The 125,708-nt window shown below is 59.8% G+C and overlaps 16 protein-coding genes across 44 annotated transcripts in view; 13 read left to right on the top strand and 3 right to left on the bottom strand.

Annotated features, from left to right (window-relative positions):
- The window catches only part of NUDT22 (nudix hydrolase 22), a 3,022-nt gene extending 1,423 nt beyond the window's left edge, over positions 1–1,599 (top strand). For 2 of the 3 annotated variants that reach the window (XM_045893414.3, XM_045893413.3), the window contains 3 exons: positions 790–887; positions 1,026–1,119; positions 1,436–1,599. In XM_045893414.3, the coding sequence (XP_045749370.1) occupies positions 790–887; positions 1,026–1,119; positions 1,436–1,537 (294 nt within the window). In that variant the 3' untranslated portion in view covers positions 1,538–1,599. Of the gene's footprint in view, positions 1–789; positions 888–1,025; positions 1,120–1,333 lie in introns of all 3 variants that reach the window. The other variant, XM_064576257.1, reaches the window with a different exon arrangement.
- Positions 1,519–5,412, top strand: DNAJC4 (DnaJ heat shock protein family (Hsp40) member C4). 5 transcript variants are annotated; one of them, XM_045893417.2, is made up of 7 exons: positions 1,519–1,656; positions 2,477–2,569; positions 3,336–3,429; positions 3,916–4,100; positions 4,187–4,351; positions 5,052–5,138; positions 5,232–5,412. In XM_045893417.2, the coding sequence occupies exons 1-7, from the start codon at positions 1,634–1,636 to the stop codon at positions 5,335–5,337; spliced, it is 753 nt and encodes a 250-aa protein (XP_045749373.1). In that variant the 5' UTR covers positions 1,519–1,633; the 3' UTR covers positions 5,338–5,412. The 5 variants fall into 5 exon arrangements, with proteins under 5 accessions (XP_045749373.1, XP_064432330.1, XP_045749372.1 ...); XM_045893416.3 differs by lacking the exon at positions 1,519–1,656 and adding an exon at positions 1,687–2,118; XM_054511866.1 differs by lacking the exon at positions 1,519–1,656 and adding an exon at positions 2,127–2,378.
- A 318-nt stretch (positions 5,413–5,730) lies between these two features.
- VEGFB (vascular endothelial growth factor B) lies at positions 5,731–9,201 on the top strand. Of its 4 annotated transcripts, none has more exons than XM_045893408.3 (7): positions 5,731–6,032; positions 6,574–6,634; positions 6,942–7,138; positions 7,355–7,428; positions 7,649–7,684; positions 7,937–8,172; positions 8,760–9,201. In XM_045893408.3, exons 1-6 carry the CDS (start codon positions 5,973–5,975, stop codon positions 8,148–8,150), a joined length of 642 nt encoding a protein of 213 aa, XP_045749364.1. In that variant the 5' UTR covers positions 5,731–5,972; the 3' UTR covers positions 8,151–8,172; positions 8,760–9,201. The 4 variants fall into 4 exon arrangements, with proteins under 4 accessions (XP_045749364.1, XP_045749366.1, XP_045749367.1 ...); XM_045893410.3 differs by having other exon boundaries at positions 5,732–6,032; positions 8,038–8,172; XM_045893411.3 differs by having other exon boundaries at positions 5,734–6,032; positions 6,592–6,634; positions 8,038–8,172.
- Positions 9,202–11,008: 1,807 nt separating this feature from the next.
- FKBP2 (FKBP prolyl isomerase 2) lies at positions 11,009–13,833 on the top strand. Of its 3 annotated transcripts, none has more exons than XM_045893405.3 (6): positions 11,009–11,167; positions 12,423–12,591; positions 12,921–13,033; positions 13,155–13,201; positions 13,562–13,597; positions 13,688–13,833. In XM_045893405.3, the coding sequence occupies exons 2-6, from the start codon at positions 12,427–12,429 to the stop codon at positions 13,747–13,749; spliced, it is 423 nt and encodes a 140-aa protein (XP_045749361.1). In that variant the 5' UTR covers positions 11,009–11,167; positions 12,423–12,426; the 3' UTR covers positions 13,750–13,833. The 3 variants fall into 3 exon arrangements, with proteins under 3 accessions (XP_045749361.1, XP_045749363.1, XP_045749362.1); XM_045893407.2 differs by lacking the exon at positions 11,009–11,167 and adding an exon at positions 11,586–11,697; XM_045893406.3 differs by lacking the exon at positions 11,009–11,167 and adding an exon at positions 12,111–12,249.
- On the top strand, positions 11,221–12,113 carry LOC123857014 (translation initiation factor IF-2). The gene has a single exon (XM_045893403.3). It carries the CDS (start codon positions 11,316–11,318, stop codon positions 12,111–12,113), a length of 798 nt encoding a protein of 265 aa, XP_045749359.1. The 5' UTR covers positions 11,221–11,315.
- A 435-nt stretch (positions 13,834–14,268) lies between the features above and the next one.
- Positions 14,269–16,606, bottom strand: PPP1R14B (protein phosphatase 1 regulatory inhibitor subunit 14B). The gene is given in 6 exon segments (XM_045893404.3): positions 14,269–14,542; positions 14,638–14,670; positions 14,988–15,071; positions 16,166–16,447; positions 16,449–16,555; positions 16,558–16,606. Coding segments are annotated over 6 exon segments (609 nt in total). The 5' UTR covers positions 16,592–16,606; the 3' UTR covers positions 14,269–14,473.
- A 4,872-nt stretch (positions 16,607–21,478) lies between these two features.
- PLCB3 (phospholipase C beta 3) lies at positions 21,479–36,729 on the top strand. 2 transcript variants are annotated; one of them, XM_064576234.1, is made up of 31 exons: positions 21,479–21,716; positions 24,174–24,251; positions 24,515–24,583; positions 24,672–24,812; positions 25,055–25,134; positions 25,216–25,269; positions 25,358–25,433; positions 25,540–25,640; positions 26,160–26,326; positions 26,416–26,562; positions 27,495–27,735; positions 27,919–28,003; positions 28,086–28,272; positions 29,062–29,267; positions 30,107–30,203; positions 30,291–30,375; positions 30,670–30,794; positions 31,245–31,399; positions 31,496–31,657; positions 32,280–32,379; positions 32,470–32,574; positions 32,768–32,859; positions 34,127–34,280; positions 34,396–34,431; positions 34,526–34,718; positions 35,184–35,325; positions 35,417–35,493; positions 35,609–35,698; positions 35,786–35,843; positions 36,182–36,308; positions 36,391–36,729. In XM_064576234.1, the coding sequence occupies exons 1-31, from the start codon at positions 21,618–21,620 to the stop codon at positions 36,558–36,560; spliced, it is 3,699 nt and encodes a 1,232-aa protein (XP_064432304.1). In that variant the 5' UTR covers positions 21,479–21,617; the 3' UTR covers positions 36,561–36,729. The 2 variants fall into 2 exon arrangements, with proteins under 2 accessions (XP_064432304.1, XP_045749358.2); XM_045893402.3 differs by having other exon boundaries at positions 21,480–21,716; positions 36,222–36,308.
- A 2,414-nt stretch (positions 36,730–39,143) lies between these two features.
- BAD (BCL2 associated agonist of cell death) lies at positions 39,144–50,105 on the bottom strand. Its single transcript, XM_045893399.3, has 4 exons — positions 49,936–50,105; positions 49,460–49,654; positions 40,200–40,393; positions 39,144–39,658 (listed from the first exon to the last, which is right to left on the bottom strand). The coding sequence occupies exons 2-4, from the start codon at positions 49,644–49,646 to the stop codon at positions 39,533–39,535; spliced, it is 507 nt and encodes a 168-aa protein (XP_045749355.1). The 5' UTR covers positions 49,647–49,654; positions 49,936–50,105; the 3' UTR covers positions 39,144–39,532.
- Positions 50,106–50,120: 15 nt separating this feature from the next.
- Positions 50,121–55,042, top strand: GPR137 (G protein-coupled receptor 137). Of its 5 annotated transcripts, XM_045893395.3 has the most exons (8): positions 50,121–50,718; positions 51,855–52,226; positions 52,309–52,358; positions 53,276–53,501; positions 53,621–53,770; positions 53,903–54,031; positions 54,146–54,264; positions 54,581–55,042. In XM_045893395.3, exons 2-8 carry the CDS (start codon positions 51,870–51,872, stop codon positions 54,738–54,740), a joined length of 1,191 nt encoding a protein of 396 aa, XP_045749351.1. In that variant the 5' UTR covers positions 50,121–50,718; positions 51,855–51,869; the 3' UTR covers positions 54,741–55,042. The 5 variants fall into 5 exon arrangements, with proteins under 5 accessions (XP_045749351.1, XP_045749350.1, XP_064432310.1 ...); XM_045893394.3 differs by lacking the exon at positions 50,121–50,718 and having other exon boundaries at positions 51,157–52,226; positions 54,173–54,264; XM_064576240.1 differs by lacking the exon at positions 50,121–50,718 and having other exon boundaries at positions 51,157–52,226; positions 54,687–55,042.
- A 148-nt stretch (positions 55,043–55,190) lies between these two features.
- Positions 55,191–64,147, top strand: KCNK4 (potassium two pore domain channel subfamily K member 4). Of its 2 annotated transcripts, XM_045893400.3 has the most exons (6): positions 55,191–58,437; positions 61,611–61,734; positions 61,862–62,022; positions 62,233–62,419; positions 62,940–63,079; positions 63,773–64,147. In XM_045893400.3, the coding sequence occupies exons 1-6, from the start codon at positions 58,249–58,251 to the stop codon at positions 64,145–64,147; spliced, it is 1,176 nt and encodes a 391-aa protein (XP_045749356.1). In that variant the 5' UTR covers positions 55,191–58,248. The 2 variants fall into 2 exon arrangements, with proteins under 2 accessions (XP_045749356.1, XP_064432312.1); XM_064576242.1 differs by having other exon boundaries at positions 58,296–61,734.
- Positions 64,148–64,159: 12 nt separating this feature from the next.
- On the top strand, positions 64,160–68,299 carry CATSPERZ (catsper channel auxiliary subunit zeta). Of its 2 annotated transcripts, XM_045893398.3 has the most exons (6): positions 64,160–64,861; positions 65,057–65,405; positions 66,267–66,346; positions 66,554–66,620; positions 67,378–67,627; positions 67,733–68,299. In XM_045893398.3, exons 1-5 carry the CDS (start codon positions 64,841–64,843, stop codon positions 67,485–67,487), a joined length of 627 nt encoding a protein of 208 aa, XP_045749354.1. In that variant the 5' UTR covers positions 64,160–64,840; the 3' UTR covers positions 67,488–67,627; positions 67,733–68,299. The 2 variants fall into 2 exon arrangements, with proteins under 2 accessions (XP_045749354.1, XP_045749353.1); XM_045893397.3 differs by having other exon boundaries at positions 66,554–67,627.
- A 25-nt stretch (positions 68,300–68,324) lies between these two features.
- On the top strand, positions 68,325–76,182 carry ESRRA (estrogen related receptor alpha). 8 transcript variants are annotated; one of them, XM_045893387.3, is made up of 8 exons: positions 68,420–68,559; positions 69,129–69,189; positions 70,049–70,385; positions 73,383–73,499; positions 73,642–73,770; positions 74,178–74,348; positions 74,443–74,712; positions 75,142–76,182. In XM_045893387.3, exons 3-8 carry the CDS (start codon positions 70,061–70,063, stop codon positions 75,399–75,401), a joined length of 1,272 nt encoding a protein of 423 aa, XP_045749343.1. In that variant the 5' UTR covers positions 68,420–68,559; positions 69,129–69,189; positions 70,049–70,060; the 3' UTR covers positions 75,402–76,182. The 8 variants fall into 8 exon arrangements, with proteins under 8 accessions (XP_064432306.1, XP_064432307.1, XP_045749344.1 ...); XM_045893388.3 differs by lacking the exon at positions 69,129–69,189 and having other exon boundaries at positions 68,328–68,559; XM_064576235.1 differs by lacking the exon at positions 69,129–69,189 and having other exon boundaries at positions 68,329–68,559; positions 74,181–74,348.
- On the bottom strand, positions 76,133–77,049 carry TRMT112 (tRNA methyltransferase activator subunit 11-2). Its single transcript, XM_045893393.3, has 4 exons — positions 76,917–77,049; positions 76,727–76,828; positions 76,502–76,591; positions 76,133–76,409 (listed from the first exon to the last, which is right to left on the bottom strand). The coding sequence occupies exons 1-4, from the start codon at positions 76,992–76,994 to the stop codon at positions 76,302–76,304; spliced, it is 378 nt and encodes a 125-aa protein (XP_045749349.1). The 5' UTR covers positions 76,995–77,049; the 3' UTR covers positions 76,133–76,301.
- Positions 77,050–77,623: 574 nt separating this feature from the next.
- PRDX5 (peroxiredoxin 5) lies at positions 77,624–81,454 on the top strand. Its single transcript, XM_045893392.2, has 6 exons — positions 77,624–77,889; positions 79,191–79,325; positions 80,252–80,383; positions 80,456–80,494; positions 80,650–80,711; positions 81,232–81,454. The coding sequence occupies exons 1-6, from the start codon at positions 77,704–77,706 to the stop codon at positions 81,335–81,337; spliced, it is 660 nt and encodes a 219-aa protein (XP_045749348.1). The 5' UTR covers positions 77,624–77,703; the 3' UTR covers positions 81,338–81,454.
- Positions 81,455–91,884: 10,430 nt separating this feature from the next.
- On the top strand, positions 91,885–109,530 carry CCDC88B (coiled-coil domain containing 88B). The gene is made up of 27 exons (XM_045893386.3): positions 91,885–92,483; positions 92,780–92,922; positions 93,069–93,180; positions 93,265–93,334; positions 93,411–93,469; positions 93,564–93,647; positions 93,745–93,888; positions 94,090–94,235; positions 94,361–94,442; positions 94,595–94,753; positions 95,310–95,456; positions 95,639–95,747; positions 95,944–96,080; positions 96,164–97,294; positions 100,793–100,920; positions 100,999–101,116; positions 101,902–101,997; positions 102,087–102,227; positions 102,775–103,031; positions 103,359–103,502; positions 103,701–103,887; positions 104,016–104,161; positions 104,421–104,519; positions 104,690–104,856; positions 105,483–105,689; positions 105,842–105,910; positions 107,300–109,530. The coding sequence occupies exons 1-27, from the start codon at positions 92,424–92,426 to the stop codon at positions 107,353–107,355; spliced, it is 4,398 nt and encodes a 1,465-aa protein (XP_045749342.1). The 5' UTR covers positions 91,885–92,423; the 3' UTR covers positions 107,356–109,530.
- A 240-nt stretch (positions 109,531–109,770) lies between these two features.
- Positions 109,771–120,957, top strand: RPS6KA4 (ribosomal protein S6 kinase A4). 4 transcript variants are annotated; one of them, XM_045893385.3, is made up of 17 exons: positions 109,771–109,926; positions 110,034–110,059; positions 110,774–110,992; positions 111,085–111,200; positions 111,747–111,854; positions 112,082–112,162; positions 112,249–112,352; positions 112,448–112,598; positions 114,864–115,028; positions 117,387–117,518; positions 117,667–117,800; positions 117,896–117,989; positions 118,459–118,632; positions 118,713–118,907; positions 119,272–119,431; positions 119,633–119,796; positions 120,061–120,957. In XM_045893385.3, the coding sequence occupies exons 3-17, from the start codon at positions 110,836–110,838 to the stop codon at positions 120,253–120,255; spliced, it is 2,130 nt and encodes a 709-aa protein (XP_045749341.1). In that variant the 5' UTR covers positions 109,771–109,926; positions 110,034–110,059; positions 110,774–110,835; the 3' UTR covers positions 120,256–120,957. The 4 variants fall into 4 exon arrangements, with proteins under 4 accessions (XP_045749341.1, XP_045749339.1, XP_064432302.1 ...); XM_045893383.3 differs by having other exon boundaries at positions 109,773–109,926; positions 110,034–110,105; XM_064576232.1 differs by lacking the exon at positions 110,034–110,059 and having other exon boundaries at positions 109,782–109,926.
- The last annotated feature ends 4,751 nt before the right edge of the window (positions 120,958–125,708 follow it).

Below are 125,708 nucleotides of genomic sequence, written 5' to 3'. Positions count from 1 at the left end.
GGCTTTGCAGTCAGGCCCAAGTGGAATGGAATTCTAGCCCTCGTATCTGTGTGCCTCAAGCTCTTCCTCTTTAAAATAGGAACAATAGGGGCACTTGGGTGGCTCAGTTGGTTAAGCATCTGCCTTGGGCTCAAGTCATGATCTTAGGGTCCTGGGATCAAGCCCCGTGTTGGGCTCCCTGCTTATCAGGGAGTCTGCTTCTCCCTCTGGCCCTCCCCCACACTTGTGCTCTCTCTCTCTCTCAAATAAATAAAACCTTAAAAAATTTTTTTAGGGTGCCTGGGTGGCTCAGATGGTTAAGCGTCTGCCTTCGGCTCAGGTCATGGTCCCGGGGTCCTGGAATCGAGTCCCGCATCGGGCTCCCTGCTCCTTGGGAGCCTGCTTCTCCCTCTGCCTCTGCGTCTCTCTCTCTCTCTCTGACTTTCATGAATAAATAAATAAAACATTTAAAAAAAAATTAAAAAAAAAAATTTTTTTTAAAACTAAAAAAAAAAAAGAGGAACGATGATAAATGTCTTGCCTACTCCCCTCCCGTCCCCCGTGTGTTGAAAAGAGGAGTAAATGAGAGTCCCAGTTACTACAGACTTCCCTTGGATGATCCTGGGCAAATTGTTCGGTCTCTTGGGTTCTGCTTTCCCATCTGTAATATGAACATGCCTAAGATCTGACATTTTGTGACTCTGGGCACTTGAACTACGAACAGTAAAATGCTGTACAAGGATAATGTTCTTCACTGAGAGGGGCAGGCATGTGGGCAGTGGGCACTGACAGGTGGACCTCCTGTCCCAGGTGAACGTGCCACTGTGCGCCCTGAGCCAGCCACTGCTATTGGGCATCGCCTGCAATGAGGCCAGTGCCGGCCGCGCCAGTGCCGAGTTCTACGTCCAGTGAGTGAGCTCTGGGGTACAGGGTCCTGGGTCCTGGGATAGGTGGGTGGTTGAGGGGAATGGCTGAGGCAGCTGGGGTTCCCCAAAGATCCTCCAGGGACTGAGCGCTCACCAAGCCACTGTCCTGTCCTTTTGCAGGTGCAGCCTGACTTCCGAGCAGGTGAAGAAGTCCTACTTGAGTGGGGGAGCCGAGGCCCACGAGTCTACCAGAATCATCTTCGTGGAGACACAGGTGTGAAGTGGCAAAGTGTGTCTTGCTTGGACAAGGAGCTGGTGTTGGGCTTTGCATAGGCCAGGTGATGCATGTCTGTCTCCCTGGGGTTGGGTCAGATGGGGCTGCTAAATCTCTTAGAGCTCTCCTCCGGAGCCACAAGGCCTCTTTGGGGATGCCCTCGGTCCAAGAGACGGCCAGGAACCTCTTCAGCCTCCTTATCGTGTCTCCCTAGGGACGGTGAAGTGCAGAGGGTTCTGAGGCTCAGGAACACTGGGTACAGCTCCCTCAAGAGACCTGAGGGCTGGATGTTGGGGGTCTTACTTTCTCCCCACAGAGGGTATGGAGGTTGCAGGAGACCGAAATGTGGGCTGAGCTCTGCCCCTCGGCTAAAGGCGCTATCTTCCTCTACAACCAAGTCCAGGGAAGTCCCACCTGAGTCGCCCTAGGGCCCTCAACCCTTGCACAACTTGGAAGACAATAAAGGACTTTATTCTTGGATTCCATTGGCATCTGCTGTTTCCGTGAGACAGAGATGGACCGCTGGGAGAGACCTGGGTGGGTGAGAGACAGGAGGAGTGTCTTGGGAAACAACAACAACAAAAACCCAGCCTCAGTTTTCCCCTCTGCAAACTGGGATGAGGACCGAGGCCCCCTTAGCAGGATGTGGTGAGGGTTCGGGCCTCCTACGGGGTGGAAGCTGCTTTATGAAAGATGTCTCGCTGCAGAGTAACAGCCGTGTTCCCGGGACAGAGCGACGGAAGCTGGGTCAAAAGCCTCAGTGAGGGCAGGCAACGTCCCTCCCGCTTTGCGGACGGGCGCCAGGAGTCTTTCCGCAGATCCGCGGGCCTCGACCTCGTTGGATGGGCCTGAGGCGCCAAAAGCCAATGGGTGTGCGGGGTGTGGCCTTCGGCGCACTTCCGGACCCGCCGGTTCGGTGGGCGTGGCCTGGGCGTCTAAGCCAATGAGGACGTGGGGGCGGGCCTGCATAGGCGCAGGCGTTTGGCGGCCGCGGAATCCGTGAGCGCAGCGGAGGCGGGGCTTGGCGAGCCCCTCCTTCACCCGCCCCCTACCCCTCCAAGCTCCCGGGTTGGGTAGGGGGTCCCGGCGTCCCGGCGTCCGGGACTTCTTGTCCCCGGACACCGAGAGCAGTGTGGGGAAGGGCTCCGGACGCCCTGGTCAGAGGCAGGGACAGGTCCAGGACACTGGGGTCTGGTCCTGAGTAAAGGAGGCCCCACCGCCCCTGGCTTCCCCAAGGCTGCTTCAGTTTCCCTTCGCAAGTAAACAGCGCCAGACCCTTCCCTTTGGCCCCGGAGTGCTTGAAGTGTGGTCCCCTCCTGGTCCCAATGCACAACTCTTTGTGGCCTCCTTTCACCAGCCGCCTGCCTGTCGCCATGCTGTCCCTGTGCCTCTGCGGGTTGTGGCGCCGCAGCCCTCCCATCCGGCTCTTCTCAGCGGCCACCGGGCAGCGGTGAGTCGGGGGCCGGGGGCAGGCCCCCATCATTCAGTGGGTTTTGTTGAGGAGGGCCTGCCCGGCTCCAGGCCTGGACCTAGGTGCCATAGTTGTGATCTGTCTACTCTGTGTCAAGTGCCTTACAGGCTTGTTTCAGGTAACTCTCACCTTCACGACTGAGGACACAAGATCAAAGATTAAGGGACGACCCCCAAGATCATACAGCGAGTTCAGTGGCAAAAGTGGAATTTGAGTCCGAGCCAAACTCTGCTCTTTTCGCGACTGTGGTGGTCGTCAAGCATCACTGAGCAACTCACTGGGTGGGTGGGGCTGGGGGTGGCTTACAAAAACGCAGATTCCTGGGCCCTGTTCTGGAGATTCCGATCTGTAGGAATGAACTGGGGCTCAGGAATCTGTTTTTTTTTAAACAAGCTTCCTGGGTGTTTCTGCCACAAGGGGTCTGAGGGCTACACATTGAGATGTTCTGATCTGCACCATACCTGAAATGCTCAAAAAGGGAGGGATGATTTGGAGATGGATCTCCCTTGGCACCAGCCTCAGCTTCCTCACCTCCTGGTTTCTTTTTCTTTCTTTTTTTCTTTCTTTCTCTTTCTTCCTTCCTCCCTCCCTCCCTTCCTTCCTTTCTCCTTTCCCTTTCTTTCTTTCTTTCCTTTCCCTCCTGGTTTCTGAGTTGAGGAATGTGGTCCAGGGGCTCTGGGAGGGGGAAGGGAGGAATATCCTCTGTGTTTCCGTAGCCCCTGCAGTTTCTGGCCTCTCTCCACAGGTCTGGCCCCAGGAACTACTATGAACTGTTAGGGGTGCATCCTGGTGCCAGCACTGAAGAAGTTAAACGAGCTTTCTTCTCCAAGTCCAAAGAGGTACCAGGTATCCTAGGTGGGGAGGGGGGGTCCGTCTGATTCAGATAGGGTACATTTCAGATTCCCAGGAGTGGAGTTGAGTGGCTCACTGTGGATGCCACATTCCCTCAGCATGTATAGAGAGTGGGAGGTGCCCCGAGGGCAGAGGTCTGGCCAGTTGGGAGGAAAGGTTGGGGGCAGGAGCCAGGGGTTCTGTGTGACGGGCTGCACGTTGTTCTTTTGACCTGCCTGCTCTTGAGAAGGCCTGGACCAGGGCATATAGTGAGAGCCAGGCAGCAGGTGGGGAGGGCTTGAACAAGGGGAGGGGGCAGGAGTCTGTGCTTCCTGACTCTCTGGCCTTCTAGAGGGGTGGGCACCCTGAGAGGGATGGTACTGTCCAGGCAGGGCCTCCGGGAATGACTTGAGCCTTTGTGGGTGGATGTCGTTGGGATGGGTTCTGTGAAGGGACATGCAAAAAGAGCTGAAGGGAGTCCTGCCCCACCCCAGCTGCACCCTGACCGGGACCCTGGGAATCCGGCCCTGCACAGCCGCTTTGTGGAGCTGAGCGAAGCATACCGAGTGCTCAGCCGAGAGCACAGCCGCCGCAACTATGATCTCGGGCTCTGCTCAGCACCTCCTCCGACGTCTGCAGGAACCGCAGCCTATGCCCGGTCTGCTCACCAGGCACACAGGTGGAGCCATCCTGCCCCTGGCATGCCCCGCGCCCCGAGTCTCCTGGGGAGCCTCATCCCCGCTCTTCCTTTCTCCTCCCTCCCAGCGGCTCCTGGGAGCCCCCCAGTGCACAGTACTGGGCCCAGTTTCATGGTGTGAGGCCTCAGGGACGAGAGTCGAGGCAGCAGCGGCAGCAGCACAACCAGCGGGTCCTGGGGTGCTGCCTCCTGGTCATGCTGGCGGGCATGGGCCTGCACTACGTGGCCTTCAGGTGCCTCCCTGCCTTCCCTGCCGGGGTGATGGGCGGAGGGGGGGAAGCCCGGTGTGGTCAGCTTACATCCACACCACCTCTGGGGCCTGTACTTCTGTGTCTCTCCAGCTAAGAATGGCATGAAATTGGCCTCCTGAGCATCATCTTACTTGGCCAAGGCAGCTCTGCACTCACTAAAGGCTAAGGTCATTTTCAGGTTTTTTGGCATTTGAATGTAAATCTCTGGTGCTGGATGGAGCCAACCAAGAGCATGCACAAGAAGGAAATATGTTGTAACTGGGCCTCACCAGCAACCATCCTCACTTGTTGGGCAACCAGCTGTCTCCCTGCCACCCTTTTATGCATGCCATGGATACTGAGGTTGTACGACAAAGATACCTAAGGGCTGGTGCCCACAGCTAGCAGCCTGCCTAGCTCAGCGATGGAGTTAGATCTATACCCTTTCTAGTCTCCTGCGAGGACGAACACCCTGATGTTCAGAACCGCTGTCACCACCTTCGACAGGGCAGCCAGGGACCTGGGTCACCAGTGGACCCTGGATAAGCCCCCTGGCCCTTCTGGGCCCCTCTCCCCACGTAGGACAGGCAGTTAGGCAGAGGTCCTCACAGATGTAAAGCTGTGAGACCCTAGAGTGGCATGGATGGCATGGGTTGGATTTGGGGGACCGCAGGGATCGGAGTTAATTGCAACCCCCTTGCAGGAAGCTGGAGCAGATGCACCGCAGCTTCATGGATGAAAAGGATCGGATCATCACAGCCATCTACAATGACACACGGGCCCGGGCCAGGTCTGTCCCTGCTCCGTCCTGCCCTCCCTTCAGTGTCCTGGCACCACCCTCCGGGATCCTCCGTCCTGACCACCCAGGTGCTCTCTCCTGCAGGGCCAACAGAGCCAGGCTCCAGGAGAAACTGCAGAGGCAGCAGCTGCAGCCACCCCCAGGAGGCCCGGGGGTCGCGCCGCCGCCGGACACAAGCACCCGCCCCTGAGCGGCTCACTTGGATGGGGGCTACCCCGCGGGACTTCCCACTCCCCAGAACGCGTGCAATAAAGTGCTTTTCAGAGCTCGTGTCCGGCTCCTTGCTTCAGGCCCAGCGGCCCCCTCCCGGGCCTCGCCGGGAGACGGCACCCCGCCCTCCGGGTCCTGGCGGCGGCGACCCGGGAGCCCGGCCCCCTGGGCGGCGCGTCCCCTTTCCCCTGCTGCGGCGGGAGGGTGTGGGGGGGGGGTGGAGGGGGCGGGCCCCGGCGGCGGCCTCGCCCCCCCTTCCCCCGCCCCTCCCCCGCCCCGCGGCCCGGTGGGGAGCGCGTGTCTGGGTCACATGAGCCGCCCGCCCGCCAGCCCGGGCCCGGCCCCCCGCCGCCCCCGCCGCCCCCGCCGTCCCCGCCGCCGCCGCCCGCCGCCACCGGCCGCCCGCCCGCCCGGCTCCTCCGGCCGCCGCTGCTGCGCTGCGCTGCGCTGCCTGCGCTCAGGGCTCGGGAGGGGGCCGCGGAGGAGCCGCCCCCCGCGCCCGGCCCCCGCCCGCCGCGCCCGGGCCCGCGCCATGGGGCTCTGGCTGCCGCCGCCCCCCGCGCCACCGGGCTAGGGCGATGCAGGCGCCCCCGGCGCGCGGCCCCCGCGGGCACCATGAGCCCCCTGCTCCGCCGCCTGCTGCTCGCCGCGCTCCTGCAGCTGGCCCCCGCCCAGGTACGTGCGTCCCCGACATCCCGCCCGCCGTGCCCTCTCTCAAGGTTGGCGGAAGTGGGGAGTCGCGGAGCGGCCTCTGCCTCGGGGATCCGCGGGGTCGGGCTGCGGACCGGGGCGTGGCGGGGATCCGGCCAGGGCATCCCCCGGGAGGAGTCCCTCCGCGTCTGCCCGCCAGCCCGCCAGCCCGCCAGCCCAGCCCCGGGCCACTCCCCTGCCCCACCCCGTCCCCTGGGTTTGGCCGGGGGCGGAGCCGCTTGGTGCCCGCAGGACTTGGTTCGGCGCCCACCGTGTCCCCTCCTGACCTGCGGCGTCCGAATCAGCCGGGCCCCCAGGCTTAGAGATTGGACGCCACCAACGCCGCCACTCTCGTGGCTGGGGCAGGTCTCCCGTGGCCAGGAGAGGACAGGTAAAGCTAGAGTGACCCCAGGAGCAGAGCAATCTGGAAAAATGTCATAGAGGAGTTGAAGCCTTTTGACGGCCAGGGCAGAGACCCAGGGACAGCGACAGGTCGAGCCCTTCCTTGAATGCACCTTGGGTCCAGGTCCCTTCTCTCCTACAGGGCCCCGTGTCCCAGCCTGATGCCCTCGGCCACCAGAAGAAAGGTAATAGTAACAATAACTGCGCTAACCAACACTGAGGAGGTTTGCCCGTCACCTTGTGTAATCCCAGCCACTCTCCAAGACTCGAACTCTTATTCTGCCCATTTCGCAGAAGAGGAAATCGAGGCAGTGGGGTTCCTGGGTTCCTGGGCAGGGGAAGGCAGGTTGTGAGGGCAGAGAGACGGCTAGTGGAGGGTGGCTGCGACACAGGAATTAGGGAGAACAGCGGTGGGGGGACAGGGGACAGGGGAACCAGGGAGGAGCTGCAGGAAACCCAGGGGGGACTTAACCCTTGTGCATCTGCCCCCAGTGGTGTCATGGATAGATGTCTATACCCGTGCCACCTGCCAGCCCCGGGAGGTGGTGGTGCCCCTGACTGTGGAGCTCATGGGCACCGTGGCCAAGCAACTGGTACCCAGCTGCGTGACGGTGCAGCGCTGCGGGGGCTGCTGCCCTGACGACGGCCTGGAGTGCGTGCCCACCGGGCAGCACCAAGTCCGAATGCAGGTGCCGGGGCAGGTGGGGTGTGCCCAGCTGGCGTGGATGCTGGGGCTCTGGGGGCGGTGGGACTGGGGGCGTGGGGGCAGTGGCCAGAGCCTTGGCTGGTGGGCGAGCGGTTCTCCCTCCAGCCCATGGAGATTCTCCGCCCCCACCCCCATCCCCACCCCCCCGCCTCTCCCTCTCTCTCTCTCTCATTGTCTCTCCTCCATCTCTGGAATACAGATCCTCATGATCCGTTACCCGAGCAGTCAGCTGGGCGAGATGTCCCTGGAAGAACACAGCCAGTGTGAATGCAGGTGCCAGCCAGACCCCCGCTTCTGAGCTCACAGAGACCAGGCTCCAGCGGGGGCGGGGGGCCAGGGGGCGGCGCCGGGCATGGTGGCACACCACAGTGGGGACAAGATTGCCAAGACTCGCACTGGGGTAGGCCTGGGATCTGGGGTAAGACAGTAGGAGGTTTGGCTTTTCTGATCCTCTTCCTCCTCCTTGTGTCTGTCTGTCTCTCTTACTTTTCAGACCAAAAAAGAGAGAGGGTGCTCTGAAGCCGGACAGGTGAGTCTCTTGGGCTCTTGCTGAAATGGGGTTGGAGCCCAGGCCCAGCAGCCAGGATGTAACGTGTGGATGGGGCGGAGGGGGTGGGGGTGTGAGTGTGTCAGGAAGCTGCAGTCCCGTCCCCTCTTTCTCCTCCCACTGTGTCCCCCTGTCCCCTTTTCCTCTGCTCCCCGAGTCTGTGCGCTCTGGCCCAACCCCAGCTCCTGGGAAGACTTTCCTTTCCCGCCCCAGACATGTTGCTTCTCCTCCTAGGGCTTCCACTCCCCACCACCGCCCCCAGCCCCGCTCCGTTCCGGGCTGGGACCCTGCCCCCGGAGCACCCTCCCCAGCTGACATCACCCATCCCACTCCAGCCCCAGGCCCCTCTGCCCACGCTGCACCCAGCGCCGCCAGCGCCCTGACCCCAGGACCTGTCGCTGTCGCTGCCGACGCCGCAGCTTCCTCCGTTGCCAAGGGCGGGGCCTAGAGCTCAACCCAGACACCTGCCGGTGAGGAGCTGCGGGCGGGCGGCATCTGTTTGGGAAGGCCTCGGGGCTCCGGGAGCGGGTCCGGGGTGAGCCTGTCAGGGAAGGGGAAGCTGCCGAATGTGCCGAACAAATATTTACCAGGCAGCCACCAGGATCAGTGTAAACAGAGTTCACATTCTCATGTGAGAGTCGGGCTTGAGGACACATGATGCCCGCAGAGGAGGTCAAGGGCTGAGGTCAGGGGCACCCAACATGGGTCCCTGAGAGGTCACAGAGGCCCCAAAGGTAACATCTGCCTGCAGTCAAGATGAGAGAGACGGCTCTCCAGTTTGTGAAGCTCTGGGCCTTCCTAAAGGCTCCTGTGGGAGACATCTGTCCCACCTTGGGGGCTCTGTGAGAGGCCAAGGGACACCATGGAATCCTTGTCCACCCTTGTCCAAGGTGCTTCTCACCCCTCCTCCCTTCCACAGCGAGGCCATGGGGTGGCATCACGTGGGCCAGGAGTGGTAGGAGAGAATGGGGTTCACAGAAGGTAACAAAGGGGTGAATCTAGAGGAGCACGGGCTGAGCCGTGCCCACATGACCAGACCCCTTCCTTCCTTCCTCAGGTGCCGGAAGCTGCGAAGGTGACACGTTGCTTTTCAGACTCAGTAGGGCCACTTGCCTCACAGGCCGCGCCCCCCCCACCCCCACCCCAGAGCGGGACATGTTGAGAAGAGCCCAGTCCCAAGATCTCCGCCTGGGCAGAAGCTGCTCCAGGACCTGGGCCTCTCAGAGGACTTCCCAGCTGTCTCGGGTCTCTCCAAGGCTGCCACCCAACAGGGTGGGCAGCTGGACGAGGAGATGTTAGGCAGCACCAGGGGTCGCGGACTAACCCGGGAGAGAAGGGGTCCCATCTCCGTTTTCACCCACCATGTACAAGTGAGCGTCTTACAGCTGGCTTCTCTGTCGCCTCCCTAAGAAGACACCGATCCTCCACACATACTGGGAGTTGGGCTTCGGTGTGAGAACTGTGAACCCCCGACCCTGATAAAAGAGATGGAAGGAGCTGTCCCTGCCTGTGTCACTGTTTGTCACTGTCCTGGCTGGGGGATTCAGGCATTCTGCGTCACAGTGCCTCCTCGAGCCAGAGCTGGTCTTACTCCTTCATTGTATCTGTGGAGGAAACAAGGCCCGAGGTCCCCTACCACGTCACAGACAGAGCCGGAACTGTGTCTTCTTAATAGTCCTGTTGTCACATCCAGGCCCTGTCCCCCCTGCTCATCACAAAGGCTCCTTTCTGGAAGGAGATGGCCTGCTGTGGCCAGTGAGCTTGAGGTGGGACCCAGATCTGCTGAATGATCTTGGTTGTCACTGCCCCCTCTCTGAGCCTCAGCTTCCACATGTGTACACAGAGGGAATGGATGAGCGCTATGGCCCCGGCCCTTAGGCTCCAGGAAAGTCACTATGTCTTCACTTGATAGAAAAACCCATCTTCTGTGGCGGGCAGCACTCTATATGTAAGCTACTTCCTCTAGCTTAACTCTGAAGGCACACCCCTGCCCTGTCCCCGCCTCCGCGTAAGGGAAGTACCCAAGGCTTGGTTTGGGAGATAGGTCCCCTCACCCCCAAGCACACAGTTTTCTCCACCTTCACCTCCCTTCACCTTGGGCTCCCCTCACCAGCCCATGCTTGAGACTCTTCTGACTTTTGTCTGACCCAGCCTAAGCTCTGCGCCCAGCCTTCTGCCTGCAGCCTCCAGTGGGGAGTGAGGGGCAGACCAAAGGCCAACCCTGGGGACCCAATGCTTACCTTGCTGAGACAGGACATTCAGGGGCAGAGGTTAACCCAAAGTGGCTACCCTAATGGAGGCCTCTGAGGTGGGAGATTGGAGGGCATGGTAGTGATCTTGTTGGGCCCAAGGCAGGAGTGGGGTTAAACCAGAAGAGACAATTCCTGTGATTACTGATTTCAAATCATTTTTCTCAGCTATGCTGTCACTGAAAATGCCATAGCTCAACTGAAGTGAGACAGATGAGGGCTGGGGACCCTAGAGCTGCCCCCTCCCCAGCCCACTCAGTGCTAGATACGCACAGTGCTTTATATGCACCCCCTCTCTTAGTCCTCGATGCTAAGGTCAGCACTGGTGATTATCTTCCTTTTCCAATTGAGGAAACAGGCTCAGAAAGGCTGATGGATCTGGGGATGTGACCCCCAGTTGGCCGTCTGTAACACTCAGTTTAGGTTTCGTGGCCTCCCAACTACAAGTTCATTACTTCAGCTGAGAGATGTTGACTGGGCACTGCTGGGTGCTGGGGCACCTGAAAATACCAGCCTGGTTGGGGGAACCGGCCCAGCCAGACCACTGCCGTCATGACTCAGTGGTCAGTGTGCGGCGGGTAGAGGCAGGCCTGGACGCCGGCGCGGAGCAAAGGGAGAGCATTAGCTCTGGGCCAGGGCCTGGGGGAGCACCTCATGGCCGCAATCCCACCGTGGCCCTGCCAGGTGGGTGTTGCCAAGCCCGCGGTACAGGGACTCCAGAGCCTACCAGGCCCAGGAACTTGCTCAAGGTCACATTGCCAGTCAATGAACGGCAGACCCCAAATTCAAACGCAAGTCTGAAGCCCAGGCTCTCTCCACTGCAACTAACTGGACACTGTGGATCCCGAAGAGGCCCAGGGACAAACGGGAACGCTGTGGGAGAGCCTGAGGATGAAATAAAATGGCGTCTCAAGACCCCCTCCGGGAACCCCTGTCCGCCTGACCTTAATTTCACCTCGACCGGAAGTGCCCAAGGCACTTTAGGAAGTCACTTTCACCTAACCTTATCGACTACCCAGCCACCGGAAGTAGCGCGTCGTCACGTGGTGGCGCGGGGGCGGGGCTGGGGGGAAAGGCCGCCCCAGCGGGCGTGTGGCAGCGGGTTTCGCACAGTCCAATGAGGGCGGGCGGCGTGGCCCGGCCTGGTAGCGACGGTGGCGCGCCTGCGCAGAGGCGGCAGCGCGACTGGGGTTGACTCCGGGGGCGCGGCGAGGAGGTGAGCGGGGGCCACAGCCCGGGCTGGGGGGAGCCGGGGTCCAAGGGGGCAGGCTGGATCAGGCCGGGCAGAAGCGGGCCGGGGCTCCGAGTGTCAACGAGGGATAGATTAGGAGGAAATTGGGGGTTGGGGTCGGAGCTGTCTGGGGATGCCGCAGGGGGAGGGTTCTCACGCCTCACGGGGCGGAGCCCTGGGAGTCGGGGCGGGACGTGGTACAGAGACGGGTGGAACCTCTGAGCTGGTTCCGGTAGAAGGCGGAGCTCCGGGGCTGGGGGCGGAGCCAGGACAGGTAGGGGGCGGAGCCTGGTCCTTGGAGGAGGAGCTGGAAAAGGCGGAAGGCGGAGCCTCGGGTTTGGAGACCGAAGGGGACGGAGCCCAGGCGCTGGGGGCGGGCCTTCAGCCGGAGAGTGGCGTGGCTACCGTTCAGGAAGAGGGGTCTGGTTCTGTTGAGGGCGGGGCTCCAGAGCAGGGGGCGGAACTACGTCCTCTAAAGGGTGGGGTCAAGGAATCAAGCGAAGGGGTAGGCCCAGGTAATGGCCCGGGGCGTCCACGCGGGGGCGGTCTCCGCGGGGGCCGGGCCTGGGGACGTGGTAGGCCGAGAACTCCCCCAGGGGAGGTGGTATGGGTGGAGCGGGCTCGGCGGCCACCCGACACGGGGCCAGTCTGGGTACCCCGCAGGCCCCCGAGGGCTCAGAGCTGGGGCGGCGCCCCGGGCGGAGGCACAGGCGCGGCCTGGGGGGTGCCTCCGGAGGCTCGGGGCTCCCCGGAGCCACCCAGCGGCGATGTATGGGTCCCTCGGGGCAGGCCCCCTGCAGCGGCCGCAGAAGTGTGGGTGTGCTGGGCGGGGGGCAACTGGGTGTGGCGTGAATGGGGTCGCCCGGTCGAGACAACTGCTGGGCAGCCAGATAGGGTCTGGACTTTGCGTAAAGGGACGGGTGGGAATTGAAGAGTGGAGCTGGGGACCGGGAGGGAAGGAAGGGCTGGGGGAGAGCAAAGGGGCGGGGCCCTGGCTGCTGTGGCCTCCCCTGACCCCCTCCCCCCGCTCCTGGGGTCCTCGGGCAAGCCCCCTTCTCACTGGACTGGTAAGTGTGGCCGCGGAGCCCGGGGGAGGGGGCGGTGACCCGGGACAAGGGGATTCCTAGGGGCAGGCAAGGTACGGTGGGGGTGGAATTCTCCTGGTACCTGCCCCTATTCCATGCCTTCCCCGCCCTACCCCCCGGTCGGTTGGTCGGTCGGTTGGGGTCTGTCCCCGCAGAGACATGAGGCTGAGCTGGGTCCTGACAGTACTGTCCATCTGCCTGAGCGCCCTGGCCACTGCTGTGGGGGCCGAGGGCAAACGGAAGCTGCAGATCGGGGTCAAGAAGCGGGTAGACCACTGTCCCATCAAATCGCGCAAGGGGGACGTCCTGCACATGCACTACACGGTGGGTGAGGGAGTGGAGCATTTGGGGTGGGTGGGGCTTCTGGGGACCTGAGAGGACTTGGAAGTGCGATCCCTCAGCCTACAAGGTGGGTGACCTTGGGCAAGTCCCCTCTCCCTTTTACACTAGTTTCCATAGTTCTACCCTGCCGTTCACTGCCTGATCCCCAGGTTGGCACCAGCAAGCAGTGACAATGTCCTATGAGCTGCCCAAGGCTCTGTCCCCTTCTAGGGCTATGGCTGCCAATGGGGAGCCAGCTTGGGGAGAGCAGCTGGGTGGGGAGGTGCGTCAGAGTGGACCCTCCTCTTCACTGGCCTTCGCATGGTCCACAGGGGAAGCTGGAAGATGGGACGGAATTTGACAGCAGCGTGCCCCAGAACCAGCCCTTTGTCTTCTCCCTGGGCACAGGCCAGGTCATCAAGGGCTGGGACCAGGGGCTGCTGGGGTGAGTCAGGGGGCCATGGCTGTGGTCGAGGAGGTGGACAGCAGGAGGCAAGCCCCAGGGATGGGGTGGGGGGCAGGGAGCCTGGGTGCTTGCCATGTGCTGAGCATGTGTTGTCCTGCAGGATGTGTGAAGGAGAAAAACGGAAGCTGGTGATCCCATCAGAGTTGGGTAAGAGGCCCTTCCTAAGCCTGGAGAGGGGAGTTTGGGTGTGTGTCTGGGGAAGGGTGAAGGCTGGTTCAGCCTCTGCACTGGTTTCCACCCCATCCATTCATTATAGCACATGCCTCTTCCAAGTCTAGCTAAGTCCAGCAGCGAGAACAGGGCAAGACCCCTGGGACACTTGATTCTGGTGCCCACCCTCTGCCCTCTACCAGACCTTTTGTAGCCCCTTCCCGTCTCCATTACACCTTCTCCATTTCTGGCTTTCTTGCTGAGATGGGCAGAGGCCTGGCTTCAGCCTGGATGTCTGCGGCACACCTCTCCCTTTGCCTGACTACAGCTCACTGTTTCTTTGTGCATCTTTGACAGGGTACGGAGAGCGGGGAGCTCCCCCAAAGATTCCAGGTAATATACCTTCCTGTCCCCCCAGGTCCTGCACCCATCTCATCTCCCCGTGGTCCTGGTTCTCATTCTGTCCCCTCTTCTCCCCTGCAGGTGGTGCAACCCTCGTGTTTGAGGTGGAGCTGCTCAAAATTGAGCGACGTTCAGAACTGTAGCGAAACTGGGAAGGGGCAGCGGAGAGGCCCCCATCAGGGACCAGACTGTTTAAAAAAAACAAAAAACAAAACCCTTAAAGCCCATGAAGTGAGCCTGTGTGTGTTTGTGGGCCCCAAGAGACTTAGAACCCACAGCTTCAGGCTGTATACGCTCTCCCTTGGCACCACCCGCCCCTCTTCTTTCTTGGCTGCAGAGAGCCTTGGGCGTGGGCTCAGTGACATGGGGATCACGATGGCCAGGCCCTAGGTGGCATGGTGGCCCCTGGCCTGCCAGCAGCACCACCACTTCCCCCAGCCCCCCAGCCACTTCCAGCTCTTGGTCTGGGAGCAGCACTGGGCTATCGCCATGGCTACATGGCCCTCAGGAAGGCCTGCGCTCACCTGGGAAGAAGCTGAGCTGATGGCAGTTCTAGAGCAGTGTGTCCACCCTAAAAGAGACCAGCTGAACCTGTGAGCTGCACGAAAGGCATATCCTAGCTTTATTAAAGGGCCGCGCCGCAGAGTCAATATAAAAACACAAAAAGTCCCATCAGTTTAATAACAATAAAAAACCCCAAAAATGGAAAACTGAGGGGGCAGGGAAGAGGCCCCTGGACCAGGGGCACGGGGAGCCCTGCTCACGGCACCAGGCCTGGCCGCAGGGCCCCCCGGTATTGCTGTTGCTACGAGGTCGGGGGGCAGCGATTGTCCTGTGGGAGCCACCGTTCACCTGGGTCAAGGACCCTTACTTCTTCTGGGGTGTGCTCAGCTTCTGCATGCCCCGGATCTTGTCCAGCAGGCCAGAGATGAAGGCCTGAACAGAAGGGAGGACATTAGGGAGACCAGACTCCAAGATGACAGACACCCAGGCTCCTCTCACGCCAGCCTCTGGGGAAACCACTTACTTACCTCAGTGGGTTTGTAACAGTCAACCAGCAGCTCCTAGGAGGGTGTGGGGAGGGGTAAGTATGGCTGTGAGTTCTAAGGAACAGCGACCTAGGGTTCACCTGTACCCACTTCCAAGGGCCTGGGGCCACCCCAAGGTGCAGGCGATGCCACAGCCACTCAACAGCTAGGCAAGCACCATTAGCCCCATTTGACGGAGGCGGAGGCCGAGGCTCACCATCATCACAGAGCTGAATGACTAAAACCAAAGAAGGCCTAAATCCAGAGCCTTGCTCACCCAAGGGGCAGTGCCTCCAGCCCTCTCTTCCCTGATCCCCCTACCTGGCCCTGCTGTCTCCCAGCCCCTCTCTCACCTTGACCCTGGCAGCCCGGGTATCATCACTCTCCATGTCCAGGAGTTCGTCCACATCAATCTCCAACTCTGGGATCTCCTCTTCCTGGGGTGGGGGTGGAGGAGGAGGGAGAGACAAGGGCCTGAGTTGGGGGAGAGGGTGTGAGAGGGGCTCTGGCTGAGGCCCCTGCCCTACCACAGGATGAGCCAGCCTTCCTCACCCAGCAGACAGCGGCAGCTGTCCGAGGAAGAAAACAGATCAGGCCTGTGCCAAGGCAAAATGCCCAATGAGGGGGGGGAGCTTCCTGTCCCTGCCAGTTGGGCACCGTGGGTGCCAGACAGGGCCAGACAGCTAGGGCTGGGGGACCCTGGGCTGAGAACCCTGCAGATGTGTTGCCCCAACTTCCCGGCCCCCCCCTCCCCCAGTCAGCGCACAGGTGGGGCCAGCTGTCTCAACTCCTCACAGCCCCTCCCCCTCCCCCAAACACCTGTCACAGCTTCCCAGGAGTGGGGAGGAAGTAAAGGGTGAGGGGTCAGTGGGAAGGACCCAGGCCTGCTAAGGGGGAAACAAAGAGCCTATGCTTTGCTGAGGGAGGGGGTGCCCCCCCAGGAAGCGTCTATCCAGTCTGGAGCCAGCTGCATTCCAGGGCTGGTCTAGGGTAGGCAGCACAGGGCAAGCCCACTCCTCCACCCTGCCCCCCGGGGCCTGAGTCACCATTTGAGCAAGGAAGGAGTCATGGGGTGGAGAACCAGAACCCAGAGGACAGCTAGCCTGCCCCTACACCGAAATGGAGCTGCAGGCTGGCCCATTAGAACAGCCCAGACCCTTTACAATCCCACCAGACTTGCGCCTTTTAACCAGTTTAGATTAGGAGGCCCCAGGTAGACCTCCTTCCACCGCCAGCCCGGGCTAGCCTCCTGCCTCCTGCCCATGGCCCAGGCTATCCCTTGAGGCTTCTACAAGACCCCAAGCTTGACCAGGGTAGTGACATGAGGGCGTCACGAGAGAGAAGACAGGAGTAACTTAAGGTCAGACAAGAAAGAGCACACACTGGGGGCGGGGAGTATAGAAAGGGAAGGGAGCGCGCGGAAGCGGAGCGCCCATTGACTCCGGGTGACAGGCAGGCGCAAGGTGGGGTTCCCAAGCAGCCCGACTAGGGCACGATTTTAGGGTGTCGGCGCGCAGAGTAGGGGACACACCTGGCAGTCGTAGAGGCGAGTGAGCTGCTCCAGGATCCACTCCTCTAGGTTGAGGCGCTTCCGTAGCTCCTTGCGGTCGTACTTGACCGTGACCTTCCCTTGGCGCCTCACTGGGCCCTCGTCGTCCGCGCCGCCCGGGCCCTCGCCTGCAGCCCCAGGAGGGCTCTGAAAGTAGACGCGGGGCCCTGGGCCACCACTGCCCGGCCCGGGGGCCGGGGCCGCCAACGCCGCGCCCCCCGCGGGGCCGCTGTCCGCCATGGCGGCCGCCGGGGCCACGTGCGCGCGTCGGGCCCCTCCCTGCGCCGCCACCTCCGGGACGCCCGCCGGCTGGCTCCGGGCCGCTGGCTCGGGTTAGCTCGCGGGCTCGGCTCCGCGCGGCTCCGCGGCGAGGGCGGCGGCGGGGGCTCCCGGGGGCAGCTGCAGCATGCGGAGCCCCCGGGCCTGGCCTGGCCGCGCCCCGCCCCCTCCCCGCCGATCCGCCCGCCCTTTGTCCCCCGCGGCCGCCGCCCGAGCCGCCGCCGCCGCCGAAGCCGCTTTCTCTGTCTCGCTCGCTTCCCCCGCCCCCCGACCACACCCCCTTAAAGGGCCAGTCCCTCCTCAGGCCCCTCACTCCCACCCCGCCCCCGGGCAGGGGATAGGGGAGGGTCCAGTCGTCAGGGGTTTGGGCCTGGCTGTTTGATACCCCTTTTAACCTTTCTGCCTCAACCCAGGCGTTCTAGGCGCCCAGTACCGGGATTTGGGCTCCTGCCGGATCCTAGTGTTCTGTCCTCACTGATGCAAAAACAGGGGTCATCTGGGAATGGAGGGGAGTGGGCAGTATGTGCAGGACGAGGGTCTGGAGAGGAGACTTGGGAGCCCCTCAGGTCTGGGTCCTCCGGTCCTTGGCCAGAGGAGGGCAAGCAGCCTCCTCCGCGTAGACCGACACGTGGACCAGGCTCCCAAGGGTGGAGGGGTGGAGAAAGGGGACAGGAGCTGCCCAGGTCCCCGGACGCCCTACTCGGCGAGGACACGCAACCCCCACGGTGGAGGCCCAGGCTAGGGGCGAGCGGAACCGGCTCAACGGCCCGAGGGGCTAAACCCTAGGCTGCCACCGCCCCCCGGCCAAGATGGCGGCGGGGAACGGAATTATGGGAAACGTAGTTCTCGGAGTGTGGCCGGGCCTGGCCGCCCCTCCCTCTCAGCGGAGCCAGGGCGGGGAAGCGCAGAACTTGTTTGGGGCGCCCTCGTTCGGCTGGCTTCGACAGGGCGCGGCCAGCCGCGCCTCCACCCGCCCCCCCACTCCCCGCAACCTCTATGTGTTCAAAGAGGGAACTCAGAAGTAAAGGGCTGGGAAATGGGGGAGACGGTACCCCCGATAATAAAAATGATAACAGCTGACCCATAAAAAGCGTTCCTCGGGTCGGTCCCACACAGTCGGCTCCAGCTTGAGGTCACCTCATTCACTCTCCCACGGATCGTTGCCCTGCAGCGCCTTCTGTCCTTCAGCATTCACAGGCGCCTTACCTGGCCCACCTCTCTCTGACAGACCGTGTTTCTCATTTCGGCACCCCGTGAGATCTTCCGTATCTCTGAATGGTCTCTCTCATTCATGGGATCTCTGTCTCTCCCTTCTAGACTGTGTGCTCCGTGGGGCCCTTGTTTACTGCTGATGCCCAACGTGCAGTGACCGGCTGGGCTTCAGACCCGCGTGTATGGAGCAGATGACCCGATTCTTGCTGAACTCCCAGCACCAGTGTCAGACTTGTAACTGTTGACTGAACACATGCCTGAATGAAAGAATGAATGACTTTCTCTGTGCCTAGCATTTCCTCAGAAGCTCATGGCCAAGATTCAGTGAGAAAATACGTGGAAGGGTCAATGACAGTACCACAGAGGTCAGCTTGTGAACCCAGACCCCCTGACACAAAGTCTCTACTCACCGCCCCCATCCGCCCCTAGAAAGCACCCAACAAGGGCGTCTAGCCCCTCAGAGATGCTTCCACGGACGGCAGGCTCGCCCTCTGCAGTCCCAGGCTGAGTTTCAGCATCTGAGGGGCAGCAAGCCGTTCTGCCCCAGTCTCTCACAGACACCTTCTCTCTGGATGTCAGAGAATCCCACTGCAGCAGGCACGGTTCAGAGACAGGCTGAGACCAGCCCAAGGTCACACAGCGGGTGCTGCGGCCAAACTCAAACCCAGCACTTTGAGCTTACCCTGTAGCTGGGAGAAAGAGACAACGAATGCAGAGGCTGGGAATGGTATGTGTTGCAGGACCAGCTAGGTGGGCTTCTCCCTGAGGGGCCTGGGTTGGGGGCAGGCTCTCAGGGTGCATCTCATGCCTCCTCCCTTCCCACCCTTCTCCTGGTCTTATCCTCCTGTCAGCCAGCCTGGGGAGCTGGTGGAGGGCTGACCCTTGCTCTTGCAGATAAGGCAGGACCCATTCTTTCCACCAGGAGCCCCATCCCTGGCCTGGCCCCTGGCTCCCAGCCTGGCCTGTGGGAAGAGCAGTTTACCTGAGTCCAAATTCCCTACCACACCCCACCTCACCCCACCAGGGCATGTCTGCTCCCTGAACCACAGCGTTGATTCAGGCCTTAGGGGTGCTCATAGTTAAGAGGGGAGATATATACATCATAACTTGCTGTGGGAATGGAGCCTACAGGCCATAAAGATCCAGGTCCCAGCCCTCGATACTGTGAGCCCAAGTGACGGCGTTCCTATCCCTCCTGCACTGAGGGCTAGTGTGAAGGCCTCCTGTCATGTCCAAATTTTGGGGTACTCCTGGGGGTTCTCTGGGCAGGGTGGGGAAGAGCTGGGGATCCTCTTCCTGACACTCCCACTTTCCATCCCCACTGCTTCTGCTCGTTCGGTCCCTTGCCATGGCCACCCACCCTGAGAACATAATCATGCTGGCCTGCAGCCTTGTGGGAGGCTGGGCTGCCCTGCACAGACCCTCAGAGTGGAAGAACTGGGTTCAAATCCTCCCTCTGCCCAGCACGTTGGGAGGCCGTGAGCAAGTCGCTTACCTGCTCTGAGCCTCTTCCAGGGAGCTGATTCTACCAAGCTCCGGTGGCTGGGGGCCGAGAGCTCGGTGCTGAGGGCCTACATCCCAGCCCTTGCTCTCCTGCCTAAACCCTCCTGGGACTGGAGTATGCGGCCGCCACCGCGCCTCATCTTGCAGGCCTCAGACTGTGGCTCCCCAGCTCCACCCCACCTGAGGTCCCAGCCCCCTCTCCACCAGAGTGCAGCTAAGGCTGCTTTCAGCACGTCTTTGAAGCAGAGGCCCTGGAGAGGGAGGGTCCCGTGGGCCAAGACCACTCCCTTAATCGAGGGTAGAGGTGGAAAGGCTGCCTTCCTTCCACCATTACTGCTTGTCAAGAAACCCTATCACCATTATCAAGCCTGGAAGAAAGTGTCCGAGGAGGAAGGAGCCCTTTAATAGGGGCTACCCTGGCCTTGGGAGACATGGGGTGGGGGGGGCAGGGAGAGGCTCAGGCTCAGGAAACAGGCTCCCATCCTGTTTGCCAAGGAGCTGCTGCCCAGCATATCTCTGAAGTATCCCTGTCCAAGGCCTAGAACCCTGGCTCTGGCCTGCTAGCCCCGGCATTGGCTGGCAGGCCCTCTGCCCCAGAGCGGATCTGTGCCCTTTCCTCTTCCTCCCTGATGCCTCCCAGGCTGCTAGCCACTCATCATATGTCCAGCTGCCTGCAGCTAGGGGTCATCTTGTACCCATTTGCTTCTTTCATGCCCCCGCAATCTCCAGCTTCTGGACAAGGTGACTGAGGCACGGAGGGGCTGGGTTCTGCTGTAGACTTGAACTCATGCCTGGGGGAGCAGAGGCCGCCACTCTCCACCCTGCATGGCTCTGCCCAGTGAGACCCGGTGGTCTCTGGATCTCTCAAGGGTATGGCTCTGCTCTTCCTCTGAGAGAGGATGAGGGGATCACACGTCCTGCCCCCCTTTCTCTGTCTCCTCAAGGGCAAGGAGGGGAGGCAGGATGAGCCAGCCTTCAAGTCAGAGGGCTAAAATCCTCCTACAAAGTTGCGTGACCTTGGGCAAGTCCCTTCCCCTCTCTGGGCCTCAAGTGTAAATAGGAATCCCACCCCACAGGGTCTCTGCCAAAGGCAAGGAGATTCCTTAGGTTAGAATTGGTGTCCCACAAGGTGGGGATTTTGAGGATGGCCGGTGCCAGGCAGGGCCTCCCCTTAGGGGTCTGAGAGCCTGGGGCGAACGGGCCTGCAGGGCCCGCTCCTCCTTGGCTGACCCCTCCTCCCCCAGAACCAGCTCTAGTCTCTTTCTGGGTTTCTAGGTGACTTGGCTGGCCCCTCTGGATGAGTTCTACTTTAAACCTACTGCTGCTACTGCCTCTGTATTGGGGGGGCTCCCACAGGGGCCCCCAGGCAGGAGCCCTCCCCCCCAGCCAAGCCCTGCGGGAGGGGCTGCAGCCCCCACCTATCCCAGTGCCCATGCGCCTTCCCCCTCCCATCCCTGGAGCGCCGATTTCAGGGCACCTGCTGTAGGCCAGGCACCGCAGAGCCCCTCCTCAACCCCCCTTGTCCGTGGACACCCGCGAGGCTTCTGAACCCTCTGGGCGAACGAGCAGAGCAGTTGTCTCCGTCGCAGGGTTCAGTAGGAAGCCCCACAGGGACAGGGTCCAGGTTCAGTCATGGGGGTCTACAGAACAAGAAGGGGGCTGTTCTAGGGCTTACTCTGGAAGGCCAGGATGCTTAGGTCCTTAAAGGAGGCAGCAGGCGCCCGGCCTCCCCGGGCTAGGGACGGGGGAGGGGCGCCTGCCGGCAGGAGGCCCATTAGCTGGCTAAGTGCTCCCAGGGAGGGGGGGGGGCGGAGGGAACCGAGCTGCGGCAGGAGGGGGTGAGGCGAAGTGAGGGCAGGGGGGGGGGTGGGAGTGGCTTTTCCTGCACTCAGCTCAGTGTTGCTGGAGTGTGGTGGGGGCAAGGCTCTGCGCCCCCGGCCCTAGCCTGGCCCTCCGGTAGTACCCTCGCCCCCGCCCCTCCGAAACCTAAGCCGGCTGACCCCCTCCCAGTCTTCAGCAACGCCCTCTACACCCAGTCCCTCTGGCTGCACCCTAACAATCACCCTGGCCCCAAGCTCTGTCCTCCAACCCCAGGCAAGTCCGGATGAGCACCCCCAGCAAAGCGCCGGGGTCCCTGTTATGCCCCTGCCCCATCCCCCCCTCGGGCTGCAGTCGCCGCCCCGGCCGCCAGGGGGAGCCGCCGACACGGGGCGGGCGGGCCCGACGCGGGTGGGAGGGGGCGGGGCCGCTGCGGCCCCGCCCCCGCCCCGCCCCGCCCGGGCCCCGCCGATTCTCTGGTCTGTCCCGGACAGACTGGCGGGCGGGCGGGCGCTGACGCCGCGGGGCCGGAGCGGGCCGCGCGGGAGCGCGCGGAGGGAGCAGCGGCGCCGTCGGTCCTCGTCGGGGCTCCGAGGGTGCCCGACTCGTCCCCGGCCGGGCCATGGCGGGCGCCAGGCCCGGCGTCCACGCGCTGCAGCTGGAGCCGCCCACCGTGGTAGAGACCCTGAGGCGCGGGAGTAAGTTCATCAAATGGGACGAGGTAAGCGCGGGGGGCCCACGGTTCTACCCAGTTCCTGGGACTCCCTCGTTCAAGCTCAGTCAGACGCCGGGGACCTCCACCCGAGCCTGGCCTGGCCACGGCGCCCCCCCACCCCGAAGCCACTCTTGGCTGTGCTCCGGAAACTTGAGTCCCCAGTCGTGCCCGTAATGAAGACTTTGTCCCCCACCCCCAACCCCAGTCCATTCGGCTGTGTAAAATTTGGCTTTCCACTCTTTGGCCCGGAGACTTCGAACCCCAATGAATCCCGTTCCCCCCCCACACACACGTCTTTTCACTCGCCCTTTCCACCCCTCCCTGCCTGCCGGTCTAATTCTGGTTCCCCCAACCCTGGCCTGGTCCTCAGACCACTGCCTGGCACTGGATCTGGCTGGAGGACCCTGGCTCCCAATCGGGCTCAGCGCACCCCCATTCTTCCTAGTGCCCTAGCCTGACCATTGTTCTCCATTCATCACTTTTTCACCCTATTCTTGCTGCACCCCTTTGCCCTGCTTCAGGAGCCCATCCCAGCTCTCTGCTCAGGAGGGAGCACGAAGTCACCCCCTAGTGGAGTCTTTGCCCCCCAAGTTCCTCCAGCCCTGGGGAACTTTGCTCTCCACTTCTTAGCATCAGGGACTTTGAACCCCAATAAATCCTTGGCCCCCCTTTCTACCTGCCCTGCCGCTGCCCAGATGCCCCGGCCCCCACCTGCGGCTCTCCGACCGGTCCTCCGCCCCACCCCCGTTTTCAGACCGCCCCCTCCTCTGCCCCCTGGGCCCCTCCTTCCCCAGGGCCTCCACCCGGCCTGCCTGAGCCTCCCCGCTGCTTCTTCCCAGTCAGGCCGGAGGCCTGGAAGACTCCGGGTTCCTTTCCGGCTGGGTGGGGCGGGTAGGCGTGGGAGCTGGGGGGAGGGGCTGGGGGCGTGGCCTGAGGTAGCAGGTGTGCCTTAGAGGGGTGCCTGGGAGCTCCAGGGACCAGGGGAGACCCCTCCCCCCCAGTCCTACGTGCAGGGAAAAGTTTCTCCTTTTCCTTCCAGTGTGATAAACCCAAATAAGGAAGTGGGAACTGGGAGAGGGCCCTGGGGGTGGGGTGGGGGTTGCTGACCGGGACTTAGGGCTGAAGAGCAGGGGACCTGGGCTGTTTTTGAAGGCCAGACACTGGGGGAGGGACAGGGGAAGGCCCTGGGGTCAGTACCCACAGAACTCCCCTCTCCTCACACTACTGGGGGACCTGAGCCACAGCGCAGGGTTGGGAATCCCAGGGAGGGACTGAGCATTGGTGTCAGCACAGTGAAGTGGGGAGGCCCAGGCACCCCCAAAGTTCCAAGGCCTCCTGGCCTTTATAAAAAAAGAGATGGGCGGGGCTGGTGCAGGCCCCAGTTCTCCAGAAAAGGAAACTGAGTCTGGAAAATGGAGACTAATCCCAGTCCCCACAGTGGAGTTACAGCTAAGGCCAGGAGCTGGGAGCCTAGTAGGGGTCCTGCTTCCTTCCTTCCTTCCCAGGCCTCTGGACTCTGGAGCCATACTGCCTGTGAGCAAATTCTAGGGCCTCCTCTTGACTTTAAGTAAGCCACACAGCCTCCCTGTGCCTCAGGCTCCTCATCTGTTAAATGGGAAGAACAATAGCATATACTTCATAAGATTGTTAGGAGAACTGAGTGAACTCCTAGAGGGCCAATGACCCCCCCCTCTTTGGCTGCTGCTCCTGAGTCACACAGGGGTGGCCCTGGGAGTGTGCCAGCAACCAGATCCTCCTCAGAAAATAGGGCTGGCATACCCTTCCCTGCCCTCCTGCCAGCCGCAGGGCTGTTTGAGGGAGGACAGAATTAACTGTCCAGTCCCAAGGGCAGGGTGAGTCCCCTTCTGGCGGGATTCAGTCTATATTCTGTTAGATGAGGTGAGCCGCAAGACTGAGGCTCCCGTTGGGTGCAGCGCGGGGTGGGGGGGTCATGGGCTTTGAGGCCAATGTCAGGGCTGACTGGTTGTCATGGGGCCCTGAGGGACACATGAGCTGTAGAAGTCAGACTTCCGAACCCTCTGTTTTCATGCTGTAAATATTCTCAAGGGGGTTTCAGGGTGCTCTGACTCTGGGGAGGCCTCCCCAAGGAGGTGGGTCAGATTTCATGGGTCGAGAAGGAAGGAAAGAAAGGATATCCTAGCAAAGGAACAACAATGCAAAAGCCGGAGGAGGGGAAAGATAGTGGTCCATGTGACTGAGCCTTAGGGTCAGATACAGGTGAAGCCAGGAGGGGCATTGGGTCCCCAAATGTCATGACGGGGACAATTGTGTGAGCTTCATCCTGAGGACCGTAGGGGAACCCCAAAGGACCTGTGGGCTAGATGAGGCTTCATCTTCACTCACCAGCAGGAACACTGGGGTGGATGGCCTGAGGGAGCCCAGGGCCCAAGCCTGGCCCACAGCCCTCATTCACTGACCCCTGCCGTCCCATCCTGTCCCCAGGAGGCCTCCAGTCGGAACCTGGTAACCCTGCGTGTGGACTCCAATGGCTTCTTTCTGTACTGGACCGGACCCAACATGGTGAGGGGGGGCAGTGGTACAGCTTGCTCAGGTCTAGGGCCCCTGGCCCAGACCCTCGAACCCCTCCCACCCGCCCAGGAGGGTGGGGCCCAGCTGCTGGCTGACCTCTCCCACGGCTCCCTGGACAGGAAGTGCTAAGGGCGGGGGCTGAGGCTGGGGCTACAGCAGGGGGTGGCCACTCCCTGGCCTGGGTGGAGATCTTGGGGGCCCTTGGTTCTTGCCCCATAGCCTCTCCGACCTACCCTGGCATCTGGTTTCCGCAGGAGGTGGACACACTGGACATCAGTTCCATCAGGGACACGCGGACGGGGCGTTATGCCCGCCTGCCCAAGGTGAGTGGTGGGGTCCCGAACTAAGAATGGGAGTGAGGCCTTGGGGGATGGGGACACCCCTCTTTACCCTTGGCTTTCAACTCCTCAGGACCCCAAGATCCGGGAGGTGCTGGGCTTTGGGGGCCCTGACGCCCGGCTGGAGGAGAAGTTAATGACGGTGGTGGCTGGGCCAGACCCGGTGAATACGACATACTTGAACTTCATGGCCGTGCAGGATGACACAGCCAAGGTGGGCTGGCGCCTAAGGGTCGGCCATGGGAGCCACCGCCTCACTTGCCGAGTTAGCTGTCACTTAGCATCTGTCGCGCACTAGGCTGTTCTCTGCCCCTATTTCTAATCATCCTCTGACAAAGCAGTATTTAAGCACTTACTGTGGATCATACCTGATTCTGAGTGTGGTCTGGGGCTGGGCCAACTCCTCTGTTCCCCGTTCACCCCCTCCCACCCTCACCCCGTCTCCCGACCCCTCAGGTCTGGACCGAGGAGCTGTTCAAGCTGGCCATGAACATCCTGGCTCAGAACGCCTCCCGGAACACCTTCCTGCGAAAAGCGTGAGTCCTGGGCCTACCTGCGGGCTGTCGGGGGCTCGGGTGGCCATGCCCAGCATGTGACCCTTTGGCCTGCCTCCCCAGATACACGAAGCTGAAGCTGCAGGTGAACCAGGATGGACGGATCCCGGTGAAGAAGTGAGTACCCTTTCCCTCAGCACCTTCTCTCCTGCCCCCACCTGGGTGACCTTCGCCCCCATGACTCTGACCCATCTTACTTGCTCAGTATCCTCAAGATGTTTTCAGCAGATAAAAAGCGAGTAGAGACTGCACTGGAATCCTGTGGCCTCAATTTCAACCGGGTGAGGAGGCAGGGGCAACATAGGGAGGGCACCAAGGTGGGGGCCTGGTCTTTTGGGGCTGACTGCCCCTGGGTTCTCACCCCATGCTTCTGCCCTCCCCCCCCAGAGTGAGTCCATCCGGCCCGACGAGTTTTCCTTGGAAATCTTCGAGCGGTTCCTGAATAAGTTGTGTCTGCGGCCAGACATTGACAAGATCCTGCTGGAGATGTGAGCAGGGCTGGGCCCACCTCCTAGCCCCCACTGCTCTATGTGTGGCCTCTGCGGGCATTCCCTTCCAGCACAGTGAGGGGAAGCAGAGCTTCTGGGGGCCCCGGGGGGCCGGGGCTGGGGCCGTGCTGTGAACTGCTCTGTGCTGGCCCTTTGCTGGGGTTACTTGTATCAGCCTATGCCGGGCGGGGGACCGGGCGGCTGGATGTGCTATGGGACTTGCCTGAGCTCACAGAGCGAGTGACCACTGGAGCTGAGTTTGAGTCCAGGGTCCAGAAGCAGGCCTAGCAGGCCAAACCCTTGGTGGCTTCCAAAGCCCTTGTTAATGCCAATGCCAGCACCTCGTGGTTAGGAAAGGGGATGGGAAAACTGAGGCCCAGAGTGGACAGCCATTTGCGCAAGTCCCAGTCAGCAGGTGCTAGAGCCAGGCACCGACCTCCCGACTCCTGCTCCCAGGGTGAGGGCGTGGAGCAGGGGCTGGTGAGGCTCCAGCCTGACCCAGCTTCCTACCTGGTCTAGAGGCGCCAAGGGCAAGCCATACCTGACGCTGGAGCAGCTCATGGACTTCATTAACCAGAAGCAACGGGACCCGAGGCTCAACGAAGTGCTGTACCCACCCTTGCGCCCCTCCCAGGCCCGGCTGCTCATTGAGAAGTATGAGCCCAACCAGCAGTTCCTGGAGCGAGGTGAGCCAGTGGGGATCCCGTCAGAGTGGGGGCGGGGGTGGCAGCAGGAGGAGCCCCAGCTGAGCTTGCTGACCCCACCCATCCCCCAGACCAGATGTCCATGGAGGGCTTCAGCCGCTACCTGGGAGGTGAGGAGAATGGCATCCTGCCCCTGGAGGCCCTGGATCTGAGCGCAGACATGACCCAGCCGCTGAGCGCCTACTTCATCAACTCCTCACACAACACCTATCTCACAGGTGAGTGAGCCCCCCTTGGGCAGCTGGGGTGGTGGCCTCCGTGCCCTCTGCCCTTTGCCTCTTCCATAGCTTCCCTCCTTTGGGGGTGGCCAGTGCTAGGGATGCAGGCGAGGAACAGGCAGTCTACCTTGGGGAGGAGCGGTGCTTTTCTGCACGGACACCTTTCCTGGGTGGTCTGGAAGGAGCACTGAAGACCAGGAGCAGGAGACTCCTTGGTGCTCTTCAGCAGGAAGGAGGCCGGAGGCAGGGTGGGTGCTGGGGCAGGTAGAGGTGAGAGGGAGTGAGAAAAGGAGGCAGGGCTAGACCAGGTCGTGGAAGGAATTTGGATTTATCCTAAGTGGGTGGGAAAGGCTTTCTGGAGGTTGTTAATCAGGGGAGGTGATGAGACCTGGTATGTTTTGGGAAGAGTGACAAGCTCTGCAGAGATTGGCTGGGAGGCAGGGAAGGGCCTACCGTCCCCAGGCAGGAGGTGATGGAGGCCGGTGCGGGGCAGCGGCAGGCGGTGGAAGGAAGAGAGGGAAATGAGGGGCCATGGGGACGTTGGGGACAACTCCCCCCTTCAGGCCAGTAGCTGGGGGGGCGGGGGGCAGCAGGTGTTTATCCGCGAGAGGGTGAGTCCTGGAGGAGGAACCAGTCATCAGCCAGCGCCGCTGGATGCTGACTCTGCCCAGCTTGGACGCGTGCCAAGGGCTGGGTGGCAGGCCCGGGGCCCGGCCTTGGGGGATTGCAGGAGAGATGGTGCTGGTTCCACAGTGAATTAAGGAGTGATCAAGGGCTGGCCAGACAGCGTGCCAGGGCCGGGCTGGGCCGCCACGGGGGCCTCTGCGTCTCCAGCGTGGCTGGTTTCAGCACAGGCCTGGGGAGGAGGGCGAGGAGCCAGGCTGGCCGGGCGGCTGTGGTGATGTCTGAGGTCTGAGGGTCACTGTACCCAGCGGGGCAGCTGGCCGGGACCTCGTCGGTGGAGATGTACCGGCAGGCGCTGCTGTGGGGCTGTCGCTGCGTGGAGCTGGACGTGTGGAAAGGGCGGCCGCCTGAGGAGGAGCCCTTCATCACCCACGGCTTCACCATGACCACGGAGGTGCCGCTGCGGGATGTGCTCGAGGCCATCGCCGAGACCGCCTTCAAGACCTCGCCCTACCCGGTCATCCTCTCCTTCGAGAACCACGTGGACTCGTGAGTGGGCTCCTGACCTGGGGGACCCCACCCCAACCCCCACCCCATCGGCCCAGAGGCAGCCATCCCACCATGGCACTGTCCGACTGTTCCTGTGACCTCTGACCCTGAGGGCCTTTGATCTACCCTGGGGACATCAGCCTTACCGACCCCCCTCTCTGACCTTTGACCTTGGCCCCACAGGGCAAAGCAGCAGGCCAAGATGGCCGAGTACTGCCGTTCCATCTTTGGGGACGCGCTGCTCATCGACCCGCTGGACAAGTATCCGGTAGGAGGGCTTGGAGCTGTGGCAGGGTGGGGTGGGGGGGTGAGGGCACCCCGGCAGGCCCTGACCTGTCTGTGCCCACCAGCTGGCCGCAGGCGTCCCCCTGCCCAGCCCCCAGGACCTGATGGGCCGCATCCTGGTGAAGAACAAGAAGCGACACCGGCCCAGCACCGTTGTCCCCAACAGCTCTGTGCGCAAGCGGCCGCTGGAGCAGAGCAACTCGGCCCTGAGCGAGGGCTCTGCCGCCACTGAGCCCTCCTCACCTCAGCTCGGTACGGCCCTGGCCCAGCCTTCGACCCTGATCCCGACCCTGAGCTCTCACGTCACTGAGCCCCACCACCCTGGCGACCCTCCTTCTGCTCCCAACCTGCCCTCCCTCCTCACCAAGCCTCTCAGCTGAGGAGGGGACCTCTGACCCCCGACCTCAGACACTGACCTCACTAAACTACACCCCGACTGGATTGGGTTCCATCCAATTCCTGATCCCCCAACCTCAGCTTCCCACCTCACGACCAGATTATGACTGAATTCTGACCTCTGGCCTCCGTGAACTACATCCTCATGCTTTGGCTGTGACCCTCAGACCTCTGACCCTTGTCCTGTGACCCCCTCTGAGCCTCTCTACCCAACTGGTTATAATTTTAGCTAACCCTCGATCTCTCACCTTATTGAAGTCCCCTGTATATCTGACCCCTGACCGCTCACCCCGCTAAGCCTCCTCATTGGGTGTGGCTCTGATTGACCCCTGACTTGCAACCCCTCTGTGTCATCCTTTACCCCCACTGCCAAGGCAGTTGGACCCCAGATCCTGGCTTCTCACCCTTCTGAGCCACTCTGCCTGCCTCTTTGATGGATATAACTCTGGACCTTGACCTTTGACCCATGACCCCTGTGCACTACTACTGGGTTTAATACCATCCAGCTCGTGACCTCTGCTCTCTCCCCGAGCCACCCTGCCCTGAGATGACCCCTCGACGTCCCCACTGAGTCACCTCCACAACCCCTCGTGGCTCCCGAGTGTCTGTGTTTATCCTGACCCCCTGTGGCCCCACCATCTGCAGGGTCCCCCAGCTCTGACAGCTGCCCAGGCCTGAGCAATGGGGAAGAGGTGGGTCTGGAGAAGCCCAACCTAGAGCCTCGGAAGTCTCTGGGCGAGGACGGGCTACAGCGGGGCCCTGATGCTCTTGGATCTGCTGACCGTGAGGATGAGGAGGAAGATGAGGAAGAGGAAGAACAGACAGATCCTAAAAAGCCGACCACGGATGAGGTCAGCCCTGTAGGCAGGAAGAGGGAGAGGGAGCATGGCTTAATTAGCCAGGCGTTTGCTGAGCACCTACTGTGTGCTGGGTCTGGCCATGATCAGATGCTAGCCCTGTTCTCCTGGACACTCCACAGGGGGTGTATGTATGGAGCGGGGAGAGGGGGTCTGAGGTAAACAGGCATGGAAGCAAGTGAAATTATGCTCGTGACTGGGCTGGGGAGGGGCAAGTTAGGGTGTAGAATGGGGGGGAAGTAGGGGAGACTGGGCAGGGAGGTTCGGCAATTGGACCTGAGCCAGAGGGACACCATATGCAAAGACCCTGTGGCAGGACCGGAGAGCACAGGAAGGGGCAGTGTAAGACAAGGGAGTGTTGAGTTCTGAGGAGTGGAGGTGACGGAAAAGGTGGATCCATGAGGTCAGGTTTGGGAGGGGCCTGGAGTGAGGAAGGGTGTGGGCAGGGGTGGCCAAGTTCAGCATTGCGGGTGTTGAGGTCAGGGCTCTTGGTGGGCCACCGAGAGGAGATAGCAGCATGGTGGTTAGAAATAATGGCTCATCTGCATGGGAATCATTGAGTCCCTGGGGTTGGGCGAGGAATTCCAGCTTCCAAGGATCAGGGAGGCAGGAGGCAAAGGAGGAAGGTAGGGTCCAGGGCAAGGCCCCAGAGGGGATGGGACCAGGACTGACAGGCTGGAGGGGCTGGGGCCCTTGCTGAGAGCCACTGGGCAGTGTGATTGCAGAGGCGGGCAGAGGGTCAGCCCCTCGTTCCTGACAGGGGGCAGGTGAGGGAACTTCCAGCTGATGGCTGGGGGGCAGGGCACTGCTGACCCTTCGTCTGGGGGCCACAGGGCACTGCCAGCAGTGAGGTCAACGCCACCGAGGAAATGTCAACACTCGTCAACTACATCGAGCCCGTCAAGTTCAAGTCATTTGAGGCTGCTCGAAGTGAGTGGGGTAGGAGACGGTGGGAACAGGAGCCAGCCCAGCCTTCCCAGGCCTGACCCCCTCCCACTCCTCCCCCCCGCCCCCCAGAAAGGAACAAATGCTTCGAGATGTCATCCTTCGTGGAAACCAAGGCCATGGAGCAACTGACCAAGAGCCCCATGGAGTTTGTGGAGTATCCTTCCACACTGCCAGGGCTGGCCGACCAGGATGGGGGTGCTCAGAGGCTGGCCCAGATGTTCTGACCCCACTTCCACCACCTGCACAGGGTCCTGACCCTCGAGCACCCTGGTCTGGGCTTGGGGCTAGCCTCAGAAACTGCTCAGGGGCGGGGCCGAGAGGCAGGGGGCTAGAGGGGTAGCTAGAGCAAAGGCCGGGAAGTGGGTTCACGGGAGCGGAGCATGGGCCTGACGAGCCGGCCAGGAGGCGGGGGCTGGTACACGGCGTGGCCCCTGACCGCCAACCTCAGATACAACAAACAGCAGCTCAGCCGCATCTACCCCAAGGGCACCCGCGTGGACTCGTCCAACTACATGCCCCAGCTCTTCTGGAACGTCGGCTGCCAGCTTGTTGCGCTCAACTTCCAGACCCTGGGTGAGCACTAGCCTGCCTCGACTCCCTGGCCTCCAACCTCACTGACTGCTGCTTGGTGACCCTGCCCGTGTTGTCTGAAGGGACCTCTGACTCTCTAATCCCAGAGTAGCCCGTTCCACCGTCAGGCACCTCAAGTGTTGACATGTTCCTCCTGGCAGCCTCTGACATGGGATGGGGTGGGGGCGGGGGGACGCTGACCCTCTAGACCAGCTCTCGGGACAAGAGCAGCTGAGGTGGAACCGGGACAGGAAAACCAAGGCCTGGGCAAACCCCACCTCCTGACCTTGGCTGACCCCAGACTTTCCCCCTGTCTGATCTTTCCTGAGTCTGGACCCCTGATCCCATTTGATCTGACCCTAATGCCCCCGATCCTCCCTCTACATTGAACTGTCCTTCCTGCCTCCTCACCCTATTGGCCTTGCTGGCCCTCGGCCTCCCCGTCACCCCCAGACGTGGCGATGCAGCTCAACGCAGGCGTGTTCGAGTACAACGGGCGCAGTGGCTACCTGCTCAAGCCCGAGTTCATGCGGCGGCCAGACAAGTCCTTCGATCCCTTCACTGAGGTCATCGTGGATGGCATCGTGGCCAATGCCTTGCGGGTCAAGGTGGAGCCAGGGAGCAGCGACGGCTCTGGCGGGGTGTCCTGGGGGTGGGACTCTGGGCAGTTGCCTCACTGTCCTGCCTTCTCCCCCTCCACCCAGGTGATCTCGGGGCAGTTCCTTTCCGACAGGAAGGTGGGCATCTACGTGGAGGTGGACATGTTCGGCCTCCCCGTGGACACGCGGCGCAAGTACCGCACTCGGACCTCTCAAGGGAACTCCTTCAATCCCGTGTGGGACGAGGAGCCCTTTGACTTCCCCAAGGTGAGCCTGGCGCCCGTGCCTGCCCTGCCAGCCTCTCTTGGCGGGGGGAGCAGCAAGCAGGCACGCGGGTAGTGCTCGGGTCGGAAGGCAGGGTGCCGAGGGACCTCGAGCCTGGGCCTGTCACCTCCAGGCCCCATGTAGGCCCTGCGTGTGCCAGGGTCGGGCTCGGGCTCCTTGCCCTCTGGAGGCTTTGAGAAGAGGACAGCAAGGTGAGACAGCAGGAGGGCCCGCAGCCCCCTGTGAGGAGTGGGTGTAGCCCGCCCCATCACCCAGGCAGGAAGGACCGGTCTGCACTCACAGGCGCAAGCTCACACGGGCTCGTCCTGGCCTCCCGAATGGACTGGACCTCTGTGCCCCAGACCCAGGGCTCCCAGTCCAGTTCCTAAGCTGGCGAGGCCTGAACCTGTCCCGTCAAGAGTGGTGCCTGGAGGGGTCTGCCCGTTCTCCTCATGGCCGGCTGAGCGGCAGTGCTGACGGACGGGCGGTCATTGGCTCAGCTGGTCGGAGGGTCCGCTCGGAGCGCCGGCCTCAGTGGCAGCCGTCCGTCGTGGCTCAGCGGCCACGGCGGCCACGGGGTGGCCACGGGGCGGCAGCGAGGCTCAGCGCCGGTCTGGGCCCTCAGGTGGTGCTGCCCACACTAGCTTCGCTGCGCGTCGCGGCCTTCGAGGAGGGCGGCAAGTTCGTGGGGCATCGGATTCTGCCCGTCTCAGCTGTCCGCTCAGGTGAGGCCGTCTGGGCTCTGGGAAGCGCAGGGGCAGTGGGGGGGGCGGGGGCTGGTGGGGCCCAGCCGCTTTGCCGCCCCATCCTCGCAGGGTACCACTACATCTGTCTGCGGAACGAGGCCAACCAGCCGCTTTGCCTGCCAGCCCTGCTCATCTACACCGAGGCCTCCGACTACATTCCCGACGACCACCAGGGTGAGCTGGCGGGGGGGCAGGGGGACGCAGGCCAGGCGGGGTAGGGGGCGGGGGCGCCAACCGGGACGGCCGTTGTGGGGGGTGAACAGACCTGAGGGTGGGTTCTGTGGTCCTTCCACGGAACCAGAACGGCGGGGATGGTGTGGCCTTGGGGCTTGTGTCTCTGAAACCCTTGCCCTCCGCCCCCACCCAGACTACGCTGAGGCCCTGATCAACCCCATCAAGCACGTTAGCCTGATGGACCAGAGGGCCAAGCAGTTGGCCGCCCTCATTGGGGAGAGCGAGGTGAGCCAGGGCAGGTCAGGGGCAGGTCAGGGGAGCAGGCTCAGGCTGACCTGGACCCTGGGGGCTGCTGGGGGGGTGGGGGTGGGGGGGTGCGGTGAGGGCTGATCTCTGGGCCAGGTCCTGTAAAGCACCCTGCAGCCTTCTCCACTCTCCTCCCCCTGCACTGCCCCATCCCAGTCCCAGCTGGGGCTCTGGCCCCTCTCCCCATGAGTTGGGCTGTTCACTGCCTTACTGCAGATGCCAACCTGATGCGTTTACCCACACCCTCTGCTGGGAGGGCTGGTTCCCCTTTCTGGCTTCTCTCATCCAGACCACATAATAAAGCCAAGTGAGTGCCGCGCGCCAGATCTCTGCCTGGCCGGGTGGGAGCTCTTTTCACCTCCTCGACTCATATAATCCCCCCTGCACCACCTGAATTTGGTCCTGCCACCCCAGTGTAGACACGGGAACGCTGAGGCAGGCTCTCCAGCTGGGCCTCCAACCCTCAGCTCTGCTCCGACACCAGCATGATGTGGGGCTTCTGGTCTCTCAGACTCAGTGGGCTCAGCAGCCCAGGGTTACTGTCCACACGTTAAGGATGTGGGAACTACCCCTTTTGCCTGTGAGAGGCTTTCAGGACAGACCTGGGCTGGCATTCCGCCCATGGCAGCAGAGTCAAAGTTGAAGTGCAGGGTTTGGCTGCTTCCCTGAAGCAGTTGGAAGCCACAGAAGCTTTTAAAACCCGGGGTCCTGGGAGCCAGGAGCCGGGCAGTGGCTTCTGTGGGGAGGGGTCGGGAGCAGAGCCTTGCCCGCACGTCCAGACTCAGTCCCACGGGGCCTGTGGCAGGCGGAGAGAGAGGCTGCTTGGAGCTGTTAGCAGGAGAGGCTAGTGCCCACTCTGCGGTCACTTCCTTCGTTGATTTAATCAGGAGCCAAGCAACGAGGAAGATGAGCAGCTGTGGGCAAGGGTGGAGGGGGGACTTGGAGAGGGGAGGAAAGTTGGGGTGGGGCCAAGGCTTTCCTGAACAATCTGGAAGTTTCCCGAGCACACGCAATGGGGCCTGGCATCTGAGAGACACGATCTCATGTTACCTTTCCACACCCCGCGTGGAAAAGGGGTTTTGAAATTTGAGATCTCTTATTTCTCTCGTAGTTGTTCCAACAGCCCCATATGATAGACGAGGAGCCCAGGCCAGACGGGCTGAGGGGAAGCCGACCGGGGCACTGGGGAGCCCTGGGAGGTTAGAACAGCATTTCTGGAAAGAGCCTTCTGCTCTCTCCCCGTCAGGCTCAGGCTGGCCCAGAGACCTGCCAGGAGACTCAGCCTCAGCAGCTTGGGTCCCAGCTGACCCCAAATCCCACACCCAGCCCGCTGGACACCTCCCCACGCCGGCCCCCAGGCCCTGCCACGTCCCCTACCAGCTCTTCCCTCAGCAGCCCAGGTAAGGGGCGGCCAGGGCGGGTTGGAGGATAGGGGGCGGGTTGGGGGATGGGGGGGTGTGGGGGTAGCTCCGCTGTGCTTCCCCCACCCCTCACAGCCCTGCCTCCTCTCTGCAGGGCAGCGGGACGACCTCATCGCCAGTCTCCTCTCAGGTGCGGGGCGGGGCTGTCCCGGAGGGGATTGGGGTGCTCCTGCGGGCCGGCCTGCGCCCGCCCGCACCCAACCCACCTTTGCTCTGTTGCTCAGAGGTGGCCCCGGTCCCGCTGGACGAGCTCCGAGGCCACAAGGCGCTGGTGAAGCTCCAGAGCCGGCAGGAGCGAGAGCTGCGGGAGCTGCACAAGAAGCACCAGCGGAAGGCCGTGGCCCTCACGCGCCGGCTGCTCGACGGCCTGGCCCAGGCCCGGGCGGAGAGCAAATGCCACCAGCGGCCGGGCGTCCTGTGAGTGTCCCACCTGCCCGCACGCCTGTGGGCGGCGTGTCCTGGGATGACTACGAGGGTGTGTGCGCCTGTGGGGGTTTTCACTGAGGGCCGGGGATGGGATGGGCACGGCGGGATGGCCAGGGGCTGCCCCTTGACCCCCGGGGAGTCAAGGTTTGGTGTAAGGAAGATCGAGGAACCTTCCACATGGGCCCCATCCTCTGCCAGGGAGCCGCGCCTCGGCTGAAGTCCCCCACGAGCAGCCTGTATTCCCAGAGACTGTTGCCCCTACAGGCTCCCAGAGTTCGTTCCCCCGGAGCTAATGGGCCTGGTTGTTGGCATCACAGACCCTGCCCCCACCCCCCCACCCCCGCCGCCGGGCTGGTTTCTGCCATTGCCTATTGGGATCTGCCCTGTCCGCCACTGCCCTCCCAGCCCAAGTCCAGGTGACAACCTGAGGATCACCCAGAGGGATTCTTCCTACAGAGGCGGGGAGAACGAGGAGGAGGAGGAGGAAGAGGTGAAGCGGTATCAAGAATTCCAGAAGAGACAGGTGCAGAGTCTGCTGGAGCTGAGGGAGGCCCAGGCGGATACAGAGGCTGAGCGGAGGCTGGAGCACCTGCGACAGGTGAGGTGGGCGTGTGGCAGCAAGGGACAGCCTGCCTCCCGGACAGAGCTGGCATCAGCCTGGGTCACCTGTTGGCCACCTGTGTCCGCAGGCTCAGCAGCGGCTTAGGGAGATTGTCCTGGATGCTCACACAACTCAGCTCAAGAGGCTGAAGGAGATGAACGAGAGGTGAAGGCAGAAGATCTTGTGGGGGGTGGGGCAGGGGACTCCCTGGTGCTCGGAGGAGAGGAGAGCCCCCGGACCTGCCATTGACCCTTTCTCCGCCCCCACTTGGCTCTTCCAGGGAGAAGAAGGAACTGCAGAAGATTCTGGACAGGAAGCGCCACAACAGTATCTCAGAGGCCAAGACAAGGGAGAAACATAAGAAGGAGGCGTAAGGGCCCTGGGGCCGGGAGCCGCTGGGGGCCGGGCAGGCCGCTGGGGGCCGGGCACCGAGCCCCCTCTCCCTCTCTCCCTGCAGGGAACTGACAGAGATTAACCGCCGGCACATCACCGAGTCGGTCAACTCCATCCGGCGGGTGAGTGAGGCCAGGTGCCACCCTGGCCCCAGCCCACCCCCGCTCTCCCTTCAGTCACGAGGACCTTGTCTCCTCAGTGCCTGGCCTGCCTGGGAGTGGCTACGTTGCCCTAGAGGGACTTCCAGAGCCTCTTGCTCTGGGCCCTCTCTGGCCCTGATGTATCCAGAGCTAACCGTCTACAACAGTGTCCCATGGCTTTGGAGTCTCTGGGTCCGGAACCTTTGCCATGAGGGTCACCTCAGAGCCCTGCTCCCCCCACCCGCCAGTCCTGGGAGCCTGGCCCTGCCTGACCTCTGTGCTCAGCCAGAGCCCGAGGGCCCTCCCCGCCCCTCCCTCAGAGACCCCGCCGAGCCCAGCCCTCACCCCGCCCCCCTGCAGCTGGAGGAGGCCCAGAAGCAGCGGCGAGAGCGCCTCGCGGCTGGGCAGCAGCAGGCCCTACAGCAGCTGGTAGAAGAGGAGCCCAAGGTGAGGCCTGGGGGAGGCGGGCAGCGGGCGGGCAGAGCGCCGGGGGCCGGGCCTCGCCTGTCATTCCCTCCTCCTCCCTCAGCTGCTGGCCCAGCTGGCCCGGGAGTGTCAGGAGCAGCGGGCGAGGCTGCCCCAGGAGATCCGCCGCAGCCTGCTGGGCGAGACGCCGGAGGCGCTGGGGGATGGGCATCTGGTGGCCTGTGCCAGCAACGGGCACGCACCTGGGAGCGGTGGGCACCTGTCTGGCGCTGACTCGGAGAGCCAAGAGGAGAACACCAAGCTCTGAACTGGCTGAGCAAGAGGTGGCCGCCGCAAGGGTGCTGGGAGGGCAGGAAGCTAAGACACTAATGCTTTTTTTTTTTTTTTTTTAACTTTTTATCTTTAGAAATTTTATTTTTTTAAAACTGGGGCAAGCACCCCACACTAACTCCCTTCTTTCACCCTCCTGGGGCCCCATTCGTCCCCAGCCCCTCCTTCCTGCCTTCAGTCCTAAGGAAGGTGCTGGGTCACTGTGGGCCGCAAGGGTTTCGCCCTCCCATGATACCCGCGCCCCAGAGTGGGAGCTGTCTCCCTCACTTCCCCGGGGAACACTGGCAGAGACTTTGAGCTCTGGGAAGTAGGGGGTCACATGCTTTCTCTATTCCTTGGGAATTTTTTTTTACATGAATAAAAGTGGATTTCAGGGACCCTGTGTGCAGCGTGGTTTGGGGTGGGGGGCAGTTCTGGAGAGGACCCTGGGCCCTGGGCCTGGCTCCGCCGCTCTCCTGGGGCTTTGGTTTCCGCATCTATAAAGTGGGCTGGTGGGCGTTGTGGGGTTGAGGTCAGGCCCCCAGCGGAGGGCTGCTGGGTTTCAACCTTGAGACCTCCTTGCCTGGGTCCTTGCAGATCTTCACAATGACCTGACATCCAGTGGCCTCCCCCAGGCTTTCCCGCCTTTATGCCCTCTGTCCCCAACCCATCGCTCTGCCCCCCGCCAACACCCATTTCTTTTCTCCCTCGTGGGCTCTTCTTGTCCTCCCTTCACAGAGGCTCAGGCCTCTGCGTCAGGAAGCCTTCCCTGCCCCCCCTTCCTGTCGCCTGATAATGACCCAAGCGCCCAGCATCTTCCGCCGAGGCTGCTCTGGGCCCCTCGCAGGCAGTTGACTCTAATCGGGGATGGACTTGGTCCGCTCAGAACCTGTCCACCATCAGGGGCCCCGGGCTCTCAGTGATACAAATGGGGGGGCTGGTTGTGACCCCTGGGAGAAGGGAAGCTGACGGTCACAGACGCTCACAGGGACCAGGAGACCCAGCATCCCCCTCATCCCTGTGAGGGAGACGTTATGCCTGTTTTACAGATGAGGAAAGTGAGGCCCAGAGCAGAAGTCACATGTGCCAGGCCACAGCTAAGTCAAGATGTCCTGACCCGGAGGCACGGCGGGCCTGGACCCGCTATGACAGACTGTCTTCCACCTCGGGACAGGGACAGCGTGGAGTGGCAGAGACCCCGCAGCGAGGGTGCGGCTAGGTTCTGCCGCAGGGTCAGGCTGGCACTTCTTCAAGGCCTCTCCCAGCTTCCTGGCGCTTCCCGGGCTGACTGCCTCCCTCCTCCAGAGGAAGGCAGCCTCTAATCAGGGCTTATCTCCTTGCCAATTGAGTGTTTTCGTTCTTTGTTTTTGCTGCAGCCTCAGGCAAACAGATAGGGTGGGGAGGCGATAGAGCAAGGGCTTCCAGAGCGGGCGCTTCCCAGGGCTGGGGGCCTCTCCCCTTTGCCCGGCTCCCTCAGGGTTAATACCATTGTCCAAACCCTCTCTGCGTCTGTGGTCAGGCCTGGTCCTGTCCCCTAGAGCGGGCCTGGCCTACTGTATTCCGTGGCCAGGCACCTCAGCCACCAAGGCCTATCTTCCTGATTTGGCTTGTCTCTACCTACAGAAACACTCCATGTCAGTCCCTGGGTCCTCAAAGGCCCGGCTAAACTCCAAACACCCCGGTATGACATTCCAGCCCCCTCAGAATCCTGGCCTCTGCTGCCCCCCCCATCCTTCCATGGGTCCACTCTTTTCTCTACAGGGAATGACCACTCCCTCCTCCATCTCTCTCTTCAAGGCCCAGCGCTAACTCACCTCCTCCCTGAAGCCCTCCCGGACTTCCCCTTGCCGGAGGGAGCCGCCCTCACCCCGGTTCTGAGTCCCTGTTATAGCACTTAGCTGGCGGTAACTCCACTCTAAGAGGCTGGTTCTCCCCCGGCCGCCAGGAAGCTTCTGATGGCAGAGCTGTGGCGTAATTCATCTCTGTATACCCGGTACCAAGCGCGGGCTGGTCTATAGGGGGCGCCAATAAATCTTTCTGGAATTGAGCTCCGAGCTCTGCTCCCAGGTCCTGGTGAAGATTCTCAGTTCCCTAGTGACCAGTCCAGTCACAGCCCTGGGCCCAGCCTTCCGTCGCCCCCTCCCCTGCTCCGCGCGTCCTGCCAGTTCCCTGGACAGAGCTGGCTCCAGGCCGGCCACACAGTAGCCATTTGAAAGGACTGACCCAAATAGGAACAAATGACCCTCCCCGGGGAACGGCGGCACGGTTTGCAGAGTGCGGAATTCCGGCGGCCGGCCGGCCTGCAGTTCCCAATTAGCATATTAGAGATAAGGACCTGGAGGTGCCCGAGGGCCGGCTGCGCTCCGCTTTCCGGAGGCCAAGCAGCCCTGGCTCTGGTCGCCGCCTGGACCCCTTCCTGGTCCCGCTTCCAGGTTAAGTCACTCAGAAAGAGCCGTGTAAAGCGAGGGCATCTTTTGAAACTGTCAGTGCTGGCTAGCGCTTCCCCAGCCTGCGAAGCCCCAAGCGACGGAGCGAGGAGACTCGGAGGCACAAATGCGGGCTTTATTAGCACATTTCGTGGCGAGCGACGGCCCGCAGCGATACCGCGGAGGAAAGGGCTCTGGTGAAGTTAGGGCTTTTCCGGCTTGCAACTTGGTGCAGACGCTAGGGGTAGCCCAGCGCCGGGGGCGGGGTCACGGGGCCACTTCCGGCGGCTAAGGGCGGCTAAACTTCAAAACTTCCGACGGGGCCAAACCCCTCCGTACTCCTCGTACACACCGGAAGGGAATTCGGCCTTTGGGTCAGATCGCCTCCTTCGAAAAGGAAAGAACTGATCCTCTTTCTTGCACAAAGCCTGCGGAAAAGACTTCCGCCCACACCCAAGATGGCCGCCGGCGGCGCCGGGAAGGGGGGAGAGTTTCGGGCTGTGGGACTGGTCATTGGGAGGGGGCGGAGCCTCCTCGCCCCAAGTTCCGATCCCACCAGGACTGGATGACGCGCGTCCAGCTGGGGCTTTGTCGCATCTGCGTCGCTGTGCCCGCGCTCTTCGGGCGAGGAAGTCCCTTCGGGGTGGGAGGAGGAAAGGGTTAAATGAGTTAGCTTGTCCTGGCAGCCCGAGTCGGAGCCCTCCACCTCCGGAATCCCACCGCTAAGTGAGATGCCGGCGGACCTAAACACCATAGCTCCCGGCATGCCCTGTACCGAGGGGAGGAAGGTGGAAGGATCGCTTGGGCCCTTAGGGATGGGACTGGTTATAACGATCGCAGACGTACCGGTGCCAGGGACGCGGGGAGAGAACGCCTAAGACCCTGTAAGCCCCAGAGACCGAGACCTAGCCGCGAAGCCGGGGCGGCAATTCAAGACCGAAGTAATTCTGAAGTTGAGGCCAAAGAACCCGGATATCGGAAAGGGGCCGACCGGGAGCACAAATACCAGCATGCCTCGCGCCCCGAGGATTTGGGGAACTCAGGCGCTTTAGCCTTCTGACGCACGGCCTGGACTACAGATACCGGCAGGCCCCGGGACGCAGGAAGGGTCAGGCCAGAGGGAGAGGAGGGGGTCCCGGAACTACAGATCCCGACACGCTTTGGGACCGGCGCTCACCTTGAAGGAGCCCTGGAACTCGTCGCTCATCCTCCGGAGCTCGCGGCCATAGCGCCGTGCAGCACAGAGGTTGGGGGGCGCTGAGCTCGAGCGCCCCCGGAAAGGGCTGAGCTCTTCCTCCTCCACCCCTTCATCCTCCTCGGTCCCCGCGGGGTACGAGCCGTGGCGACTCCGGGCCTCCACAGCCCCAGCGCCTGCACAGGGGACGGGGGCGACGTGAGTCTCCACTCCTCTGCGCCCCCAGCCTTGCCCAAGCCCTCGGCATCAGCTCCTCGCCCGCTGATGTCTGTGTGCACAGTACCTCGGAAGCCCGGTTCAGTTCCTTCATATGTAAAGCGAGGGAAGCTCCTGGGGCTTTTGTGAAGATTCAATTAACTTCTCATTAATCCCACAAATCTTAATTGAGCCCCAATAATGGGCCAGGCCCTTAATGTGCTGAATGACCTCTGCCTCTGTGCCTGCCATAAAACAAGGACGTAAGTAGTATAGTTATCAGCGCAAGACCATGGGGCCTCAGGGCACTCCTTGGAGGAAAGCAATCACCTGGATGAGGTTTCCTGCCCTAGGCAGGGCTGAACTCCAGCTTTGCTAGTGATCTGCTGGCGCCCATTTGTTTCACTGTTGTGGCCTAGGGAGACCTTGGGCCCCTGGAGAGCAAGGACCTGTCAGCAGCATGTCTGGACCTCCCAAAGTACCTGCTTTGGAGAGAGTCGGGAGGGTCTGTTGACTTTTGAAGGTAATGATTATGGAGCGCTATGTGCCAGCCCTGGGAATTCCCTCATTATGCTCCTAATCTCCTCTAAGAAGTGAGTCATAACACTGCCTCCATTTTACAGACAAGAAGACAGAGGCTTAGAGGGCGGAGACTTGTCGATGGTCACACAGTATGAAGCTCTCAGGTTGGAAGTCTCTTGAGGTTTCTTGGACTCCAGAGTCCAGTGATCAACCACTGAGCTACACCTCTTCCCTTATCAGACCACCCTTCAACTCTGAGCCACTGTGCTCACCTCTGTGTGGGGACAGATCTATCCCCTACTACCAGTGGCCGTGGAAAGGTCACATAAAACAGTGTGAAAGTGCTCTGAAAGCTGAAAGTAAACGACAGGTTGTCACTCACAGTCACCTCTCCTGTGTTCTGAGTCTGTCTGACCTGTGTACCTTGTGCCATCCCTCCACTCCTGCCAACCCCACCCCCAAAATCTAGACCAACAAAGACCTAGAACCAGTCCCAGGAGAAAAACCCAGAGCTACCTAGTAGCGTGAAAGCCAGTATGAAAACAAGAGCAGGGGAAGGTGCTCAGGGGCCCTGACAAGGCCCATCTGTCAGGGAAGGCATTTTGGAGGAAGTAAGATTTAGGCTCTAAAGCCAGGGGATAACAGTGTCTCATCCTCTCCCAAAGGACCTTACGCAAAGCCCTGCGTGTCACTTTCGGGGGCTGCAGGGCCTCCAAGGGGCCTCCAAGGGGCCCAGCTCCAGAGATGAGGCTAAGAAAGCTCAGGAGGGAAGAGGGTGCTGGATCCAGAAAGGCTTAGGCTAAGAGGGTGGTCAGAGCTCCTGGTTGTTCTGAGCTTCACCAAAGTCCAGGCCTGAGGCTAAGCAGGGACACCATCAAGCCTCTGAGGAGTGAGGTGGAAGTGGGAACAGGCAGCTAAATCAGAAATAAGGATGGAAAAGACAGGAATGGAAAGACCGTTGATAAGGACAGGCCCACCTACAGAGCACTTTCCAGTTCTGTGGAGCGTGGGGGGTGTGGGCAGAGGCAGGAGCCACACCTTAACCAGATTACTGCATTGTGATCTTGGGCCCTTTTTTTTTTTTTTAAGATTCTATTTATTTATTAGAGAGAGAGAGGAAGAGTGCATGCTCCTGGACAGAGGGGTGGGGCAGAGGGAGAGGGAGAAGCTGACTCCCCGCTGAGTACGGAGCCCAAGGAGATGCAGGGCTCAATCCCAGGATCCTGGGATCACAACCTGAGCCAAAGGCAGACGCCCAACCAACTGAGCCATCCAGATGCCCCACCTTGGGCCCTTTTCTAACTTGTTGGGGCCTCAGTATCTTCCTCTATGAAATGGGGGTAGGGGTACCTAGGTGGCTTGGTTGTTTGGGTGTCTGCCTTCAGCTCGGGTCATGATCCCAGGGTCCTGGGATCTCAGGTCATGATCCCGGGGTCTTGGGATCGAGCCCCTCGTTGGGCTCCTTGCTCTAAGGGGAGCTTGCTTCTCCCTCTCCCCCCGCTCATGCTCTTTCTCTCTCAAATAAATAAAATCTTTTTTTTAAAAGATTTTATTTATTTATTTGAGAGAGAGAGAATGAGAGACAGAGAGCATGAGAGGGAGGAGGGGAGGGTCAGAGGGAGAAGCAGACTCCCCTCTGAGCAGGGAGCCCGATGCGGGACTCGATCCTGAGACTCCAGGATCATGACCTGAGCCGAAGGCAGTCGCTTAACCAACTGAGCCACCCAGGCGCCCCTCAAATAAATAAAATCTTAAAAAATAAATGGGGGCAGTCCCCATCTCCCAGGACCACCCCGACAACAGATGAGACAAGAAGAGCACCAGATTCTGCCCCCTTTACATCCTGAAGCCTCCCAGCTTCCCAGTGAGGTGGCCGGTAAGTTCCCCCTATATTACAGATGAAGAAGTGGAGGCACCTAGAGGTTAGGAACTTGCCAGAGGTCCTGCAGTGGGCACACCCTCCTGGCCACTTAAGGGCTCAAGGAACATCAGCTATTCTTCGTTACTAGCTTTTTTTTTTTTTTTTAAAGATTTTATTTATTTATTTGACAGAGAGAGACATAGCGAGAGCAGGAACACAAGCCAGAGGGAGAAGCAGGCTTCCCACAGAGCAGGGGGCCCGATGTGGGACTTGATCCCAGGACCCTGGGATCATGACCTGAGCCAAAGGCAGACGCTTAACGACTGAGCCACCCAGGTGCCCCCGTTACTAGCTTTTAAGAATGCATACAACCACCACACCTGACAGACGCTAGTCCCAAGAGTTGGAAAGTGAGTGACTTGCTCACGCTGCCCCCTCGCCCAAAAATCGGAACAAGCAGAAGAGCACTTGCCGTGTCAGGTTGGAAGCGCTTCACCTGAATTGATTCATTAGGTCCCCACCGCACCCTATGAGGAAGGTTCCTCACTGTCCCTATTTTAGAGGAGAAAAAACTAAGGCACAGAGAGGGTAAGTCACTTCCCCAATGTCACACAGCTAGTAGGTGGTGGAGCTGGGATCCAAACCCAACCAGTCTGACTCCAGGGCCTGTGTGCTTAATGCTCGTGCTCCAGGTTCCCAACATCAGCCCACGGGCCACCTTGGGGGTGCCGCTTGGGGAAGGCACCTCTGGGCCTTCTGTGAGTGCCAGCCCTAGCAGGAGCCTATCCTCAGGGGCAGGCTATTTTCACCAAAGCCATGGATTTAGCGATGCCAAGCCAGCCACCATCAGAATGACGAGCATTTGCATAAACTGAGCTTTTTAAAAGTGTCCTTCTCTTTACTGGGAAAAAACCTGAGGGATTTTCTGTGAACTCCCTGGGGTAGTGGACATGCTCACTCTGAACGCTCCCATCCTCAAATCAGCTCTCGCCCCTACACGTCCCTGGGCAGGGCAGGGGTGGCCTCTCCCAACTCTGGGGAAGTTAATGGGAGGGAGAGGGCGTGGCTCCTGCCTGGGTGTGAGCCTGGGTGTGTGTTCAGGCTTGCCCACTCCCACCATCCTCTCAGCCCGCCTGGGGCTAGGGGTGGGGGGGGAGCGGGAGGGGCCTCTGGCTGGAGGTGCCTCAAGGCCCAGCAAAGCTTTAAGTTCTTTACCGTGGGGCTTCTGGGTAAGCGGTAGGGCCAGACACATCCAAGTTCACGCTTCTGAGAGCATCCTTACACACTTAAAACGGTGGTAATCCAGGCACCTTGAGTCAGTGAAGCTTTGCCATCAGGCAGCACTGGGTTTGAATCCTGATCTCCTGCATGCAGGTGCTCACATACTGCTTGCCCCCCCCCCAATGTGGCACCCCAAACTGAGCAGGCACATGAGGCCCATCAGCTTCCGGTACCTGCAGGAAGCCCAGACTCCCTGTCTACCCTAAAGCCATTTGGGGTACAGAAATCCCTTACTGGCCTGCAAAGAACATATCCCATCTTGCTGCTAAATCAGAAAACTCTAAAGCAGAGGCCAGCAAATGTTTTCGGTAAAAGGCCAGAGAGTAAATGTTTGGGCACTGCAGGCCACGCAGTCTGTTACAACCACTCAGTTTTGTGGTCACTGCTTGAAAGAACCCATAAACAATATATAATTGTGTCACTGTATTCCACTAAAATTTTAAAAATGTCAAAACTATTCTTAGCTCATGGGCTGACAAAAAAAATAGGGATTTAGTGGTTTGCCAACCCCTGCTTTAAACCCAACTGTGTCTGTCCTCTGCCTAAAACCTTCAATGGCTCCCCATTGCCAAGGAGGTAAAGTCCAAATTCCTTAGCGTAGCTTTCAAGGCCTTTACATTCTGGTTCTAACTTATACTTTACTTGTCCATTTTCAGGAGGGCATGGGGGTTATTCATGTCTACCTCCACCGAATGAACAGCAGTGTTCAGCTCTGCTCAGAGCCTGGGCCAACTCACAGTAACAATAACAGCAACAACTGCAGTAAGAGTAAGAACAGCAGGGGCGCCTGGGTGGCTCAGTCGTTAAGCGTCTGCCTTCGGCTCAGGTCATGATCCCAGGGTCCTGGGATCGAGCCCCGCATCGGGCTCCCTGCTCAGCAGGAAGCCTGCTTCTCCCTCTCCTACTCCCCCTGCTTGTGTTCCCTCTCTCGCTGTCTCTGTCAAATAAATAAATAAAATCTTAAAAAAAAAAAAAAAAAAAAAGTAAGAACAGCAAATGTTCCTCTGGGCCAGGCACTGTTTCTAAGCACTTTTCCTATATTAACTGATCAGATCCTCCCTACAAGAAGGGAGGACGAGTTCTAGTCTCATTTCACAGATAAGAAAACTGAGGCGACAGAGTTAACTAGCCTGCTCAAGTTCAACCTGCTAATAGAGGGTGGAGCTGCGTTTGAACCCTGTGGTCTGGCCCACTGGGTGGTCCCCCTTCCCTCTCCACCATCCACACACACTCCCACAGCTCACCGCGCACCTACCTGTCCCGGGCACTGGGCTATGCGCTGGGGCCGTCACAGCACAAAAGGTGGCCCAGTCTCTGCCCTGGGGACACAGACAGTCCAGTCCCACAGGGCCCAGGGGGCAGGGACTATGAAGAGTGATGGGACTCTGCCCACCTGGAGGGGGCAGGGCTCTGTGGCTCTGGCAGGCCATCAGCACTTGCCGATCTTTTATGGGAAAATCACTTGCTTTTTAGGTATTGAAAACTAAGTCAAGGGGCACCTGGGTGGCTCAGTCGGTTAAGCGTCTGCCTTCAGCTCAGGTCATGATCCCGGGGTCCTGGGATCCAGCCCCGTGTTGGGCTCTCTGCTCAGCGGGGAGTCTGCTTCTCCCTCTCCCTCTGCCTGCCACTTTCTCTCTCCCCGGTAATAAATAAATAAAATCTTAAAAAAAAAAAAAGAAAGAAAGAAAAGAAAACTGGGGCGCCTGGGTGGCTCAGTCGGTTGGGCGTCTGCCTTCGGCTCAGGTCATGATGCTGGAGTCCTGGGATCAAGTCCCGCATTGGGCTCCCTGCTCAGGGGGAAGCCTGCTTCTCCCTCCCCCGCTCCTCCTGCTTGTGTTCCCTCTCTTGCTCTCTCTGTCAAATAAATAAATAAAATCTTTAAAAAAAAGAAAACTAAGTCAAGGGGGGATGGAGGGATGGGGTCACTGGGTGATGGGCATTAAGGAGGGCACGTGATGGAATGAGCACTGGGTGTTACATGCAACTGATGAATCACTGACCTCCACCTCTGAAACTACTAATTCACTATATGTTAATTAATTAAATTTAAATAAAAAAAAAAAAAACTAAGTCAAAGCTTAAGAACTCCTGTCAGTCCTTACATGTGATGGCTATTTTCACCCCTGCAGCCCTCCTCCTGGAAGGGTCTGGAGCTGGGGAAGGCGCCCCCGCCCCCAGGCCGCACACTCCTCCAGCCCCATCTTTATTCATTCCCAGGACCCAAGTTGCCCTTCCACTTTCCAGCCTCTCCTTCCCTGCCCTTCCTTCTCCAGCCCTGTCTGGCTCTCAGTCCTGGTCAGAACCTTCAGTAACTCTGTCCCAAGCCTCGCAGCTCCTACCTGGCTGGCTCCCTCCCTTGGAAGCCCACTCGAGTGACGCCAGAACTCCCAGAGCAAGCTTACCCGCCACACCCCTCGCAGGTACCCTCAAGCACCCCTCCCCAGCTGGGCTGAGACAGGCACAGCTCTGGTTAAACTCCAACTCTCCCCGGGCCCCCAGCAGCCAGTGTGGCTGGAAAAAAGCACAGCCATGCCGCCTCCATTTCAGCTCATGGCCATGGGCGCCTGGGTGGCTCAGTTGGTTAAGCATCTGCCTTCGGCTCTGGTCATGATCCCAGGGTCCTGCGATCCAGCCCCACATCGGGCTCCCTGCTGAGCAGGGAGTCTGCTTCTCCCTCTGCCTCTGCCCTTTCCACCCACTCATGCTCTCTCTCTCGCTCACTCTCAAATAAATAAATAAAATCTTTAGAAAAAAAATAGTTTATAAATTTGTGGCCATAAAACCCAGTGGCACCCTTGACATTGCCCAGCCCAACTTGCATGCTCTATGCTTGAGGATGGACGGCCACTTCAAACCTAATCCTCTCTCCTCAACCTTTTCTTGGAGAAACTGGCAACACCCACAAGAGAAACTTGTACTACTTCCCATGAAGTATCTACCCACGACCACGCACCCATGTCCACTGCCCCGCGTTTAGCTGAGCCAGGCCTCCCCAGGCGCCAGACCCCTCTCTCCTACTCAAGGACATCTCTCTAGCTAGCCTCCCTTCTATCCTGCCTCATCTGGCAGTTTCCTGGCTCCTGGATTACTCCCATCAGGCTATTTTCTTTCCCTTTAAAAAAAAAACAAAACCAAAAACAACAACAAAACAACCCTTCCTTGATCCTCCTTGGGCCTTCTCTGCTCCCCTTCCTGGAGCACAACTGCCAAGAGTGGGCTCTCCTTTCTATCTCCACCTCTCTTCCCGTTATCCGTCCCCACAGAACTGAACTCAGCTCCCCCCGCCCACCTCCTCACCAAAACTGCAAGGGCCCCCTGTTGGCAACTCCAGCGCTCCACTCCCAGCCCTCCTCTAGCCAGAAGCATCCCCTTGCTGCGTGGGCCCTGCCTGCTCCCGGTTTCCCTCCCATACTGCTGCTAATTCCTTCCAGGTCCCCACTTCGGGCTCCTTCTCTGCTGCTGCCCTCTGAAGGCCAAAGCCCGAGGCTCAGCCCAGGCCCCTGCCTGTCTATACTGGCTCCCCGGGCCTCAGAGAACACGACCTCAGTGATTGACAACTCCCACCTCCCACGTGTATAAATCCCGCCTGGACCTATCCCTACTGGAAACGTCCACCTGGCTGCCCAAAAGGCCCCTCTACCCTCACCGGGCCCAAACCAGGCTCCTGATTTGGCCGCAGTTCCATCAGAGTTAAGAGCAGCTCCGTCCTTCCAAGTGCCCAGGCCAGATTCCTTGCCGCCACCCGACTCCTCTCTTCCCCGCACACCCCACACCCAGTTTGTTGGCAAATCCTGCCAGCTCTACCTTCAAAATAAACCCAGAGCCCAGCTATGTACCATCTCCTCTGCCACCACCAGGCCCAAGCCATCATATCCTCCCTCACTGGGACTCTCGCAGCAGCCTCCTCCGCACGCCACCCCCCCTCCCCGGGCTGCTTTTGCCCACTGCAGGCTAGTCTCAACACGGAGCCCCTGGTGGTATTCTTGATCCCAAATCAGACCGCCCTGCCTCTGCTCAAAGCCCTCCCGTGTGTTTTCACTCAAAGTGAAAGCCAACGTCCTGACACAGGCCTTCCAGGCCCTGCCCAGATGCTCCTCCCCCCCATTAATCCCTCGCTGTGTCTCTACCTCTCCTCCCCTCAAGGGCCCAGACTGTGTCCTGCCCTCAGGGCCTTTGCATTTGCCCTTCCCTCGGCCAGGATCTGTTTTTCCAGCCAGCATCAGTTTTTCTGCAGATAGGGGCAGGGCTCACCTCTGACCACTTCCAACCTTGGCTCAAATGTTGCTTCTAACCAAGGCTAACCCTGATCACCTCAGTTAGGGTCACTCCCCCAGCCCTCCCCCCCCACTCTGGATTCCAAAGAGAAAGTAAAGAATGTTTCTGGTGCTGCCACTACGCATCATACCATTTGTTTGTTTGTTTGTTGACAGCCTGTCTCTTTCCACTCAACTAGAATGGAGGCACCACAAAGGGCAAGGACTTTTATCTCTTTTGTTCACTGATGTACCCCTGGCGGCTGGGGCCACACGTGGCACAAATTAAGCGCTTGATAGGGAGGATGAAGAGGAACAGCGAGGTGGGGGTGGAAAGCTGTGAGCAGCAAGCGCAAAGATCCGGACGGTAAAGGAGTTAAAGAAAGCCTGTGGAGTTTAGTTTGACAAAGTGTGTGTGTGTGGGCTGGGAAGCAGGACTTCGTAAGCCTTCTTGTTCCTGAACGTGGGGATGGGGTCATTTCGGCTTCGTGACGTTAGGGATAGGAGTTCTGTTTACAGAAGATCGCTGTGGTTGTTCCAGGTGCCGACACCTGGGGTGGGCACTGGGAGGTGGGCACTGGGGAGAAATGGCCGCTCTTCTCCAGTGCCCATCCTTCCATCTCAGCACTGGGTCCCCTCGCTGAGTGTGGACAGACCCCTTGGGGTCACTTGCCCCTGGCAACTGGCAAGGATGACCCCAGTGTGGGTGTGTGCCACAGGGCAGGAAAACACACACCTGGGGGCTAAGGTCCAGTGCAAAGCCTGGGGTGGGGCACCTTGGAGTCTTCCCGGGCCGCTTCCTACCTTAGGCAAGTCACTTCCCCCATATGGCTCACGGGCTCTCTCTAGGTGATTTCTGTCCTGGTCCTACGCTAACAGCTACATTCTTTGAGCATTTACTATGCCCTGGCACTATAATTAAGTGCTTCCTATATATTTCTGCTAATCATCCCAACAGCCCTACAATGGTGGTGATTAATTGCTCTGTTTTACAAAAGAGGAAACTGAGGTGCAGAGAGGTTAGGCACTTACTTGAGGCCAGCCAGTGAGTGGGGATGCAGCTGGGATGGGGGGAGTTACTGGGCTGGGGGCAAGGTGGATAGGCAGGTGGTTGGGGGGTGGGTACCTACCTCCATGGTGGTTGCTGCTGGCCGGCTGCCCCTGCTGGTGACCAGCTTCCCCTAGGAGGCCTGGGGCCGTCTGCCAGTGCTTACCAGGGCCTGCGGGCCAGTCCCCTGTGGGGCTGGGGCCCAGGCCCCTAAGTGCAGGGCTGGAGTCTTCCTGCTCACTGGGCTCAAACTCTGGGATCTGGAACATGCTCTGGGCTGTGGGGGCAACATGGTAGGTAGTTAGGGCACAGCTGGGGCAAATGGTGGCCAGTGAAGGGGGGCAGCAGATGCCTCTAGCTCCCTCTCCCACCTTAGAACCCCAAGTTCACCCTGCTTCCCAGGCCCGGATTTGTCCACTGACTCTAGCTGGGCAGGTCGTTCAGCCTGTCCACCCAGGACCTAAATCTTTTTTGGAGCCCTGGTGCTAGTGAAGCAGTCCCAGGCCCCTACTTAGGCCCCGGCCCACCCTGCCCTCGGTGACGGCACACGAGTCTTACCCCAAGCCCGATCTCGAGGCCCCTGACCCGGGCCTGCCGCCTCCCTCTAGTACTGAGGGAGCCCGGCCCTAGTTGCCCGGGCAACGGGAACTGTCACCGACCCGGCCCAATCAGCTCTTGCAATGTCACTAGGGCTGGCCAGGGGGCGTGGCCGCTCCCGGCCCAGGCTCCGCCCCCGCCGGCGGACCCGCTCCCGGCCCGCCGCCGTCGTCCTGGGTCCCTTCCTCGCCTCCCGCCGCTCAGTTCCCGACTTCCTTGTGCCTGGGACATGTGTGGGAGCAGATGAGGGATTCTCTGGGGTCCCCACTTGGAACCTGGAGACCAGCTTCTGCTGACAAGCCCTTCAGCCCCTCTGGGCCTTAGTCTCCACTCCTGTAAAATGAAGATAATGACACCTCCCTTAGAAGCCAGTGAACTTTGTAAACCGAGTGGTGATTACTGTGGGTGACAGCACTTTGCAAAGCTTCAGTTGAAGCTCAGCCGTCGATGCAGGTGTTGTTGCTGTTGTCACTGCTTCATCTGGATGCAAGTGTTGCTGCTGTTGTCACTGCTCCGTGTGGACCGGGTAGCCGGGTCGGGAAGTCCCGCTCCCTCTTCCCCACAGTGGAAACCTCGCACCGCCCGCCTCGGGGGCACTACTCTCCGCGCCAGCTCAGGAGCGCTCGAGATAAGCAAGGGAGCCTCCTCCCCGGCAGGATGACTGCCCCGGCGCAGGAGAGGGGGCCCCGTTGAGGGTGGCCGTAGGACTCGCTGAGGCTTCGCGCCGAGCAGGCTGCCGGCCAGGTGAGCCGGAACCGCGGCCCGCCAGGGAGTGGGGCGGGCGTGCCTCGCCGGGACTGCGGGGCCCTGCGGGTTAAGCCCAGGGGGCGGGGCCCGGGGGCCATCTTGGCTGTGGGCGGAAGTTTCCTTCGGAGAGCCGGTGAGGGGAAGTTGTTGCCGCCCCCCGGGCGGGCGGCGCGATCTCAATTTGGGCATAGGGAAGAGAAGCACGGGAACTGGCGGCCTCCCAAACAAACGAGGGCAGGTGGCTCCGGGCACGGCCCACCCGGGCGCCCGCCGGAGCTGTTCCGCCCCAGCGTCTCGGCCTCCCGCTGCCGCTAGTAACCCCTAGCACCCGCCGGCGGCGCACCCCGCGCCAATTCTCGAACGGCTCCGCGCCGGAGACGGTGCGGCACGGGGCTGCGGAGCTGGTGGGGCCAGACCCTGCGCATTTAGCGTAGCGAACGGCGCCCGCGCAGGCGCAGGCGCAGGAGGGGGCGGAGCAGCGGGAGCCGGGGAGCTGGGGAGCCGGAGCCCCGGGTCCCAGCGACCAGAGCCGGCTCCCCCAGCGGCGTCCTGAGGACCCGGCGTCGGCCTCCTCCCGCAATCCCCGAGGCTGGAGAGTGGATGCAGTGGGGGGTGGGGTGGGGGCAGCGTCCGAATTCCGAGGACAGAAGGCAGAGGCCATCCCCAATCCGGATTGTTGGAGGGGAGAGAGACCCCCAGTTTGGGGAGGGGGAGAGCTGGGCGTTGAGCGTCCCCGGCAGCGGCCGCTGCCTTCAGCGGATGGGTATCTGCCGGCTCTCCCCCTCCAGCCGGGACGACTCGAACGAGCAAGGCCAGGGACCCCTGTCCTTCATCCTCAGCACCCCCTCGCCCTGGCTCTGGGGCCGGCCCAGGGAGGAGACCCTGCCCACTTCCCGCCTCTGCCCTCCACAGGGTCTGTCCTGCCACGCCCCAGAGTGAGGGGCCCAGGCCCCAGGCTGCCTGTGTCCCGCTGCAAGGGCAGGGTCCCTCTGTTGAGGGGGAAGGGCCTGGCCAGCTGCAGCTTCTTCCCTCCTGAGCTCCCCATCTTTGTCGCTGCACCCTGCAACTCCCACCTCTCCATATTTATTTCCCTGGCCCCCTGCCAGCCCTCCATCTCTTTCTCTGGGATTCAGGCCTCCTTTCCTGACATGGAGAGTAACCTGTCTGGCCTGGTGCCTGCTGCTGGGCTGGTCCCTGCGCTGCCTCCTGCCGTGACCCTGGGGCTGACTGCGGCCTACACCACTCTGTATGCCCTGCTCTTCTTCTCGGTATATGCCCAACTCTGGCTGGTGCTCCTCTATGGGCACAAGCGTCTCAGCTATCAGACAGTGTTCCTGGCACTCTGTCTGCTCTGGGCTGCCTTGCGCACCACCCTCTTCTCCTTCTACTTCCGAGATACCCCCCGAGCCAACCGTCTGGGACCCTTGCCCTTTTGGCTTCTCTACTGCTGCCCTGTCTGCCTGCAGTTCTTCACACTGACACTTATGAACCTCTACTTTGCCCAGGTAACCATGGTAACGGGTGGGGGTGGGCTATGGGGTGGCAATCCCAGAGGCCCAAAGGAATGATGGGCATCTCTGCTCCCAGGTTGTGTTCAAGGCCAAGGCGAAGCGCCGGCCGGAGATGAGCCGAGGCTTGTAAGTACACGGGGCATATGGGCATATCCCCCAGGCCAGGGGCAGGGAGCCGCCTGGTGTCCATTTCTTGCCAACCCTGTGCAGTGCCAAGGCGGGGACAACTTCGCAAATGTTTGTGAAAGGGCCATGAAAAGTTAGGCACGTGGTGCAGACGGCTCAGCAAAGGCACTGCACTGGTGAAGGGCAGCGTTGCTGGAAACAGCCATGCTAGTGTGAAGGGAAGGGGTTCCAGCGTCATCCACGATGGAAGAGGAGCTGGAGGGCCCAGCCCTCGGAAGCCCCAGACTGCTCTTCTGGCTGACCTTGGGTGGTGATAAGCTTGTCATCTGTATAACGTCTTACAGTTTATTAAGAGCTTTCACAAACATTTTTACAACTTACCTGTGAGGCCGTTATTATCCCCATCTGAGAGATGAAGAAACTGAGGCCCAGCAAGGTAAAGCCACATGTTCAAGGTCATAGATCTGGCAGAAGGCAGAGCTAGGGCTTACACCCAGGTCTCTTTCTTTCTTTTTCTTTCTTTCTTTCAAGATTTTATTTATGAGAGAGAGAGAGAGAGAGCGCACAAGTGGGGAGGAGGGGCAGAGAAAGAGGGAGAAGCAGACTCCCTGCTGAGCAGGGAGCCTGGGATCATGACTCCAGCCAAAGGCAGACACTCAACCAACTGAGCCACCCAGGCGCCCCTGACCCCAGGTCTCTGACTCTCAGTCTTGTGTTCTTTCCACTGTATTATAGCTGTCAGTCACCATCTGACCTCTGTGGGCCTCGGCTTCCCCGTCTGTAAAACTGGAGAGCCGGGGTTCAGACTGGATTGGTCTGGATTGGTTCTGACTGACATTGGGGTCTCCTGGGGGAGTTTGGGGGGTCAGTGAGTGCCAGCGATGGTTGTCTGGGGCTGACTGTGCTGTGGGCTGCAGGCTGGCTGTCCGAGGGGCCTTCGTGGGGGCCTCGCTGCTCTTCCTGCTGGTGAACGTGCTGTGCGCGGTGCTGTCCCGCCGGCGCCGGGCACAGCCCTGGGCCCTCCTGCTGGTGCGAGTCCTGGTGAGCGACTCCCTCTTTGTTATCTGCGCACTCTCTCTTGCTGCCTGCCTCTGCCTGGTCGCCCGGCGGGCGCCCTCCACCAGCATCTACCTGGAGGCCAAGGTAGGGCCACAAGCCCTGGTCCCCGGGTGTCCCTTGGGCTCTCTGGGCAGTGATCTTCTGGGTAGAGAGGGAGTTGGAGCTTCCCCTCCCTGAGGGTCCTCTATTGTCATCTGTGCCAGGGGACCAGTGTATGCCAGGCAGCTGCGATGGGTGGCGCCATGGTCCTGCTCTATGCCAGCCGGGCCTGCTACAACCTGGCGGCCCTGGCCTTGGCCCCCCGGAGCCGGCTGGATGCCTTCGATTATGACTGGTACAACGTCTCTGACCAGGTGGGCATTCAGCACCTCGGCTGCCTCCTTAGTAGCCATGGCTCTTGGCCCCCAGTTGGCCTCGACTCTGTCTGGGTTTCCCCCCCACCCCCCGGCACAGTCGTGGATTATACAAACCCTGCCTTCCCACAGGCGGACCTGGTGAATGACCTGGGGAACAAAGGCTACCTGGTGTTTGGCCTCATCCTCTTTGTGTGGGAGCTGCTGCCCACCACCCTGCTGGTGGGCTTCTTCCGGGTGCACCGGCCCCCACAGGACCTGGTGAGGGCCAGCGGAGACGGGTGGACGCTGGGAATCCCTGGGCCAGGGTCTGGCAGGGCTGTGGGAAGCCAATGGTGGGGCAGGAGAAAGCACGATGGTGGTTTCCTCCCCCAGAGCACCAGCCGCATCCTCAATGGGCAGGTCTTTGGCTCCCGTTCCTACTTCTTTGACCGGGCCGGGCACTGTGAGGACGAGGGCTGCTCCTGGGAGCACGGCCGTAGCGAGAGCACCAGGTAGGAGCCCTGGCCCTGCCTCAGGTCCTCCGGGCTCCCAGCTCGCTCCATTGAACACTGGGGATCTAGATCCTGGTCCTACCACTTTCCCCCTTGGCCCCGCCCCTGCCCTGCCCCTGTTTCCTCTCTGTACGAGGTGAGGTCCCCTCTGGTTTCCACCCCAAGATGCAGTTTGCCACAGTCTAGAGGGTTCAGGCCCTGGGGGCTGGAAAGCTGGGGCACTTGGCCTTGTGCTAAGCCTCTCTCCCTGCCCTGACTCTTGTGGATGTGGCCCTGGTCCCTGCCTTGGGACCGATCCTTGTTTCTCTGCCTGCAGCATGTCGGGCAGCCTAGGCTCTGGCAGCTGGTACGGCGCCATCGGGCGGGAGCCAGGCTGGTGCGGGGGCAGCCAGACACGGACCACTCCTCTGCTCTTCTCCCAGGTGCTGGGACCAGGTGGCCACCACCACAGTCTCTACTCCACTCCACAGACGTGATCCCCTCCCATTCTCCCCCTTGAACACCCAGACCCCAGTCCTCCCATCCTAGGCCCTTGTGCCAAGTACATTTGCCGCTTCTTGCCCAGGATCATGGGAGGCTGTGGCTGCCTCTTCCCCTGGCTGGCTCCTTGCTACTCCTGTCATAGTGAGCTTGTGCTGTCCCCTAGGATGGGGGGCATGGCCCTGGCTGCCAGATGCCTGCAGCACCTTGGCATGACCTGCTGCCTCCACTTTTGCACTGGAGCCGGCTACCTCTCCTGCACCTGCCCCTCAATAAACAGTCTCTGTGCCCCTCATCAGTTCACTGTCTGTCAGTTGTTGGCTTTGTGTTCCTTGCACCATGGCCTATACAGCTGAGGACTGACCAGACCCAGGTCCTCCAAAGGCGTGGCTGGGCTGGGCAGGGGTCACTTACCTGACCCAGGCTGATGGGCCAGGAGAGGGAGGGAGCCTGCAGCCTGAGGGGCAAGGAGGCCAGAAAAGTCTGTTTCCACCCCAGTCCCCTCCTCACTTGAAAAATGTCTACTCTTTCCTCAAAACCTGCTTCGAATGTCACCTCCTTTGTGAAGCCGTTCATCTCCAGGTCAGGGAGCCATGTCCCCCCTCCGGGGTCCTGTGGCACCGTGATTATGGGTCTCTTATGCCTGTTCCCCTTGCCGGGTTGGGATTTCTGGAAACCCTGTTCCCCTGTCATCCTTCCCAACATGGCATTCTGGGCCAGGGGTTAGTCCAGGGCCATGGAGGAGTTGGCCTGTGACTGAGCCGCCCCCACCTCCCCACCAGGTGTGGATTTGGCCAGATAGTTGAGCTGCCCCCACATAGTCTGCCTGGTGGCCCTGAGGGCCCCTTCTCTGGCTGCCCCTAAAGCTACAGTCACTGCCTGCTGCTGCCATGGCCTTGGTAGGGCTGTCATCTGTCCTGTGGCTGGGAGTCATTTATCAGAGGGTCTCTCTACTGTCCATGTACCCGGACATCACAGCTCCTTGGAGTTCCTGGGGCCTACCACTGATCCTGCCTTGAAACTCTTCACTTGGGATGCTCCTGGGCACCAGGCCTTCAGGGCCTCCCAAGAGAGGGCATCTGAGACTGAGAATCAGCTTGAAGCTGAACAGTCACTCTTTGTTGAAAGGAAAATTGCTAACGTTTGTAGGGCACTTTATTGTGTGTGCCAGCCTCCGTTTTGAGCATTTACAAATACTGACCTCCTTAATGCTCAGAACAGCACTCCGAGGTGATAATTAATCATCCCTTTTCTGTAAGTAGGGACTGGGAGGCTGGAGAGCTTGATAACACATCTGCGCCCCCTACTGGTAGGGGGTGGTCAGCCTTAGAGCCCAGGCTTAAAGCCACCCACTGTGAGGGCTGAAGACCCCAGGCCAGAGGATTTTTGGAGAGATCAGGGTTTAAAGAAGTGGGTGGGCACACAGAGGGGAGCAGCTCCAAGACCTGCCAGAGCCCCGGCTGCTCAGGCTGTGGGGGAGTGCTGGCTCGCGTTCCATGCTGGGATGGCCACGGGGCTAAGGACCAAGGGATGGGGCGGGAGTAGGGGCAGGAGGTGCCCCGGCATGACTTTCCAGAACTGGGTCCCAACCCTACCTCAGACAGTTTCAGCTTGTTTCAGTGGATCGCTCACCCCTTTGTCCCGCGGGGCCGCCTCCCTCAGGAGTGCTGAGCCCATGGGCCAGGCTGTCCCCAGGGGCGGGGAGTTGAGGGCCCTTCCGATCCGTAGTGGGCCTGGGAGATGCTGGGAGATTAACGTGGCGCCTGTCCGGAGAGGTGAGCCGGCAGATGTCCAGGCCAGGGCCGTGCCGCTGGCCACACTGGATGGCCGGCGGGGCAGTACCAGGACTCCAGTCTGAGACTCCAGGCCGGACCCAACGGCGACCCGTCTCGGGCTCCTCTGCCCCTCACCTGCCGAGAGCGGCCGGAATTGGGGGGCTGGGCGGCCGCAGGTAAGGGGCTGCGGGGCACGGCGCCGGCGGCGAGGGCGCGGCACGGAGGGAGGCGCGGCGCTGGAGGGGTTAATCTTGGAAGGAGGGGGGCTTCTGGCGGCGGGAGGGGGGTCCCAGCCCCGGGGGCCGCCCGCTCCGCCCCTGCCGCCGCCGCCGCCTCCGCGGCCCAGCCGGCACCGGCGAGGCCGCGCGGGAGCCCGGGCCGCAGCCGCAGCCGCAGCCGCAGCGGGGCCGACAGTGAGTGCGGGGCTGACGCGGGAGGGAGTGCGGGGCGCGGGCGGGGCTCCCTGGCAGGGAGGGGTGCGCGGGGGGCGACCGGCCGGGCGGGGCGCTCACCTCCCCGCGCGTGGGCGCCTCCGGGAGCCGTGCGGCCGCGCGTCCCGCCGCCCGCACGCTCCCAGGCGTCGGCGTTGAAGACTCTCGGGAGGCGGTGGGAGCGAACGGCGGGTGTGCAGTGTGTCTGGGTGGCGGGCGCTGCGCGGTGGCCCGGCGGCCTGGGTGTGTGGACGGGAGTGTGTGCACACGTGCGCGTGGACCTCGGGGGTGCCTCGGCCCGGCGCGCACGCCCCCGGGGGTCCGGGTGTGCCCGCGAGTCTGGGGAGCGTGCAGGTGGAGTGTGTGCGTGCAGCCTGGGCAGCGGGGCGGGCGGGAGCCGCAGGGCGGAGCGTGGGCGCGCGGGTCTTTGTGCCCGCGTGTGTGCGCGTGGGCGCCGCGGCCCGCTGTCCCCGGGGGGTGCTGACGGCTGCCCGGGAGGATGCTGCCCCGGGGCCGGCCCTGGTCGCTCCCGCCCCTTTTCTTCCCGGAACCCGGGACCCTCCCCACCCCCCAGCCGGGCCTCGCCTCCGCGCGGCGACCGGGGCCCGCCCCTGGGTTCCTCGAAAGCCCGGCGGGGCGCTGGGAGACCCAGGACGCTCCCCGCCCGGCCCCTCGCGGGTCGCGGCAGAGCGGGGAGAGGCGGGAGGGGGGGAGAGAAGCGCGAAGATGCTGCCGCAGCCGCAGCGGAGGAGCCGGGACCCGCCATCCGCGTCCCCGCCCTGCGCGGTTCGGCCTCTCCTCCCGCTTCCCCTTCGCGCGCCTCAGCGCCCCCTCAGCCTCCTGCTTGGAAGCGGTTCCTCACGCCCCCTCCAGGCCCCCGGCGTTTTCTCGCTCGCCCTGCGGGTCCCTCCGCAAGCTCAGCCTCTCTTTGCCCCTTCCCCTCTCCTTCCTTTCCCTTCCCGGTGCCCTCTTCTCTTCTCCTGTCCTGGAGTCCCCGGACAGGGGCTGAGGGCGGGGCAATGGAGGTAAGGGGTGGACCGAAGTCGGGGGACTGGCTGTGCCCTGGTACCAAGTGTCCTGGCAGAGGGATGTGAAGAGAGGACATCCATGGGCTATAGGGCTGGGGGCTCTAAGGACCTTTGGCTGTATGGGGGTTGGAGGAGGAGGGTGGGGGGTGGCAGGCTAAGTTATTGATCCCGGCATCCCTGGTTCTACCCACAGTGACCGCAGCTCCCCAGGAGCCCCCTGCCCGGCCTCCCCAGGCGGGCAGCGGAATCGGCCGGGCCCCTGGGCGCGCCATGCGCAGCACCACCCTACTGGCCCTGCTGGCACTGGTCCTGCTCTACCTGGTGTCCGGTGCCCTGGTGTTCCAGGCCCTGGAGCAGCCCCACGAGCAGCAGGCCCAGAGGGAGCTGGGGGAGGTCCGAGAGAAGTTCCTGAGGGCCCATCCATGCGTGAGCGACCAGGACCTGGGGCTCTTCATCAAGGTGCGTGGGTGGGCAGGAGTCCCTTCAACAGTCGCCGGTGACCCCCCCAAAAGTAGCTGCATGCCAGTGGGGCCCTGCACTGGGTTGCCGCCTCCAGAAGGGCACCCGGAAGGCAGGGTGCAGCTGAGGGGTGCAGGGCAGAGGCTGGGATCCAGGTCTCTGTGTTTTCAATATGGCGACCTTGGGGGCATTTGTCTGCCTTGCTTTTCCTGGGCTTGCACTGAGCTCCTGGGCTGTCTCCTTCAGTGTGATGGTGGTTGAGTGAAGGAACGAGTGAAGGAAGAAATGAATACATGGCTGGAGCACATGAAATATGTTACATTTCGCAGGCATAACGCACTGGTTCCGGGTTGCCGGATGAAATCCAGGACGCCTGGATAATTGTGAATTTTAGCCACTAAACAATGAATACTTTTAAAAAATAAATATGTCCCATGCAGTATTTTTATTTACTGAAACTGGCAACCCTACCCTGGTTTCTCTACTTCTTTGGAGTCACAGATGCCTTGGAGATGCCCAAGAACACTGTGAACACTCCCCTACCCCCTGGAAAAATGCACTTACATCCTGGTGGTTTCAGAGGGTGTCAGAGGGACACATTCGGAGGGTTCCAGGATCCCCTAAGCCTGCCACCATGGATACCAGGCTAAGCAGCCCTTCTCCTCGGGACACATGCTTATGATGAAGAGGCCAGAGGAAGGGGTGGGTTCAACTTTGGTTCAGTGACTAAAGAAAGTGCTGGGCTTCAGCCTCCTGGGGGTACTATCAGGTAAGCACCTTTGTTGCTTCTGTGATTTCTGAGTCACTATCATATAAAACCCCAAGGATTAACTTTAACAAATTGATGTTTATTACTTTATTGAAGAGTACCCCTGCTTCCCTGCCTGTTCTTTTGGAGGGAGGAGCCATGGGCATGGAGGCCTCAGTGTTCCAGCTGATTTCCAAGGTGGCAGGACCAGGAGCAGAGATGAGGATGGGGTGGGGCCAGGACACAGGCGGCTTGACATTGGCTCTGACACTTCCAGAATCCCAGTGAGCCTCAGAGAGGCCTGGGCAGGAGAATGTGTCTGGCCAGACCACAGGGCAGAGCAGGGGAGGGAGGGAATCTGACCTATTTTATCTTCACCATGTAAATGCTTTTTTCTGGATAAAAAAAGAAGAAAAGGAAGGGCAGAAATTAGAAGTGTGGGCGACAGCTGCTTTCTCTTCCACAACTAGGCAGTCCTGCAGCAATTATGCACCTACTATGTGCTGGGTGCTGTGCTAATACACTGTAGGGTGAGCAGGGAAATTGCTATGGGGGTGGAACAGAGGCAGGCTCTACCCTAGAGGCTGTCACTTTGGGATGAGGAGACAGATCACTGTAGGATTCCGTGGAAAGGGAGCTTTCCTTGTTTCCTTCTTTGTTAAACACCTGTTGTATGCTGGGCCCTGAGCTAGGTGCTGGGGGCAAGGAGGGAGATGGGGGTGGGGGGGCTTTGGGAGGAGCAGGTAATTGAAATGAGGCAGGTGAGCCTTGTAGAATTGAGAGATGTGTGATTGGTTTGCAAGAGACCTGCAGGCAGAGGAACAGCATGGGCAAAGGCGTGGAAGTTGGAAAGCTCCGAGTGTTTTGCAGAACTCGGATTTAGCAGATGCGTAGTCATTCGAAGCAAAAATTAGAACACACAGGATGACAAGAGATTTTTTTCCCCCCTAAGTAGTGAATTTATTGGAAAAGTCTTGCAAAATAAAATTTAAATCACCTTAATCATAAATTTCACTTCTTGGCTTCATTTAAGAATTACTATTACAGGAAATGGGATCATCTCAGAAAATCTGGGCGTAAGGTCACTGCAACTTGGATTTCAAATGGGGGTCCCAGGAGAGAAGGCTGGGGAAAGGGAGGTGGGGACTAGATTGAAAAGGGGCTGAGATGCTGGGCTGGGAGTTTGGACTCTATGCTGTGACAGCAGGGAGCTATGGAGGATTTGGGGCAGTCACTTTAGGAAGATTAATTTGGAATGGGTCTTGCTAATGAGGATTGCATTCAGAGGGAAAGAATGTGGTTTTTGATCTCCCCCACTGCCTTTGTGTCTTGGCTCTGTGCTCCTTGGGGAAGGGCCCTTCTGCCCCCCTCATTATGCTCCGACCTCTGTCACTTAAGGCAGACACTCTCAAAACACAGACTGTGTCTTGAAAGGACTGCAAGGTGGCAAGAGGGGCAGACACGTGGCCATTTCATTAATTTAATCCTATTTATTGAGCACCTACTATGTAGCACAGGGTTCGGCTTGGACTTCAACAGGGTGGGTGGGGGCTTGTGTGTCTACCAGCCTTCCAATATTGGGTACAAAATTTGATGGTATATGAACCTTCCTGGAGAAAGGGTCCCTAACTTCCATCAGATTTTCTAAGGCAAGGAACTCAAAACTCAGCTTTCCTAGGGCCAGTGGGAGTGGTGGGGTCTGTGGAAAGCTGGAAATCACTGGGCATGATCACTCCTTGGACTAACTTAACACACAGGGCTTACTTTAACTCTGCACAACTGTCTGAGGTAGGTGTTAGCATCATCATCCACACCTGATAGAGGCAGAAACTGAGGCACAGAGAGGTAACTTGCCCCAGGGTCACACAGCACCGAGATTTGAACCCAGGCAGTCTGGTCCAGGTCTGTGCTCCTGACCTCTATAAACTTGAAATCTTTTGTGTGAAATTAAGGGGCAAATAACTAAAACCTTTTTTTTTTTTTAAGATTTATTGATTTATTTATTTAAAGAAAGAGGGTTCTAGCACACACACTCGCCAAGAGGAGGGTGGTGGGGGGGAGGGGCAGAGGGAGTGGGAGAGAGAGAATCCCAAGCAGACTCCCCCGCTGAGCGTGAGCTCAACCGGGGGCTCAGTCTCAGGACCCTGAGATCCTGACCTGAGCCGAAATCAAGGGTCCCACATTTAACCGACTGAGCCACCCAGACGTCCCAACTAAAATGTTTCTAAAACAATGTGGAGGTCAAACAAAATCGGGCCACCCAATTTGCAATGTCTACTCTGAGGGACAGCCCTCAGGAAGACTGGAGAGAGGGGGAGCGCTGGGAAGGGGAGGGAGGATACCACTCTGGAGACTGGAGGGCCAGGGGCTTGGCGGGGACAGTAGGGAAGCGCTGAGTTTCCTCCTTCTGCGCCTTGTCCTGCAGGATGTGGCTGATGCCCTGGGAGGGGGTGCGGACCCTGACATCAACTCAACCAGTAACAGCAACCACTCAGCCTGGGACCTGGGCAGCGCCTTCTTTTTCTCAGGCACCATCATCACCACCATCGGTGGGGGAGGGGACTGGGCACGTGGAGGGGGGCAAGGGGCCGCTGGGCTTTCTCCTGGGGGAAGGTGCAGAGGGAGGAAGTGGGGGCCAGGCAGCCCCTAGACTTCCTGCACGGCCCCTCTGCCCAGGCTACGGCAACGCGGCCCTGCGCACAGATGCCGGGCGCCTCTTCTGCATCTTTTATGCGCTGGTGGGGATCCCGCTGTTCGGGATCCTGCTGGCAGGGGTCGGGGACCGGCTGGGCTCCTCTCTGCGCCGCGGCATCGGTCACATCGAAGCCATCTTCCTGGTGAGCTGCTCCTTGCCCTGCGCGCCCTCGCGTTGAGCTCGGGTTACCCTTCCCTACGTCCCCGCCCCGCACGAGAGCGCGGACCTCGAGGTCGCTCGCGGGAGCCTCGCGCACCGGATCCCGGAGGAGGCGGTGTGTGTGTGTGTGGGGGGGGTGACTGGAGGTTTTGGCGACGCCTTGGGTCCTTCTGCCCATTGCCCCTCCCTGCAGAAGTGGCATGTGCCACCGGGGCTGGTGCGAATACTATCGGCGGTGCTCTTCCTTCTGATCGGCTGCCTGCTCTTTGTCCTCACGCCCACGTTCGTGTTCTGCTACGTGGAGGGCTGGAGCAAGCTGGAGGCCATCTACTTCGTCGTAGTGACGCTCACCACGGTGGGCTTCGGGGACTATGTGGCTGGTGAGGCCACCTTTCTTGCGCTGCACTTCCCTATCCACTTTATTCATGCCCAGTGGCCCTGCACTCTTGCGTCTCCCTCCAAATTCCTTGTGGTGTGTGTGTACTCACAGGCACTTGCTCCAATCCCTACATGCCCTCACGGAATGCACCTTCACGTTTTTGCACGGAGGCAACACCTCATGTGCCCTTACATTCTTGCATGCCTGCACCCCGATGCATGCTCGCACATAGATTAAGTGCACCCCTCACACGTGTCACATTCTTATATATGTGCACCCCTCCCATATGCTCACATTTTTGCGTGTGAGCACACTCACGTGCATATTTTTATTGGCACACCTTCAAGTCATGTACACTCATCTAGCATGCATTCACACACACTCTAGCACACACCCTTTGATTGCCCTGGGGAGGCGGATCCTCTCACTGAGCTGAGAAGAGGGGCAATGAACCAGGAGCTCACAGGCTTAAAGCCTGCTCCACAATCAACGTCTTTCTGGCCTCCCCGGTGGTATCCCAGGCGCCAGCCCCAACCAGAGCAATGCAGCCTACCAGCCGCTGGTGTGGTTCTGGATCCTGCTCGGCCTGGCCTACTTCGCCTCAGTACTCACCACCATCGGGAACTGGCTGCGAGTAGTGTCCCGCCGCACTCGGGCAGAGGTAGGCGCCCCTGCGTCAGCGCTGCGCTTTACACGCTCTACCCTAGCAGCGAGTTGATCAGCCTGCCTCCCTTCCAGAGTGTGGGCTTCTCAAGGCAGGGACGGAGTGCCCCCCCCGCCGCCCCCAGTGTGCACCTGCCCCGGGGACAAAGGGTTAAACTTGGACCGGTTTGCTGATGACTCCATCTCTGCTCTCATGGATAGGGCTTCGAGATTTAGAGAAAAACAAAACAAAAAGCAGGAAGCCCAGTTAAATGTGACTTTCAGATAAAGAGCAAATAATATTTTAGTGTAAGTATGTCCCAAATGTTGCAGGGGAGGGAGATGCATATATTAAAATTTTATTTGTCGTTTATCTGAAATTCACATTTAACTGGGCGACCTGCGTCGTGTCACCTTACTGGTCGCGCCGGCCGAGGAGCTCGAGAGGGGCGCAAAGGTCTCCAGGGGGCACAGGAAGGATAGCTGAAATAAAACCGGGGCTTTCTAGAAAAGCTCCTAGAGAAGAGGACTCAGGTTCGGAGGAGAGGAGAGTGTGTGGCTGGTTGATGAGCCTTTCCCGGCTCTGGCGGGCTGAGACCGGAGGACCAGGAGGAAAAGGGGGGCCGCGCCTGATTGGCGAAGGGGTAGGTTCCCGGGGTGGCCGAGGCGGTCGAGGACCCGCGGTCGAGGACTGCCTTTACTCCTCGCGCAGATGGGCGGCCTCACGGCGCAGGCCGCCAGCTGGACCGGCACGGTGACGGCGCGGGTGACCCAGCGAGTCGGGCCCACGGCACCACCGCCGCCGGAGAAGGAGCGGCCACTCCTGCCTCCGCCGCCGTGTCCGGCGCAGCCCGCCGGCAGGCCCCCGTCCCCGCTCCCCGTGAAGGCCGAGCCGCCCTCCCCGCCCTCCCCGCCCACGGCCTCGGCGCTGGATTACCCCAGCGAGAACCTGGCCTTCATCGACGAGTCCTCTGACACGCAGAGCGAGCGCGGCTGCGCGCTGCCCCGCGCGCCACGGGGTCGCCGCCGGCCCCCTAACGCTCCCCGGAAGCCCGCGCGGCCGCGGGAGAAAGGCGTGCCGGCGTAGGGGCGGGACCCCGGGCCCGGGCCTCTCAGAGGGTTTCGTTCTTGCGCTCTCCCCGGCATGCTCTGCTTGTTTGACCAAAGAGGCCTCTCTCGACCGGACCGAGGCCTGCGGAGGAGGCTACGCGTTGCCACCCCCGCTCCTGGCCCTCTCCTCACTTTATCCGTTTGCAGACCCCCCCCCCCCCAGGCTTTCTGTCTCGCTGTCCCGGCTGGGCCCGTCCCTCACCACACCTCACGACTGTGCCTCAAAAGCCTGCATCAATAAACGGAAACAGTTTGCACCGCTGCGGGCGTGCGCGCTCCGGGGACGCGCGTGGGTGTGGGAGCGCTTGCGTCGGGCCACCTCCGGGGCAAGCCAGGCTCCTGTGACCCCCGGGCCGAGCCCCTCCTCCCCACGCCTGCCCCCGAAAGGGCCACGCTTGGGCCCGGGTCTCGGCCGGGAGGCTACCGGGTAGGGTCCGGAATCGGATTGTGCCAAGGTGTTGTGCGGGGCTCCAACCGCAGCCCAGATACGGGGCGGTGGGGACGGGGGAGAGAGAAGGGCATCTAGCGTGGGGGGCTGTAGATTGCACTCTCCCTCGCGAGACCCGCAGCACCATTCGGGAACGGGATCCTGCCCCTCCCCGCTCCTGGAGCGTGACCCCTGGCTCCTCGCCCCGAGGCCTGTGGCGACTGGGTCCGTTGGGGCAGAACCATGGAGGAAAAGCCTTTCAAAGTAAGAACTCTTCCCGGCCCCTTCCCCGTGGGAGCCCCCAGCCTGGGTCCAGCCTGGATCCCTGGCTAGTCTCTCCCTCAGCCTTGGCCCCGGGGCAGCTCCCAACGAGCCCCGAGCCCACGACTCCAGCCTGCTCTTCCTCTCCTTCCCAACTCCCCGCGGCCCTTGGCTTCCCTCGTTGTATGTGGCCCACAGGCATCTTTGGGCAGCCATGGCTCAGACAAGTCGAGCCCAGACAACGACATCCGGAATCTGTGGACCAGGGCCACGCTGTCGCAGCCGAAGCTGAATGTGCCGCGGTCCAGTGTCGGCGAGGACTCAGACATGGAGGGCAGCGGCGTCGGCAGCAAGTCCCGCCGGTGGTACAACCTGAAGGCCGGCCGCGACTCGGACGGTGCTTGGGAAGAATGGGATGACGGAGAGGACAAGGACAGTTTCAGACAGGAGGATCTGGGCGAGTCCTCCTTGTTGGAGCTGGAGCTGCGTCGGGCCAGCTCCCTGGGAAGCCGTTTAGGGGAGGACGTCGATTCCAAGACCGACACCGGTCAGTGTGGCCTCACAGGGCAGGGGGCTGGCCAGGACCTCAGTATCTGTTGCTGTAAAATGGGGCGGGGGGAGAAGCTGTAGGATCCGTTTCCAGGGTTCCCTTTCCCCGGACGGGCGCCCTCGTTTATCTTTTACGCTTTAAATCAACCAGACATTCTTGGAGCGCCCCCTACCGGGCAGGCGTCGTACAAGGTCCTGTGGCCATGGCACGCCAGGTCCGAGAGACACCTGCGGAAAATGCGCAAAGGCAGCGCCGTAGGACCCGTGCTTTGAATGGAATCACTGGGATGGTTGAGAGGAGGGAGTTATTTCCTTGTGTATGGATTTGCTGTCGTTGAGGAGGTGCCTGTCTTTCATTCACTCAGTTGTTGGCTACAATTTTAAGTACCTACTTCTTGCGGGGCACTGTCTGGGACTCCCCCTCCCCCCCCCCCCCGCCCCTACATCGGGGGATTAAAACGCATAACAATATTGTAATGCCATCTATTGAGTGCTTGCTGTGTGCCAGGCACTGGGCTTCCTTTGCATGATCACCTTAAACTTCACAACCTCCATAAGGGGCTCTATTCTTATTACCCCATTTGACAAATTAAGAACTTGAGGGTCAGAAATTTTCAGTCACTGCTTGTAAGCCTCACCTAATGGGGTAGCCAGAACTGGCACCTTGGTGGGTAGGACAATAAAGCCCAGGGTAGTAACCGACTGTCCCATACTGTTTCCCAATAAGGTGGCACCTGGAGCTGGTCTCGGAAGGCCACTCCCCTGCCACCACAAGCCTGCCCATGTGTTTCGTTTCCTCTGCTCCAGGGAAGACCCAGCGGTCTGCAGATGACTGATCTCTCTTTTTCTCTTCTCCCAGAAATGTCTTCCTCAGAGTCATCGCTTAATATCTCGAAGCACACACCCCATCGAGCCTACTGGATGGAGCAGCAGAACAGGGTTAGCACCCAGAGAAACTGGGGATTTTAGTGGGGTGGAGATGGGCAAGGTGGGGGTTGTAGAGGTGAAGGGGTGAGGGTGGTTTGTAGAGCAGAGGGACAGGCAGGTTGGTTGGGGGTCTTGGGGTTAGAGGGGGTAGGTGAGGCATTTCAGCTCGGGGCAGGGCTGGGGTCTCTGGGACATCTGAGCCTCTTGCTGCTTCTCCAGCTGCCACTGCCTCTGATGGAACTCATGGAGAGTGAAGCTCTGGAAATCCTCACCAAAGCCCTCCGGAGTGAGCCCCTTCCCCAGCTCCCACAAGAGACCCTGGGGGATTCTGCAGGGTTTGGGCCTCTGGGAGTGGGGTTTCAGGACGTGTCTGCCTTGTCAGATTCCCTTACTACCCACCAGTATTCCAGGAGCCCTACCAAAAGTAAAAAATTGGGGGACTGGGCACAGGGACACCCAGTGGGGAGAGCATGAGGTGACCCTCAGGGGCCTGGGCGCCAGCCTTAGCACAGCCCCTCTCTAGCTGATGTGGCTTTTCTAAAGCGGTTTCTCCATTCCCCAGCGGGGATGACAGTCTGTGTGTGGACTTGGCCCTCTCCCTCGGTGCTGTGAGGAACCTCTGGACAGTGGATTATTTGGGTCAAAGCCCCCTCATTTGCCCTGCTTATAATATAAGGCAGGGATGCTGGCTAATGGCTTAGAGTGGGTGGTCCAGGAGGTGTCCACAGAGCTGCCTGCTACCACTGTCCTGGTTCAGGCCTGCAACACTCTAACCTTGCCCTCACCCATGCTCCACCTGACTCATCCTCTTCTACATCCCCCATCTGTTTGGAGTACAGGTGTATGACTTGACCTTTAAAAAAAACCCAAAAACTGTCAGGGCCAGCACCTTGGAGATCCAAAGTTTCCCAGACTAACAGACCCGCGTGCCAAGCGCTCCTGCTACCCCAGATCACCCGCGGTTCCTCAAATCTCAGGTGCAGCACCACTGCTGGGGAGGCCATGCTCCTGCTCACCGCCCTGAGCCGAGCTATGCCCTCCAGGCTACCGGTCAGGTATTGGCCGGGACCACTTCCTGACCAAGCAGCTGCAGCGATACATCGAGGGGCTCAAGAGGCGCCGGAGCAAGAGGCTGCACCTCTTGGTGCACTGAGAGCACCGCCTCGGGCTCGGGCTCGAGTGACAGACAGCCCGACTCCAGTCCCCGGCCCCTGTCCCGTCCCCAGATCCAAGCCTGACCCTGTCCACGTGGAATTTGAGTCCTAGAGAAATAAAAGACTCTGTGCACGGTCGGTGAGTCAGTGCGTGGCTGCCCGCGTGAGGAGGACGCACGGGGCCCCGCCTTTCCCCGTGACCTTCACTCGGTCACCGCAGTGACCTTGAGCGTTCTCCGTCCAGGCCCTATTGGCTCCGCCTTCCCGGGACTCGAAATCCAGGACTTCTTGCATGTTTTATGCCTGCTTCTCCCACCCGGGTCCAGCAGCTGTGTGGGGATATTGGATCTGCGGTCCAAGAGCCCCGATGGTGTAATCTTGGGGGAAGGGCGAGAAGGTAAAGGGGCAGCGTCTCCCCTCTAGTTTGGGCATGCTAGGCCCCGCCCCTCATGCATATGCAGTTACACTAACCTCTCCGCTCGTCCCGCCCTCTCATTTACATATGTAAGTCTTCTCCCTGCCCCGCAATTGCGGCCCGCGAGCCACCTCGCCCACTTCTCTCCCGCACAGCGCGCTCCGCCTCCTTCGTTACGTAAGAGCGCTCTTGGTTCCAACCCCCTCCCGGAGCCTCTCCACGTCTCCTCTGGCCCCGCCCCCTCGGCCGCCGCCTTCACAAGTGCGCCGCTCCGGCTCGGCGGCGGTGGGCGGGACCTTCATGAAGGACCGCCCCCTGGCTTTGCCGGCTCCGCCCCGACTGGTCCGGGCACGCAGGCGCTGCCCGCCCCTCTTGTCTGATTAGCATAGGGCGCCGAGACCCGCCCCCTGCTTTGCATGCGCACGGCCGGCCCCACCCCCGCTGTCAGCTGGAGGAAGCAGAGTAGGAAGCGGCCGCGATGTCCTTTTGTGTCCTACAAGCCGCCGGCGGCGCCGCCGAGTGAGGGGACGCGGCGCGGCGGGGCGGTGCGGCCCAAGGAGGCGGCGGAGGAGGGGCCGTTCGCGGCCCCAGGCTCACCCCGGCGCTCCGGGCCGCTCGGCCCCCATGCCTGCCCGCCCGCCCTGCCGGAGCCCCAGGTCCGGGGGCGGAGGGGAGCGCCGCTGGGGGGGGTGGACGGGCGGGGCGCGGGGGCCATGTGCGAGCGCGGCTGGGAGGCGGGTGGCGGGGGGCGGGCTCCGGGCGGGGTCCGGCTCCAGGACCAGCCCGGGTCACGGTTGGGACCGGGTCCAGGGCCAGACGGGGTTAGGGTCCGGGCGGGATCCCGTGTTGAGGTCTTAATGCGTCGGCCTGGGACAGGGGCCGGTCCTGGCTCGGGCTTCACGTCCTGGCCAGGGTCAGGCTTGGGCCTCGGATCCAGTCTCAGGGCAGGGTTCAATCCGGCACCTGGAGCAAGTCGAAGTCCCAGGGGCGGGCCTGGGTGGAAGATAGGGAGGGTTCCCTGTCGGAGAAGGGGCTTTGAAGACCACGTGGGGGCGCTCGAAGGGGCCTTGAGCCACCCTCCTCTCTGGGTCAAAGGTCATCGCACCGGCAGGGGAGAACTTCCTCCTCCTTGGCGCTCCCCATTTACTTCCTGATAACCTGATAGAGGTCCCCCGCGGGCGGAGGGGAAAGGGGAGGCGCAGCAACTTTAGGCAACTTTCCGTAGGTGTGCGCAGGTTGCCGGGGCGGGGCGCTCCTGAGGTGGAGGATTCTGCGGCAGCTGGAGTGTAAGAGTGATTGTGCTGGAGGGGTTTGGGGGGTGGGGTGGGGTGTAAGGAGGTGGAGCCGCGTCCTCCGGTGGGCATGGGATTGGCATGCTGGGGCAGGAGGGCCGGTATGTCAGGTGTGAAAGGCTCTGAGTGTGTTTCCACAAGGGTCTATGCCTGTGTCAGTATGGGGGCATGGTGAGTGTGTTTGGGAGTGAGTGTGTGTGATTGTGAGCCTTGAGTGTGACTTTGTTTATGGTTTGTGCACTTCGGGTGGAGTGTGTGAAGACAAACCGGGAGCATGAGTGAGAGCCGGGGCTTGGGGAAAGCCATGTGTGAGAGCATGGAAGTGCCCAGGAGAGAGTGAGCATGTGTGAGCATGTGAGGACACCTGAGGACCCAGGTGAGTGCGAGAGTGTGAACCCACCACTGCCCTTGTGTGCCTGGTTTGTGCTTTTAAATGGAGGATGCCCAGGTGAGAGGGAAATCATCGAGATCCCCAACATTTGGAGAAAATTGAGAGGTATCTTGCTACTGGCTGGGGATTCCAGATGGGGTTGAAGGTCACCTGGGGACTAAGGTTACCCTGCTCCCTGGCCCGGATAGGAGTAGGGAGTTTCCAGGCCTCCCCCAGGTTCCCAAGTGGGAGACCCTGCCGTCAGTTACTGGCCCTGGAGGCTTTGGAGACTCTGTTCCCATGGCAACAGCTGGGGGGGGCCCTCTTCATGGGCAGCCCTTCCTTGGACTCTGCCCCCCTTCCCTCCCCCTCGATGAGCCTGGAAGCCTGGCCCTAGGCCCGGGGTTGGGCAACCAGGGTGGCACTGTGTCTCCGTCCCCCATCCTAGTGTCTCCCTGTGACCCGACAGGTCTCTCCCTGCAGGTGACCAGCGCCATGTCCAGCCAGGTGGTGGGCATTGAGCCTCTCTACATCAAGGCAGAGCCAGCCAGCCCTGACAGTCCAAAGGGTTCCTCGGAGACCGAGACCGAGCCCCCCGTGGCCCTGGCCCCTGGCCCAGCTCCCACCCGCTGCCTCCCAGGCCACAAGGAAGAGGAGGATGGGGAGGGGGCTGGGCCTGGTGAGCAGGGTGGTGGGAAGCTGGTGCTCAGCTCCCTACCCAAACGCCTCTGCCTGGTCTGTGGGGATGTGGCCTCCGGCTACCACTATGGTGTGGCGTCCTGTGAGGCCTGCAAAGCCTTCTTCAAGAGGACCATCCAGGGTGAGCCCCCACCACACTCCCGTGCCCTTTGCCCTCTGGGCCTAGTGCTACCCAGTGGGTGCACTGCCACGTGGCCTTAGGCCCCCAGACTGCTGCGGTACCACTTGGGGTTCCCAAGTTCCTCTTCCGTCCTGGAAGTGCCGTTTCCCTGAAAAGTTAAATAAAGCCACCAGGATGTGTTGATGGCTTGGATGTGGGATGTGAGAGAGGGCTCAGGAAGCCTAGGTTTCTGGGTACTAGAGGCCTAGCACCTTCCACAGTGGCTCTGAAAAATTTGAGACAGCCTCTTTCTGCTTCTAAACTTTGTTCTTGCTTCTGGCAGCTGCTGAGCTCTCAGCAGCATAGAACCCCCCGTCCCCCGCCCTTTGGTGGGTTTCCCCAAAGCAGCACGAGCATAAGGCAGGTTTTCGTGGGTAACTGAGAGGGGCTACACCGTATTTCAGCACCTGACTTTAAAAAGACTATTACTGAGTTTTTCTCACTCAGGAACACATATCAAAACATGAGCAAGATGCGATGTAATAAGCTTTACTTGGGACGTGCCTGTTACTTATATTTTTATAGGAAACACTGCTTACTTTGGGGCAATAACGTGTCCTTTTGGAGAACATTTCTTGAGTGCTTACCCTGTGTCAGGCACGGTGCCCTCTGTGTTCGTGATCTCTTACTCCCCAAGCAGCCCATAAGGTGCCAGCGCTGTGACCGTACTTGAGGCCCAGGAAGATTTTTAAAACTTTGTTCAAGTCCCACAGGTAGAAAATGGCAGAAGCAGGATTTGAGCTCGGGTTGATTTAGGTCCAGAGCTGACTGCTGCCTCTGCTTATTACTTATAACTGAACTTCGGACATTGTGACATTGCAAGTGGGTTTTGATTTGGCCAACACCCACTGCTCTAAAACCGTTTGTGCTCTCTAATGGATTCGAAGGCCAGTGAACTAAGGGGCCCAGGCCCAGGCGTCTCCTACCCACGTTGGACCCCTTCATTCTCTGTTGACTCTGTTGACAAATGTTTACTGAGCCCTAGCCATAGATTGTAATCATTTATTGAGCATTTGGGCACTGTGAACCATGCTGAACATGTTACCTCGACATTCCCTTTCATTCTTACTAGCCGTCTTTGTAGGAAGTCCTGTTTTTATCCCAGTTTTATAGATGGGAAAACTGAGGGGTTGGGGGCTTAGGTATGGGACTTGCCCAAGGTCACACGGTTGTTAAGAGGTCGTGTCAGGATGGATCCCAGGCAGCCTTCGGAGCCCTTTTACTTCCCTGTGCTTTGCTGTCCTGACCACTGTTCCAGGCCTGCGGACATAGCTGGGACTAAGCCATTTATATTCTAGCAGAGGGAAGAGAGAAAACAGTGAATTGCACAAAACTGTTGTAGTACCGCTATTGTAAGTGCTGGAGGGGGAGGAATAGGATGTGTGCCAAGGAACCCGGCTAGGTTGGAGGTCTTCTTGGAGGAGGTGTCTTGAGCTGCGGGCGCAGGCCTGAATATAGGGTGTAGGAGGAATGTGCCAAGGGCATGTTGGCTGGTTGTGTCATTCAGTCCTGGCGGTACCCCTGTGAGGCTGGGAGGGCCACCATGTGTTAGTCAGCCAGTCAGAAGCTGCCATTACATACCAGGCCCTTTTCCTAGTGCTTGGCCATCCTGGCCTTCACGGAGCAGATGCTAAAGGGGGAAGACAGATAATAAGATGAATAAGTACGTGTGTGGCGACTCAGAGGGTGCTGAGAGCTGACGAGAAACTATCAGGCAGGGCAGGTGGCAAGAGAAGCCTGCAGAGGGGCCCCTGACGTTCTCACAGCGGGGCCAGGGAGGGCCTCCCTGAGGTGACTGGGAGTAGAGCTAAGAAGGAGGTAAGGGAGCAGTGGGCCCTGAGCCTGGGGTCTGTGGGAGGAACAGAGTACGAGGGGGATGAGGCTAGAAAGGTTGAAAAGCCAAGGGCTAGAGGCCTCACCGGCCTTGGGAGCACTTGGGCTTTTATTCTGAGAAGGGACATCACTGGAGGCTTTGGAGCAAGGGAGGGACAGGATCTGACTTGGGTTGAATGGATTGTCCTGGCCCATTGTGTTGACATTAACTGAAGGAGAAAGGGACGGAGGAGGAGGCCAGCGAGAAGGTGGGGTGATGGTGACTCGGGGCAGGGGCTCTGGGAGCAGGCACGGGGCACAATGGGTCGGCTTCTGGACATAGGAGGAGGTAAAGCTCGCCAGGCCCTGCTGATGGGTTGGATTTGGGTGTAAGAGAAGAATCAAAGATGTTTTCTGGATTTCTGCTTGAGCCACTGGACAAATGGGGTTGTAGGGTTTGGAGTGGTAGGTCGTGGGCTCCATTTAGGACAGGTGAAGTTTGCCACGCCTTCTAGACCTGCAAGATGCTGAGGCAGTGGAAAACGAATCTAGAGTTCATGAAGCTCTACTGATAGAAACGTGAAGGCCCACGACTGGTGAGCTCACCGTGGGAGTGAGTTGGGAGGTCCAAGGGCAGCCCTGGGGTCGGTCCTTTGATGGAAGTTGTGTGTGGGGATGCACAGAAATGACAAAGTGGCCAATGAGCTGGAAGGAGGTGGTGTCCTAGAGGCAAAGGATGACAAGTGTCCAAGTGTTTGTGGGAGCAGGACGTGATCCATGGCATTAGATGCTCCTTTAGGCCAAGCAAGATGAGGACAAGAATGGACCACTGGATGTAGCAACATAGAAGCCGCTGTGGCCCTTGATGAGAACAGATGGGGTTGGTAGAGCCCAGAGACGTGGCTTGACAAGAGGCCTGGGGCAGAGATCAGCCTGACTCCCTGGGTCTCAGGTTTCTCTGGCCTCGTCAGGAGCCCCCAGCCCAGAGGCCATTCCCCTCACTGTCCCGGGCTTCCCTGCCCCACTCAGGGCACTCCCGCTCTCCCCAGACCTGCACTTGCCCAGGGCGCGTCAGGGCTCTCCTGTCTTCTGGGCCCCCTCCGGGCTCCGGGAGGCCGCCACTGGAGCCCTGCGTCTTCCTGGTAGGGAGCATCGAGTACAGCTGTCCGGCCTCCAACGAGTGCGAGATCACCAAGCGGAGACGCAAGGCCTGCCAGGCCTGTCGTTTCACCAAGTGCCTGCGGGTGGGCATGCTCAAGGAGGGTGAGCGCTGGGCAGGGGCCCGGGTGCGTGGGGCAGGGGTGGGCTAGGCTTGGGGCGTTCTGCGGGAAGAGATGGGGTGGGAGGGCTCTGCAGAGCAAGCCACCCCCAGCCCCACGGACACAGCCTTGTCCTGAAATTCAAGGCGTACGTCTGGACCGTGTCCGAGGCGGGCGGCAGAAGTACAAGCGGCGGCCAGAGGTGGACCCGCTGCCCTTCCCGGGCTCCTTCCCTGCTGGACCCCTGGCGGTAGCCGGAGGCCCTCGGAAACCCGGTGAGCGTGCTGTGGGTCCTGGGAGCCCTAGGGCTGGGATAGGGCTGGGACACAAGAGGCCTGTTAGGTGTCAGTCACCCACAATGGATAGCGTGGGCATCAGGATCCCGGTTTGCCCTTCATCTGTTCGTGTTTCCCTGAAGGAGTATTTTTGAAAATATCCTTATCAGTCCCTGAGTAGTACACCTGGGACCAGGGAAAGACTTTTCTCACACTCAGAACCTGCCCATGGACTTGCTTTCCCTGGGAGAGAGTGGGAGGCCTTCCTGGAGAGAAGTGTCCAAGCCTGGCTGGCCTGTGGCTATTAGGAAGGCCATGGGGAGTGGGGTAGCTAATTTGGGGCAGATGCCTGACCCCAAAGGGGCCTGCAAGGTGACGAACTCGAGTGCCTCTTCCAACTGTCTCAGCAGCTCCTGTAAACGCACTGGTGTCCCACCTGCTGGTGGTTGAGCCTGAGAAGCTATATGCCATGCCCGACCCGGCGGGCCCTGATGGACACCTCCCAGCTGTGGCTACCCTCTGTGACCTCTTTGACCGAGAGATTGTGGTCACCATCAGCTGGGCCAAGAGCATCCCAGGTAACGGGCCCAGGTGATCCGGGGCTTCCCTCTGTGGGCCAGGCCTGGCTCTGGTGAACTCGTTCAGCCAGGTCTGCTTCCCACTATCCTCCAGGCTTCTCGTCACTGTCACTGTCTGACCAGATGTCAGTCCTGCAGAGCGTGTGGATGGAGGTCTTGGTGTTGGGTGTGGCCCAGCGCTCACTGCCACTGCAGGATGAGCTGGCTTTCGCTGAGGACCTGGTCCTGGATGAAGAGGGGGCGCGCGCCGCCGGCTTGGGGGAGCTAGGGGCTGCGCTGCTGCAGCTGGTGAGGCGACTGCAGGCCCTGAGGCTGGAGCGTGAGGAGTACGTCCTGCTGAAGGCCCTGGCCCTTGCCAATTCAGGTGAGTCCGGGCGGGCATCGACGGGAGTCTCCGTGAGGCCCTCCACTTCGTAACCCCGACGGTGGCATGGTCTCATCTGGCAGACAAGGAAAATTGGAGCTTAGGGGAGAACAGTAACTTGTTGAAAGTCCCAAAGAAGGCAAGGGCAGGCCTAGGAGCTGCACGTAGGATTTCGAGCGCTAGGGCTATCCTTACATGGAAAGTGAACCATCTAGTGGGGAGGGGAGGAGGGGACCAAAGGTGGCCACAGTTGAGGGAGGAAGGGGGGGCCCTGGCTCATGCGCAGGAGCGGTGAGTGGTGCCTCAGGCAGCCCCTCAGATCCACGTCTGGCTCCTCCTCGGGCCCCATCCAACAGTGCTCAAGCAGGTGTGGGCTCTGCCCTTTCTGGAGACGGTCCGCGTCCACAGCGCCCTCTCCTCTCCTTGCAGACTCTGTGCACATTGAGGATGCCGAGGCTGTGGAGCAGCTGCGAGAAGCTCTACACGAGGCCCTGCTTGAGTATGAAGCAGGCCGGGCGGGCCCCGGAGGGGGTGCTGAGCGGCGGCGGGCGGGCAGGCTGCTGCTCACACTACCGCTCCTTCGCCAGACAGCGGGCAAGGTGCTGGCCCATTTCTATGGCGTGAAGCTGGAGGGCAAGGTGCCCATGCACAAGCTGTTCTTGGAGATGCTCGAGGCCATGATGGACTGAGGCAAGGGGTGGGCATGGGTGGGGATGCTGGCAGGACCCGCCCAGCATGGGGTCAGCCCCAAGGGGGCAGAGCTGGGGTCTGGGCAGTGCCACAGCCTGCTGGCAGGGCCAGGGCAATACCATCAGCCCCTGGGAGCAGGCCTTACGCCCTCCCCTCCCCCCTCCCAGGGGGTCTTAGAAGCTGGGAATGTGCGCGCCCAGGCTCTGGGCACAGTGCTGCCCCTTGCAAGCCATAACGTGCCCCCAGAGTGTAGGGGGCCTTGCGGAAGCCATAGGGGGCTGCAGGGGACGTGGGGGGGGGCGGGGCAGAAGCCTGATCTCAGGGAGGGAAGGGAGTGGAGGCCACAGTCTCCCAGTGGGTGATGCTTTTGCTGCTGCTTAATCCAACCCCCTCTCCAGAGCAGAGGGGGATTTGGAGAGCAAAGGCCCCTGCCCCCTTCGCACCTCTCCTCATCATTTGCATTGGGCATTACTGCCCCCCCTTGAAGCAATAACTCCAAGCAGGCTCCAGCCCCTGGACCCCTGGGGTGGCCAGGGCCCCCCATCAGCTCCCACCCAGCCTCCTCGGGGGGTAGGGAGAGCACTGCCTCTATGCCCTGCAGAGCAATAACACTATATTTATTTTTGGGTTTGGCCAGGGAGGTGCAGGGACATAGGGCAAGCCAGGGCCCAGAGCCTTTGGCTGTACAGAGACTCTATTTTAATGTATATTTGCTGCAAAGAGAAACCGCTTTTGGTTTTGAACCTTTAATGAGAAAAAGAAATATATCGAGCTCAAGAACACTGTGTTTCGTGTGTCACTGGGTCCAGGTTTGGGGATACACGACAGACCTAGCAAACAGGATATACATCAACAAAAACATTCCTGGTTACAGACTGAAAAACTAGCGCCCGGCACGATTAAGTCTCGGTTTCCTCATCACTCAGCAGCATGTTGGGGATCCCGCGACTGATGGGGAACAGACGTCCAGACTCTGGGCACTGCAAGGTGCCCTCCAGCACATCCACCTGTGGGGAAGGGGGAGGGAACAGAGCTGAGCACTGGCAGCCTCCTGCGGCTGTGACTGGCCAGGAAAGCAAGCGATGGGGTCGGTTCTCACCTCCAGCAGCACGTGGTGCATCTGCCTCAGGAATTTCTCATCGTGCTCATACCCTTCAATCGGTCCTTTGGGCACCTCGACCAGATGCAGCTGTGGGCAAAGGCCTACATCAGCTCTGGGCACCTCGCCCCTTGCTCTGAGGCCAGGTTCCCCGGCCTGGGGGCAAGGGCCTGCGGTGAGACCACCCCACCCCAGGGTGAGCACGGGCGTGGGGAGGGTCCTCACGGTATCCGCCGCCTCCAGAAGCGCCGCCCACTCCACCTTGGGTATCATACGCGCCACGAAGTCGGGGTTGAACTCCACGGGGTTGATGCGGACCTCGGTGGCCTGCGGGGCGGAGGGGTTTTGTTAGGGACAGGGCCTGGCTCCCCTACTCCGCCCAGGAGACGGGCGCGAGACTACCCCGGACCGATACCTGGAGGCGCAGTGGGAAGCCGCGGGGCCCCACCCCCCGCACATGCGAGCTCAGCAGGTTGTGCGTTAGCAGCTTCATGTCGCCTCAGCGCGCTCTCAACAAGCCGGAACCGGAAGAAGGCAGAAACTCACCGCGTCACTTCCGGGGCCGCTCCATTCTCCGTCCTATCGGATGGCTCGGAGGAGCGGAAGTGGCGAACATGCTGGAACTTCTCGTGCTAGCGAAGTAGAGGTGTTTGGAAAAGCTTGGTCGGATCACGCGCTCCTACCGGAAGCGTCCCGATGGGAGATGACTACGGCGCAGGCCCAGTGGTTTCCATTCGCTACGAATTATGCACTGTGTACATCATAGGTAAAGCAGCCGCAATGCAGTGGCCTTCGTTGAATGCCAAATAAACATGTTTTTCTCCTACACCAGCGCCTGACACCATCGTCTCCCGCCCCTCGCTTCCGGTTAAGGAAAGGAAACACTGCAGGAATCCGTAAACCAGGCCCACAACAGCTACACCCTATCCTTCTGTGCAAATAAGTTGCGCGGCTGCCGAAAGCCCCGCCCATTCGTAACTGCGCCGGTCGTCCAGCCCCAAATGCAAATAAGCCGAGCGCCCCGGAAGCTCCGCCCCTGCACGCGCTCCCAGGCCTCCGCAGCGGAGGAGCCTCTCCGGGGGCGGGCACGGCCGGGGCTCCGCCTCTCGCGGAGGGGACGCGCCTGGGCACAGCCCGCCAGGCACCGCCTCCTGCCGGGGCTCCGACGCGAGGGCGGAGCGGCAGTGCGCTCCGGTTTGGGCATGCCGTTCGTTCAGCTACGCGTCCTGAGTGGTGGGGCAGGCTCGGTTCTCGTCCGGGCAGCTGCCGTCGAGTCTGCAGCATCGGCGCCGTCGAGAGCAGGCGGGCGCCGGCGACCAGGCAGGGAGTGGACGCTTGGCGGGGCCTACGGTTTCAGAAGCGCCGCCTCAGCCATGGCCCCAATCAAGGTGACCGTTGGCCGGGACCGGCCTGAACTCCCCTCCCGCCAGTCTTCCCAGTGCTCTCGGTCCCGCTTTCTGGGGGAGAATCACCCTCCTTCCTGCCCTCCGGACCCCTGCGCTCCGCCGGACGCTCCTCCCGCAGTTCTCCTCCCCTCAGCAACACCCCGTGGCTGCTCCCCTCCCCCAATTCTCGCCAGTTTTGGGGACTCGTACCCCATTTCCTGGACAGCCCCCAAGGCTCTCGAGCCTTCCCCTCGTCCCCTTTTCACTTCCACTATGCGACACCCAATGATGTGTCTCCACCATCTTAGGCGATTGAATACCATGGTGGTCTCCGCCTTCTGGAACCATCTCCTTTGCCGCAGGGCCCCTTTTCAACCTCCATACATGCCCCTACCCCCATACTCTCTTGTACGTTTTTGTTATATTCCTGGGCATCATTCTTCACCCCATCGTCTGAAACAAGGGTTTTCTCTTAAAGCCCCTATTGTGTCTCTCCCGTTCCATTTCTCCCGTGCTCATTCCCACTCTTCTGCTGAATCTTTCATCCCCTCACCTGGAACGATCCCCTGCACCTGGGAACCACCTCCCTTACCCTTCCACCCTCTTCTGAGACCTCCTCCTCCTGCTTAATCTTACTCCCAATCCCTGATTTGCCCTCCTTTCATGTACCTCCTCTGGCTCCGTGAAACCCTCACACACTCCCAGTTAGGCTAACCCATCCCCTTTGAGAGATGCCTTTTTATTTTATTACCCTCCCCCCAACTTTTCCATCTTCTGCTGCTCTCCCTTTTTCTCTTCCTGAGGGCTGGACACTCAGACCTGGCCAGGGTCCTCTCCCTCCCTGTTGTCAGGGTCTCCTCCTCACCCCCCAATAGATTCCCTGCACTCCTTCCCTGCCCATTTATCCCACTTCTTTCCCGTAAGAAACAGACTCCTTGTTTACTCAACCCCTTGAGACACCCAGAGAGGCCTCCTCTCCCATTTTCTTCTGTCACCCACAGGCTGGTAAAAGGAATAGGGGCCACCTTGAAACCCGGAGGATGTGGAGGAACCAGGCGGTGGCGGGGAGAGGGGAGGGCGGCTGGGAGGGACCTCTGGAAACTTTGACAGGTTAGGACATTACAGCTCTGTCAACTCTGCTCTACTAGGAGCGACTGTCTGGTCTGGTTTAACGCCTTTCTCTTGGCTTCTCCTACCCACTCCTTCATTCCCCAACTGCTTATCTCCTTATCTAGTCAGTCTCTAGTTGTCTTTGCTCATATACAAAGTAACCAAGTAACTCCTTACCAAGTCATTCCCTCTAGGTGGGAGATGCCATCCCTTCCGTGGTGGTCTTTGAAGGGCAGCCTGGGAACAAAGTGAACCTGGCAGAGCTGTTCAAGGGCAAGAAGGGGGTGCTGTTTGGAGTCCCTGGGGCTTTTACCCCTGGCTGTTCCAAGGTGAGACCTGCCCTTCTGGGACTCAGCGGTTGGAATCTCGTGTCCATGTCTGTATTGTTCCTAAGTTCTAGGGCAGCTTGCAATGAGAGTATGTAGTGGCAGTGACAGTTACAAGGCCTATCAGAGCGGGGCGCCTGGGTGGCTCAGTCGGTTAGGCGTCTGCCTTCAGCTCAGGTCATGATCCCGGGGTCCTGGGATCCAGTCCTGCATCGGGCTCCCTGCTGGGTGGGGAGCCTGCTTCTCCCTCTCCCTCTGCTGCTGCTCCCCCTGTTTATGCTCTCTCACTCTCCCTCTGTCAAATAAAGAAAGAAAATCTTTAAAAAAACACACAAAAAACAGGGCGCCTGGGTGGCACAGTTGGTTAGGCAACTGCCTTCGGCTCGGGTCATGATCCTGGAGTCCTGGGATCGAGTCCCACGTCGGGCTCCCTGCTCGGCAGAGGGTCTGCTTCTCCCTCTCCCACTCCCCGTTTGTGTTCCCTCTCTCGCTGTGTCTTTCTCTGTCAAATAAATAAATAAAAAATCTTAAAATAAAATAAAATAAAATAAAAAAAACACAAAAAACAAAGCCTCTCAGAGCGTTCAGAAAAAAGCGGAGGCCGTGAAAAGGTCGTGGCACCAGGAACGTAGGAGAAAAGGGTATTGTAATTAAATCCAACATCTGTTATTGATCTTGCTGGTGATTGGCGATGTGGAAGATACTCAGGTAAAGTATAGTCACGTCCAAGGGAAGTTCACGGTGACCGCAGAGCACTCAAGTATGGATCCAAGCTTCTTGCCGCCAAGGCAAAAAGGAACTGTGGCTGACACATTTCTAATTGATCAAAGATATTCAAGAGGGAAGCGAGGAGGGCCTGGAGATAAAGGGTATGACGCCGCAGAGCAGAGGCAGTTATCCCTTTGCTGACCCTTTGTGTCCCCTCCTAGACCCACCTGCCAGGATTTGTGCAGCAGGCTGAGGCTCTGAAGGCCAAGGGGGTCCAGGTGGTAGCCTGTCTGTGTGTTAATGATGTCTTTGTGACTGAAGAGTGGGGACAAGCTCACAACTCGGGAGGCAAGGTGAGGTATGGGTCCTGCAGGGGATCAGGGGCCAGGCGGGGGATTTTTCTTTGACCTTTACTTTCTCCTTAGGTTAGGCTCTTGGCTGACCCCACTGGGGCCTTTGGGAAGGTGAGTGCATCCCTGCAACCCCTACCCTATAGGGTGGTCCCTGTGCCAGGCCTTGGATGCATGGAGGGACATGGCTAATGTGGGAAGCAGCTGGTGGAGGCAGGGCTTGGTCTGTTCTGGTAGTTTCTAAGCCTTGTCTCTGCTTTTCCTTTTAGGAGACAGATTTGCTACTAGATGATTCATTGGTGTCCCTGTTTGGAAATCATCGGCTCAAGAGGTAAAAGTGGGAGGGTCCTCTGTGGGGTTCCCCTGCCATCCCTTCAATTTCCATTCCCAGCCTCCAGGCCCAGGCTTTTGTAATTGGCTCAGTCTCTCTCTCTCTCTTTTTAAAGATTTACTTATTTATTTTAAAGAGAGAGCGAGCATGCAGAGGGAATGGGAGAGACTTTTTTTTTTTTTTTTAAGATTTCATTTATTTATTTGATAGAGCACAAGCAGGGGGAGGGGCAGAGGCAGAGGGAGAAGCAGGCTACCCTCTGAGCAGGGAGCCTGACACGGGACTCGATCCCAGGACTCTGGGATCATGACCTGAGCCCAAGGCAGATGCTTAACCGACTGAGCCACCCAGGCACCCCGAGGGAGAGAGAGTCTTAAGCGGACTCCACGCTGAGCGCAGAGCCCGACGTGGGGCTAGATCTCATGACCCTGAGACCACGACCTGAGGGGAAACCAAGAGCCAGACGCTTAACCCGACTGCACCACCCAGGCGCCCCTGGCCCATTCTCTCTTTCTGGCAGGTTCTCCATGGTGGTAGAGGATGGCATAGTGAAATCCTTGAATGTGGAGCCAGATGGTACAGGCCTCACCTGCAGCCTGGCCCCCAACATCCTCTCACAGCTCTGAGGACCCGGGCCCCTACTCCTTCCACCCTTTCCTGTTTCACCAGTCCAGCCTCAATGGGGGCCACCAAGTGGGAATTGTGACCAAATTTCTGCAATAAACATTTCTGGTTCACAATTAGTCCTTGATTTTTCCTTTCTTTTCTTTTTTTTTTTAAGATTTATTTACTATTTGAGAGAGAGTGTGCACATGCATTGGGGGTTGGGGGTTGGGGACGGGCAGAGGGAGAGAAAGCAGACTTGCTGTCGAGCTTGGAGCCAGGACTTAGGGCTTGATCTCATGAACCTGAGATTATGACCTGAGTTGAAATCAAGAGTGAGACTTTTAACTGACAGCCATCCAGGGGCCCCTACTCCTTGATTTTGAGTTGCTGATTTGCTGAGGGCCAGGCCTTGGGACAGTCACAACTGTGAGGGTAGTGGGCAGGGGCTGAAGGGGTACTAATGGGGGATCCTGATTTCATTCTTCATGAGGGCGAGCCTTTGAATGAAGTGTTAATGAAGCATCAATATACAGGTTGGGAAAGGACCAGTGGTCTGAAGAGCAAGGGAAGGAGCAGTCTGTGCAGAGGGAGTAGGCCCTAGGCAGACGTGAGCTTGGCTTGCATCCATGACCTTTTGCATTTGTTCTCTGGGTCTTGGCTGACCTCATGTGGACCATAAACCTCAGGGTTGAGCTTTGGTGCTAGGTACCCCCCACCTGGGCCAAGCTTTAGCCCCACCATTCTTTTAGACTCTATTGAACCCCTCCCAGGAGCACCCTCATCACAGGAAGGGCTCCTGGCACCTTGAGGCCAACCAACTGGTAGAAAGGGCTCCATCAGTGGAGGCAGTACTGGTTTAGTCCAGGAGAGCTTCCTGGGAGAGGAGTCTGGGTGAGCTGTTCCAGGGGAGAAGATGCCGGTGAGGACCGACCAATGCTGGGTATACTGTGAGGGGCTGGGGGGCAGGGAGGCCAGCAGGGTCGGGGCTGCAGGGCAGTGCTGTCTGCAGGCCCTGCCCTTGGGCCTCTGGCTTTTGCCCCTGGGAAGCCTTGCACTTGGCATCAGGCAGCGATTACTAGGCCCCTGCTGTGTTTAGGAGCTCATAGTCTTAAGGAGGGCAGACACTTAGAGCTGCCTCTTCAGGTAGTAAGATGATCCCGTGCGGTGTTGAGCCTGAGAGCCTCAGGTAGAGAGAGAGCTGGAGTCAGCGGCTGGGCTCTCTGAGCCTCCGGTCACATGGGGTGGTGGTGTCTGTGGGCTACTCTGGATAGCGGAGGGCCTGAGATCAACGATCACATTGCAAGAGAATCCAACAGAGCTTCATCTCCTGGGTGGACACTGTGTTTCAGGCTTGTAGATAAAGGGCAGGGCAGGCCAGGGCAAAGGGGCCTGGATCAGTGGGTTCTGGAGGCTTGGAGCTGTACCTGGCAGGGCAGTGGGCATGAGCTTCCTGGGCTGTTGGTGGCCAAAGGGTTAATGTTAAAACAAACCCTGAGACATTCACCCAACACATCTCCAGCTAAAACTCACCCACCTGTCCTGACCCTCCCAAGGGCATAGCAACTCTGACCGGGAAGGCTAAGTGTTTTACTCAGCATCAGCAGTTCTGGCCTTTTCTGCGTCAAGAGCTGAGAGCCATGCCCCTTGCTTTAGAAAATGCACATCATCGGGCGCCTGGGTGGCTCAATCGGTTAAGCATCGGCCTTGGGCTCAGGTCATGATCTCAGGGTCCTGGGATCGAGCCCTGCATCGGGCTCCCTCTGCCCCTCCCCCCCCCGCCCAGCTCGTGCTAGCTCTTTCTCTCTCAAAGAAATAAAATCTTTAAAAAAAGAAAAAGAAAATGCACGTTTGCACATATGTGTGCACAGGGGCACATATGAATGCCCTTTTTAAGGGTTTTGAGGAGGTGCCCTGAAGTCCTTCCAGAAATTCCAGGTGAGTCTCCACCCCGCCCTGGGAGGCATCATACCAGAGTGGGGTCACTGGACTTTGGGCTCAGACCACTAGACTGTGAATCCTGACCTGCTACCGAGAAGCTGGTGACCTTGGGCAGGCTATTTAGTTTCCCTTGACCCCACTTCCCTCATCTTTAAAGTAGGAATAATCCTAACCCACCTCATAGGGTTGTTGGGAACAAATGAGAGTTTATGGAAAGCACTGGGCACAGTGCCTAGCACGCAGTAAGAACCCAAGACATGGTTATAAAGAGAAAAAGAAACAAACAAAAGAAAGAACCCTTGCTCTCTACCATGCAGCCTGCCCGTCGGTAGAGAAAGAGCTAGAGGGGCGCCTGGATGGCTCTGTCGGTTGACCGTCTGACTCTTGATTTTAGCTCAGGTTGGGATCTCAGGGTTGTGAGATTGAGCCCTGGTCCGGCTCCGCTGAGCACAGTCTGCTTGGGGTTCTCTCCCTTTCTCTCCCTCCCCCATTGCCCCTCTCTGTGAGCGCTCTCTGTCTTAAATAAATAAATAAGATCTTAAAAAAAAAAAAAAGCGAGCTAGGAGTTGGGAGAGAAGTCAGACCTCAGTCCTGTCGTTAGCGATTCCTAGGACTACGCCTCCCTGGGCCTCGGTTTCCTTGTCAGTATAATGGGCTAGTGACTCTCTTATTATCCATTGTATGTGGGTCCCCAGGATTCTCCATACATTGTCTGGCACCTGAAGCCTCACAGGTTAAGAAGCTGGGAAAGCATCGCCGGGGAGAGTCCTGGCCAGGCCCTAGGGAGTCAGACCCGAGCTTCTGAGAGGAGAGGGTCGGAGGGGTGCTGGCATTCCTGGCCCAGACCTGGGGCTGTAGTTCTGCAGGCACCATGATCAGGAGGATATTGACCCTGAGGGAACCCACCTTGCTGGTCATGCTTGGGGTTTGGCCACGCGGATGTTGAGGAGTCGCAGTGGAGAGAGATTGTGTGTGTGTGTGTGCGTGTGTGTGTGTATGTGCACGTGTGTTTGTACAACTCCTGGAGAAGTTTGGATAACATCTGTGTGAATGCACAGATTTTTGGTGCTAATAAACATGCATATCAATCCGCCATGTTATGAATATTTGCATTGATTCTCCCTGCTTGAGCTGGAAGTCCTTTTTTTTTTTTTTTTTACTGAACACAGGTAAGATGCCCTGCTCAGGATGCATTTTGGGAAACAGTAAAGAAGTGAAGGATGGGAGAGAGAGAGAGAAAGCTATCCTTTCTCCAGCTTCCTGAATATTGGTTCCCATTGTTTCAGCATAAGTTTGACCAAGCAGGTCTGAATTAGAACTAGATTTGCTTGAGGGTGATAATAATTGCAGTGATTTGAGACAGAGGCTTAGCTCACAGATATGCAGTAGGAAGGTTGACAGTCTAGGGCTAGTACAGCAGCTCCATGATTACAAGGGACCCATGCTCCTCCTGTCTTGCGCTCTGCCATTTTAAACGTCTGCCGTCTACCTCACAATCCAATGCGGCTGCTTGGGTTCCAGCCACCACAGCTGTAGTCCAACCAGCAAAAAGGCGGAAATGGGGAACAGGCGTTAAAAGGTCCATGCCAGGGGCGCCTGGGTGGCTCAGTCGTTAAGCGTCTGCCTTCGGCTCAGGTCATGATCCCGGGGTCCTGGGATCGAGCCCCGCATCGGGCTCCCTGCTCTGCGGGAAGCCTGCTTCTCCCTCTCCCACTCCCCCTGCTGTGTTCCTGCTCTCACTATCTTTCTCTCTGTCAAATAAACAAATAAAATCTTAAAAAAAATAAATAAATAAAAGGTCCATGCCAGCTCTCTTTTAAGAAGGTTTTCTGGAAGCTCTCACATATCATTTCCACTTAAATCTCACTGGCCAAAGCTTAGTTGCATGGTCACACTAGCTGCAAGAAGAGGCTGGGAAATGTCCACTTTATTCTGGGCTGCTATGTGTCTAACTAAAAGACCAGGGGTTCTATTACTAAAGGAGAAAGGGAAAAAGGAGATTGGGAAGAAACAAGCAGTGTGGGCTACACGGGGCGGGGGTGTGTGTGTGTGTCCTGTCTGAGCATAGGCACTTTTGGGGGCTCCATGGCCTCCCAAAGGATGGTGGCACCCGCTGCTGCTCCCATCAGCCTTGGCAGGGACAAATCCTAAGCTGTCCCAGGTCCCTGTGTGGTCACCTCCTACCCCCAGTTACCCCTCTCCAGCCTCTCTCCTGCTCCCTGTAAACCTTGGTCTCCACAGTCACCCCGATTCCCCAGCTTGTGGGTCCTCCAGCCTCTTCAGCATCTCCTGACAATGTTCATCACCTGGGATGCCCCTCCCTTCCCTACCCCTGCCCAAAGCGCTCTACCCTCTGAGGTCCCAGGTCGGTCCCGTTTGCTGAGGACCACTGCCCCCTCCTGTCCCTTACTTGAACGATCCACGTGGGCCACACCCTCAGCTTCATCAAGGATGGAGGGGGGTTTTGACATATAATTCACATATCATAACATTCACTCTTTAAACGTGCACAGTTGAGTGGTGTTTCGTCTACTCACCAACTTGGACGACCGTCACCGCCACGAAGACAGATCTTGAATCTCCACGACTTCTCCCCAAGATGAAGTCGCTCGTCTCTTCTGAGCGACGCACATGTGCCCATCCTAGTTACAAAAGGCGTGTTCCGACTTCTAGGGGGTTCTGCTCGCCCCCACGTGCCCCTGCGGTCACATCAGGTGTCTTGCACCCAGTGGCTGTTTGCCGAGAGTCATCTGGGCGCCAGGTCCCAGGCTGGGCTCCGGGGACACGGTGGTGAGCGCTCCAGGCACGGGCCCTGCAGACACCACCACCAGGTGGGACTCCAGGCTCCAAGCTCCTGTCCGAGCGAGCTGGCAGTGCCCTGGAAGCTCTGGTCCCTGCCTCGACATGCCCACCGTCCCACAGGGGTGCCAGCCCCCGGATGAGTGCTTGCAGTCCATGCGGGGGAGCTGTGACAGGGCAGCCCAGGTTGGACAGAAGGACTCTGGCCACTAGCCCGCCCGCCACCAGGTACGGGAAGGGGAATGACTTCTAATCATGGGCTGGAAGATGAATAGACGACGGCCAGGTGAACAGAGGTGGGAAGGGTGTTCTAGGTGGCAGGAACAGCCTCGCCAAAGCCTAAAGGTGAGCAAGGGGAGCCAGGTCCGGGCAAGCAGAGATTTAGGGGTTTTGTCCACAAGCCACAGCTTAGTTGGCTTCTCTTGGTGAACATCCGGTGTCTCCGGTATTTGGCTAAGGGCGGCTTCGGAGGGAGACATTCTATTTTTGTTTCCTCCTGGGCTCCTTCCTCGGGGCGTGTTCCCCAATGCTGGAGTGTTGGGTCACAGGGCTCGGGCGGTTTTAATGGTCTCTGGAAACTCTGAGGCCATTTTGACAGCCCCCAGTGATGTGTGCGGCCGTGTCTCTCCTCACCACGTGCCAATCTGGGCTTTACCTCCTGGATGTATTTTTGCTGGCTTAATGGGCATTTAATGGTATCTTGGCACGGTCTTTCATGAATGTGTCTTTAATTACGAGGGAGGCTGGCAACCGTGGGGCTTGGCACCGCTCTCCCTGTGCTCGCTAACCGGGCGCTGGGCTCCAGCCTTGCTCTCCCACCAGCCAGCGACAAGGCAGCAGGGAGCAAGGGAGGTGATGCAGCTTTTGGGTTTACCCTTAACTTTACTGACCCCTGCGCCCCTCTGAGCCTCACTCTCCTTATCCCTGACATAGGAATTCATTTGCTCAAAAAACATGACTTTGGCTGCCTTCTGTATTTTGGCTCTCCCTCTTCCTGGCTCTGTGGCCTTAAGCAAGTGACTTAACCTCTCTGTGTGTCAGTTTCTTCATCGTCGTGGTCTCCATGGCTCGGCACCGTGAGAACGTGGGAAGATGCACAGCAGAGCGGAGTAAGGCTAGGAGGGAAAAGGACTGGGGTCTGCTGTAGGAAGGGAAAATCTTTTCCGAGAAACAGGACATCCAGTGAGAGCAGCAGAGTGAGAAGGAACCAGCCGAGGGCAGAGGGAGGGTGCGTGTGTGGGGGGTGGTTTCAGTTTGGAGGAACAGCAAATTTCAAGGGGTCCAGGGTGGAAGACTGAGGAAGCAGGGAGGGCCCGGCGGCAGAGGAGAGGGGAGGAGCCAGGGATGAGCTTGGGTGGACAGCTGGGCCCACTCAGCAGAGCCTCGGGTCTCGAAGGTCATGGTAAGAGGTTAGAACTTGATTCAAAGCACAGGGAGAAGCCACTGGAAGGTTTTAAGCAGGAAAGGTTCATGAGCCAGTATTTCCAAAAGACTCTTTGGGCTCTGGGTGGAGGCCGCACGGAGGAGGACTGGTGCTGACGTCCGCCTTGGTAAGAGTCTCAGGGTGAGGCAGGGCGGATGCGCCCTAGGAGTGTGGGGACGCACTGGGGAGAGCAAGCCAAGTGTCAGGTGGTGGGGGCTGTGCGGTGTCATGCTCTCTTCAGCTGCTGGGGCTCACATCTTGCAGGTGGCCCTCTGAGTCCCTGGGGACCTGGCCCGGCCTGACTCTGGCTTCCCCCTGCCTCCTTCCATCGGGCAGCTGGTTCAGGCCACCCCACTGGGCGTTTCTGCTCCTGGCCCGCTCTGGCTCCATTATTTCCACCCCCAAATGGTGGGTAGGAAAACCACCCCTTCTTAGCACTTGGGTGGGGAGGAGGGAGTTCCTCAGACCCAACACCAGAAGCCCAGGTGCCCAGAAGGCCCTGGAGATTGTTTTGTTTTGTTTTGTTTTTAATTCTTGAGCTTGGGGCCCTGAACTTTCTGGTTACGGGACTGGGCCCTGGCCAGGCCAGAGGGGTGCCCGGTGGGGCTCTGGGCCTGCTGCAGGCAAGGGGCGAAAGTGGCCCTCTGACTCAGCCCTGGTTGGTCCCAGGCTCTGGTTGGCCCTGACCACCACTTGTCCTGGCTGCCCTGGGCTCTGCTCCCTCAAACCCTCCTGCCTCTGGCCTCTGGGGTCGGACCAGGGCTATCTAGAGAATTCAAAACCAGAAGGGAACTGGGAGATGGCATCCCTCCCACTCCTACCCTGTGAAGATGGGGAAGCTGAGCCCCGAGGGAGGAGATTGCCGTTGATTAAGTTGTCCATTTGTCTGTCTGTCTTTCTCTGCTTCTTGCCTGCCTCCTGGATCCCCATGCTGTCAGTAGTAGGAGATGAACTCCCTTAAAAAGTGCCAGAGGGGGCGCCTGGGTGGCTCAGTTGGTTAAGCGACTGCCTTTGGCTCAGGTCATGATCCTGGAGTCCCGGGATCAAGTCCCGCATCGGGCTCCCTGCTCAGCAGGGGGTCTGCTTCTCCCTCTGCCCTCTTCGCTCTCTGTCTCTCATTTTCTCTCTCAAATAAATAAATAAAATCTTAAAAAAAAAAAAAAGTGCCAGAGGGGTGCCTGGGGGGCTCAGTTGGTGAAGCATCAGGCTCTTGATTTAGGCTCAGGTCATGATCTCAGAGTCAGCTCTCTCTTTCTCTCTCTCAAAATAGATAAATAGATAAAATTAAAAAAACAAACAAACAACCTGCCAGACAAAGATATCTGAGAAGGGCAGACACCATAGCACTGCAAACATTTAAAATATTTGTCAACAGGGGCGCCTGGGTGGCTCAGTCATTAAGCGTCTGCCTTCGGCTCAGGTCATGGTCCCAGGGTCCTGGAATCGAGCCCCGCGTCGGGCTCCTTGCTCAGTGGAGGGCCTGCTTCTCCCTCTTCCACTCCCCCTGCTTGTGTTCCCTCTCTCACTGTCAAATAAACTCTTTAAAACATAAAAAATAAAAATAAAAAAAAATAAAATATTTGTCAACAAGACATGGTTTATGTATTTTTATTTTTTTATTTTTTAAAGAGGCCCGTCCCTCCCTTCCCCTCTCCCCGAAGCCTCCCTGGGCCTGACTCAGCTGGAGCGAGTCAGAGAAGAGGGTTGAGGGGCAGCCAGGCGTGTGTGGAGGGACGGATGTGAAAGCCATCGTTGACCCAGCGCCTGCCTCCGAGGCTTGAAGAAGGGTGTGCCTGGGAGATGTTGAGCAAGGCAGGGGCCCTTGGCAGCCAAGGGATGAGGCCTAGTCACCGCGCTTGGCTAACCCCAAGCAGGCTCTCTGGGAGGACTTCCTGGGCTGGAATCCTCGGGGCAGGGGGTGCAAATAGAAGTTAAGAGCCACAGAGGGTCAAATCTGGATGGACCCTTGATATTATTAATACTAAAGATAACAACCACACCGGGGGGACCATTTAATGAACGCTTCAGCTGGGCCCCAGCTCATGGAATCCTCATAACAACCCTCTGAGAGGATTATCTGCATTTCCAGCTGCATCTCAGCAGGGATGAACAATGGCTGTGCTCTGCTGCCCTGCACGCCTTCCCACTGCCTGGTGAGACCTGGCTCGCCATGGCCGTGAGCTCCTTGCTCTTTACACAGTGGCCCCACTGCCTTCCTTTGGTTGGTTCTACCACTTAATAGCTGTGTGACTTTGGGCAGGTTAGTAACCTCTCTGAGTCTCAGTTTCCCCCTCTGTGAATTAGAGACCCTTAGTCCTTAGGTCACGTATTATTAGTCCAACACAAATAAGTCAATAAGCCTAAAGTACTTTTTTAAAAAAAGATTTTATTTATTCATTTAACAGAGAGAGAGAGAACAAGCAGGGGGAGTGGCAGACAGAGGGAGAAGCAGACTCCCTGAGGAGCAGGGAGCCCAATGTGGGGCTGGATCCCAGGACTCTGGGATCATGACCTGAGTCGAAGCAGATGCTTAACTGAGCCTCCCAGGTGCCCCTTACCTTTTTTTTTTTTTAAAGATTTTATTTATTTATTTGAGAGAGAGAGAGAGGGAGAGAGAGAATCTCAAGCTGACTCCATGCTGAGCGTGGAACCTGACGCGGGGCACGATCTCATGACCCCGAGATCATGACCTGAAACCAAGAGTCTGACGCTCAGCCGACCGAGCCACCCAGGCGTCCCAAGCGTGAAGTTCTTGTAACCATGACTGGCTCTTGGTAAGCCTGTCTGCCATGGTTGGTATTACCCCATATTTCATCAAATCTAAGATGTCATCCATTGTAAAAGATGCCACTCAGGGAAGACAAGAATGCTGCCGGTTGACTACGTCCCAAGTCTCTTTCATCACTAGACCTTTACTTTATGCTTCCCGAAGGAGCTCTTTTTGACTTAGACGGAGATTCTCATCATATATAATTTGGAGGCAACACACAAAAAGGAAACTGGAAGCAAAATAAGTTGTTTTATGGTGTTCGGAAAACTCCTTCCCATTTAGAGTCCGATGGGGACGGAGGCGTGATGTCTGGGTTTCACCACCACCTCCTCCAGTGAGTCATGGTGAGTGCTGGAGCACAGCCCCCCGGTCCCCCAACTATTCATAAGACAACCCTGAAACTGGGGCGCCTGGGTGGCTCAGTCGTTAAGCGTCTGCCTTCGGCTCAGGTCATGATCTCAGGGTCCTGGGATCGAGCCCCACATCGGGCTCCCTGCTCGGTGGGAAGCCTGCTTCTCCCTCTCCCGCTCCCCCTGCTTGTGTTTCCTCTCTCGCTGTGTCTCTGTCAAATAAATAAATAAATAAAATCTTAAAAAAAAAAAAAAAAGACAACCTTGACAACCCTGAAACCGACAGCTGCAGGAGCTGTTGCAAGCCAGCTTCGGAATAGATTTCTGCTTGGGGAGTGTACTGACAAGTCTGGTTCTCTTCTCTGGGGGCTCGCACCCTTTAAGTCCCTGGGGTTAAGGGAGTGCTCACTCAGCTCTTGCCTCTGGGCCTTCCTTCCAAGCTGCTAACGCCCTTTCTGTCTGCAGGGTTTGCTGCTTCTGAAGTGTGGGCACGAGCAGGCAATGACAACTATGTCAGGACTGCAGCCAGCCAGAAAGCAACTCTACCATGTAAGCCGGTGAGGAGATTTAAGGGGGAGCAAGAAAGGGTCTTGGAATCCACAACACATGAATAATCTCTGAACTTTGCACTGGGCAGGGCTTCCAGGCACCGCAGAGCCCTTGCACGGTCTGTTCCTGCGCTCTTCCTTCCTCCCCTCTTTGCCTTCTTCACCCAATCATTCCCCATCTCAGCTTCATCGTGTAGCCGCCCCCCCCCCCCCCCGCCAGGATGCCTTCCTTGACCATCCCCAGGAGTCAGTCCCTTCACTGTTCATGCACATAGTATAGCTGCAATGTTACATTTTGAGTGCGTGTGTGATTTTGGGGGGCAGCCATCTCCCTGGTTCCCGAGGCTTGTGGGTGCAGGGACTAGGTGACTTTCACCACATCCCAGTATCTAGCTGTGTCTGGCAAGGCGCTGGTGGATGAAAGAGTGAATGGAGTCCCCATAGTGCGCAGTGGGGGCCTGGGAGGTCCTCCTGGCCTGTCTACGAGACATGCTGCAGGCCTCTGCACTGCAGGGCCGGGGGTGAGCAGGATACAGGCTGCCGGTCCTTGCACTACAGCGCTTCCCTCAGAGGCTGGAGACCAAGCCTCTTCTTGTACGGACGGGAAATTGAGGCCTGTGAGGTCACACGTCCATGGCCCAGACCTCCTGTCTCAGTCTGGTGTGCAGAGAGATGGGGGAGGGTGGGGCAGAGGACGGGGGCTCACTCCTGGCTGGGGTTCGGAGGAGATTTGCAGGGGCAGCGACGTCTGACGCAGGCTTCCCAGTTTGGGGGCGGAGCTTGGGTGAGTTTGAGAAACATGGAGGGGAAAGCGAAGCTGGGCAAATCAGAGGAGGCAGGTGTGGACGCCCAGACTCACCACACGAGGCCCAGAGTCCTTGCAGAGGCCCTGGAAGATGCGAGGCCGAGGTCCCCATCTCTAGTTTCAAGTTTCCAGAAGCGTGGCGGACTCCCCCGCCATGGTCCCCTGCGCCAGGAGAGCTGCGGGCGTCCCTCCCGGATGGCCCTGACCCCACCTTCCCGGATGGCCCTGACCCCACCTTCCCCAGCTAACCTCCGTGCCGACCCTGTGGCCCTGCGGAGATGCCGGGAGGATGTGGGGTGGCGAGGTGGGGGCTGAGGCAGGACTCTGGGGGTGCAGAGGCCCGCCTGCTCCCGGAAGGAGGAAGCTGCACAGGGTGTCTGTGGCTGGGCCCCGGGATCCCCGACCAGGGGAACTTCCTCTTCCTCTCAGGGCAGGTGTAGCTGCCACAGCCGGACCAACACCCTGGCCCTGTCATGGATGGGGGCAAGGGGCCCAGACTCAAAGACTTCCTGAGTGGGAGCCTGGCCACCTGGGTGAGGGGGCAGGTGGGAGGCGGCTGGGAAAGGGAAGTGAGCAGCAGGGAGGGGCTGGTGCTGGGTTTGGAGGAGGGTCCGGCAGCGTGGGGGGCGGGGAGGTGCTGAGGGCAGGGGTGGGCACAGATGTGGGGCTGGAGAAGTCGAGGGAGCCATGGGGCAGGGGGCAGGGGCATTTGGGGAAGAGGTGAGGAGGAGGCTGCGTGGGCTCAGGAGGCAGGTCCGAGGGGCTGGAAGTCACTCTGCTGGGAGGGGAGTTCTTAACCGGCTGGCTGACTTGTCTCGGCTCCCCACAGGCGCTGGGACTGGCCGGCCTGGTGGGAGAGGCGGAGGAGCCGGAGGGGGAAGAGGAGGAGGAAGGAGAGGGGCCCCTTTGCCCGGAGAAGAAGTTCTTGCATCTCAGCGATGGGGCCCTGCTCCTCCGGGTGCTGGGCATCATGTAAGAAGCCCCAGGCCGGCCTAGGAGTCTGAGGTGGCCCCTACCCCCACAGGCTACTGGGAGGAGCTTGAGGGCTGGCGGGTGGAGCCTGACTGGGGGAGGTGGGGCCTTGATGGGGCCCCCCACCTAGCTCCCTGTGCCCACAGAGCTCCTAGTTCTCGAGGGGGACCTCGGGTGGTCGCGGGCCGTGATGCTCCTTCATCCTGGCGGGTGCGGAACCTGAACCACCTGTGGGGCCGGCTGAGGGACTTCTACCAGGTGAGGGGCTGGGAAGGGGAGGCTGAGCCTGGGAGGCCCCTGTGGGAAGGCCCCTCTCTTAGGTCCTGTCTCCTCTGCCCCCAGGAGGAGCTGCAGCTGCTGATCCTGTCGCCACCCCCAGACCTCCAGACGTTGGGGTTTGACCCCTTCTCAGGTGCTCTCTCCTACTACCCCTTCCTGCTTCTATCCCCTCACCCCGCCTGTAACTTTTTGTGGCTTGTGCTCTGCAGAGGAGGCGGTGGAGGAGTTGGAAGGCATCCTTCGGCTCTTGCTGGGGGCGTCAGTGCAGGTGAGCAGGGGAGGGAAGGGTAGGGTTCAGCCTCTGTGGAAGACGAAGACGTGGGGGATTCCTGTGCCGGCATTTCCACCTGGTCTCCCTGCAGTGTGAGCACCGGGAACTCTTCATCCGACACATCCAGGGCCTCAGTCTTGAGGTCCAGAGTGAGCTGGCTGCTGCCATCCAGGAGGTACTTGGGCTGGTCGATAGCCTGGGACTGGCACTGCCAGCTGGGGGCACCCTGCCCCTCACCTTCCTCCGCTGAACTGCTCTCCCTACCCGCCCAGGTGACGCAGCCTGGGGCCGGTGTGGTGCTGGCACTGGCTGGGCCCGAGCCTGGGGAGCTGGAGCCTCCGGAACTGGAGATGCTGTCCCGGAGCCTCCTGGGGACTTTGTTAAGGCTGGCACGGGAGCGTGATATGGGGGCCCAGGTAGGGGGCTTTGTGACCCAGGTGGAGGAATGGGAGGACTGCAGGGACCCAGATATGGGGGGGGATGGAGGTTGGGGCCCAGATGTGGGGTTGGGGATGAGGGTCTTGGACCAGCAGAGCTTCAAGAGCCAGACGTGGCTTGTGGTGACTGGGGCGCATGGGATGCGTTACTTCTGGTTTCTGACCCTCGACTTCCCACAGCGGCTGGCTGAACTGCTGCTGGAGAGACAGCCGGCCCCCTTGTTGCCAGAGGCTCCTGCCAGGACTCCCCCAGAGGGCCCCTCACACCACCTGGCCCTGCAGCTGGCCAACACCAAGGCCCAGCTGCGGCGCCTGAGGCAGGAGCTGTGAGTACCCCCGTCTGGGAAGTAGGCCTGGAGGGAGAGGGGCAGATTAGACGTGGATGGAAACGGGTGGGATCAGGCCTGGGGGTTCTGGGTCCCCACACCCCTCCAGCGTCCCTTTTCTTCAGGGAGGAGAAGGTCGAGCTGCTGCTAGACTCCCAGGCGGAGGTGCAGGGCTTGGAGGCCGAAATCCGACGGCTCCGCCAGGAGGTGCGCTCAGATGCTCCCCGCCGCTGCCGCATTCCCTAGCCCTCTCCCCACGCCTCCTCTGTCCCATCGCCTGCCGCCACCCGGGCTCCTTCCCCTCCCTAATCCCTCTGGCCCGCGGCTGGCCGACCCCAGCTCCGCACCGTCTGGCTCAGGCCCAGGCGCTGTCGGGACAGGCCAAGCGGGCCGAATTGTACCGCGAGGAGGTAGAGGCGCTGCGGGAGCGGGCCGGTCGCCTGCCCCGCCTGCAGGAGGAGCTGCGACGCTGTCGCGAGCGGCTACAGGCGGCCGAGGCTTGCAAAAGCCAGCTGGAGGTGAGACGGGAGGCGGGGCCTGGAGAGGGCGGGGCGCGGGCGGGGCCGGGAGGCGGGGCCTGCCGGGGATGGGGTGGGCCAGGACGGGGGGCGAATTTGGGCCTGGAGAAGAGAGGGCGACGTCAAATGGATAGAACAGTCGCGACCAGGAGAAATGGGTGAGGTGGTGTCTGGGGGAAAGGCCCTCTGGAGAATGGGGGGGATGGAGGGGAGAGGTGGGGGCCGTAGGTAAGGGTAGGTCCTGGAGAGGAGGGTGGGGCCGAGTGCAGGGGAGGAACTGTCTGGAGAGAGCCCTTCGCGGTGGAGCCTAGAGGGATGCCGCCTTGGGAGGTTGTTCTTGGAGAGAAGGGGCGGGGCCTACACAGGAGGGGGCGGGGCCAGGTGCTGGGGAAGTGGTACCTGGATAGACCCTGGAGAGGGAGGGGCAGGTGGGAGGGGGAGGCGGGGCCTGGAGAGCATAGGGGTGCAGGGTCAGATGAGGGAGGGAAGGCAGCGTCTGTGGCCCTGGAGTGCTTGGGGGCAGCATCACATCCCGGGTGTCTCTGCTCCCCACCAGGAGGAACGGGTTCTCTCCGGGACTCTGGAAGCCTCCAAGGCGCTACTGGAGGAGCAGCTGGAGGTTGCTCAAGAGCGCTGTGCTAGGCTGCATGAGACTCAGCGTGAGAATCTGCTGCTGCGGACCCGTCTGGGCGAGGCCCATGCGGTGAGATTGCCCGAGTGACCCCCAGTCACTCTGTCATCTGTGACCCCTGGTGGCCCCAGTGGTCCCTCAGAGTTCTCTAGAGCGCCCTGTGACCCCTGACTCCTTGTTTCCCCTAGTGATCTAGCCCACACATTGGCCTGGCCATGGTGGGGAAGGCTTGTCTGACCCTGCCCTTCCCCCAGGAGCTGGACACTCTGCGGCAACAGGTGGAGCGCCTGGCAGAGGAGAATGTGGAGCTGGAGCTGGAGCTTCAGCGGAGCCTGGAGCCGCCCCTGGGCTCTCCCGGGGAGGGTGAGCAGGGCCCCGGTAGAGGGGCTGCAGATGTGGGGCTGGCTGCCTCTTTTCCTGCAACTCTAGTGGGCTGGCTTCTGACTTCATTCTCTTCCCAAGGTGTTGTGGCGGGGGGAGGGTCTATGGGTGTGTGGGAGGAACCAGGGATCATGGCAAAGTGTAGGGAGGGGTCCTAACCTCATCTCACATGTCCCAGCACCCGTGCCAGGAGCAGCCCCCTCCCTTCATGATGAAGTGAGAGAGGCAGAGGCCGGGCGGCTGCAGACCCTGGAGAGGGAGAATCGGGAGCTTCGGGCCCTTCTGCAGGTGCTCCAGGGGCAGCCTGGGGGCCAGGTGAGTCCCCTCCCCCAACCTTCCTAGCGGGTCCTTCCTTGCCTCCTCCTGGGGGCTTAACCCTTCCTCTCATGTACCCTCAGCACCCCCTGCTGGAGGAGCAGAGCGAGGACTCCTTGGTTCCAGAGCTGGATGTGACTCCCCAGACTTGCCTGGCCTCAGACCTGGGCCCCCAGGGTTTGGCCGGCCAGGTGGGGGATGAAGGCACCCAGGCCTTGGACCTGGCTCCCCCGGTATCAGACTCGGCCCTTGAGAGAGTAGCTGTGCCTCCCCAGGCTTCTGACTCAGACCCACAGGTGATAGAGAGACCCCTCCAGGTGGCTGCCGCGGCCCCCCAGACCTCAGACTTGACCATCCAGGAATCAGGCCGTGCGGTAGCAACACAGGAGTCCCTGGAGAAGGCTGGCCATGGAGCCCTTCTCCAGATCCCCAGCGCTGTGGTCTCGCCTCAAGTTCCAGGGGTGGAAATTCAGGCCGAGCTGTTGGGAGGAGAGACTGGAGAGCCAGGGCCCAAAGCCCAGGTACTGAGGCAAGAGGGCCCTGCAAGCAAGCCTGGACCCTCAGAGCTCAGCCTCCGTGGGCAGCTGGAGGAGCAGGAGACCCCAGGCCAAGGGCTGGACCTACCCCAAGGGCAGAGAGAGGCCAGAGAGCATGAACAGAAGCTGGAGGGGATGGCTGGGGACCCAGGCCAGCAAAATCCACAGCAGAAGTTGGAAGGGGTGCCAGAGGCCCAGACCTGGGAAGGGCCGATCCCAGGGGAGATCCTGGCTGGTGGTGTCCCAGAGCAGGAGGCCCTAAGGGAGGAGGTGGTGCAGCTCAGGAAAGAGGCTGAGGCCCTTCGAGCGGAGCTAGAGGCCCAGGCCCGGAGGCTGGAGGCCCGAGGCACGGAGGCTGCCCGCCTCTCTGAGGAGCTGGCTCAGGCACGGAAGGCAGAGACCGAGGCCCAGGGGGAGGTGGAGGCCCAGGCCCGGGAGCAGGCTCGGCTGCGGGAGGCCGTGGAGGCAGCCGGCCGGGAGCTGGAGGCCGCGTCGAGGGAACGGGAGGCACTGACAGAGGCCCTGGCAGCCACAGGCCGAGAGCGGAGGCAGTGGGAGCGTGAGGCGCCCAGACTGAGGGCCCGGGCTGAGGCAGCTGAGGAGCGGCTGCAGGTGCTGGAGAACGAGGGCCACCAGCACCTGAAGGAGGCTGAGAGGGAGAGGCAGGCCCTCAAGGAGGTATGTTGGGGCTCACAGCCTGGGATCGGAAGCGCGTTTCTGGGTCAGTTGCTGGGGTTTGGGTTATTCATTCCATCTGTGGCCCTGGAGTGCTCGGCACCTAGCTGGGGCTGGAGAGCGAAAGGTGAAGTCCACCCCTGCCTTCCGAAAGGTGCTTGGCCCGGGATACAGGACTGATGTCCCCTACCTCTGGTGGGGTGGGCTGTAGGAGGGGATAAGAGTATGGCTATGGAGCCAGACTGCCTGGGTGCCAATCCTGGATCTCTGACTGTGGTAGCTGACTCACCAACCCCCTATTCCTCCTTCCCTAAACTGGGGGTGCTCTTCATCGCCATCTCAGTGGGTCTTTTGGAAGACCAAGGGAGATAACCGTGTGATGAGCCTCGTTTATGCTGGGCAAAGGCTCAAGACATGTTGATTATTTTTTAAAAAATATTTATTTGTTTATTTTTATTTTTTAGAGAGGGGGAGAGGGGTAGGGGAGAAGGAGACAGTGCCTCTCAAGCAGACTCTAGCCCAGCGCGGAGCCCAACACGGGGCTCCATCTCACGACCCCGAGATCATGACCTGAGCCGAAATCAACAGTCAGATGGTTAACTGACTGAGCCACCCAGGTGCCCCCAGACATGTTGATTATTATTATTATTTTAAAATTTATTTTAGAGAGAAAGAGAGAGCAGGGGGAGGGGCAGAGGGAGAGGGAGAGAAGTAGGTTCCCCGCTGAGCAGGGATTTTTTCCTCCCCCACCAACGTGGGGCTCGATCCCAGAACCCCGAGATCACCACCTGGGCTGAAATCAAGAGTCAGACACTCAACTAGCTGAGCCACTCAGGTGCTGTAAAGGGTGCAGGAGCCATGGGGGAGGGAGCTAGTGCCAGGGTGGGGGCAAGGAGGCTTTGGAGAAGGTTCCTAGGAGCAGTCAAGATTCCACTAGGTGGGAAGGCCATTTCATTCAGAGGGAACGGCATGTGCAGAGACCTGAAGGCATTAACGCTGCTTAGGGACCTGGCAGGTGCAGGAACAGGGCCGGAGAGACGTGCTGGGCCAGCCTTGCTGGTGGCAGTATTCCGTCCCCAGGCAGGGAAAGCCACCCAAGCGTGTGGGCAAACCTGTGTGAGGCTGGGTTTGAGGAGGGTCCCCTTGGTGTGCAGGGGAGCCTGCGGCCATCAGGAGGCAGGTGAGGCCGCCTGGGGCTGGGATGGGGGATGGAGGAGAGAGACCTGGAAACCCCTTCATTCATGGGCTCACGCATGTTGACAGGGATCTCCTTGGCGCCAGGGGCTGTACCAGGCAGCCTAACGCCCGTACTGGGGGGGGCTCTCAGGGTCTGGGGTGGAGACAGGACTGTGCAGGGAGCTGTGGGAGTCCAGGAAGCACAGTGGACTCAGGCTGGGTCATGTCAGGGAAGGCTTCCTGGAGGAGGAGAGAGAACTGCAGTGAGCCTGTAGGAGGCGTGGGGGGGGGGTGTGAGGTGGGAAGTGGAGGGAGGCTAGGCAGAGGATTCACTAGCAGGTTCCTACTGGGCAGGGCCTCATCTTCCTTTCAAGCTAAGGAAGGAGTTGTGGTTGTTCTTGGGAAGGAAATGACCTCCGTGACCTTCACATGAGGGCAATAACCTTTAAACCCAGTGGAGCATTGAAGGGAGCAGAGTTGTCAGGTACTCATGTTGCAAGGCCCCTCGGGGGAAGCCGAGGAGACTAGGAGGCAATGGGAAGGATGTTCAGGCCAGGGGGCCCCGGGCTGCTGGGGGACAGTGTGCTGGAGACGAGGAATCGAATCTTCCAGCTGAGCAGTTTCCAGTCTCATCCCTATTGTCCAGACAAGGTCACTGAGATTCAGAGAGGAGGAGTAATTTGCTGAGACCCCTCGGGCGGGCGGAGAGGAGCGGGGAACACACTGTTGGGTCGACCCGGGTTAGGCATAGGGCAGGGCAGGCCTGGGGAGTGGGATAATGGGGGTGTGGGCGGGAAGGTAAGGCCGAGAGGGAGTCTCTGGGGTTCACTGTGTAGGATGTGACTGAGAGATGCTGCCAGGCACACCTGGCTTCTAGCCCAGATCCCCTGCCTACTGGCTGTGCGGTTAGGGGTGAGCTCCTTAACCTGTTTGTCTCCTGGGAAACTGGAATACAAATGACCTGCCTTACAGGATCCCATAAGACTGTAAGACGCTGTAGAGAGCTGGGGGCAGCTGTGGAGTGGCAATGCGGGCAGGTGGGCCGGGCAGGTGAGGGTAGGGGGAGGTGCAGGGGAGGGGAGGGTGTGCTCTGAGGACTGAGCCCGTGGAAGAGCCTGAGGACAAAGGGGAATTTTGTGAGATTTCCTGGGCAGGCAGTTCCTGGTGATGACTGGGTGTGGTGTAGGAGGAGTTGGCTAGCCCCGGCGGGGCAGGGGGAGGGGTTGGGGAACCGAGGGCAGGTGGCGTCCCTGAGGGCAGGTGGCATCCCGTGGGCTGCAAGTGCAGGGGGCGCGGCGCTGAGGGCCGTGGCCAGGGCCTGGAGGGGGCCAGTTCCGCGGTCTGGCCTGAGGTTCAAGTCTCTTCATCGGTTCCACTGTTCTTTCTACCCCTTAGCCCTTGGGCTCTCGTGGAGGTGGGCCAGCAGGGAGCAGGGGGACTTGTAGTTTTTCAGTGAGAGGCAGTGGCCCCAGGGGAGGCTCAGTGGGATTGCAAAACCGGGAAGATCAAAGCAGAGGCTGTAGACTCAGTGTCCAGAGTAAGGCTTTGGTAGGCAGCTGGTCCCAGTCGGCCCTTCCTTGTGGTTTCATCCTGCCAGGGCCCCCGCACCTCAGAATGGTTTGGCCTATCTCCCTCTGCGGCCCACTCTGCCCCCTTCCGCAATGGTGTGGCCCAACCGCCACAGGATGCCTGGCCCGGCCTGGCCCGCAGCGTCTCTCCCCACCCGCCAGCCCCCACTGTGGTTGGGCCCGACACTCACCAAGTTCCTGTCCTCTGTCGCCCTCCCCCTGTGGCCCAGAGCACTCTTGAGATCTGCCTCCTCCAAGCCCCTCTTTCCCTCACGTGGCCCGCATGGCCTCAGCACGTAGGACACGTCTAACTGCCACTGGGCGCACGAGGAACCGTGGGCTCAGAGAGGTAAAGACACTTGCCCGGCGAGTGTCTCTGAGTCCTGGACCAGGGGCCTCCCTCACCCGCTGCCAGGCTTACGATCCCAGTCTTCCGTAGTCACTCCACAAGGTGGCCAGGCTTTGCTCCCTGTCGGGGAGTGGAAGCCCAAAGGGGTAAAGATCTTGGCCCAGGGTGGGGCACCTGGCTCACTCCATCAGTAGAGCACGTGACTCTTGATCTCAGGGTCGTGAGAGCCCACTTAAAAACAAAAACAAAACAAAACAAAAAAGATATTTGCCCAGGGTGACAGAGGAAGGACAGAAAGCTAGGCCTCCAGACGCTCAGGCCTTGGAATGTGGCCCCCCCGCCCCCCCCTCCCCGGGTGAGTCTGGTGGTCTTCCCTCCGGGCCCTGAGCCCGCTGTGCCTGCCCTCAGGAGCTAGAGAAGGCCGTGGTGCGGGGCCGGGAGCTGGGGGCGCGGCTGGAGCACCTGCAGAGTGAGCTGGAACAGGCGGCTCTGGAGCGCCAGGAATTTCTGCGAGAACAAGAGTTTCAGCACCAGAGGTGAGGGTGTCGCCCCAGGGGCAGAGAGGGGGCAGCTAGGGCTTGGGGAGGGGTTGGTGCCACGGCTTCTCCTGGCAGGTACCAGGGCCTAGAGCAGCGGCTGGAAGCAGAGCTTCAGGCGGCGGCCACCAGCAAGGAGGAGGCCCTGAGGGAGCTCAAGACCAGGGCTCTGCAGCTGGAAGAGGAGCTGGTCCAGGTGAGGCCTGCGGCCCTGGGTGCTGGGAGCCTCGTCCCACCCCGCCCTCCATCCTGCCTGTGGACAGCCGGGGCTGCGTGTGCTCAGTCCCTCCAGCCCCGCGCTGGTCTTGCCCCTTGATTTTGGGCCACTTGCTTGCCTTGTGCCCCATCTGGGGGCCTATTGGAGATCGCCCCGTGCTGGGGGTCAGGCGGACTCTGCCCAGGCCTTGTAGTCTTCTGGGGGGCCTTGTTGCCCTCATTCCTCCAATGGACAGACCCCAGCGGCTCTGCTCTGAGGTGCCAGCTGTCTCTGGGGCCTCACCACTCCCGAGTGAGCTCAGTTACTGCCCTTGTTCTTGGCTGGCCATTGTTTCTGAGGCTCCCAGCTCAGGGCTCAGCTCCAGGTTGTGGTGGGGCCCAAGACCAGGCAAGGACACAGGCCGCCATAACACGGGGTGTCAGGGGACAGCGGGCACCCAGCAGAGCCCCTAACACGTACACGTAGGCTTGGTCGGGGGAAAGTGGTGTTGAAACTGGGGCCGGGAGGAAGAGCAGGGTGAAGAGAGAAGTGGCCCAGGCAGAGGCCAGGCCCTGCTGTAGAACTGAGCGACGTGGAGCAGGGCAGACAGAGAGTGACAGATGGACCTGTGGGAGCCAGGAGCACGGGGGGGTGGGGGACCCCTGTGATGGAGGGATGGGGCAGCGGTGCTGCCCAAGGGGTGAGAGTCCCCTGGGTTAGGTCCCTGCACTATCCTCCGGCCTCCTCCACGCCCCCAAGTGACCTCCCGGGGCCTCTCCTTGCAGCTGCGCCAGGGCCCCGAGGGGCTGGGTTCCGAGGGGCACGCTGAGCTGAAGACCCCGGGGGCCCAGAGTGGGCGGCTCATCGAGGTGGAGCGCAGTGTGAGTGTGACCGTGGCAGGCACAGGGAGGGGGTTGCCCCAGTGACCCGGCCCCTGCTAACCCCCCTCCCTTCCAAATGCAACGCGCAGAATGCAACACTGGTGGCCGAGAAGGTGGCTCTGCAGGGACAGCTGCAGCACCTGGAGGGGCAGCTGGGGAGCCTGCAGGGGCGAGCCCAGGAGCTCCTGCTGCAGAGTCAGCGAGCCCAGGAGTACAGCAGCCGCCTGCAGGTGGGTGTGGCCTGGGTGCCCCACCCCCTGCCCAATCTCAGGCCCCCTTTCCACTGCTGTCTGCCCTTTTCTCTGCCCTAGCTCCCAGCTGGCTGCCCTCCCTGTTCCCTAGTCCCTGACCTCCTAACCACCCCATTCTGCACCCCTCTAACCCCGCTCCTGCTCACTTCTACTTGCTCCTTCCCCTTGAGCCTTCCCCCTTCCGCCTCACCTCTGTGCTGTTTTCTGGCTCAGCTCCATCCCTCTCAGCAGCCAGCCCTTAGTCCCTTCCTCTTTCCCTGCTCCCACCCCAGCCTCATCTGTCCCACCCCTGCCTTGTGCCTCTTGCCCTCCCCTCCACAGCCTGGCACCAGCGCCCATCTCCATGATACCACTCCCCTCTCCTTGCCCACTCACCCCCGCCTCTGCTTTCTGCTCCCTGTCACCTCCTCTCTAGCACTCGGCCTCCTCCCTAGTTCTCTCTGTATTCTCTGCCCTGCCCCTTGCCTTTTGCCCCCTGTCCCTTACCCGCTTTCGGAACTGGGATTGCACCCCCTCTTCTGTCTAGGCTGAGAAGTCTGTCCTGGAGATGCAGGGCCAGGAGCTGCATAAGAAGCTGGGGGTGCTGGAGGAGGAGGTGCGGGTGGCCCGGCAGTCCCAGGAGGAGACCCGGGGGCAGCAGCAGGCTCTGCTGCGGGATCACGAGGCCCTGGCCCAGCTGCAGCGGCGGCAGGAGGCTGAGCTAGAGGGACTGCTGGTCCGGCACCGTGACCTCAAGGCTAACATGCGGGCGCTGGAGCTGGCCCACCGGGAGCTGCAGGGCCGGTGAGCCTCCCCCAGACTCCCGGCTTCTCTGCCCAGCACCCCTGGCCTGCGTGGCTCTGACCGCCCCCGGCCCCCTCCCCAAGGACCACCACTCAACTCAGCCACCTCTGCTGCCGTGGTCTCATGTGTGGCTGGGCCCCGGGGTGAGCTCACCCTGAGGCTCGTTCATCATGGGGAGTGGTGGGCACCTCGCCGGGCATTCTGCCCCCTCGCTTTGTTTGGGGGCCGGTGCTTAGGAGAGGGCAGACCCCTAGGTCCCGATAGTCCAGCCGCACACTTGCCCCGGCCCCAGGTCTCTGCAGCCTTCTCAGTCCCTGTGCATCCCAGGCACGAGCAGCTGCAGGCCCAGAGGGCCAGCGTGGAGGCGCAGGAGATGGCCTTGCTGGCGGAGCGAGAACGCCTGATGCAGGACGGGCATCGGCAGCGCGGCCTGGAGGAGGAGCTGCGGAGGCTGCAGAGTGAGCATGACAGGTACCAGCCCTGGCACAGCCCCGCCCCTCTCGGACCAGGTCTCAGTGTTCCCGTCTGCGAAGTGGGTTGGTGGTGAGTTAGTCACCGTCCCTGTGGGGTCCCGCTTTGCCTCTTGCTCAGCGTGGCCTTCTGGCCCCTGTGGGAGGGCCTGGGAGGGGGTTGAGTGCCCTTGAAGAGCGTCTCTTCTGGACTCTGCAGGGCTCAGAAGCTGTTGGCAGAGGTGTCTCGGGAGCGCGGTGAGCTGCAGGGTGAACGTGGGGAGCTGCGGGGCCGGCTGGCACGGCTGGAGCTGGAGCGGGCCCAGCTGGAGGTGCAGAGCCAGCGACTGCGTGAGTCCAACCAGCAGCTGGACCTGAGTGCCTGTCGGCTGACCACGCAGTGCGAGGTGTGGTGAGGGATGGGTGGTGGCCGGCTGGGGGCTGGAGAGTTGGGGGGGTGGAAGGTAGCCACCCTGAGCCCCATTAAATCCCCCACCTGCCCTACCGCCTGCTTGCCGCCCCCCACCCCCCCCAGCTGTTGACAGAGCTTCGGAGCGCCCAGGAAGAGGAGAACCGGCAGCTGCTGGCTGAGGTGCAGGCGCTGAGCCGGGAGAACCGGGACCTCCTGGAGCGCAGCCTGGAGAGCAGGGACCACCTGCACCGCGAGCAGCGCGAGTACCTGTGAGCAGGCCGTGGGTGGGCCCAGCTCGGCTGCTGGAAGCTGGAGGGGGAGCGGGTCCCGGAGACCCCTTTGGCTGCTCATGGGCAGATGCCCCGGGGGTCCTCGGGAAAGGGCCGGGGCTGACCGCCCGGGGCTCAGGACAGTAGTAGTTTGCCAGCACCGGAGCGCGGTGTGCGAACAGCAGGCAGGCTCGTGGCGGTGGGTCCTGAGCTGCATTCCTGCCCGGCCTCACACCCGCCTCCGCCCTCATGCTCGCAGGGACCAGCTCAATGCGTTGCGCCGTGAGAAGCAGAAGCTGGTGGAGAAGATCATGGACCAGTACCGAGTGCTGGAGCCTGGACCCCTGCCCCGGACCAAGTGAGGGGCCCCTCCACCCCCTGGAGCCGGGGATCCTCCCACCCTCTGCCCCTGCCCTGCCCTCTCCAGGCCCCGATGAGGGTTTGCCTGGCCTTTGCCATCCCCAGCGTGGCCCTCTTGTCCCTCCTTCCTCCCTGGCCTTACCCCCTCTTGTGCCCTCTTGCCCCCAGGAAGGGCAGCTGGTTGGCAGACAAGGTGAAGAGGCTGATGCGGCCCCGGCGGGAGGGGGGCCTCCATGGGGGGCCACGCCTGGGGGCCGATGGGGCTGGCAGCACCGAGAGCCTGGGGGGCCCCCCAGAGACGGAGCTCTCCGAGGGCAGGGAGGCAGATGGGACAGGTGGGTCTGGGGGCCGGGTGACCAGGATGGTCTCTACCCCATGTCTCCTACCCCCACCCTGGTGCTTGCCAGCGCCTCTCGTCTCTCCCTTCATCTGGTGTGGCTTGCATGTGTACCCCCCGCCCCCCGGCCTTCCCTGCCGCAACCCCACCCTGCGTCCCTGCCACAATCCCTTCAGCCGGCACCCCGTCCTACCCATCCACAGCAGTGTCTAGGACCTCAGAGCGGCAGGGGACTTTAGTGAAGGTCAGGACTGTGCAGGGAGCTGTGGGAGTCCAGGAAGCACAGTGGACTCAGGCTGGGTCATGTCAGGGAAGGCTTCCTGGAGGAGGAGAGAGAACTGCAGTGAGCCTGTAGGAGGCGCAGGTGCTGCTGCTGGGTGTGGGGGACAGATGAGGAAGCCGAGGCCCAGGGAGGGGACGTGCCTTGCCCCAGGTCACACAGTCAGCTAGTGTCAGAGCCGGCCCAGGCCAGCCTCCTGTCACCACCCTCCTTCACCCAGACCTTACCCCTGCCTCTGCAGCCTCCTCTCCTTGCTCCTTTGCAGCGTCACCCCACCGGCCCCTCCACTCTGCCCAGCCCTTTCCTGCATTGCTCCACACCCTCCCTGCCTATGCCTCTTGCAGGGTCCCCTGCCCCGGCACCCATGCGCCGGGCCCAGAGCTCCCTCTGCCTGCGGGATGAGACCCTGGCAGGGGGGCAGCGGCGGAAACTCAGCTCACGATTCCCTGTGGGGCGAAGCTCTGAGTCATTCAGCCCTGGGGACACCCCCAGGCAGCGATTCCGACAGCGCAGGCCGGGCCCCCTGGGCGCGCCCACCTCCCATGGCAAAGGTGAGAGATGAGGGTCTCTGCTCCCATTTGCTCCCCAGCTCCCTTGGACCCACTAACCCCTTGGCTTTCTCCTGTCCCTTGGGTCTCCCCGCAAGCCCTGCCTGCCTCTGCTGTGGTCCCCATGGCCCATTGGCTGCCTTGTGCACCCCCAGGACCTGGCGTGGGATGGCATGGCTCCATCGAGACCCTGTCCGAACACAAAGCAGATGCTAACGGAGAGGGTGAGTGGGGGTATTTGGCCTGCCTGGGGCCCCTGGTTCATCCATTCATCTACTTGACAATGAGCCTTTACTGAGTGCCAGGGGATGTGCTAGGGATACAGCAGGGGATACAGCAGGGGACATTCTGGTACAGGAGGGAGATAGTAAACAACGTGCATAAAAATAATAATTATCTACAACGGCCCTGTCCAGTAGAAATATGATGTGAGCTACATGTGTAATTTAAAATTTTCCAGTAGCCTCATCAGAAAAGTAGAGAGACCGGTAAAATTAATTTAATCTTTTATATTTATTTATTTATTTATTTATTTATTTATTAAAGATTTTATTTATTTATTTGACCGAGAGAGACACAGCAAGAGAGGGAACACAAGCAGGGGGAGTGGGAGAGGGAGAAGCAGGCTTCCCGCAGAGCAGGGAGCCCAATGCGGGGCTCGATCCCAGGACCCTGGGATCACGACCTGAGCTGAAGGCAGATGCTTAACGACTGAGCCACCCAGATGCCCCATTAATTTAATTTTTTAAAAAATATTTTATTTATTTATTGGAGAGAGAGAAAGACAGAGATAGCAAGAGAGAGCAGGAGCAGGGGGAGAGGGAGAAGCAGGCTCCCCACTAAGCAGGGAGTCCGATGCGGGACTCGATCCCAGGACCCCAGGGATCATGACCTGAGCCAAAGGCAGACGCTTTACTGACTGAGCCACCCAGGTGCCCCTCCCCCCTTTATTTTTTAAGGTCTTATTTATCAGGTAAAATTAGTTTTAATAACATTTTATTTATCCCATTATACCAGAACTGTTACCATTTCAACCTGTAGTCAGTGTGGAAAATCATTAATGAGATATTTATTTATTTAGCTAATTAATTAATTTTTATTAATGAGATAGTTTATATTATTTTTTCCTGCTACGTCCTTGAGTCCAGCGGCTGTTTTACACTCCAGCACATGGAAGTTCAGATGGGCCGCTTCTCAGGTGCTCGGTTCTGCACTGGGCGGCTCAGCCCCAGAATGTTAGGAGGTGGCGACGCTCTGAAAAGAGAGAGCACAGGGGGGAGATCAGGAGCGCTGGGTGGGACAGGTTGTGAGTTTGACTACAGTGCTCAGGGTAGTCCTCAGAGAGGAGGTGAAGTGGGAGCAAAGACTTGGAGGTGAGAGTTTCCTGTCAACATCCCTGGGGACAAGCATTCCAGGCAGAGGGAACAGCCGAAGCAAAGGCCTGGCAAGTTCAAGGACGGGCAAGGTGGCCAGTGCAGCTTGAGTGAGGAGGGGGGAGCTGAGGGGAGCTGCAAGGGACAGTGGGGGGGGGGCAGAAGGTGGGGGGCCCTGGGGGTCTCCTCGAATGCTGGGAGCTCCTGAGGGAGTGGCCTGAGCTGAGCCTTCCTCCTCAGGCCTCGAGGTGCAGGAGCCGGAGAAACGCCCTCTTGCCCCTTCCCTCAGCCAGTGACACCATGTGGACGGGGGGCTTGGGAGTGCAGTCCTTTCAGCACCAGAGTCCCGGTGGGGGTCTCCGACAGCCCAAGAATTCGGGGATCCAGGCCGCCTGGAGCCAGTCCTTGGACAAGGAGGCCTGGGCCCCCAGTTCCTCCAAGGCCTACCCTGGGGCCCTGAGATGGAGCTGGGATAAGCCTGTGGACAGAGGGGACAGCTGGTCCCCAGGAGCAGCTCCTCGCCAGGGCACCAGCTCTGCCTTGCGGCCCTCGCTACGGAGGCCGGCTCCGGGTGACCCCCCAGCTGAAGGAGACGGGCAGAAGTGGGCAAGAGAGCTCGCTGCCTGGTCTGGGCGGGGAGCCAAGGACCATTCATTGGGGAGGGTGACCTGGGCCCATCTCTGAGCTGTATCTGGTTTGTGAGGGACCTGAGAATAAAGCTGAGGTACGACCACCTGAATTTGTGCTCTGTGCCTAGTGGTGGTGTCCAGGAGTCCCAAGGCACCCACCATGTACACAACCAAAGTCTGTGTGGGCTGGGGTCCGTGCCCATTGGCTTCCTCACCCTGCCCAGGGCGGCAAAGGGCTTTCTTCGAGGGACGGGCTAGTCGGGCTCACTTGGATGTCCCAGTGGGGTGGGCAGGTGGGGTTCTGGGTAGCCCAAGTCTGGGCTCCGCCTTTGCTTAGAAGGTGGGGTCTGGGCTCCAGTGGAGCCCCAGATGCTCCGCCCCCTCCCTCTTCCCTCCTTTTACTTCTTCTTCTTTTTTTTTTTTAAAGATTTTATTTATTTATTTGAGAGAGAGAGAATGAGAGAGAACACATGAGGGGGGGAGGGTCAGAGGGAGAAGCAGACTCCCTGCCGAGCAGGGAGCCCGATGCGGGACTCGATCCCGGGACTCCAGGATCATGACCTGAGCCGAAGGCAGTCACCCAACCAACTGAGCCACCCAGGCGCCCCCTTTTACTTCTTCTTGCCTCCTCATCCTCTTTCTCCACCCCTCTAGGGTTGAGCTCCTCCCCAGTGGGTTCTCAGCCCAGTGGGATGTCACCTAGTGTCACGGGCTTTCATGGAGGGATAAAGAGGTGGGAAGGACACTGGTCTCTGACCAGCGCTTCCAGAACGACGCCCAGGAAAGAGGCAATTAGGCTAGGTGGCAGGACGTGAGTCAAGGCACCCAGGGCCGCCCAGGGTAGGGTGGGGCTGCCAGGGCTGAGGTGAGGCAGCCTGAATCTGGGGGTGGCCAGGCCAGCCTCCCCAGGGTGACCGGCAGCAGCCTGACTCATGGGGTTTCCACAGCTCCCCTTGGGGATAACTGACGGCTCTGCTCTCCTCTCAGCCCAAGCTTCAGAGTGTGGTGAGGTGGGAGCCGACCCCCGGCCTCCAGCAGGGCTGAGGAGCTGAAAGCCCCTCCCCATAGGCCTCAGCCTGGGGGCTCTGATGACCACCCTGCTCTGTTGGTGGCTCCTGTCAGTCGTCAGGGAGGCTCTGGAGGACAGGCCAGCCAGGGGCCCTGGGCCGGACCGTGAGAGGAGGCCCCCTGTGAGGTTACTTTGGGCTCTGTGCTGGGCTTGGGGACGTCGGGACAGAAGCACGTGAGAGGTGCGTGGCACTGGTTGGGCTGCGAAGGGTGGCTGGGGGCTGCCGTGCTTCCACAGGCCCACTCTGAAGAGATTGGTCAGGAAATCAGCCACCCCTCCTGTCACAGAGTTGGGCTTGGCTCCAGTACCCTCTCAGCGCCCCCTGCAGGTGCTCCCTGGGCAGGCGCTGCCCAGAGACAGGGTGGTCAGGGCCCCTGAGCCCCCAGGCCCTCCCCTGCACAGGCAAGTCCACACTTGAGTGAGAGGTGCTGGGCAGAGGCCTCCAGGGCAGCACCTGGAAAAGGGTAGCCCTGAGGCTTCAGGCTGTCAAGGAAACCTGCACATCCCCTCCCCCCCTTTGTCCTGGTCAAGGGGTGATCAAAACTGAGTGAGTGAATTGAGATCTCTCTGAAATGCCTCACTTTGGCTGGCGGCTAAGAACTGGACAGAGATGCATGGCTGCCCTTCGGCCTGGCACCCCGGAGGGGGCGGTTCCAAAGCGCCTCGGTGCCCCCCCCCCCCAGCCCCCTTGGGGCGCGGGCTCCCGTGTCTCATCCCCGCTGGCTTCAGCGGGCCCCCGGGCAGACACCTGGCTCGGGAGTGGCCACCCAGTAGAAGCTCCAGGTTCTCCCTGGACCCCAGATGCGGCTCCCAAAGGGTGTTCCCAGGTCTCCAGGAGGGTCGCACGGGTCCCGGAGCGCACAGCCCCGCCGCCGGCCCCGCGCGCCGGAGGGAGCCGGGCCGCCCCCACGCGCCCACGCGCCCACCCGCCGCCCGGCGCTGTCACGTTCCAGCCGCCTGACTCAGGCCGCGCGGGGCGGGGAGCGGGAGGCGGCGCCGGCGCCCGCCTCGGCCCCCGGAGGCGGCACCAGGAAGCGCCCGCCCCGGCCGGAGCCGCCATGTAACCGGCGCCGCCCGGAGCAGAGCCGCGCGGGCCCCCGGCGACCCGCACGCCATGGGGGACGAGGACGAGGACGAGGGCTGCGCCGTGGAGCTGCGGATCACCGAAGGTGGGGCGGGGGGCGGCCAGGGGGCGCGGGGCCGCGTGAGGGCCGCCGGGGCTGGGCCGGGAGGGGGGCATGCACCGGCCGGGCTCATTCGCCTCCTGTGCCCACAGCCAACCTGACCGGGCACGAGGAGAAGGTGAGCGTCGAGAACTTCGAGCTGCTCAAGGTGCTGGGCACGGGAGGTGAGGACCCCCACCCCCGGGGCAGGTGTCCCGAGCCTGGTGTGCTGGGCCTCTCGGCGGCGCACCCTCCTGGGCCTGGGCCAGGCCTCCGGCGATGCCCCCCACCCTTTCCCAGCACGGCCCGCCTTGCCTGCCCCGCCCTGCCCTGCCAGGGTTTGCATGCCCACTCCCAGGGACATGCCTACTCCTAGCACCGCTCCACATTCTGTTGCTCCTCCCTGCAAGGTCCTCCGGGATTTGCCAACACCCTCCAGGGCTTGCAGCCCTCCCGAGGGCTTTGCACACCTCCATATGCGAGCCTGGTCTCCTGCTTTGCTCACTCCCAGCTTTGCAAGTTCCCCCGGCCTGGGTTTGCACATCCCTCCCCCGTCCACTTTGCATCCCCCTGCATCTGTCTGATCTGCCCCAGCTCTGCCCATGTTCTGCCCCCACCCTGCATGGCAAGCCTCCAGGAGTTGCACGTCTTCCAGCCTGGTTTGCACATCTCCTCCCCGCTTTTGTGGGCCCTCCGGGGCTGTGTCAGCCTTTTGCACCCTTGCCTCTCACTCCAGCTCCTTCCCCCAGTGTGCACGCCCTCTGGGTTGGCATCGCCCCCGCCCCCGCCCCCACCAGTCCGCACCACCCTTCCGCTCACGGTCTACCCCTCCGCTCGCCCACTGCTCCCACAGCCTACGGGAAGGTGTTCCTGGTGCGGAAAGCAGTCGGGCACGATGCAGGGAAGCTGTATGCTATGAAGGTGCTGCGTAAGGCAGCCCTGGTGCAGCGCGCCAAGACGCAGGAACACACACGCACCGAGCGCTCCGTGCTGGAGCTGGTGCGCCAGGCACCCTTCCTGGTTACGCTGCACTACGCCTTCCAGACGGACGCCAAGCTGCACCTCATCCTGGGTAAGGGCGGGCACCCACCGACCTTGGGGGCCACGGAGGCAGGTGGGGCCGCTCGGTCGGCGTTGCGTCCCAACCCCCATTCCACCCCCCAGACTATGTGAGTGGAGGCGAGATGTTCACCCACCTCTACCAGCGCCAGCACTTCAAAGAGGCCGAGGTGCGCGTGTATGGGGGCGAGATCGTGCTGGCCCTGGAGCACCTGCACAAGGTGGGTGAGGACCCGGCCTCCGGGCTCTTGCCACAGGCACTGAGGGGCCTCCAGACATGGCAGCCTCGAAGCGCTCTCTCTTGGGTGGTCTTGGTGGGGGCTGGGCCTGGATGCATCTGGAAGGAAGGCCTTAGCGCTGCCTGGGGAGGGGTCTCCCCCCCCCAGCCCCCCTGTGGCACCCCCTCAGAGGGGCTTTCCTCCGACAGGGAACTCGGGACTGCCTCCCGGGGCCACGCTCGCAGAACTTCCTCAAATGGAGACCTCATGCCTTGGCTCCCAAGGCCTTCTTGCAATGGGACTCTTCACACAGGCTCTCCTTCCCTCTGGGGCCTTGGGGCCTGTTCCCATGGTGTCCTCCTTCCTTGCTTTTACATCGGAAATGGCTTTTGCCATCTGATGGCCCGGTGCCTGGGCCCACTGCTGCACCGGAGACCCCTTCTCTAGGGGGCTCCCCTTATCTCGAGCTGGGTCTTGGTGCCTGGGCACCAGCCGTAGGAGGTGGGGATGTCGGGGAGGAAGGCTCAGCACTGCTCTCGCTCCCACCAGCTGGGTATCATCTACCGAGATCTGAAGCTGGAGAATGTGCTGCTTGACTCCGAGGGCCACATCGTCCTCACAGACTTCGGGCTTAGCAAGGAGTTCCTGACGGAGGAGGTGAGCGAGGGGCACTCTCCCTGCCTCCTGCACCCCCATGCAAGCCTCCGCCTTCCTGTCTCCTGCTCCGTGCCTGGCTCTGTGTTTTGGCCGCGCAGAGGTAAACAGGTCCAGGCCCTGCCTTCAGGAGGCGCTGCCCCCCTGTTCCAACCCTCACAAGTCCAGCGAGTCCTACTCTGAGCCTTGGGGACTGCTGGGTGTGCAAATGGGTCCTCTTGCCCTCCCAGAAAGAACGAACCTTCTCCTTCTGTGGCACTATCGAGTACATGGCCCCCGAAATTATCCGCAGCAAGTCGGGGCATGGCAAGGTGGGTTCGCCGGGGAGTGGGTGGGGAGTGGCGGTGGGGTGAGGTAGGGGTGGCCACAGGCCCTCACCCTGGCTCTGCCCCGGCAGGCGGTGGACTGGTGGAGCCTGGGCATCCTGCTCTTCGAACTGCTGACTGGGGCCTCGCCCTTCACACTGGAGGGCGAGAGGAACACGCAGGCAGAGGTGTCCCGGTGAGCGGGGCTGGACAAGAAGGGGGGGCAGGGAGGGGCCTGGGCAGGGTTGGGGAGGGGGCTCGCTGCCCCTGACGCCCCCCCAATCCTCCCAGACGGATCCTGAAGTGCTCCCCTCCCTTCCCCCCCCGGATCGGGCCTGTGGCACAGGACCTGCTGCGGCGGCTGCTTTGCAAGGACCCCAAGAAGCGGCTGGGCGCGGGGCCCCAGGGGGCGCAGGAAGTCAGGAACCACCCCTTCTTCCAGGTGAGGTTCCTGACTCCCCGCCACAGCTCTCCGCACACTACCCAGACCGGGCCGCTGCTCTGGGTTGGGGGACCCTGGAGGGATGATCTGAGACCAGCTGATTTCACCTGACTTAGAAAAACTGCCAGATAAAGCGGGTTTGTCTTCTCCATCTCTGGTGCAACTTGGAAGGAGTGTTCCTGGGGGAAAGAATTGTAGGTTCACTGACTGTCAGGGCTGGCAGGGACTTGAGAATGCCTTCGTTGGTCCTTTCACTGGACAGGTTCAGAGAAGGGAGGCGACCTGCTCCGGATGGCACAGGAAATGGTGTAGAGCTGGGGATCGATTGCAGGTCTCCTATTGGCTCACATCAGTACTAAAAGTCACACTTAGGGCTCTCCGCACCCACCCAGGCATTTTGTTCTTTGTTCCAGCATTCTCTGTGTGCCTGTCATTCAGATGGGCAGTTGGTCGGTCGCTTGGGTTTTGTTCTGTTGTTAAGAGCACGCACAGATTAGAGTGCGGTGCAGGGTGAATTCTGTTTCCTTGTGAGAGCTCGTTGGCTCGGGCGCTGTGCGTGGCCAGTGTCGTTGCCTCGCGGGACCCCGTACCAGTGAACGCCTGCTGTGTTACATCATTTCATGTAACCTGCAGAAGCATTCTGATGGGGAAACTGAAGTTCAGAGAGGTTAAGTCATTTGCCCAAGGTCACACAGCCAGGACGTGATGGGGCTCAGATCCAAGCCCAGGTCTGGATGATTTGAAGCCTGTGCACTTCACTGCTGTGTTCTCTTTACTTGTGGGCATCAGATTAGCCACTTGTCTGACATCGTCACGGAAGTGCCCATTTATGGGCACTTATTGTGGGCCAGGCACTCAGTTACTCTTGCTATGAGTGCTATCTCCAATCTTCCTACCACGGTCCCTTGGAGATGCTTTCTGAGACAGGAATCTAAGTCTTTGTGGTGAAGTTGTCCCTTGGTGGGGGAAGGGGCTGGGCAGTGTCCCCTTCCTTAAGCGGATTCCTCAAACCCACCCTGCGTGCATGCCAGGCCCTGGGTTCTGGGAGTCGGTTGACCGGCAGTCATACTGGAGAGTCCCTAAGGTCTTCGAGGGCTGATGCTCAGAAGGGGTGTTCCCTGCAGTCCCCCTGCTCTCAAGACAGCCCGTTTGGTGATAGCAATGCTGAGGTCCTGGTACCAGACCCGGGGCCTTTGAGACCAAGTCAGGCATCTTGGCTGCAAGTGACAAAAAGTCCTACTCAAAATGGTGATGTCCCTGGAATAGAGAGATTGGCTGCTAAGAAGAGAGAGCGGAGTGAACAGTGGTCTAAACAAGATAGAGGTTTATTTTTTTTTATTTCTGTTCTCATATAAAAGGTTGGCGGGCCAGGGCTGCTGTGGTGTTTTCATGAATACAAGCTCCTTTCTTCGTTTTTTTTTAACTCTCCTCCATTCTTAGCGTGTGGCCTCCAGCCCCTGGGTTGCCTCGTGGTCCAAAATGGCTGCTGGAGCACTTGCCATTTAGGCTGTCATCTAGGCAGAAATCAGGAGGAGAAAGGAGGGGAAGGGCAAAATGGACACATGCCAACTGTTCACCCTCCTCTTGAGGTTCTTTCTCTGGATTGTCACAGTTTTTACTTACAGGTTATGGGTCACCCCTAAGTGCAAGGAAGTTTGTTAAATACTGGCTTTTAATTGTGTACATTGATTGCTTCCTGTGATAACACTGGGGCTATGGTACGAAGGAAGACGGGGAATATGGAAGTTGGGCAGGCAACAAACAGGCTCTGCCATCCTAACTTAAACTTAAAAAGGCATGTTTTAGTTCCTGTATGTGAAAAGTCCGAGGAAGAGTGGTCTGACCTCAGGCAAGGCTGCATCCAGGTGTTGGATTTATGTTTTTAAGAATTTCTTTCTTTTTCTCTTGGGTGTTCTCCATGGGGACTTCATCATTAGACCCCGAGGGGGTCCACAGCAGTTCCAGGCCCATGTCCTTCCAGATTTAAGTCCAGTTGGAGAAAGAGATTTGTTTTGCATGCCAATGCTAACAAAAGTCCCAGAATTGACTGAGTGTGGTGGAGAGATGATTCTCTAAGGGAAATAGGGATTCTCTTATCAAAGGGAGAAAAACAGAAGCCAGGGAGGCAGGGAGAACAGCTTTCCAGCCAAATGCCAGAGAGACCCTTGCCTCACTGAGGAGGAGCTGCCCAGTCAGGGTGGCCTGAGGGGACAGGGGTTTTCACTTCCTGCCCTTCACCCCCAATCTCTCATTCCGTTTCTCCAGGGTCTGGATTGGGCTGCTCTGGCTGCCAGGAAAATTCCAGCCCCATTCCGACCCCAGATCCGCTCAGAGCTGGATGTGGGCAACTTTGCAGAAGAATTTACTCGGCTGGAGCCTGTCTACTCACCCCCTGGCAGCCCCCCGCCTGGGGACCCTCGCATCTTCCAGGTGAGTGAGAGCTCACCGAACTGCAGGTGCCATGGAGACAGGATGATGCTGCTGCCACCCTGGACCGGGGCTGACTCATGGCCCTGCATAGGCCCTGTGTTCTGATCAGGACTCAGCATCCCCCCCAGACCCCGTCCACTGGTGGGGTACCTGGAGTTGTCAGTCACACAGACTGCCACGGCAGGGCTCGTCTTTGAATGACATGGTTTATCTTTAAACTTCATGATAACTTCCCTTCTACTCCATATATCTTTACTGTAATGTAAAGATACTGTTTTAACTATCCAGTTGCTTAAGTGGATAACTAGAAAGAGATGCCATGTTTATACTGTGGCTTTGCGTATTCCTTGGCAAATCATATCACATGTGTGGAAGCACAGGCCCCCTCCACTCAGTTTTAGAAGCTTAGGCCTGTTGGGCAAGGTCAAACTGCTTGGCATTCAGGGCCCTGCGTGATGCGGTCCTTGCTCAGTGCCCTAGCCTCAGTGCTCACTGTTGTCCCACTTGGTACTCTACCACCTACGAACAGCTCAGCAGTTCCAGAGCACACATCTGTGCCTTTGCACATGCAATTCCCTCCACCTGGAGGACCTTCCCCGTAGCTGCCCACCTGGCACTCCCACTCACCTTTCAAGTGAACCTCCTTTTTTTTTTTTTTTTAAGATTTTATTTATTTGCGAGAGAGAGAATGAGAGAGAGAGAGCATGAGAGGGAGGAGGGTCAGAGGGAGAAGCAGACTCCCCGCTGAGCAGGGAGCCCGACGTGGGACTCGATCCCGGGACTCCGGGATCATGACCTGAGCCAAGGGCAGTCGCTTAACTAACTGAGCCACCCAGGCCACCCTCAAGTGAACCTCCTTGCGTGATGCTGCTCCTGTGTGAATTCCTCCCCGCCGCTCTGGTCCTGGGTTGCCCTCTCCTTGTGCATTGGTCCTCTGGAGGTGGCACCGTGTCAGGTTGTATCCTAACTGCCTTACTGGGACTGCCTCCCCTGGTCTGGAAGCTCCCAGAAGGCAGGGACTACGTTTAATTGCCCAGTGTGGGGGCCTTGCCTGTAGGACATGGTCCATAAATATGAAATAAGAACAGGCCAATAGCAAGTGTAGATGGGTCAGCCCCCCTGTGAGGCTCTCCCAAGTGTTGGCTGTGTTGGAACAGCCCTCCACCGATTTATTAATTTATTTTAGAGAGGGAGAGAGTGGGTGGGGGGAGGACAGAGGCAGAGGGAGGGAGTCTAAAGCAGACTCCATGCTGACCGTGGAGCCTGATGCAGGGCTCGATCCTACCACCCCGAGATCATGACCTGAGCTGAAACCAAGAGTCCGATGCTTTACTGACTGCACCACCCAGGCGCCCCCATTATCTCACAGTTCTGAGAAAGTTCTTTCTTGTGAATCAGTGGTTACTTTCATTCATTCATTTATTTTTTTTATTTTAATTTTTATTTAACTATTTTATTATTTTTTTAAAAAGACTTATTTTAGAGAGAGAGAGTGCACAAGCCTGGGCTTGGGGGTGGGGGGGGAGAGGGAGAGGGAGAGAGAATCTCCAGCAGACTCCCCACTGAGCCTGGAGCCTGATGTAGGGCTTGGATCCCACCACCCCGAGATCATGACCTGAGCTGAAACCAAAAATTGGACTCCCAACTGACTGAGCTACCCAGGCGCCCCTCATTCATTCATTTAATGATTCAAGAATATGTATTGAGTGACTACAATGTGCCCGGCACGGATCTGGGCCCCGGGGACAGATCGATGAACCTAACAGACAAGTGTGGAGTCTGCGTTCTTGTGCACAGTGGGGCTGTGTTTTTAGGAGAAAACAATTCGTCGTTAAACTTACCCTTAAGAATCCCTTGAATTGCCTCTTTGTATTTCCTCAGTAGCCCCCCCTTGCAGAGGAGGCCAATGTTTGGTTTGAGATGAAGGCATAAAGACTTTTTGTATTCAGTGGGTGGATTTGAATGCTCATAAGCTAAGTGTGTGTGATGCCAGGCCACGGCCCTTTCATGCCTTGGGTCCATCGTTTTCTGGGTCACTGCACTGTACTAAATGATGCCCTTGGCACTCAGGGTGGGGGGTTTACTGTGGTGAGAACGGTGGAGTCGCAGACTGGTGGGGGGACATGAACCCAAGTGATCACAGAACAAGGTGGAATGAAATGTCCACCCACCTGTGTGCACCAGCATACCAAAGCAACGTCCTCCCCCACCCACTCTGGTCCAGGGTTTTCCTCTGAGCCCTGCCCCTCACTGGGCCTGGCCCTTCCAGGGACTCACTCCATATGCACCTGCAGGGACTCCATATGCACCTGTAGCTGGTATGCCCATAAGCCCCCTCCACCCCCCTCCACCCCGCAGGGATACTCCTTCGTGGCGCCCTCCATCCTGTTTGACCATAACAACGCGGTGATGATGACGGATGTGCTGGAAGCATCTGGCGCTGGAGACCGGCCTGGCCGGGCAGCGGTGGCCAGGAGCGCCATGATGCAGGTGGGTGGGGCCCGGGTGGGGAGTTGATTCTGGGGTGTCCGGGCTCGTGGATTCCAGACCTGGCTTCAGCAGGCGCCCATGGTGTGACCGCGGTGAGGTTTGGAGGGGCTCCCTGGTAGGATCTCTGACGCACCCCCTTCGCCGCCAGGACTCGCCCTTCTTCCAGCAGTACGAGCTGGACCTGCGGGAGCCCGCGCTCGGCCAGGGCAGCTTCTCCGTGTGTCGCCGCTGTCGCCAGCGCCAGAGTGGCCAGGAGTTCGCGGTCAAGATCCTCAGCCGCAGGTGGGCGGGCCCGGGCTGGGCGGGGCCGGGCGAAGACGGCTCCGGGAGGCGGGGCCGGAGGTCGGCCCCACTGACCGCGCCTGCCTTGCCCGCAGGCTGGAGGAGAACACGCAGCGAGAAGTGGCCGCCCTACGGCTTTGCCAGTCGCACCCAAACGTGGTGAAGTTGCATGACGTGCATCACGACCAGGTGACCCTTTCTTGGGCTGGGGCACAACGCAGGGACTCAGGAGGCTGCTCTTGGAGGGCTGCGGGCCGGTGGGGGGGGTTGGGGGTGGGGGATGGGGGTGTGGTGGGCGGGGAGGCAGGCAGGAGGAGGGGCCTGAGGACTGGGTGGGTGGGGGCGCTGAGGGATGTGGCAGGCCAGAGAGGTGGGATTTGAGTGGAGTAGGGCAGGAGGATCGGAAGGCGGAGCTGAGGATGGCCAAGGGAACAGAATTTGAGGAAGACGTGGAGGGGGCTAGGGTTTAAGGTGGCAAAGGGGCGGAGGCCCAGAAGGACGTGGGGCCTAAGGGTGGTTTTCGGGTGGTCTTGAGTTCCGGGCTGGAATAGAGGCGGGGACTGAGGCTAGGGGCGGGGCCTGGTCAGTGGGTGGGGGTCGGTCGGTAGGTCGGACCTTGACCCAGGTGGTGACCTAGGCCTGCCGCTCCGCCCCGCAGCTGCACACGTACCTGGTTCTGGAGCTGCTGCGGGGCGGGGAGCTGCTGGAGCACATCCGCAAGAAGCGGCCCTTCAGCGAGTCCGAAGCGAGCCAGATCCTGCGCAGCCTCGTGTCGGCAGTGAGCTTCATGCACGAGGAGGCGGGCGTGGTGCATCGGGACCTCAAGCCCGAGGTGGGCGTGGGGCTTGGGCAGCCGGGGAGGGCTGAGGCGCGGAGGGCTAGTCTCTGACGGCCGCCCCGCCGTCCTCACAGAACATTCTGTACGCCGATGACACGCCCGGAGCCCCCGTGAAGATCATCGACTTCGGGTTCGCGCGGCTGCGCCCGCAGAGCCCCGCGGGGCCCATGCAGACGCCCTGCTTCACGCTGCAGTATGCGGCTCCCGAGCTGTTGGCGCAGCAGGGCTACGACGAGTCCTGCGACCTCTGGAGCCTCGGTGTCATTCTGGTATGAGACGGGGTCCCCGGGACGGTTCGGAGTGCCTCCAGCCTGGGGCCAGAGGGTTTCCTGATGCGGGCCAGCAGGGACAACCCCCGAGGCAGAGGACAGGGGTCATCTTGGTGGGGGTGGCAGGGTTTGCTCTGAGGCTGGGTTTAGGGGTCGTCCTAATAGAGAGGCAGGGTTGCTTAGGTGCTGGGGTCAGGGCCCCTGAGTATTAGGGGTTGGAGGTCAACATCATGATACATGGGCCTCAGGAGTTACCCTCGTGGAGAGGGTGAATGGTTCTGTGGGTGGGCTAAGTCAGCCTCCTGGCCTGTCTTGGCCCTGAAGTCTGGACCGTTCTCACTTCCCCCCCCCCCCACCTCCCCAGTACATGATGCTGTCGGGGCAGGTCCCCTTCCAGGGGGCCTCAGGCCAGGGTGGGCAGAGCCAGGCGGCAGAGATCATGTGCAAGATCCGCGAGGGGCGCTTCTCTCTTGACGGGGAGGCCTGGCAGGGCGTGTCTGAGGAAGCCAAGGAGCTGGTCCGAGGTGCGGAGTGGGGGGGTGGGAGGGGGTGGGAGGTGTCACCGAGGGGGGCGGCCATGGGGTCAAGGTGGGGCAGGGGTCGTCAGTGGGTTAGGTGTTTGGTCTGGGGGACTGGTCAGGGAGGAGAGTGGGGCTGTTGGGATCTCTCTCGGGCGCAGCCTCCACGCTCGGCCCCTCCTCAACCCTTCCCTGCCCTGGCTCCAGGGCTCCTGACGGTGGACCCCGCCAAGCGGCTGAAGCTCGAGGGGCTGCGGGGCAGCTCATGGCTGCAGGACGGCAGCGCCCGCTCCTCGCCCCCACTCCGGACACCCGACGTGCTGGAGTCCTCGGGGCCAGCTGTGCGCTCCGGGCTCAACGCCACTTTCATGGTGAGGGGCGGGGCCCATGGGAGGCGGGGCTGGGGAGGCGGGGCCTCCAGGAGGCGACGCCCTCCGAGCCTATAAAGGTGAGGTGAGTGAGTCCTGGCCTCTGGTCGGTGGCCACCCTGACCTTTGGGGAGTCTGGAGGCCAACGACCTGTTGGCCTTGACCTAGCGGGATGGGAGGGAGGATCCGGGATGGGGTTAAAGCTAGGATCTGGAAGTCGAGGCCCGGCGGGTGGTGGTGGGGCCCTCACCTCCTACTCTCGTGCAGGCCTTCAACCGGGGCAAGCGCGAGGGCTTCTTCCTGAAGAGCGTGGAGAACGCGCCGCTGGCCAAGCGGCGGAAACAGAAGCTGCGGAGCGCTGCCACCTCCCGCCGCGTCTCCCCTGCGCCCGCCGCCCCGGGCAGGGCCCCCGCCGCCAAGGGAGCCCCCAGACGAGCCAACGGCCCCATGCCGCCCTCCTAGCCCCTGCCACAGCGACCCCTCCTTCCCCCGATAGGGGCTGTGACCTGGGAGCCTCGGTATCGGCCCCGCCCCATCCCCAGGGATTGCCCTTCCCTCCCCTTCCCCCCCACCCCACTCCCAGACAGAGCAGAAGTATTTTTATAAGCAGAGAATTTTTTATGTCTTACCAGATAGAGTTAGAGATGCAGGGAGGGAGGGGCCTCTGCCAAGACCGTGCCTCATCTGGCAGAAGGCACTTCTCCCCCAGGGGGCTGCTCCACCCGAAGGGCTCCTCCCCCGTTTCTCCATTCTCCGCACTGAGTTGCCACGGGGAGAAACTGGGACCTCTCCCCTGCCCTCCCCTGAGGCCCTGCTCTTGGGAGGGAGCGCCCCTCTAGCTGTCACTTTATGGACTGTCTGTGCAATTACGTCCACCAAAGACCTGTGCTGGGGGCGGGGGGGGGGGGGCGGGTTCAAGGAGAGGCCTCTGAAGCATTTCTGCCTCACTTTCTGTCACCTGCTTCTCCCCTGTTGGGGGCAAAGGAAGGAAGTAGGCGACCCCTATAAGGGGAGGCCCCTTCTCCCCCCCTCCCAACCCCCCTTGGCATAGCTGCCTCTGGCTGGGGGCAGGGCCTTGAGGGTCTGGGCTGGGCATCCACAGTCACTGCCTCAGCCCATCCAGGCTGTGCCTTTGACTTTAAAATAAAAGTCCATCCAGTGCTGTGTGTCATCTGTGTGTGTGAGGAGGGTGTGCAGGGCAGAGGGCTTGGGGCAAATTCTCAGCCGAGGGGGCCTGGGGCCTCAGGAGGGGCAGGGCAGACCCTTCTGGGTAAGACCATACCCTTGGTCCTTGACTTTGAGCCTGAGCAGCAGGGGGGCCAAACAATCATCCCAGCTGTGTATTCGAACAGCTCTGCCATGTATCCTTTAGAATTCTCTTGGTTGTAAGTAATAGAACCTAAACTTACTTCAGCAGAGTGGGATTTTTAGGCCCTTACAACTATACTTTGCAGGGGGAGACCCAGGCAAGGCCTGATCTGTACACAAACACATGATCAGGACCCAGTTTCTCAGTCTGAACTTTTTATTCTGTTTTCTTGGGGTTGTATCCTGGAGGATTTTCCTTTTGGCCCCAGGGTGGGTGCTGGGTGCTCCGGGGGCTACGCACCGAAATAGGGTGATGAAGAGAGTCTTGGTTGTAGCATTCCCGAGGGAAATGCGAAGATGTACTCTGATTGGATGCACTTAGGTCATGTGTCCACGGTGGACCAATCACTGTGTCCAGGGATGCCTTAGACCTGGATCACGGCCTCCCCTCTGGAAGCTCATCGCGTGAAGAGCAGGAGGAGGGCCGGGCGTTTAGAGAGAGGCCAGTTGGGCAGAGCTTGGTGCCTGTCTGCGAGGGACCGAGTGAGGGGAGCCGCCCATATTCGTGCTGCTCAGAGTGATCAGTGTGGCCCCGCTCCAGCTCTGCGATCCCAGCTAGGTGGTTGGGGCCACAGGGCCACTGTGGCCCCAGCATCTTTGTGGGCACCCAGGTCAGAGCTATTTGTATAGTGCAGAGAACCCTACCCCAGGGTTGCCTGGATAGTACCACTCTAGGTGTCTGTCTTCAGGCCTTCTCTTCCCATATTACCCCGTGGGGGCGTCTCATGGCGGACCTTCCTATCTTGAGGTTTGCCTCTTACTGGGGGAGGTACCCGAAAGACATGAACCTAGAGATGCTGAAGTCCGGGCAAAGGCAGGCAGGCCCCAGGGGCAGGGGTCCCGTGGGGCACATCCAACTGTGTCCCATCCTGAAGGTGTGAGAGAGGAGGGAAGGGCCTAGGAGCAGGTCCCCAGGAGAAGAGGAGAAGGGGAAAGCATCTGGAATTCTGAGTCCTGTTTTACTGACTATGACATGACCAGCTCACCAAACAGCCGCAGGCTTCCCCATTTTATTTTTTTTAAAGGGGGTCACATGACTGTTAAGATAAACTGGTGAATGAACAGATGTGACATTGTGGTCATTCAGTCATGAAGGATTTACTGAGATTTACTGAGGTCTTCTGATGCGCAGGGACGGGCCTGAGCACTCTATGTAGATTAGCTCCCTGACTCCTCACAACTAGTTTATGAGAAAAGCATCATCTTCATTTCAGAGATGAGAAAGGTGAGCCTCAGTGAAGGTCAGCACCTTGCTCGAGGTCACTCAGCTAGAAGTGCATTTGACCCCGGTGGGCTGATTCCAGAGTTCCTTCAACCCCAGGAGTTCCACTGTAAAGACGGGCTTTAATTTTTTTTTTTTTAAAGATTTTATTTATTTATTTGACAGAGAGAGTGAGAGAGAGCACAAGTAGGCAGAGTGGCAGGCAGATGGAGAGGGAGAAGCAGCCTCTCCGCTGAGCAGGGAGCCGGATGTGGGGCTCAATCCCAAGACCCCAGGATCATGACCTGAGCCGAAGGCAGCCGCTTAACAGACTGAGCCACCCAGGCGCCCCAAGACGGGCTTTAATTTTACCCCAATGCTGGATGTTTCGATTGTTGAAAACTTTGTTTCTATCATAAATGATGCTGAGACAAACAGGTTTGTACACAAATCTGTGCATTTAAAAGTAGCTCAATTGAGATAAGACTCATATAACGTATTATTTAAGAGCCCATTTAAAGTACAATTCAGTGATTTTTAGTATATTCAGAGTTGTGCAGCCATGACCGCGGTCTAATTTTAGAACACTTTTCACTTCCATGGGCAACTCTACCCATTGGCAGTCACGCCCCTTTGCCCCTCAACTCTCCAGCTCATGGCAACCACTCATCTGAGTCCTGTCTCTATGGTTTGCCGGGCATACTTTGATATACATTTTGAAATATACTTTCAAATAACCTTTCATAAATATTGTACTGGCATATAGTCTCAGAAGCAGGATATGAAAATGTCCCATTTCATTCTATGCACTGAACATTGTCATTTAAAAACCTTTGCTAATTTGATGGCTAAAAGTCTCTCATCTTCAGTCTCCTTACCCTTCTATCCTATGTAACTCACCCTAAGAAAGAGGTCTTCTTGGTTTCATTTCATGGGTGAAGGAACTGGGGCTCAGAGGATGGGCCTCGGGGGGGAAGCCTGTTGGGGGAGGAAAGGGCTGCGGCTCAGGGCAATGAGCCAGCCTTGAGCTGAATCCTTCCTCTGCCCTGTGTGGCCTGACACACATTAGGGGAGACAGCTGTGACTTGGGTTGTAGGCTGGGCCAGGTGTGAACCAACAGAATGGGCGGGGAGGGGCTGGCCACAGACGGGGAGGTGGGGAGGCCAGAGGCAAGCGATCAGAACGTGCCGTCTGGCAGCCTGCTTCTACACCTTGACGTTGGCCTCTGACAAGGCCAGCCTTATGTGGTTGTGGAATCAGGAGAGTGGAAGGGGCTCATCCTTCTGCACTGGGCCTCTATCCCACTTGGAAAATGGCCTCAGAGAGGGGCATCTGGGTGGTTCAGTCAGTTAAGCACACGACTCTTGGCTTCAGCTCAGGTCATGATCTCAGGATCATGAGATCCAGCCCCGCATCGGGCTCCACACTCAGTATGGAGTCTGCTTGAGATTCTCTCTCCCTCTCCCTCTGCCCCTCCCGCTGGTGCTCTCTCTCTCTTTCAAATAAATAAATATTAAAAAAAAAAAAAGTCCTCAGAGAGCAGGCTCGTGCCCCTGGCTTTGTTAATATGCTTATGTCCCCGAGAGGTCCTGACAGCTCCCCTATGCATTCACCTCCCCACAAGTCACTGTTAACTAACCACCGTTGCAACTGAAGTCAGGGTGCCAGTTTTTCATCCTTGCCCTGTGCAAGCACTGTTTGACTCTGGGCAAGTTGCCCCTCCCTAATGTTCCCTGGGGCTCTCAATAAGAATATTCCACAGAGGGGCGCCTGGGTGGCTCATTCAGTTAAGCGTCTGCCTTCAGCTCAGATCATGATCCCAGGGTCCTCAGATTGAGTCGGGCTCTGTGCTCAGTGGGGAGCCTGCTTCTCCCTCTCCCACTCCCCCTGCTTGTGTTCCCTCTCTCATTGTCTCTCTCTCTGTCAAATAAATAAATAAAATCTAAAAAAAAAAAAAAATCCACAGTAATGGAGTAGGGATTGCAAACTGGCGACCTGCAGGCACAGGTAGAGACTTGTTTTTCTGGTGGGGGGTGTAGCACGTGTTTTAAAATGAGAAAATGCATAAGAAAGTCTGGATGTTTGACTTTTATTGAAAACTGGAAGGGCTCCCCGGGGCAGTCTTCCTGCACGGCCTGACCAGCCAGTGCAGAATCGTGTTGCCACCACAGAGAAGGCCTCTGCTTTCTAGTTTGCCACAGTCCCCACCACTCCCTATCGTTCACACCAGCTCTGTCACTCATTTATCTCCTTGGCCTTTCTAGGTATTTGGGTTTGCAACTCTGGTATAACTAGTCTCCTTCCACATTCACTGCTGTACAAAAATGGGGTTTGTGAAGGGCAATGAGGCTTCTTAAATCTTTATTTGTTTGTTTCAAAATTTAAATTTAGTTTACATTTGTGAAGAGATATAAACTCATGATTCAAAATTCAAAGGTTACAATAGAGCACACAGTGAAAAAAATTTCCTTCCACACGCCCTGCGTTACCAGAGGCACTGATGTTAACCAGTTCTTCTGTAGTCCTGTGTGGGCATATTTCATGTCTGTCAGACTAACATATAATGTATAGGTGGGGGCGCCTGGGTGGCTCAGTTGGTTAAGTGTCTGCCTTCGGCTCAAGTCATGATCCCAGGGTCCTGGGATCGAGCCCCGCATCGGGCTCCCTGCTCCGCAGGAAGCCTGCTTCTCCCTCTCGCACTCCCCCTGCTTGTGTTCCCGCTCTCGCTGTCTCTCTCTCTCTGTCAATTAAATAAATAAATAAAATAGGTGATCAAGAAAAGTTCCCCTTCATTGAATATTAATTTTATTTAAATAAAATTTATCTATTTATTTATTTAAAATTTGAGAGAGAGAGAGAGAGCACAAGGGAGGGCTGGAGAGGCAGAGGGAGAAGCAGGCTCCCCGCTGAGCAAGGACCGCACCCCCACAAGCCTGATCCCAGGACCTGGAGATCATGACCTGAGCCAAAGGCAGATGCCCAACCCACTGAGCCACCCAGATGCCCCTATTTATTTATTTTTAAAAAATATTTATTTATTTATTTGAGGGAGAGAGAGAGAGAGCACAAGCAGGGGTGAGGAGCAGAGAGAGAGGGAGAAGCAGACTCCCCACTGAGCAGGGAGCCCAATATGGGGCTTGATTCCAGGACCCTGGGACGTTGACCTGAGCGGAAGGCAGATGCTTAACTGACTGAGCCACCCAGGTGGGCCCCATTAAATGTTAATTTTAATTTTAATTAAATGTTAAATCAGGAAATACAAAAGGAAAAAAAGAAAAAATGAAAAACCTTTGGTGGCATTACCCATAGATAATCTTGTTAGTTAACATTTTGATGCATTCACATC

Source organism: Mirounga angustirostris, unplaced genomic scaffold (assembly GCF_029215605.1).
Source record: "Mirounga angustirostris isolate CCGP_5_RB_7025 unplaced genomic scaffold, mMirAng1.0.hap1 SCAF_13, whole genome shotgun sequence".
Lineage (NCBI taxonomy): Eukaryota > Metazoa > Chordata > Mammalia > Carnivora > Phocidae > Mirounga > Mirounga angustirostris.
This window is presented reverse-complemented; position numbering and strand designations above follow the sequence as displayed.

What these genes read in the sequence shown, in the direction of transcription:
- BAD (XM_045893399.3), bottom strand. Translation starts at nt 49,646, where the DNA reads ATGTTCCAGATCCCAGAGTTTGAGCCCAGTGAGCAGGAAGACTCCAGC. An exon ending in CAGCAGCAACCACCATGGAG is followed by an intron (nt 40,394 to 49,459) that starts GTAGGTACCCAC and finishes TCCCCTGTGCAG; the next exon opens with GCGCTGGGGCTGTGGAGGCC. An exon ending in AGTTCCAGGGCTCCTTCAAG is followed by an intron (nt 39,659 to 40,199) that starts GTGAGCGCCGGT and finishes CCCACCCCGAAG; the next exon opens with GGACTTCCTCGCCCGAAGAG.
- ESRRA (XM_045893388.3), top strand. Translation starts at nt 70,061, where the DNA reads ATGTCCAGCCAGGTGGTGGGCATTGAGCCTCTCTACATCAAGGCAGAG. An exon ending in CTTCAAGAGGACCATCCAGG is followed by an intron (nt 70,386 to 73,382) that starts GTGAGCCCCCAC and finishes TCTTCCTGGTAG; the next exon opens with GGAGCATCGAGTACAGCTGT. An exon ending in CCTGGCCCTTGCCAATTCAG is followed by an intron (nt 74,713 to 75,141) that starts GTGAGTCCGGGC and finishes CTCTCCTTGCAG; the next exon opens with ACTCTGTGCACATTGAGGAT.
- FKBP2 (XM_045893405.3), top strand. Translation starts at nt 12,427, where the DNA reads ATGAGGCTGAGCTGGGTCCTGACAGTACTGTCCATCTGCCTGAGCGCC. An exon ending in TCCTGCACATGCACTACACG is followed by an intron (nt 12,592 to 12,920) that starts GTGGGTGAGGGA and finishes CATGGTCCACAG; the next exon opens with GGGAAGCTGGAAGATGGGAC. An exon ending in TGGGACCAGGGGCTGCTGGG is followed by an intron (nt 13,034 to 13,154) that starts GTGAGTCAGGGG and finishes GTTGTCCTGCAG; the next exon opens with GATGTGTGAAGGAGAAAAAC.
- RPS6KA4 (XM_045893383.3), top strand. Translation starts at nt 109,872, where the DNA reads ATGGGGGACGAGGACGAGGACGAGGGCTGCGCCGTGGAGCTGCGGATC. An exon ending in ACGCAGGCAGAGGTGTCCCG is followed by an intron (nt 112,353 to 112,447) that starts GTGAGCGGGGCT and finishes CAATCCTCCCAG; the next exon opens with ACGGATCCTGAAGTGCTCCC. An exon ending in GGAACCACCCCTTCTTCCAG is followed by an intron (nt 112,599 to 114,863) that starts GTGAGGTTCCTG and finishes CCGTTTCTCCAG; the next exon opens with GGTCTGGATTGGGCTGCTCT.
- PLCB3 (XM_064576234.1), top strand. Translation starts at nt 21,618, where the DNA reads ATGGCGGGCGCCAGGCCCGGCGTCCACGCGCTGCAGCTGGAGCCGCCC. An exon ending in GGCTGGAGCACCTGCGACAG is followed by an intron (nt 35,326 to 35,416) that starts GTGAGGTGGGCG and finishes CTGTGTCCGCAG; the next exon opens with GCTCAGCAGCGGCTTAGGGA. An exon ending in CTGAAGGAGATGAACGAGAG is followed by an intron (nt 35,494 to 35,608) that starts GTGAAGGCAGAA and finishes TGGCTCTTCCAG; the next exon opens with GGAGAAGAAGGAACTGCAGA.
- DNAJC4 (XM_045893416.3), top strand. Translation starts at nt 2,063, where the DNA reads ATGAGGACGTGGGGGCGGGCCTGCATAGGCGCAGGCGTTTGGCGGCCG. An exon ending in TCTTCTCCAAGTCCAAAGAG is followed by an intron (nt 3,430 to 3,915) that starts GTACCAGGTATC and finishes GCCCCACCCCAG; the next exon opens with CTGCACCCTGACCGGGACCC. An exon ending in TCTGCTCACCAGGCACACAG is followed by an intron (nt 4,101 to 4,186) that starts GTGGAGCCATCC and finishes CCTCCCTCCCAG; the next exon opens with CGGCTCCTGGGAGCCCCCCA.
- VEGFB (XM_045893408.3), top strand. Translation starts at nt 5,973, where the DNA reads ATGAGCCCCCTGCTCCGCCGCCTGCTGCTCGCCGCGCTCCTGCAGCTG. An exon ending in CCTCGGCCACCAGAAGAAAG is followed by an intron (nt 6,635 to 6,941) that starts GTAATAGTAACA and finishes ATCTGCCCCCAG; the next exon opens with TGGTGTCATGGATAGATGTC. An exon ending in GGTGCTCTGAAGCCGGACAG is followed by an intron (nt 7,685 to 7,936) that starts GTGAGTCTCTTG and finishes TTCTCCTCCTAG; the next exon opens with GGCTTCCACTCCCCACCACC.
- KCNK4 (XM_064576242.1), top strand. Translation starts at nt 61,404, where the DNA reads ATGTTTCTAAAACAATGTGGAGGTCAAACAAAATCGGGCCACCCAATT. An exon ending in CTTCGGGGACTATGTGGCTG is followed by an intron (nt 62,420 to 62,939) that starts GTGAGGCCACCT and finishes GTGGTATCCCAG; the next exon opens with GCGCCAGCCCCAACCAGAGC. An exon ending in CCCGCCGCACTCGGGCAGAG is followed by an intron (nt 63,080 to 63,772) that starts GTAGGCGCCCCT and finishes CTCCTCGCGCAG; the next exon opens with ATGGGCGGCCTCACGGCGCA.
- GPR137 (XM_045893395.3), top strand. Translation starts at nt 51,870, where the DNA reads ATGGAGAGTAACCTGTCTGGCCTGGTGCCTGCTGCTGGGCTGGTCCCT. An exon ending in TGAACCTCTACTTTGCCCAG is followed by an intron (nt 52,227 to 52,308) that starts GTAACCATGGTA and finishes CTCTGCTCCCAG; the next exon opens with GTTGTGTTCAAGGCCAAGGC. An exon ending in ACCGGCCCCCACAGGACCTG is followed by an intron (nt 54,032 to 54,145) that starts GTGAGGGCCAGC and finishes TTCCTCCCCCAG; the next exon opens with AGCACCAGCCGCATCCTCAA.
- CCDC88B (XM_045893386.3), top strand. Translation starts at nt 92,424, where the DNA reads ATGGATGGGGGCAAGGGGCCCAGACTCAAAGACTTCCTGAGTGGGAGC. An exon ending in CCTGGGCTCTCCCGGGGAGG is followed by an intron (nt 95,748 to 95,943) that starts GTGAGCAGGGCC and finishes CACATGTCCCAG; the next exon opens with CACCCGTGCCAGGAGCAGCC. An exon ending in TGGAAGAGGAGCTGGTCCAG is followed by an intron (nt 101,117 to 101,901) that starts GTGAGGCCTGCG and finishes CTCTCCTTGCAG; the next exon opens with CTGCGCCAGGGCCCCGAGGG.
- TRMT112 (XM_045893393.3), bottom strand. Translation starts at nt 76,994, where the DNA reads ATGAAGCTGCTAACGCACAACCTGCTGAGCTCGCATGTGCGGGGGGTG. An exon ending in TTCTGGAGGCGGCGGATACC is followed by an intron (nt 76,592 to 76,726) that starts GTGAGGACCCTC and finishes CTTTGCCCACAG; the next exon opens with CTGCATCTGGTCGAGGTGCC. An exon ending in TGCACCACGTGCTGCTGGAG is followed by an intron (nt 76,410 to 76,501) that starts GTGAGAACCGAC and finishes CCTTCCCCACAG; the next exon opens with GTGGATGTGCTGGAGGGCAC.
- PRDX5 (XM_045893392.2), top strand. Translation starts at nt 77,704, where the DNA reads ATGCCGTTCGTTCAGCTACGCGTCCTGAGTGGTGGGGCAGGCTCGGTT. An exon ending in TTACCCCTGGCTGTTCCAAG is followed by an intron (nt 79,326 to 80,251) that starts GTGAGACCTGCC and finishes GTCCCCTCCTAG; the next exon opens with ACCCACCTGCCAGGATTTGT. An exon ending in GGAAATCATCGGCTCAAGAG is followed by an intron (nt 80,712 to 81,231) that starts GTAAAAGTGGGA and finishes TCTTTCTGGCAG; the next exon opens with GTTCTCCATGGTGGTAGAGG.
- CATSPERZ (XM_045893397.3), top strand. Translation starts at nt 64,841, where the DNA reads ATGGAGGAAAAGCCTTTCAAA. An exon ending in TGGAGGAAAAGCCTTTCAAA is followed by an intron (nt 64,862 to 65,056) that starts GTAAGAACTCTT and finishes TGTGGCCCACAG; the next exon opens with GCATCTTTGGGCAGCCATGG. An exon ending in GGATGGAGCAGCAGAACAGG is followed by an intron (nt 66,347 to 66,553) that starts GTTAGCACCCAG and finishes CTGCTTCTCCAG; the next exon opens with CTGCCACTGCCTCTGATGGA.
- LOC123857014 (XM_045893403.3), top strand. Translation starts at nt 11,316, where the DNA reads ATGCCGCAGGGGGAGGGTTCTCACGCCTCACGGGGCGGAGCCCTGGGA.